Source organism: Lampris incognitus, chromosome 3, assembly GCF_029633865.1.
Source record: "Lampris incognitus isolate fLamInc1 chromosome 3, fLamInc1.hap2, whole genome shotgun sequence".
Classification (NCBI taxonomy): domain Eukaryota; kingdom Metazoa; phylum Chordata; class Actinopteri; order Lampriformes; family Lampridae; genus Lampris; species Lampris incognitus.
Genome location: NC_079213.1, coordinates 79,734,154 through 79,878,332, shown reverse-complemented (window position 1 = coordinate 79,878,332; position 144,179 = coordinate 79,734,154). Strand labels below are relative to the sequence as shown.

Sequence of the window (144,179 nt, the reverse complement as noted above, 5' to 3'; positions counted from 1 at the left end):
GACCGACAGTCACGGCCCCCAGATGGACGCCACCAACGGCACGTCCATTCGGACGTACGGTATCAGACATGTGGACGTGTGTTTTGGCAGCCGACGTTTCGGCTGGGACTTTGTGATGGCTGCTGTATCCACCCCGCTCCTAGGTGCGGATTTCCTCTGTGCTTTCAACCTGCTGGTGGATGTTAAAAACTGTCGCGTGATTGATGCCGTCTCTTTTGCGTCATACCCCTGCACGCTTGGGGGCGCTGGAGCGCTGTGCCTCGCTAACACACTCTCCACCGGGGATCCATACCAACGCTTGCTCGCAAATTTCCCCGAGCTCACCACACCCACCTTCTCCTCAGCGGTGGCCAAGCACGGCGTGGAACATCATATCACCACAGTGGGCCCCCCAGTTTACGCCCGGGCCCGACGCCTCGACTCGGCCAAGCTCGCAATAGCCAGGGAGGAGTTTTCGACTATGGAGCGCCTCGGCATTGTCCGCCGTTCTGACGACCCGTGGGCTTCCCCTCTTCACATGGTTACTAAGGCCAACGGGGGTTGGCGCCCGTGCGGGGACTACCGTCGCCTAAACAATGCCACGACCCCCGACCGGTACCCCATACCGCACATACAAGATTTCTCTACCCACCTGGCGGGCGCTGCCATCTATTCCAAAATCGACTTAGTGCGGGGGTATCACCAAGTGCCGGTCCACCCACTGGATGTCCCAAAAACGGCTGTCATCACACCCTTTGGTCTCTTTGAGTTTTTACGTATGCCTTTCGGCCTTAAAGGGGCGGCGCAGACGTTTCAGCGCCTTATGGATTCTGTGCTCCGTGACATGCCATTTTTGTTTGTGTACTTCCCCCGCCCCCGCACTGTACAGTCGCTGCAGGAATTCCTGGGCATGGTGAACTTTTATAACCGTTTCCTGCCCCGTGCCGCCCACATCATGCGTCCCCTGTATGAGGCCCTGCGGGGTAAGAAGTCTAAGGACGAGCTGGACTGGTCTTCGGGGATGGACGAGGCTTTTGTGGCCGCCAAGACCGCGCTGGCCAACGCTGCGCTGCTAGCTCACCCGTCGCCTGCCGCCCCCATAGCCCTTACAACGGATGCCTCCGCCGTGGGGGCCGTGTGTGAGCAGTGGGTGGGGGGGGGGGGCTGGCAGCCGTTGGCGTTCTTCAGTAAACAACTCCGTGAGAGCGAGCGCAAATACAGCACCTTTGATAGGGAACTACTGGGTCTCTTCCTCGCAACCAGACACTTTAGGTTCCTATTGGAGGGCCGACAGTTCACCGCTTTCGTGGACCACAAACCGCTGACGTTCTGTATGGCCAAAACCTCAGAACCGTGGTCTGGGCGTCAGCAGCGCCATCTCGCGGCGGTTTCCGAGTTTACCACGGACATACAACACGTGTCGGGCAAGGATAGCTCCGTCGCCGACTGCCTTTCACGGGCGGTTGTTAACGCCGTTCACTTGGGACTCGACTACGCCGCTATGGCAGCGGACCAAGCTAAGGACGCGACCGTTCAAGACTACCGGTCGACCCCTACGGCGCTACGGCTGGAGGACGTGGCGTTTGACGCGGCCAACACAACCCTCCTCTGTGACATCTCCACCGGTCAACCGCGCCCCCTGGTGCCTACTTCCTGGCGGCGCCGAGTTTTCGACACCGTCCACGGCCTTTCCCACCCGGGAGTGAAGGCCTCGACCAAGCTGGTGAGCGTCAAGTTTGTTTGGCCTGGGCTCCGTAAGGATGTTAGAGCCTGGGCCGGCTCGTGTGTGGCGTGCCAACGCGCCAAGGTGCACCGCCATACCAAGGCCCCTTTGGCGCCGTTTGTGATTCCAGAGAGGCGGTTTGACCACGTCAATGTTGACCTGGTGGGTCCCCTGCCCCCCTCCCGTGGTTATACGTTCCTCCTCGCTATTGTGGACAGGGCCACCAGGGGGCCAGAGGCTATTCCCTTGTCCTCCACGACGGCAGCAGAGGTAGCACGGGCGTTCATCGGCTGCCGGGTGGCCCGTTTCGGCACGCCGGGTGACATCACGAGCGACCGGGGCTCCCAGTTTACCTCGGAGCTCTGGACGGCGGTCGCTGAGCACCTGGGGATGAAGATCCACCGCACTACGGCGTACAACCCGCAGAGCAACGGACTTTGTGAGCGGTTCCATCGGGACATGAAAGCCGCTCTGTGGGCAAGCCTCACTGGCTGCGACTGGATGGACCGGCTCCCATGGGTCATGCTCGGCCTGCGTTCGGCCCTGAAGGAAGACCTCCAGACCTCCTCTGCTGAGCTGGTGTATGGCCAGCCCCTGCGAGTTCCGGGGGAGTTTCTTCCGGATGCTATGGCTCCCTGGTCGGCCGCCTCTCACCTCAGTGCGTCCCGGAGCGCTGCCGGTGCCTTCGCTCCCGTTCCGATGTCTCAACACTACCTCCCCCGGTCCTACGTCCCCAAGGATCTGCCATCGGCGAGGTACGTCTTCATTAGGCACGACAGCCATCGGTCCCCGCTGCAGCCCCCATACGACGGGCCCTTCCGCGTCCTGGAGGCGGGGGATAAGAACTTTGTGGTGGACATGGGGGGCAGGCCGGAGCGGGTCGCTATAGACCGTCTCAAGCCCGCTCACTTGGACATTGGGGAGCCAATGCAATTGGCCCTACCCCCGCGGCGGGGACGCCCTCCTAGGTCGGCCCCGGCACCTGCCTCTGTTCCTGCTTCGGCCCCGCCTATGGCCCGGGTTTCGGCCCCATCTGTTTCCCCTCCGGTGAAGCGCAGCCGTTATGGCCGCAGGGTCCGCCCCCCGACTCGTCACTTGTTTTCCCCGTGACTTTGCACTATGTCATTGACTGTTCTGTTGTAGAGTCTATTTTTATGTTCATGACTTGCGCTTTTGCTGTTTTGCATTGTTTTGTGTAGGTGAATTCTGGGGGGGCCTGTGTGGTGACCCACATCTATATAACTAGAGACATTCACCTAAGAGATAATGCACTTCCGCTTCCGGTTCAGAGTTCAGTGTCGTTGTCGAATGTATGACATGCAAAGTTGGAGCTAGTAAACTACCTCGACTACGTCTACTCTCACGTCTCCTGTCTCGTTGTTTTCTAACTCCACAATGTCCTCCCCAACACGGGGATGACCATGGGATGATCTCATTAGATGTTATATTACATTTTACTTTTGTTTCCATGTGTTTTAGATAGCAATTCCAACTAAACACTTTAGTTTTAAGTTTATTTACAAGTGTAGGTCATGCTCTCTTCTACAGCCGTTAGGAACTTTTAAACCTCAGAACGGATTACTCACTTCCCTCCACCATCACGGACAATTTCCCCATCGATATTATCCGCTCACCGGCCTCGCAGTGGAAACGCTGCCCCCGTCGGCAACGTAAACAGAAGAGGGGGAAACGAGGCGGGCTACATGCTAAGCTAAGTAGCGCTCCCTTCAAAGTTTCCCTCCCCAGCATCTTCATGGCTAATGTCCGATCGTTAGCTAACAAAATGGACGAGATAAGACTCAGGCTGTCCTCTCAGAAAAGGCTGGAGAACCGCTGTCTGCTGATGTTTACGGAGACTTGGCTCAACAGCAACGTAGCTGTTTCAGTAGGCTATCTTATAAAGAATGACACACACACGAGTTGCTCAGTGCAGCCAAGTATATTCAAAGTGATGTAACATGTTCCTGAGCGCGGGTCATGTGTATCTAAGGTAAACTAGTGGATAGCCGATGGCATCGATCTATCTAGACCCGTAACATCCTCCTTTTCCAAGTATAAACACATACACATGAAGTTAGTGCAAAATAAAATTACTTTCATATACGAACAACCAATAACAGTGCAACAGCAGTAAATCTCTTCATATCCCATACCAGTGTAATAACCACAGTAGCGTATGATAACATTTCTCCTCTTTTCCCCCTCTCTCCCACATAGCAACCATCAACATTATTCAGATTACATAGTGAGTTTCAGTGGAGGTTTAGACAGCCGTCCAACCCTTGTGTAAGTGTGTCCATCCGAACGCGGAGCGCCAACAGGAGTAGATGGCGCCTTGGGCATGGACCTGATGGGGCTCGGCTCGAACACAGCCTGAGGGGTCTCAATGACAGTTTCTGTAGCTGGATCCCCGTCCGGTGTGTGTGCCGCAGCGGGTTCAACAGGATCGTGCGCGGCTCGTGCAGCTGGCTCAGCCACTCTGAGATCGATCCTGTTACGACGGTACAGGGAGCCATCAATGTCCACAAGATAAGACCTCGGCGCAACCCTGCGGAGACAAGTTCCGACTCTCCAGCGGCCAGTGTTATCACCTGGCAGGGGCTTCATCCGTACGACTTCCCCAATTTCAAGTGCCGGCAATTCACGGGCAGATCTGTCATAGAAGGATTTGGCGAGTTGCTTCCTGTGGCGCAGCTTTTCAGTGACGCCCACGACAACAGCTGGTTCCAGGAGCTTGCTTGCCGCCGGGATGGACGTCTTCAACCGGCGGGACATGAGGCGTTGTGCTGGGCTGCTGCCTATGTTTTCCGTAGGTGTATTCCTCCAGTGAAGCACGGCTTTCCAGGGGTCTTCACCATCATGCGCGGCCTTACGCAGAAGATTTTTTACAATCTTCACGGCCGACTCGGCCTTGCCATTCGCTTTCGGGTGTCTGGGAGAGGAGGTCACGTGCTCAAATTCCCACTCAGAAGCGAACCGTGTGAACTGAGCTGTGAACTGAGGGCCGTTGTCTGTAATAACCTTCTCTGGCTGACCATGTCGGGCGAACTGTGCCTTACATCGCTTGATGACTGTCTCTGCAGACATGTCGGGTAGAAGCTCAATCTCCCCAAAATCGGAATAGTGGTCGACTATTAGGAGATAGTCTTTCTGTCTGAAGCTGAATAGGTCCATGCTCAAGACCTGCCATGGCCTGGTTGGTACTTCGTGAGAGAGCATGGTCTCCTTTTGCTGATTGTGGGCGTACACATTGCAGGTCGAGCAGCTGCTTACAAAGTCCTTTATCTCTGACTGCATGTTGGGCCAGTACAATGTCTCTTGAGCGTGTCGGTAGCATGCATCACCCCCTATGTGACTTGAATGTATGCGCGTCAACATTTCTGGGCGGAGTGACTTTGGGATGATGACTTTTTGCCCCCGGAACAGAACTCCGTTCTGCACACTGATTTCATCCCTGAAGGGCCAGTACTCCCTAGCGATGAGGGGCGCTTCCTCCTTTACATCTGGCTAGCCCACGAGAACAGTGTTCTTCAGTGCCTGTAAGCATTCCTCTCTGTCGGTGTGTCGTCTGATCTGTTCCAGCCGCTGGTTAGTCACATTCAGGTACTCTGCCTGGTTCACGTGCTGTATGTCTTCCTGCTCTTGTTGCAGAGAGCAGATAGCGTGTCGCTGATATGCAGTCCCTCTGCCGGAGCATCCAGCCGTAGCTCTGCTGAGCGTGTCGCTTATGAACATCTCTGGGCCTGGTTTGTAGATTACCCTCAGGTCGTAGTTCTGCAGAGTCATGAGCATGCTCTGGAGTCTCTTGGGCGCATTGAGAAGTGGCTTGCTGAAAATAGAGATCAGAGGCTTATGGTCCGTCTCTGCTGTGATTGGGTCGCGGCCATATAGGTAATGGTGAAACCTCTGGCAGGCGAAGACGATACTGAGACACTCCTTCTCAATTTGTGCATAGTTTTTTTCGGTGGGGGTAAGAGCCCTCGAGGCAAATGCGATGGGCTGACCTTCCTGCATGAGACAACAACCGAGACCGCTCTGGCTGGCGTCGCTCTGGATTGCGATTGGCTTAGTTACATCATAGTAGCGCAGGACGGGCATGGCTGTCGCCAGCGCCTTAAGGTCATGAACCGCCGCCTCGTGCTTAGGCAGCCAGTGCCAGGGTGTGTCCTTGTCCAACAGGCGTCGCAACGGCTCGCAGACAGTAGATAGATGAGGCATGAACTTGGCTAAATAGTTAGCGAAGCCAATGAGACGCTGCATGCCCTTGGCATCTGTTGGGTTCGGCATGTCAATAATGGCTCTCACCTTCTCTGGATCGGGCTTCAGTCCAGCAGATGAGAGAATGTGGCCATGAAACTGCACCTCAGCCACCTTGAACTGCAACTTCTTCAGGCCGAGGTGAAGCTTGACCTCGCGGCAGTGTTCCATCAACGCCGCAAGCTTGACGTCGTGGTCGTCCCCAGCCTCCTTGTCTGTGTCCCCGCAGCCGACGACCAGGATATCGTCTGCAATGGGCTCAACGCCCTTCAGACCGGCGAGGAGCTCGTGCTGCTTGCGCTGATATACCTCGGGCGCCACCGATACTCCAAATGGTAGCTTGAGCCACCGCTTCCTCCCCCAGGGGGTCCAGAACGTGGTCATGAGGCTACTCTCATAGTCCAGTTTGCATTGCAGGAATGCATCCCGAGCGTCCACTAACGTGAAGACTCTGGCCTTGGGCAATTTATACAAAATGTCCTCCAAGGTAGGCATGATGTAGTGAGAGCGCTTTAGGGCTTTGTTCAATGGTTTAGGGTCAATGCATATTCTCAGCTTCTCCGGTTTTTTAACAATCACCATGTTGCTGATCCAATCTGTAGGATCTGTGACAGGTGCAAGGTGGCCGTCAGCCTCGTACTTGTCCAGCTGGGCTTTGACTGCTGCTTTCATTGCGATTGGGACATTGCGAGGGGCACTCTGTACTGCAGCAACACTAGGATCAAGGTCAAAATGGACCTCCCCAGGCACGGATTCCACAGGGGAGTTGAACACGTCACTGTATCTGTTGATAAGCTGTTCTTTAGTTAGGGCTCCTGGTTGTGTGGGTTCCATTTTGAGCACATCCTCTGGAATTGTGAAATGCATGAGCCCTAAGCGTTCACAGGTGGAGCCTGGCTGAAGAGGATGTTGGCTGGTCCTCACTATTTCGAATGAGAGCTTGTGTGTTTGGCCTCTCACAGTACAGTCAGTCTCAAAGGTGCCCATAGAGCTCAGTGTTTCCCCCGAATACAGCTTCAGTCTGGTGTCACTCGGGCGGAGAGGTGTGTTTGGGGCCAGCCTTTTATTGTCTTGAAAGCCCATTACATTGCAGGTGGCTCCAGAGTCCAGCTGACATTGTTGTGGCTTGTCGTGGAGTTTCAGAGTCACAAACCACTTCTTTCCTTTGGTGTGCACTGCGCCGATTGACTCAAACATGTACAGATCATCTGCATCATTACTATGCTCTGGGGGTTCTTCTGTGTATTCCACACAGTTTACCTTGCCCTCAGCATGCCCCTTTTTGCTCTTTAAGCACACTTTAGAAAAGTGATTAAGTGTCCCACATGACCTACATTGTTTCCCGAAGGCCGGGCAATGCTCTCTGCCCCTTGAATGCGAGCCGCCACAATATTTGCAATTGCCTGCATCTCCTGCTGTTCTGGGTGGATTGCTCTGTTTCCATTGGTTTTGTCTGGGTTGCCTAGCAACGGCATGCACTGCCTCCGGCTGCGGTGTTGTTGCAAACTCCATTGCTCTCATACGGATGTCAGTTTGCTCTGCTGCGCGACACATGTCAATAGCTGTGACCATGTTCAAATCCTTCTCTCTCAACAGCCTGCGCCTAACGGCCTCGCTTGCAACTCCCAGGACTATCTTATCACGGATCATTTCATCTTTCAACTGTCCATACTCACAGGTTGCTGCCCTCTCTCTCAGTCTCGTCACAAAGGTATCAAACGATTCTCCTTCCTGCTGCTTGCACCTCCCGAAAATGTACCTCTCGTATATTGTGTTTTTTGCTGGCTTGAAGTATTTCCCCAACTCTCTCAGTATGGCGTCAGGATCCCCTTGATCATCTTCTGAGAGGTTCAGATTGTGGCGGTAAATATGCCTGCATTCACTTCCCATCACACTTCTTAGAGTAGCCGCTTGTATTTTCTTGTCCTTGCCAAGTATGCCCGTGACGAGGACGTTGTTTTCATATTCGGCCCGAAAAATGTCCCAATTGACACTCCAATCGCCTGTGAAGCTCATCGGGGACGGTGGTGGAATATTCACGTTAGCTGCCATTGTATGTGATGCTATCGGCGCCGGTAATGCTAGCGTTAGCTCCTCTGCGACAACGTCTTCAGCAGAAGTACTTTGCTCTGAATCGGAATCCTCCGACATGTGACCTACTCAGGCCTACAAACTTAAACATGCGAGCTAGTAAAATAAGAAATAAGTTCTCCGACTTCTGGCACCATGTTTCAGCAGGCTATCTTATAAAGAATGACACACACACGAGTTGCTCAGTGCAGCCAAGTATATTCAAAGTGATGTAACATGTTCCTGAGCGCGGGTCATGTGTATCTAAGGTAAACTAGTGGATAGCCGATGGCATCGATCTATCTAGACCCGTAACAGTAGCCGACTCGGCAGTCGAGCTAGCGGGCCGCACAGCCTTCCGTGCCGACAGGACAGCGGACTCCGGCGAGATCCGCGGAGGAGGTTTGAGTATTTATGTCAATAACTCTTGGTGCAACAATATAAAGATCGTTGAAAGGCATTGCTCTGCTGATCTCGAGCTCCTTATGAGCTAACGGCCATTACCATCGCTGCTGTATACATCCCCCCTACATGCTAATGCTAAGGTAGCACTTAAGCAGCTACAATGTGCCATCAGCAGACAACAGACCAAACACCCGGACAATGCCTTTATCATAGGTGGTGATTTTAATCAGGCTAACCTCAGGGCTGTATTGCCCAAATTCCATCAGCATGTCTCCTGCCCCACTAGGGGACAAAACACCCTGGACCATCTCTATACAAACATTAAGGACTCATACAAAGCTACTCCCTGCCCCCACCTGGGGCATTCTGACCACCTCTGCCTGTTCCTGGTCCCAGCCTACAAACCCCTAATAAAACGGGTCAAGCCGGCAGTAAAGACAATCACTGTCTGGCCAGAAGGAGCAGTCTCTGAACTCCAGGACTGTTTTGAAAACACAGACTGGAGTATTTTTGCACACTCAGCTAACCATGGCTCCCCTATAGACATTAATGAACAGACATCTGCCATACTAGCCTACATTAACTTTTGCACTGAGAGTGTCACAACAAAAGAATCAGTCCGCACCTTTCCAAACCAGAAACCCTGGATGACCAGTGAGGTCCGGCAGCTGCTGAAAGTCCGGGATGCAGCGTTCAAGTCAGGTAACTGTGAGGCCTACAGCACAGCCAGATCCAACCTCAAAAGGGGCATCAGAACAGCCAAACATAAATATTCCCTACGAATAGAGGACTACTTTCACAACAACTCTGATCCTCGGCGAATGTGGCAAGGCATTCAGTCTATCACAGACTACAAAAGCTCTAATCGCGGTCCCACTGTCCATGATGCCTCCCTGCCAGACAAGCTAAATAATTTCTATGCCCGCTTCGACAAGGACAATACTGACCCAGCCACAAAAATTCCCAGCCACCCAGAAAACCAGGTGCTCACTCTATCAGTCGCAGAGGTCAGAGAATCACTGCGCAGAGTGAACACACGGAAGGCTGCCGGACCAGACGGCATACCGGGTTGGGTCTACCGGGAATGTGCCGACCAGCTGGCTGAGGTCTTCACACCTGTATTTAACCTCTCACTGTCCCAATCTAAAGACCCGGCATGCTTTAAGACCACCTCTATCATTCCTGTCTCCAAGAAACCAACATCCACATGTTTGAATGACTACCGACCCATAGCACTCACCCCCATTGCCATGAAGTGCTTTGAGAGACTGGTTCTGGCTCACATCAAAAACATTATCGCCCTCACATTCGACCCACATCAGTTCGCCTACCGTCCCAAAATGTCTACTGAGGATGCCTTTGCCACTGCCCTGCACGTTGCTCTGACCCACCATGAACTTAACAACACATACATCCGGATGCTGTTTATGGATTACAGCTCTGCCTTCAACACTATCATCCCCGCCAAACTAACCAACAAAATCCTCTCCCTTGGCCTCAACCCCTCTCTCTGTAACTGGATCCTGGACTTCCTGACCAACAGACCTCAGTCTGTTAGGTTAGGTGACCACACCTCCTCCACCCTGATCCTCAGCACAGGTGCCCCTCAAGGCTGTATTCTGAGCCCCCTCCTTTTCTCCCTCTTTACCCACGACTGCCTGCCAACTCACCCTTCAAATGTTATAGTTAAGTTTGCAGATGACACCACAGTCATTGGCTGTATCACAAAACAATGATGAGATGGCCTACAGAGACGAGATTGAGCACCTCACAGCATGGTGTACTACCAACAATCTTGTCCTTAATGTGCAGAAGACAAAGGAGCTGATTGTGGACTTCAGGAGGTCTAGAAGCTGCAGCCACTCCCCCATACACATCAATGGGGTGGAAGTGGAGTGTGTTTCCAGCTTTAAATTCCTTGGAGTCCACATCAGCGAGGACCTTTCATGGACGTTAAACACCCAGGCCCTTGTGAAAAAGGCCCAACAACGCCTGCATTTCCTGAGGAGGCTGAGGAGCGCCCGTCTACCCCCCAAAATTCTCACCAACTTCTACCACTGCACCATAGAGAGCATCCTGACCATCTGCATCTCAGTGTGGTACGGCAACTGCACCTCAGTAGACCAGAAAGCGCTGCAGGGGATCGTCAAGGCGGCCCAGCATATCACCGGTACCCAGCTGCCAGCCATAAGAGACATTTATCAAAAACGCTGCCTTCGAAGGGGTCTGAGCATCAGCAGAGATCCCACCCACCCCAGCCATGGACTGTTCTCCCCCCTGCGCTCTGGGAGGCGCTACAGGAGCTTCAGAGCCCGCACTACCAGGCTCAAAAACAGCTTCTTTCCACAAGCTGTTGCCCACCTGAACCTGGCTACCCACTGAATGTCTGTAGATATTTTTTAAATATTTTGTACTCCAGCTCTTTTTTTTTTTAACTTATTTTAGCTTTTGGTCTTCATGTGTGTATATCTTATATTGTGTTTGCTGTGTTTGTCTGTGTCTGTCTTGCACTGTTTGGTGAAGCCACAGCCCTCATTTCATTTTTAACATGTGCTTGCACATTGTTTTTAATGACAATGAATTGAATGGAATTGAATTAAATTGGGTTTATTTTCTCGTTGAGAGACATCTCTATTTAGTGACATCCTCAATGACCAACATCGGACATTTGGACATATGGAATAGTTTTGTGCCCTCGATGCCTCCACCTGTTTCCCTCCGGGGGACATAGTACCTCAATTCAACCCAAGGGGCGACACCGCACCGCTTGAACAGACGTCAAACGTAAAACATAATCTGCCGGGTCATCAAATCGAACTCACCCAATCTTATCCCCCTCCTCCCCGGTACGTCATCCAATCAACCGGTACTTTTTCCGGAGAGTATTATGATTGCCACATATTTAACCAAATGAAAAGCTGAACTTTTTATAGGCGTATACATTTGTAGCCAATCCCTAACAAGAAGGCGGGTCGAATATGTGACGGTTTTGACAGTGGCGTTTCCTACCTCACAAACCGCAGATTGAGAGAGAGAGAAAAAAAAAGAAGTCACACCTCTACACCAATCCTTCCATGGAGGAGGGCCAGGATGTAGGAGCTTGTTGGTCAAAATGAAAAGAACGTTCCAGTCTGCTAGACAGCTAACCTAGCTAAAGTAGGAGACGAGGAGACAAAAGTTGTAAGTAACGCTTCACTGAACGAGTGTTGAAGTGGTTGGGGAGCCGTCGATCGACCACACAGCCCCGGTTGACGTTATATAATGTTAATTTTCGCGATTGACTGTGCAGCTGAACGTTAGCCACTCACAAACTGATGTCAAAACTGGCTAAAGCAGTTTAGCATGCTAAAGAAAGGGGAAGGAGTTTTGCTCGCCTTGTAGCATTAGCTAACCACCTAGGTAACCAACGAGCTAATATGGGTGAGCGTTGCTGGGATTACAGTTTTCACCAGTTTTACAGGTGCCAGTGAGCAAGGCGGTTTAGTTGGTGGTTGTTTTGGCTCGTTCAAACTTAATCCGCGATTGACAACAGACCGGCTAGCGAAATCAAGACGCTGTTATTGCCAGCTAGCCACCTGCTTAACGTTAGCAACTTGTTCGCCACTCAAGCGACATCAGGCTAGTTTGCTAACCAAAAGCAAGAATAGGTTAGCTAACACCACAATATTGCTTGCCAGGGGGTTCTATGTTTACTTATGCACATAAACTATATGGTGTCTAATCTCTCAGTGAATATTCAGCAGCAAATTTGGAAAACTACTGAGCTTGGTTTCAGCTAAACGCGTTTCTGCTTGAGTAAGACCTATCAAGAGTGCGAGCAAATCTGTGCGGGATCTCGTATTCAGTTCCAGGTGTCTTTCCTTATGGCCGTCCAATGCTACCGCTAGCTGGACGATTTGGTCATCGCTAACCGATTTATCTAATTTAGATACAAGATGAATGAACCTTTACGTTCAACATATATCGTCCTCCTGGTTTGTTTGTTAGCTGACTCAACAGGTCACTTAGTTCCAAAATCTTTGAGTAACAGCCGTGATCCCCCTCCCCCGTGTGTAAATTAAAACGAGTGAAACGGTAGCGCAACTCTGTTTTTTTACGAGAACTCTTAGTTTATACGAATGGGTCTCTCAGAGTAAGATAGCTGGCCAATATTTGACAAGACTAAATACAAACTTGCCCAAGCAAAACAGGCCGTTTGCATGTTGGCATGACATTGAGAGAACTGTCAGCTTCCCATTCAGCATTCGTCAGAGGACCTTTTTTTCGCTTTAGAGTGCATTCAACACAATGAAGTATTTGTTCTCGCCTTTTGAGACCCAGGTAGTTAGAATGGAGCACACAGGAATCTGGTCAGTTCGCTGGAGGTGGAGATGGCCAAACTATTTCAGCACATTACACAACGATGGGCAGAAAAGTTTGTTTGACTATTAATCAAATTTATTTGCCATATAGGTTTGCTGATATAAGGAATTTGTAAGCAGTGTATGTTGCGAAGAATTGGGCAATAAAATTAACACAGAAATTAATGATTTTTATTTGTTTTCTTGTACGCATCAAATACATGATTTAGTTTATAGCCTGATCACAATGACAGGGTAACCATGATCCCCACATTGGGCTTGGATAAGCACTGGTTAATCTATAACTCCTAAATTTAGGAACTTTTGTGCTTCTCTGTGGGGGATGAATACACTCAGTGGTGCAGAAGAAAGGAGGTAGGCTCTTGGTAAGATACATTTTTGTCCTACCACTGATTATGTTTGCGAGTGATTGTTTGCTGTGACCGTAAGTTGCTTGGCTTTCACAATAGTGCAGATATGAAGCTGTTAAAGTATGACATAGACACAAGTGAGTTGAGTAGTTTTATACCTGAAGTTAATACTGTTGTGGTCTGGACAACCTCAACAGTGGGTCTGTGCAATTGTCTGACCCCCCCCCCCCCCACACACACACACACACTCCCTGTGGGGATAAAACCCTGATGGGCAGATGTGTAGAATATTCTCCTGCACATGCATAACTCCACAAACTGCAGGGAATCCCTCTAGATTGCAGCAAGGTATCTATCTCTCTGCGATCCAGGGCATAATTTCAGGGAAATTGTTTGTTTGGTTTAATCTGGTAAGACATTAATGGCATTGATGAGCATAGGGATGAAAACGCAGGCTCTGTAAAAATGCCCCCTCACCGGCCTCTCACTAAGCTGCCCCCTGCTAGGATTAACTGTTAACTCAGCATATCAGTTGTAGCCACAGAAATATTATGCAATTGAGAAATAGCGACTTCATTTTCATCCCATTAATTGTTTAGCGAAAAGTGCTATTATTGTGGGTCTAGTAGTGTGTAGTGTTTTAATAACACTGCTCCAGTGCTGAAACAATGTCCTGTAATGATATTGGCATTTAAACTAGTTGGACCATTTCATCTGCTTAATTTTATCACTCTGTAAATTGATCATCTGATGTACGCTGATGACTTAGTCATACTCTTCCCTTATAGTGCTGGCTTACAGCAACTGTTGAGAGTCTGCTCAAGTTATGGTGTGCAGCATGACATTAAATTCAACTCTAAAAAGAGTGTTGTCATGATTGCTAAAACCAAGGAGGATCAGAAGCAACATTTTCCCTCATTCTTCTTGGCAGACCAAGCACTAAATGTGGTGAACAAAATAAGTTATCTGGGTCACATCATCACGAATGATCTATGTGATGACGAAGATGTGCAGCGCCAGTGTTGCAAACTGTATGCACAAGCCAATATGCTTGCACGCAAATTTCATATGTGTACAGATGATGTTAAAACTGCTCTTTTTAGGGCCTACTGTACTCCACTCTATACAGCCCACTTGTGGTGCAATTATAGCCAAGTAAAAATGAAAAAGCTGCAGGTAGCATGTAATGATGCATTTAGAATCTTGCTCAAGCTTCCAAGATGGACAAGTGCAAGTCAGATGATTGTGACTAGTAATGTTCCCACTTTTCATGCTGTGTTGAGGAATTTTATGTACAAATTTATGTGTCGATTAATTGATTCTGAGAATGTAATTATAATGCTCTTAACTGAGTCTACACAAAGTGACACAAGGTACTCTTGTTCCTGGAAACACTGGAACAAATGTCTGTATAGCTTTTAATCATTGTGGACTTGTGAACTGCTGTTTTTAGCTATATCTTTGTGTTCTTGATATGTGTTGTATTTCTTTGTTGTTGTCTTTAATATGGACCTACCTTTGTGTCTGAATAAAGTAAGATTTGATTGATTGAAACATAAATAATTTTTTTAACCGTTGCTCTGCACCTTTAACTTAGAGCAATTTTGCCATCTGTTAAAAAAATAAACACCCCCCTATACACACACAAAATATTGGGCATTCTTCTGTTTACATGGATTGGGAACTCACTGCTACACAAATATCTTGGCTGGTCGTCACTGCAGCACCTGCCTCTGTAACTCATGACCACTCAGCAGTTCACCTACTTCCTTATTAGTCGTACTTCTGGGAAGCCCTTATGGGGCTTTTAACAGATTTCAGTGATGCTCTTCAATAGCTTTTCTAATGGATTCCTTTTTTGTTCCAGCCAGTATGAAACAGATGATCTGTAATCTAAACCTTGACTGAATGGCTGGATCCAGAAGCATATTTGTTTGAGTGTTTACTTGGAGCTCAATTATTAACCTGATTGAAGAATATGTTCAGAAACTGCAGTTTTTCCACAACTAGGTTTGAGGTTACTACAGTTAAATTTAATGCTGAACTTAACTGTTTATTATTGTATTATCTCATCACTTAGTGGTCAAATTAGCCCCTATCTATGGTGCTGTTAAAAACCTTACCAACTCTGCGATTGTCTTCTGGAGAAATTGTCAGATTGCTGTTTGGCTTCCTGTTCAGAGTGCTTTTCATACATTTGTTAGTGAAGAATTTTGATCTAAAATGTGATTCACAATTTGAGAAAACTGTCATCTTCGCTTACAAAAGTACAAACATTTAAAGAAATTATTATTATTTAAGAGGCAGCAGCTAACATGTTAGTGTTGTTGACAAATGTTGTTTTTGCAAAAAAGACTGGATCAGCTGTATTTTAGAAATCTCGAATGAAGATCTTCAGGGAATGATTTTTCTTTTCCACAATAGCTGTTTTAGCATTTTGGAAGTGAGTTGTTAAAGCTGGTGTAGGTAACTTTGGAGAAACCAGCAATAGTAAGCTAGATTTTGAAAGTATCCAACCGAAAGGATCCCAGCCCCTCCCTTCAGGCCTCCCTCCAAAGCCACTCCCCCAAAACACATAGACACACACTGCCTGACTACTGCTGGAGGACGAGTCAGTCCATGAGAGAGCATTGGGGATAGGGGCGCAGTGCATTGTTTTCATCGCTAACCGTATCCAAAAACAAAGCAAACCAGATAATTATCAAACAGAAATACAGCAACCATGGCATCACTTTTCAGGCCCCTCAACTCCCTCAGTTCTCACCATCATTGAAAAGCCATACTGAAGTTGACTGGTTTGACTTCTTACTATATCCAACCTCTTTTTGGTCGTAGCCTTTTCTACTTCTGTCTTTTTTTTCCAAGCAGTGCAAGCTGTTGTAGGCATAGGTGCAACTGGAAAATTTGGCAGCACTTTCTCTGCCTTTCTTGTGTGACCAGCTCGCTAGCTTTAGCCTTGCCTAGCCTTGTGGAAGACTGGTCAGGCGCAATGAGTGTATGGGCACAATGCGTGCAGTAGGTATGTAGACAGGCAGGTTGGCCATCCAGTCAATTCATGTGGACCAAATGAAATGATTGGATGGATATATTGCAGGCCTTTGACAGCCACAGATACTGACTTTTTTTCTTCTTTTTTCTTTTCTTTTCTTTTTTTGTCAGAGCATTTGATTTATTGATTGCCGTGTGGATGTAAAGACAATTTTAACAAATATAACAAAAATGCTGTCACAATAAACTACTTTCCCTAGCTTTAAATTTATACCATAATTTCTCAGCCTTTCATAAAGCCAAGCCCTTCCAAAGATGCTACTGATGCAAGTATCCTAGAAGCAAACCGATGGAAACCAATTTGAACAGCTTTCTGCATGGCATATGGCATATTCAATAAATACGTGAAGAAGCAGCTTCAGTATCTGAGAGAGGGGCAAGTTCTGTCATCGCTCAAGAGTGTAATCGCTTTTGAAAAGAATCAGTTAGGTCTTCAAATTTGCTAGATCTAATTGCTCAGTGTTAATAACACTTATTTAGCCAGAAAATCACTGCACATTCATTTGAAGGTTAGGGAAAGATGTGCATGTTTGATAAATGTGAGTCTTTTTTTTTCCATTTAATGCACTGAAAGACTTGGTCTACTGAAGCACACGAACTGGAATGAGTTTGGCCAGAAATAACCTATAATTGAGCCCTGCTGAGGCAGATTATTCTTGGCTTTGGGAGGAAGGGTTTGGAGTATATTTGATGTTTGGGCCTGACTTCACCAAAGAAACCACCCGGTCTTTTCCTAAAGAAAGTGCCAGTCTGAGCCCTTGTTTGGGACATTTGCAGGGCTACCGTTAGGACCTTGACTTAGCGGGATGTCTCATGGTTTCTGGCTATAGATATAACTCAGAGTTTAGTCAGGTGTGAGAAATATCTGTTGAGACATGCAAATAGGTGGTTGTCTATGGACATTAGCATGAAAGCCTTCCCTGTCAGAAGAAGCATGCAGTGTTTCCGCTTTATAGAGAGGTAGTGATTATATCAGGGCCAGGCCTGTCATTTAGTGTTGGAGAGAGCCAGATGTAGGCTCTTTAGATTCTCGTTGTCCCATTTGCTGTATAGTACATTGCTTGGTGGTTGGCTATAGACTACACCAACTTTTAAAGAAAACTACAGCCTGTGGGATTGCTGCTGTGAAGATTAGACTTCCTTGTGTGGGTCCTGTGTGTCACATGGACCCCTGTATGAATGGGTGTGCAAGTGTGAGAAAATGCACAGCCAACAATATCAAGACATCACAATAAAATATCCATTAAAGTCGTCCAGAGCAAAGCAGTCTTTGTTAGTCTTCTGATCTACTGGCAGCGTTCTTGCTGTCTTTTAGACCCGGAAAACTTCAGCTTTATTCTATGTGAAATCAGGTTAACCATTGATCATATCAGCACTGCTCTGTTAACCTGTTGCTATCCTTGCACTTTTGCTGTTACAACAATGTGCACATTGTTTAAACTTCTCCCATAGGCTCTATTATAGTCAGTTTGTCAATGGAATGATTTGTTGACATTACTTTCACATAATTTCCTTCTACCAGTTAAATGCGTGTGTGCAAATGTTTCTCCTAGACTTGGGCCTATATATAGAACAGGAGCTTAGTCTGGCTGTGCTTGCTACAGTCTTCAGGAGGTACAGAGTTTGTCTTACTCTTTCTGTGGTTTCACATTTTGTTTTTTGTAGTTGCTCAGCTGGAACAGGAAGTCAGATGTATTATTCACAGCTCTGTCAGCGTGAGAAAATGTTAGGAGTGTGTCTGAAAAAGTTGAGACAACTTATTTTCCTGTGTTTGCAATGCTTGGCATAAATTGTTTGCTTTTGGAAAATGGTGTGCTTTTGGGATGTCAAGAATTTGTTTTGTGTTTGACTCGATGCCTATGCCGACCTGTTCTCACACTTTGTGCTTATAGCCAGACTCGAAGCGGTTTTCACACTTAAACTCTGTCTGACTAGTTTCTCTGTTTCGTCTGACTTGCTGCCTTGCTTGTCCTCACCCTGTTTTATTATAGATTGAGACTGGTTGGGGAAAAAAAGCTTCTAGCCTTTCTCTGAGGCTTCTTTATTAATCTTTGTCTAATGTTACAGTATATAACATGCTTTGATATGCTGGTACTACACATTCTTACTAATCAGACTGGCTGTGCCAGTGTGTTGATTTTATATATTGGCTTTGATTTATGGTCACATTCTGCTGCAAGACAAAACAACTGGGAATTATATGACTGGAAATGTGGTGACCAGTGTAAAAGCAGGTTTTTTTTGGCCATTACAATGTCAACTGGATAGATGGATGTCGGTTCTGGACCTTGTGCTTACTTATGTAAGTAGCTCTTGGATGTAGTGGGTAATCTTCAGATTATTACTCTTCACAGGAGGAGGTTCTAATCTGTGCCCAGCATAGAGTACAGCAGGCTGAAGTTAACAGTATGTTGACCCATGGTGCCGTGACAGCAAGACTCGACTCTACAGCATTACGCTGCCTCTCAGCCCTAGGCAGTTAGCTTACTAGCCCTTGAACACCATTGATGACAAAAACGTCATTCTGTGTTGGAACAAACCTTCACTTATCAGAACCTCAAGTGGGTATTAAAACTTGTGAAAAGCTGTCTCAAGCTCCGCCCCCCCCTTTTCTCCCCAATTGTGCTTGGCCAATTTACCCCACTCTGCCGAGCTGTCCCCGGTTGCTGCTCCACCCCCTCTGCCGAGCCAGGGATGGCTACAGACTACCACATGCTTCCTCTGATACATTTGGAGTTATGGGGTGCTTCTTTTCTCCTGACAGTGAAGAGTTTCGCCAAGGGGACATAGTACATGGGAGGATCACACTGTTCCCTCCAGTTCTCCCTCCTCCCCGAACAAGTGCCCCGACCAACCAGAGGAGGCGCTAGTGCAGCGACCAGGACACATACCGACATATGCCTTCCCACCTGCAGACATGGCCAATTGTGTCTGTAGGGCCATCAGACCAAACCGGAGGTAACACGGGGATTCGAACTGGCGATCCCTGTGTTGGTAGGCAGCGGAATATATCGCCATGCCAGCTGAACACCCCGATTGTCTCAAGCTCCGTGACGGTTGCATAGATTGCCATTGCATCCCTGAGGCTACAGTCAAAGACTTTGCCTAGACTCTTGACTGGTTTCTTGGTGATAGATGAAATTGCAATGCCATCCAAAAAGAAGTGAAACTTGTCCACCACTTTTCCCTCTTCAACAAGATGGCCCTGGATTTGGCTAGTTTAAAACTCATCCTCGCTCATGAAATGAGCTTCTCCAGGCCCTGGAGGATCCACCTACCATCAGGCACCAATGACATAGTGACAGTGAGGTCGACCATAAAGACTCTAATGGGGAGCTGTTGAACGCCGGACTTGGACAGAGGGCCTCTGCACTCGGTTTCAGCTGCCTTGACCAACATATTCATGGCAAGGGCGAAGAGTATAACTGAGATGGTGCACCTAGTTATAATCCCCTTCTCGAACCGGTGCCAGTGAGATGTATTCTCAGAAGTGACTCTGATCCTGAAATTCCCGTAGTAGTTCAGGATGAGGTCCTTGATCTTACTGGGTACATCATGTTGGTCCAGGGTAGTCTTGACCAGCTTGTGGGGTATTGAGCCAGATGCATTGGCGAGGTCAAGCCAAAGCACAACTAGGTCACCCATCTCTTTGTGCACCTCCCTGATCAGCTCGGTGACAACTCTGGTGTGTTATACGCACTTTGGAACTCCAGGAATGCCACCTTTGTGTACCGAAGTGTCACTGTAGGCATTCTTCAGGAGGACGTGTCATCCTTCTGGATAGGACACTGAAGAAGCTCTTCCCCTCCACACTGAGAAGCAAGATGGATCTGAACTGTCCAGCTTGTTTGAATTCACGTACTTTGTTATTCAGACATCCTCTGCTTGCCTCCACTAGTCTGCTGTCATTCCCTGACCAAATCATCCTCAGAATCTTCCAGAGGATTCTGAGGAGCTCTGGGCAGTGCTTGTACAGCTTATAGGGTACTCTATTGGGTCCCGGAGTGTAGCTGGCTCTGACTGCAGTAGCAACCTCCTGGACCTCCTTCCAGGTGGGCTCTCTGGTCTTGAACTCCACATTGGGAGATGGTATGTCCAAAAGGGGTCTGAGGGACCCTAACTCTTGTTCTCTATCAGGGTTGCTCAAAATATTGTGCAGGAAGTGGTCTACCTCTTCCCCTGAGCAGGCAAGACAACCGCTGTGCTTCTACCCTAACAGCTGCTTTATGAATCCAGCACAGTTCACCTCCTGGCTCTCTCTCCTCCGTTTCCTGTGCCATTCTGCTCTGCACAGGGTCATGAGCTTCTTCCTTATGATGTAACTGAGCTCAGCTAGTGGTGGTTTCTCCTTCTTGGTTACTACCTTGAACTGTCTCACCAGAGTCTGAAGCTCTTGCTGCAGTTGGTGGATCTTGTTGGCTCATGGCGTAGTTGAGTCTGCTGGGTCTTGCCCTCTTCAACATTGGACCTCTCTGCCACAAAACTAACAATGATGGCTGTTCACTGTCTGAAGCCATCTGTCTGCATCTTCCTTTGCTGTTGATTTAATGATTCTGGCCACATCCTCATCGAACTGGGACCACTTTCTGTGCTGGCTTGCTGGAGGCCACTTGATTCAACGCTGCTGAACTACTTTGCTGGCAGCCAGAGAGCTTAGCGTTCTGGGCTCTGTGGGGTGTCTCCGGGCCAGACTCCTCCTGCATTTCACTAGGAGTGGATCCTGTGTGCTTCGCTGCTCCCAGCTGGACCAAGCATTTCATTCGGGCCTGATGGATTTTAAGGCCGTGCTCATTCTTGCAGACCTTGCTGTAAATGCATCTTTGAGTTGTCATCTGTGATACGTTTGCCATGGTCATCATCATTAGGTCTGTCCTATTGGGGTGCTCATTCTCCTCCCCTCTCGGGCTCCCCTGGGGACATATCTCTGTGAGTCGGTCTGTAGCTTCGATAGGTTCTTCCTCGCAGAAGATGCCGGTTGGGTTGCTGCCCTCCTCCTTCGCTGGTTGCTGTCTTTCTGAGCTGTCAACTGTCTCTCCAGTTGTCACCAATCTGTTCTCATTGTTCACCCACTGGTTAAACTATAGTGTTTAACTTATTCTGCCTAAATGAAGCAGTGATAAATATATCTGCAACTCGCATGTGGGTAGTTACAGTTGGTGCATTGGAACTTATTAAACCTGAGGGGACATGTAAATAAACTTGAGCTGACAAGTATCTAACATGGCTTGGTAGCCAAACAAATTTATCCAGCTTCTCTTTCAAACGTGTAGTGTGAAATCCCAAAGTCGCAAGTCTTCATTGCAGACAGTCATGTAGTATTAGATGCAGTCAAAAGCAGCGTTTACTCTAGGTCCATCCATCCATCCATCCATCCATCCATCCATCCATCCATCCATCCATCCATCCATCCATCCATCCATCCATCCATTATCTGAACCGCTTATCCTGCTCTCAGGGTCGCGGGATGCTGGAGCCTATTCCGGCAGGCGGGGAGACACCCTGAACAGGCCGCCAGGGCCCACACACACACACACACACACACACACACACACACACACACCCATACCCATTCATACCGAGGGACAATTTAGTACGACCAATTCACCTGACTTCCATGTCTTTGGACTGTGGGAGGAAACCGGAGCACCCGGAGGAAACCCATGCAGACACGGGGAGAACATGCAAACTCCACACAGAGGAAAACCCGAGATGATCTACCAAGGTTGGACTACCCCAGGGCTTGAACCCAGGACCTTCTTGCTGTGAGGCGACCGCGCTAACCACTGCGCCACAATGCCGCCCTACTCTAGGTCACTGTATACAGATTTTAGGGAAAATTTTTGTTGATATGTTTCTGAAAAAAGTGAATGTCGGCCAGTAAATCATTATCGGATTTTTAAATCCTCAAATATCGAAATCTGTATCAGTCTTAAAAATCCTGTATTGGTCAGGCTCTACTAAACTGTGAGCGCTTTTATAAGAAATGTGAGTTGTAAATGTGCTTTGGCCCATGGTACGAGTGGGATGATATATGATTCCCCCCTCCCCACTTTTCTCCCGAATTCTACCTGGCCAATTACCCGACTCTTCCGAGCCATCCTGGTCGCTGCTCCACCTCTGCAGATCTGGGGAAGGCTGCAGACTACCACATGCTTCCTCCATACATGTGGAGTCGCCAGCTGCTTCTTTTCACCTGACAGTGAGGAGTTTCACCAGGGAGACCTAGCGTGTGGGGGGGCTCACGCTATTCTTCCCAGTCCCCCCCCCCCCCCGAACAAGCGCCCCGACTGACCAGAGGAGGTGCTAGTGCAGCGAACAGGACACATACCCACATCCGGCTTCCCACCCGCAGACATGGCCAACCGTATCTGTAGGGATGCCCGACCAAGCCGGAGGTAACACGGAGATTCGAACCGGCGATCCCTGTGTTGGTAGGCAACGGAATAGATTGCCACACCACCCAGACACCCTGGGATGATATATGATTTAAACATAAGGAAATGAATTGATGTTTTTTCGATACGTTTGTTATCCTTTTCTTTCTACAGAAATGACTGCAGAAGCTTATGTTGAACACCTTTGCTTGTCTAACCTGTCCCTTTGTTCTGAGTGGCATGCCATGGTCACTTTGACAATGTATTTAAAAGAATATATAGTGAGCAAAGCAACAACCATAACAAAGCAATCCAGACTGGAGTTCTTATAAAAAGAAGCAATAGCTAACTCCTGCTGTGTAGTAAAAATGCTTCTTTCAGCCTGACTGGCAGTTTTGTGTTTACTTCAAGTGGTATAGATTGTCTATCCAAGTCTTAATACATACACACAAGACAAGGCTCAAGTCAATCCTTGTGTGAGACTATTTCATGGAAATTTAGATAAGTCAAAGCATTTGCATTGCTCAGCAGAGGGTGGTGGGGAGGGTGAGGGGGTGTACAACAGTATCGTGTGCTGGTGTTTACCAGTGGCAAAATTAATGTTGAGCCACGCACAAGAGGTTCTTCAGTAGTTAAAAGAGGACCTGTTGTAAAAGCAAATGATAGCTGGGGCACTATTTCTCTCTATGGCTTCTTTGGCTGTCTGTTGCTGCTGCTGATGAGAAAGATGTGGTTTCTCTGGATTTTCTTCTAGGTTCTTGTGTAGTGACGTCGTCTGACCACCCCTCTCCCCTTCTGCCTTCCTGCCTGACCCAGCTGCTGCTCTATGGCCTCAAGGTACGTCACATGGTTTTAGCAGGTGCTGTTCTACAGTGTGACTCAGGTTTTTTGCAGGAGCTGTGAGATAAGCAGTGTGGGAAAGAATTTGGTGATGGATTAATCTCTTTGTTGTTTTGCTACATACTGAAAATACACTGGAAAGTGGCACAGCAGAATTTTCACACTAATTTTTTTGGCAGGAGGGTTCAAGTTCTTCCTAGTTTTAGATAACTTCAGTCGTGTTCAGTAATATAGCCGATACCCAGCCTAATAGCTATCAGGAGACGAACTGCACATCATGACAGAGGCACGAAAAAGATGAATAGTGATGTTTTATTCTGGGGCCCTCTGAGTTGTCTTGTGAAAGTGACTTGTAAACCGTTTATTTCTTCTGTAAGAGGGCTTTATCAGTCTTGCAGTAAGAGTGGAGACACTGCAATGTGTGAAAGGTCTCCTCTGTAGGACACAGAAAAACAGGACACTGCATCTTTGCAAGTCCGACTCAGGCTGAGGTAAAGCTGTATACTGGTAGCTTGAGGAGCCAGTTTATGACTCAAAAATTGCCTGTTTGCCCCAGCATCGCTTGTTGTACTGTTCCTTTCAGATGACACAAAAACCCCTTAGTGCTGCATGACTGACAGCATATGTTTGTTTGGGTGAGCACCTCCCAGGTGATAGTGTGTATGTGTGTCAGCCTCTTTCTACCACTCCACTGGAAGTAGCAAAAGTATCTTGGTTATCTTTTTTGCCGAAATTCAGATTGAAAAAAAATGAAGAAAACAGTTGCCTTTGGTTCATGTTTGTTGAGCAAGAAAGTATTGATGTTTTACAGTTAAAATTTTACTGGTTGGTTCCTATGAATACATATGTCAAGGCCTTTGTGTTAATATGGCCTCTGGGAGATGGCGTAATTGAAACCCTTCTGTCATCTCAGAATGGTAATTTGCTAGGACAGAACAGTGTGTGATTGTGACCCAGGGGCTGGTCAGGTCACATTCTCACATTCTTCAGTAGTGACAATTGAGTTTGTCGTGGGTTGCCTCAAAACTGTCATTCTGGACAGGGCAGATCCAGCTCTTGATCATTGTCTGAGAAGACTGGGTCGCGTTAATCCCCTATACATTTGTTAACAGCTTGGTGTTTTTCGTGACATTGCATAAACATTAATTGAATGTGAAATGGTTTTACCTTTAAACTCTACTGGACTGCAAGACAAATTCACAAATGCTTTGTGGAGAAAGGAAATTGAGGTCTTGCATAAGTACAGGACTCACAGAGCTGTATTGTTGGCAAGAATAGACAGGGAAAATGTGCTCCACACAAGTGAATGGACTGAAGCGTCTGTAATATAGTATCTATTTACTCCATGTGAGGGCGTTGCAGCATTGTTTTGTTGTCAAGCTCAGCTAACATAGACCTCCCAACTATTTGCTTGGTTCATTTGTTTGAGAGATTTGGTTCAGCCAAGTTCGAATATGTAAATATTCAAGGGTCATCAATAGGACCAATGCTGACTTTGTACTGACTGGGACTTAGCTGATTGGATGATGGACTCTAAGTTCTGGGCCTAAGCCCACTAGTTTTCCTGTTTTCTCATGCTTGAGAGCAGAACAACTCAGAGACGGGCGGTACCCTGAATGGCATGGGAACGTTGTGCATTGTTCTCAGTGCTTCCTCTTCCACATTCCTGGGCTGATTGGGATCTGGGCCTCCTGTGCTCTGGTATTGTTCTAACCCGCCGGCACTGCCGACCTGGCCCCGGTGCACTGCAGCTGCCTCCACTGGCCATTTTACTGCTTGGACCCAGTGATGACTTTCTCTCCCGCATCACTAAGCTCTCCCTGACTGACTTACGGTGCCTCTTACAAGGACCTGCTACCTCAGCCTCTTCATCTTTGTCAAGACCTTGGTGTCTTTCCCTGTTTCTACATGCTTCTTTTTTGTCGCCGCTCTGTACACCATTTTTCGTTTTTTGCTGCGTCTGTTCAATTAGCTTTTCTCAATGTCTGCTTTGGTAATGTAGTAATAGCCTGGAATAACAGGAATACTTAGGATCAAAAATTATCCCTCTAATCCATGACTCCTACTCTCATCCCACTCTAGATATAGGTTAATCTGGCAGATGGTTTTTGTTGGGAAAGGTTTTGAAATGGGTGTAGTGAGCTAAAGTTGAGGACATTTAAGAGCATCAGAGTCATCAGCCAATGTCAGGGCTCTGGCATCAATAGTAAAGGCGGACAGGCAAGAATCTGATCTTGTCTCTTTGCAATTTTCTCTTTATAACTCTAGATTTGGTTATAAAGAGTGTTAACATGAAACTGCATGGGGAAAAAATAAATATTTATTAAGCAATGTATGCAAATTTATGTCTGGTAAGATACCTGTGGAGGCATGGAGATGTTTAGGAGAGATGGCAGTGGAGTTTTTAACTAGATTGTTTAACACAATCTTGGAAAGTGAGAGGATGCCTGAGGAGTGGAGAAGAAGCATACTTGTACTGATTTTCAAGAATAAGGGGAAATTGCAGAGCTGTAGTAACTACAGCGGTATAAAGTTCATTAGCCACAGCATAAAGATATGGGAAAGAGTAGTGGAAGCTAGGTTAAGAGGAGAGGTGACGATTAGTGAACAGCAGTATGGTTTCATGTCATGAAAGAGCACCACAGATGTGATATTTGCATTGAGAAGCTTTACATTATGTCTTCGTGGATTTAGAGAAAGCATATGGCAGGGTGCCAAGAGAGGAGGTGTAGTATTTTATGAGGAAGTATGGAGTGGCAGAGAAGTATGTAAGAGTGATGCAGGGATATGTATGAAGGCAGTATGACAGTGATGAGGTGTTCAGTAGGAATGATGGATGGGTTCAAGGTGGAGGTGGGATTATATCAAGGATAGGCTCTGAGCCCTTTCTTGTTTGCAGTGGTGATGGACAGTTGACTGACGAGATCAGGCAGGAGCCTTCATGAACTATGATGTTAGCAAATGATGTGATCTGTAGTGAGTAGGGTGCTGGTTGAGGAGAGCCTGGAGAAGTGGAGGTATGCACTGGAGAGAAGAGGAATGAAAGTCAGTAGGATCAAGATGGAATACATATGTGTGAATGAGAGCAAGATAGCGTGGAATAGTGAGGATTTAAGAAGTAGAGGTGAAGACGGTGGATGAGTTTAAATACTTGGGAGCTACTGTTAAAAGTAACGGGGAGTGCAGAAGAGAGGTGGAAGAGAGTGCAGGCAGGGTGGACTGGGTGGAGAAAAGTGTCTGGAGTGATTTGCAACAGAAGGGCACCAGCAAAAGTTAAAGGGAAGGTTTACAAGATGGCAGTGAGACCAGCTATGTTATATGGTTTGGAGACAGTGGCACTGACGAAAAGACAGGAGGCAGAGTGGCAGAGTTGAAGATGTTAAGATTTTCATTGGGGGTGACAAAGAAGGACAGGATTAGGAATGAGTATATTAGAGAGACAGCTCAGGTTGGACGGTTTGGAGACAAAGCAAGAGTGGCAAGGTTGAGATGGTTCGGACATGTGTGGAGGAGAGATGCTGGGTATATTGGGAGAAGGATGATGAATATGGAGCTGCCAAGGAAGAGGAAAAGAAGAAGACCAAAGAGGAGGTTTAATGGATGTGGTGAGGGAGGACATGCAGGTGGCTGGCGTGACAGAGGGAAATGCAGAGAACAGGAAGAGATAGAAACGGATGATCTGTTGTGGTGACCCCTAACGGGAACAGCCAAAAGTGGTGGTGGTGGTGGTGGTGGTAGTAGTAGTAGAAGATATTCTCCCTCTCTCTCTCTCCCTCTTGAGATGAGGACTGAGATGTATTTGTGCCTCTAGCGGTGCTCTCCATCAACTGGCCTCTAGAGGGCAGGGCCACCACAGAACTACTGAGCACTGCACTTATCCTATTGGCCACTCCTGTCCATTATTTGTCTAGCTGTGGCTTCATCCCACTCTGCCACTTTGTGCTTACTCTGCAGATTAGATATGGTACTGAATGAATGTAACTGAGGTGCATAGCTGGACTGAATGGGTAATGGGACTGTAATGAATTCTGCGCAGAAGTATTTACTTGTGATTTTATTTTTTCTCTATATGAGACACGAAGCAGCTCTTTGCGCTCGGGCTGTTTGGTGAAGTATATTGAAGCGGTTACATTATCTCAGTGACATTTTCACACTGCAGTAGAGGGTGTGAGCACTTCCTTTTTAAGTTGTTTTTTTTACACACACACGCGTGCACACACACACACACTGTCTTTACTGTAGCTTTGCCATCAGCAACAGGAAATTGTTTTTGTGGTATCATTACTATCAAGCCAAAATATATCGGCATGAAATTGTCCTTTTTCTGTGAAATAATGCTGTTGGTGGGCTGTATGCTCAAAAGAGAATATTAACTCTGAGACACGATATAATACTATTCACGTCCGTTGCTTTCTGAAATTCTCACACTATTGATGAAAAAGTGGTGAACACTCATGTACACCTCAGTGGGGGATAATTTGCCAAACAAGTGCCAGATGAGGCAGATTAAAACTAGAATAATAAACCCAATAGTTTTACAGAGCAGTGCCTCAACACCGTGCTATCCTATATCCTTCTAGATGTTAGCTTGTTACAGTTTAAAAAAGATTTACATATTTTTGTAATGTAAATAAACTGATGCTTGTGAAAATAGTTTATTCCCATTATTTTTTACACCATAACTGGAAACATTATTTTACTTTTAATTTAATGATTAATATCATGGATAGTATTCTGACCTGGAATCCATTTTTGGTTTTAATGATAAAACTATGCTGTTGTACAACCAAAGCTGACTGTCTTGGTTCTGATTACAGGGTAGCCCATTCATTCATTGTACAGTCAATTTCTTACTGCTCAAACTCTTAAGATCTAAAAAGAACTGAGTTATACATCAAGTTCAGCATTTGTGTTTAATTTTGTGTATTCAATTCTCAACTCTTGAATTTAGTTTGAGTTTTTTTTTACCTCAAAAACATTTCCAGACTCTGGCCACTACTCTTAGACTCCGTGGCAGTGACCCTCATCCATGCCTTCATTACCTCCTGTCTGGATTATTGCAACGGAGTCCTGTCTGGGGTACCTAGCAAAGCCCTAGACAGGCTTTAGTATGTGCAGAATTCAGCTGCCAGTGTGCTCACCCGCACCAAGCCCTGGCAACACATCACTCCCACCCTTGTCCACCTTCACTGGCTCCCGGTCAAATCCCGCATTTCCTATAAAATCCTCCTCCTCACCTATAAATCTCTCCATGCCCTTACCCCCCAGTACCTATCAGACCTCCTTAACCCCTATATTCCATCCCAGAATCTGCGATTCACAGACATGGGCTTGCTTTCCATCCCCCTGACCAGCCTGCGGACTTTTGGGGATAGAGCCTTAAGTGGCAGCCCCCACCTTTAGGAACTCTACTCCAGCAGAGATCCGCAACGCTGCTTCTTTGGACAATTTTAAAAGACTACTGAAAATCTACCTTTTTACTAAGACCTATGGTCTTGATCTTTTTTTTTATTATTATTATTATCTAGTGTAAAGCATTCTTGGGTTCCTTGAAAGGCAGTATACAAAACAAAGTTGTTGTTGTCGTTGTTTGTTTTTTAATTTTATTTCTTGTGCTGATGTTTAGGACTGGTTATATTTGTGCTTGGACGGGATATATATATATAGGGCATTTTCGCTTTGACAGTGACATTAGAGAGAAGAGGGGAAAGGCAGGAGAGAGAGAGGGGATGACATGCAGCAAACTGCCCGGGCTAGATTTGAACCCAGGCCACTGCAGTAAGGACTCAGCCTTGATACATGGTAAGTGCTCTACCAGGTGAGCCACCAGGGTGCTCCGGGCTATTAATTTTTGCCCGAGCATTTTAGGGGATAGCAAACTGATTATTTCCTTAGGCAGCGAGCCTTTGTGAGAATCAGCGCAGCACTGTATGCCTTCTCTTTCCCTTCAGCCGAGGATATTTGCAGGGGTTTGTATTTGTTGCAGGTATGAGCTGTGTATCATAGCAGGCTGTCATCACACTGTTTCACAGACCCTGTCAGTTTGGGCAGTTTACTCATTCTGCTTCTCTTCATAATGGTTCAGCACAGTCAAGTAGAAGTGAAAGCAAGGAGGGAGGAGTGCTTCTGTTACTTGAGTAAGTTTACAAGCAAACAAGTCTTTGTGTTTGTCAATGTTCACGGGCCTATTTGATGCAGTTCCCTGTATGATAAGGACTATCAGCAAATACAGATGGGGCCCATGTGGCTTGTTACATGAAGCTCTCATACTTTTTTAGGGTTCGCAATAGAGACCAGTGGTGTCTGTCAGTCTTCTTCCTCTCTTGCTCTTCTCCTGTCGGGGTGAGAGAGGCAGGCCAACAGGGTGTGGCTGGTGTCGTCTCTGTTGTGATTGGCTGGAGGCCCAGGCGGGCGCTATCTCCCGCGGAGCATGTTATATTCCCGCCCCTGATAGCGCTTGGCACACAGAAATGGTTCTGCCTACTTCTGATTACATCACTTCCAGAAAAGAGTGCCATGTCTGTTTGCCTTCTCTCATCATTGTGAGCAGCCAGGTATTGTTTTTGCAAAGGAAGTTCTTCTCTCTGTGAAGGTGGCTAACTGCAACAGACTGCGCTACTCCTAACTGCTTGCCTTCAGAGTTTTAGACTGTCAAGACTGTTTGTGTTTGGTGTTTTTTTTTGTTTTTTGTTTGTTAATAAGGGCAGTCTGAGGGCCACACATACAGGCCCTGGTGGTGAGTGACCATTTAGCTGCCGTCTGTAGGCAGGATCCCAACTCTCTATTGTTCCATGTCTCTGTCTGTTTCTCTGTAAATGGAGATGAGGGAGACATGTAGTTTACATGGGAGGATGGTACGCCACATGCTGCTGGATTGCACAGTGGAATGAGAGACAGAGAGAGCCTGGTGAAATATGAAGTTTCTGAAGACCCTGGTCCCAGCTGTCATCTCAGGGGAGGGTCCAGTTGAGCATGGGAGAGCATTGCCACGGGAGACTGGCCCTCGGCTGCTTCGCATGAAGCGGCTTGGCCTGCTGGCCATGGGGCAGACCATCGAGGAGGATGCAGTAGACCAGCCCGCTAGCACTGCTAGGCCTGCCCGCTCCAGCCGGACCCACTTTAAAGGTACTAATAACATAGCGATGCGGGAATCATTTTTGTTGGCCTTTTATGTTTACCTCAGTATAACAAAGAACTTGCAGTTTGCTACTATATCTGCTGGTCTGAATTTCCAGCTGACCTTCACAGAGGCTTTTCATATATGTTCTTGGCCCAGGATTACATTTAACCCAAGGTGAACACTTAACCTTAGGTTAGTTTAACCCATCCTCCTATACACTATTCACCCATGACTTGTTTTACCTCAGGGTTCAGCAGCTTACATTGTGGCTTTGTTAACCCTTGGTTAAAGGTTGATTGCAACTCTTAAGGAATGTTCCATAATAGTGCGGTACATATCCAGGTCTGTTCTTGAGGTAGGCAGTTGTCTCCATTTCAGAATTTCCAGTGGTTCATTAAACAATGTAGCCAGTTCTCCTTTAAAAGAAAACACACAGGTGCTTATTTAACTTTTTACAGCTTGTCTGACTATAAGAATCATGGTTAAAGACTTAAAATATTTTCATTATATTTCTTTCTTTCTTTTTTTTTGATCCCCCCCCCCTCTTTTTTTTTCTCCCCAATTGTATCTGGCCAATTACCCCACTCTTCCAAGCTGTCCTGTTGCTGCTGAACCCCCTCTGCCAATCTGGGAAGTGCTGCAGACTTACCGCATGTCTCATCCGATACATGTGGAGTCGCCAGCCGCTTCTTTTCACCTGACAGTGAGGAGTTTCGCCAGGGGGATGTAGCGCGTGGGAAGATCACGCTATTCCCCCCAGTTCCCCCCCCAACAAGTGCCCCCCCCCAACAAGTGCCCCGACCGACCAGACGAGGTGCAAGTACAGCAACCAGGACACATACCCACATCCAGTTTCCCGCCTGCAGACATGGCCAGTTGTGTCTGTCGGGACGCCTGACCAAACCAGAGGTAACACAGGGATTCGAACTGACGATCCCCGTGTTGGTAGGCAATGGAATAGACCGCTATGCTACCCGAATGCCCTATTTTCTTTATATTTAATGTTCAATGAATCTTCTGATTAAATGGTCAATCTCCCAATCTTTTTATGGAATAACACTAATATGCAGCAGTGTAATTAGGGAAAGTTATTGTTCTTCATATTGATCTTATCTGGGTGACCCACCTAGGTAAATGAAGCACCCAGGCAAAATATTGCTTTTATATATAGATTTCGAGGTCTATGATGCTCAAAGCTGATGTATCTGGTAAGTGTAGTTGATCTACGCCTATAATGCACCGAATGGTCTTAAACAATCTATGCACTCAAGTATATGTATTGGCATTGCGGACATACTGAATATATAGGTTAAAGTGCACAAAAAAGAAAACTTCCAATCAGGAGGAACACTTAAACTTAAAATGATTGGACCATACAGATGTAATGCAACTTTCACTATGAACACTGATTCTGTTTTTCACTGGTAACATATTTTCCCCAAAAAATAATCCTTAAAACCTTTACTAGGCTTATTTTGGAGCAGGGCCAGCTAACTGTATGGTAATTGAGTGGATGACCTACTTTGAAAAGGCTTGTATGAAGCATTCATTAGGCTAAGGTTGACGAACATGTTAGCCAAGGGTTAAGTCAAAGAATGTGGAATGTAAAACCCTGAGCAGTGCTCAATTCAGTGCAACACTGATCTTGAACCCCCAGCTCCTCCAATGTTGTCAGGCACACACCCTCTTTCATGCTGACACTATTGTCACACTATTGTCATAGGCATAGGGTTTGGAATAATATATTAAATGTTTTTTGTTCATCAATCATTTTAAAAGTTAACAATATTGGAAGCAATATTTTCCTTTGCAATTAAAATGTGTGTGTGTGTGTGTGTGTGTGTGTGTGTGTGTGTGTGTGTGTGTGTGTGTGGCATGTAGAAATGCAGCTTTACCATTTAGTTCTTCAAATCATAGGGGGCGTCTGGGTAGTGTAGTGGTCTATTCTATTGCCTACCAACATGGGGATCGCCGGTTTGAATCCCCGTGTTACCTCCGGCTTGGCCGAGTGCCCCTACAGACACAATTGGCTGTGTCTGCAGGTGGGAATTGCTATATGGATGTGTGTCCTGGTCGCTGCACTAGCGCCTCCTCTGGCCGGTCGGAATGCCTGTTCGGGGGGGGGTACTGGGGGGAAAAGCGTGATTTCCCCCCCACGCGCTACGTCCCACTGGCGAAACTCCTCACTGTCAGGTAAAAAGAAGCGGCTGGTGACTCCACATGTATCGGAGGAGGCATGTGGCGGTCTGCAGCCCTCCCCGGATCGGCAGAGGGGGACAGCAACAACCGGGACAGCTCAGAAGAGTGGGGTAATTGGTCGGGTACAACTGGGGGGAAAAGGAGGGGGGGTTTTCAAATCATCAATACTAATTCTCAAGAATGTTAATCATGGTCCTAATATGTAGGGAATTTATCATGATTTATCATTATTGACTTCTCATAATCATGCAGCTCTGGTTTATGATGTGAATTCCTCTGTGAAAATTTGGAGGCTGGCATGTAATGCATAATTTGCCGAGGGGTGAGACTTTGTTTAAGCACAACTCCAAAAATGTGCATGACCAGCTCTTATTAGGATTAAAAACAAACCAAAGATAATTTTTTTAAGGATTCACACAGCCAGATTTTGAGGATTATGTGTACATCTTCAAGTGCTATATTTACCTAATATATACATATATATATAAATACATATATACATATACATACATACATACATACATACATACATACATATATATATGCATACATATATACATACATATATACATATACATACATACATACATATATATACATATACATACATATATATATAAAAGATGCATAATGTACTTATGGCATGTTGAATATGAAATTTAGTCGGCCCAGTATTGGAATCAACCTTGACCAACCCCAATGGCGACTTAGATTTTAGGACATGGTTACTGTTGGGTCCCCCTTTGTCTGAACATTTAGTAGTTGGTTACAATTTCAGTCGAAGTCTGTGTGTATGTGTGTGTGTGTGTGTGTGTGTGTGTGTGTGTGTGTGTGTGTGCGCACATGTAGGCCAGTCTGTTTGCATTAGTGGCAGGGTGATGATTTCTCTCTCAGCATGGTTTTGTGTGAAGCACTGCCTGTCACAACATGCTTATTCTGTTTGCTCATGGCTAAAACGTGGCTGAACGCTCTCTGGTCTTCTACTAACCCATGCTTTAAGGGCAGGGCCTGGCTACCCTATCTGCCACCAGCTAAAACGGTATCAGATTAGATCCTCAACAGGGAAGTGACCGATTTTAGAACCTTGTTCTTGGACCTTTGACAGGAAAAAAAAATGTATTTTTGTTATAGCTTGCTTGGTCAGTGTGCACGTTTGAAGAGCTATGCAAATGTTTTTACTTTTAAAAAACATTTGAGTGGGGTGGCCCTCTTTAGATCATATTAGACCAAGTTGAGTGCAGCAAAATTTTGTACTTGTTTGTGGTCATGTTGAGGTAGCAACCTGTCCTCTGCCCCAGGACATTCCTGTGTGGAGCAAATGAGGATATCCAGGTTAACACCCCTAACCCATTTTCCCCTTCCACAGAGAATAGTTATAAGAATCACCCACAAATTATTACTCTTTTTTTCTTCCTTTCTTTTCAACTAGGAAACCTCCACTTTATTAGAAAAATCTACTTTGCAGATCCTGGTGGTGGTAGGGATCCTGAGGGTGAGTTGTGAAGGATAGATGTGACTGTATATGTATATTAAGTTTTGCAAAAATGTTTAAAAATATAATAAAGATAAGGATAGGTTTGGAGATGGGATTAAGGATATGGATTAAGCCACACAGGTCTAGATTGAGAATCATCAGTCCCGTGTTTATTACAGAGCAGAGTGCCACTCCCTTCTGTTGTCTCAGTGGCATGGCCTGAGTTGGCTTTTTAAGTGGTGCTGCTCCTTGCTGTCTGTCATTTGTCATCTCAGGCACACAATGATGTCACCTTTACCTTGCTGGATATAGAGCTGAATTTTAGGGAAGGGTTTGATTAAGGACAAGTATTTGGATAAAGGGTGCTACAGATTTCCTGTTAGCAGTTGGGGTGTGTTTTGTACATGTGACAGCATGGGTGTGTGCTGGTGGGATGTACTCCTCTAATGAAAGATGTATATGTAATTTTTGCCTGAACAGTTTGCAGGGTGTGTTTCCAGACAGCTTGAACGAATGCCATTCTTCAGGCTCCTTAGATAGTTATTAGCTGGTACTGCACATTCAAAGGATGGTCAAAGGAAACCCATAATGGAGCGGCCTGGCACAGACTTTGCACTTAGTGGGGAAAACTGCCATAGCTGGGGAGACAAATGCTATGAATAATCATTAGTGCTCTTTCACCATCACATGCTACTCCACAGTGCGCAATCTGAAGCCAGCTCCTTTTAAAGATGGGGTATGAGGAATGGGCTGACATTTCTGTACCTGTGTTAAGATGAGTTTTAATTCTAATTTGGCCGTTGTGCTCAGCTGTGCTACTCTGTGGTTCCATTGAGATGATGCATGGCTGACCTCACTGAGTGACTCACCTCAAATGTCTCAATGCTCAGGATTTGGTAGGCAAATCTCTTCAGAGTTGCTCCAGTCACACTTAGACTATATAGTGCTGAGGAGAAAAGAAATGCATTTGAAGGTATTGGTAAGAATACAGTGAAAATGAGTCATTAGTGATGGGGCGGGGCAGTAATTCAATGTTATCATTTATTGTCTTTCCATGGTATTGTATCGGAATGAATCTCGGGATGTTGTCATATAGTGATACACAATGTCTTTGTCTAAATGAGTGATAGCAAGAATACTGCGGAAAATTTCTCACTAAATTGAGGTTTGAATTATTCATTCATCCATCCATTATCCAGACCACTTATCCTGCTCTCAGGGTCACAGGGATGCTGGAGCCTATCCCAGCAGTCATTGGGCTCAGGCAGGGAGACACCCTGGACATACCACCAAGTCGTCACAGGGCCGGTTTGAATTATTTGAGGGACTATTATTTGAAAGCTTGGTTTGGTTTGATATTATAATTAACATTACCAAACAGTGGCAGCACGGTGGCGCAGTGGTTAGCACGGTCGCCTCACAGCAACAAGGTCCTGGGTTCGAGCCTCAGGGTAGTCTAACCTTGGGGGTCGTCCTGGGTCGTCCTCTGTGTGGAGTTTGCATGTTCTCCCCATGTCTGCGTGGGCTTCCTCCGGGTGCTCCGGTTTCCTCCCACAGTCCAAAGACATGTAGGTCAAGTGAATCGGCCATACTAAATTGCCTCTAGGTGTGAATGTGTGTGTCGGCCCTGTGATGGTTTGGCGGCCTGTTCAGGGTGTCTCCCGGCCTGCCGCCCAATGACTACTGGGATAAGCTCCAGCATCCCTGTAACGCTGAGTAAGGATAAGCACTTTGGGTAATGAATGAATTAATTACAAAAAGTTCAATCTGATGAACCTCATTTGGATTCTTGAATTTATTATTTTTTGCGTAAGTAAACTGATATCGTGATATACGTATTGGTGAAGTGTAGGATTATCGTGATAATATTTTCCATGTCACCCACTCCCAGCACTAATTAGTGAAGTAGTACCTTAATTACTTAAATCTACATATGACCACATTGGAGCTCCAATTAGCAGTTAGCCTATTGTTAAAGGAGAAATCTAGCCCAGTTTAGTTTTACCCATAGCCTTGATGTAGGTAGGCCAACTTGTGCTTTTTGTTCGAATATTCTGATTGGGGAAAGATATTGATTAATTGGTCTTGACTCATGGGAGTGAAGGAAAATGAGGACCTATGCACATTAAGAGAGCTTTGTTGCATACTTGGACTACTGGATGACTGCCTTTGGTATAATGGTGTGTCCTCTGAAGCCCAGGCAACCACTAGGGAGGTCAGGGATTGAATTACAGCTCCTATCGATTATTATTCCTCATTCTCCCCCTCAGCGAAGCAGGACAGGAAATGTATCCTCCACTCTGCCGGCTCCAGGGAGGAACAGCTCCCCAATAATGTTTGCAGTCAGGATGGCTAGCTGTCACTCATTGTGTTCTTTGTGTTCTTTGTCTATGGAGTTTCCTAAACTTGCCTTACTTCTGCATTTACAGTGAAGATTATTCGATCACTAGGCTCTTCTTTCCAGGAAGTCTGTTAGTAATGACTTTAGGTCTTAGCTCTAATTCAGCTCTGATGGAGAACCTGTAGGTCTAATGTGTGCAGATATGATCCTGTTGTTGATTATTTTGCATTCCACGAGGAATGACAGCGGTTTGCACAAAATGTCTTCAGAGGTCTGCATTATTGTATGACAACCAGTGTGTTGATACTGTTGATAGTCTGAGAACTCAAGCCCTGATATGGGTTTTTGTAGTTAGTGTGTGCACATTAGACTTTCGACAATACTGCTTTTTACTTTTATTCAAAAGCTGTGATTTCCAGACCCTCAGCTGTAGCCTACATTGAAATAGTGCAAGCCAGAATTTGACACAAAGCATGTGTTTGTGTTGGGTTTGTTTGCAACGAGCTCTGTCTGGTTTTGCATAACTTGTGTTGTGAAGGGCTGTCATGTGACAAAGGAGAGGTGGAGAGTGAGAAAGAGACTAAGAGTCAAAGCTGTAGTGTGGAAGACAAAGAGTGATTGTCTGTGGCAGTCTTATCTGTTCTTCTCAGCATATTTTGTTAACAAACTTAATCTTGAGCTTGACCACCAATTAGTTGATGTCATGTGGATGTTTTTGAAGTCTGTGTCAGGAGGGAAGAGTGCAAGTAGAGACAGACTCAAGTTCAGATTACACACAAACACACGTTCCCACAGTGGGCTTTTTGTAACCAAGGGAGTGTGTGTGAGTATGTGTGTAGTTCTCTGTGTTTAAGTGTCTGGTGGCTTTCGGACATAACCTATGATGTAATCCCTATGACTCCAACGGGTGTGTTGAGTTTGTTCATCCAAATAAATTGGGTGTCATGCCATGCTCTTCTTCTTGGGCTGCCAGAGGGCATAGCTATAAAGTGGCAGGTTTCTGTGCTCCAGGTACTGGTCAAGTCAAAATACCTTATGATGGGCAAAAGTTTTGTCAGTACAGCTGGTATGTTAGACTTCATTTTTTTGGGTAGAACATTTATTCTGAGGAATATAATTTCCTGTTTCAAGTTTAGAAATGGAAGTAATGAATGAAGTTTGAATTGCGCCATTGGTTTTACTCTTTTAGTGTGTATTCACAGCCTACACTCTTTTATTCTTTTTTTTTCTTGCCCTCCTTTGCTCTTTCTCTCTTCTACTGCAGTCAGGGATGACGCATCATTATTGCTGTAGAGCTTACAGGAAGTGTAGTTTTGATAGCCCAGTGGACAGGCAGCACAGTAGCTGCTCTGACATGCATTTGCATCACTGAACCACAGCCAGTGAACACTCGCAGCATTTTGATGACATCACCCCCCAACCCAACAACACACACACACACACACACACACACACACACACACACACACACACACACACACACTTCCCTATTTACTGTTGATGTGAGCTCTCTCTCTCTCTCTCTCTCTCTCAGAAAAAAGCACAGCATCAGTAAACGAATGAGAGCTTGTCGGGAAAGGGAGGGGCTATCCGTGGGCAAATGAAGAGAGAGAGAGAGAGAAACGGGAAGAGAGCTTGATGGGGGAGAGAATAGCTGACAGCACTAGCAGGCTAGGACTCTCTCACACACGCACACACACACACATACACACACATACACACAGGGAGAGAAGAGGGAATTTTGCTGTGCATTGTTGAGACTTCTCTCATGTGCTCCTCGGCGACTGCTCCGCTCCCACCAAAAGGAAAACTTTTCCCGCGGCATTCACCCTCAGCTCTCTGGATATTGCTGCACTAGGATGAAGATGCGGGACTCTGTGGACTGGCAAGTGGGCAGCAGGCGCCAGGGTGGAATACTTGTCTAGCCAGGCCGTGTTCCATGTCACTGTCCACCCATTGTGGTTTTACTCTCCATTGAAGCAGGCAGCAGTAGCAACATACTGGCCTCTCTCCTCACGGCTGCTTTAACTGGCTGTGCTGTTCAGGATGTCACCCTTAACCAGTGCCTGTGGAGGTTAGAACTTGGCTCCAGTTAGGGGGAGAAGAGCTGCAAGCGTGCGGCGCATAGAGTGCGTGTGTTTCTCGGAGGGTACAGAGAGGTGTGTGTTTTCTGGGAGTGTGGAGAGTTCGGGTTTTTTGAATCTAAAGCGGGGAATTGGGCTGTGAAATTAGTGCCTTTTGCAAAGCCTTACTCCTGAGTGGCGTCATGCTGAGCCTGCAGGATTCAGTCTTCTTTGAGATCAGCATCAAGTCTCTGCTCAAGTCCTGGAGTGGCAGCTGTGAGTACCCTGCTAGGCTCACACACATATATAGTGTTTACATACCACACTCAGCCAACACACTTATCAGCTACACAAAGCCAGCAGGCCCTGTGCACTATCGTACATGCTCGCATGCAATCCAAGCATGAAGATTTCCGATCTCCTCACAGCACAATAAGAGTGATTATTAATGGTCATGTCAGACTGATTGATATGTTTGGTGCAGGTGTAGCAAGCCCCTTTTGAACTTTATGCAGGTAGCTGCAAAGTTAACTTCTGCCTTTAGTTTATTCTCCGTACCTTGCCCTAAACCTTCCTCTGGCTCCTCTTTGTCGCACAGGGAATATTTCCCTTGATGAGCATCTGCAGATACAGACACAGATTACTCAGGCAGACTAGAAGTAGACTATCTGTGTTCATCTGTTGGCTGCTTCAGTCATTTCTTTGCCCTCTTTCCAATTCTTTTTTTGTTTTTTTGTTTACTTGTCTGTTATCAGCCCCAGCCACACACAAAGGCAGTCTTCCTCCATCCCTCCCTTTCTTTCCTTTCCTTTTTCACAAGTCGTCTCTGCATCCTCTGGGATGGCTAATGTTTCCCAGCTATTGATCAGTCTTCTTGCTGCCTCCCTTTATTAACTTCCCATGCAGCCCATATTCCATCAGACATCAGATAGTGTCTACCTCTTCCATTCCTTTGACCCTATACATGGTTACAGAGACACCAGGAGGCAGACTGTACTTTTTGATGCCCAACTGATACGACTTCACTACTGGATTTCTCTCTGGGGGAAAATTCCATGCACCATGATTTTGAAAGTTCTTACATTTGCTTATGCTTTATGAATCAGAGTTGAACCCTAATCTAAGTGTCTCATTGTTTTGTAAAACCAAATCACTTTTGATCATAAACTTAATGTTGACATTTTACAAGGATTGTCAGACTAGTTTTGACATTTGTGTGCCGTAATGAATTTGACTTTCTAGAAAATTTCTAATGAATAATTAAAAAACTAATGTGAAACATAACAAGTGATTAAGAAAAACTGCTTGATGTGTATATAGATGATCAGATGTTAAATTGAACACATTTGTTTCTCTACTGGTTCTCAGGACTCTTTGTTTTAAGCCCTCAGTCAGTGTTCACATATTATTGACAGCCAAGTAAAGGATGACAATGACCATTTTCTCGATGGTGTGGAAGTCCAGAGACTGCACTATTAGTGCTAGCACAGACCAGAATCTACTCACCCTCTTGTGAAGCGGTTTATTTACTTAGACATGTTGTATAAGAACAATAAAGGCCCCCTCTAGTAGTCTAATTTTTTCAAAGATGGATAACAAGTAAGTCATTGGTTTACATTTTAAAGTAGGAGTAATGACTGATTAATTTTAGTAAAACAAAGCACAGTCCTGCATTTCTGCTGAGTAACCGGTTTGAAAGGAATATAACTTGTTTAAAGAATCATACTTTTTTTTTCTAGTGAAGCATGCAAAATTTGGATGGGACAGTCATTGAAAGAAGCCTCATGATAGTCGTAGACATATATTCAAATGATATAAACTTGTAGAAAAAATTTCAGCATGTTTATTTGATTAGTTATATGCTCATTTGTCTAGACATTTTAGCCATTTTTGAAGACCGCACATATTGATTTTCCATATAAAACTGCATGTGGGAATTTTTGCCTCACAAAATACTCTTGGAAATTTCCTTTTTTTGGGGGGGATTTTTCCCCGTATTCCTCCCCAATTGTACCCAGCCAATTACCCCACTCTTCCGAGCCATCCTGGTTGCTGCTCCACCCTGTCTGCCGATCTGGGGAGGGCTGCAGACTACTACCACATGCCCCCTCCGATACACGTGGAGTCGCCAGCTGCTTCTTTTCACCTGACAGTGAGGAGTTTCGCCAGGGGGACATAGCATGTGGGAGGATCATGCTATTCTCCCCAGTTCCCCCTTCCCCCCGAACAGTCACCCTGACCGACCAGAGGAGGTGCTAGTGCAGCGACCAGGACACATACCCACATCCGGCTTCCCACCCGCAGGCATGGCCAGTTGTGTCTGTAGGGACTCCTGACCAAGCCAGAGGTAACGCAGGGATTCGAACCGGTGAGCCCCATGTTGGTAGGCAATGGAATAGACCACTAATGCTACCTGGCCACCCCCCTTGAAATTCTCTAATTAGTAAATACGATATATAATTAGAACTTTGACCTGGATGCTTTAAATTGACAATATTTGACAGTTGTGTTAAGGGTGGGTGAGTGTCTGATCATCCATATGAGAGTCATACTGATAAATTAATTAGGATTATTTTTAAAATACCAGATTGTGAAATTAGTGCTGTTTGCCAAAAATAAAATAAATAGATAATGGCATTTCACATTAAAGTGAAACATTGGCCTTCTTTGGCTATAGAATTGCGATAGCAACTTCTGATGTAGAATTTAGACAGAAATTGTCCTTAGGTCTAATTTCTTCAGTTGTATAAAACATTGATGAATGAAAACAATGAATATTGAAGACATTAAGCAGGCAAGTTTGCATGTTAGAACCATTTTTGTGGACACTTTTTAAAAAGATCAGTGGATATCTTGTGGCAAAAACGTATGATGCCCCTATAGTGCAAATACCATTGTGAGTTTGTGCAATAGGACATTTTTGTCTTAAAAACTAGATTCAACATTGTTTGCGATTTTGTGAATCAAAATCCTTGAATTCATTTTTTTATTAATTTTAAAACTTTTTCATGTGTAGACTTATAGTTGCTCTTCGTTCCCCAATTTCAATCCATTTTGTGGCAATCCAAATTCACCCACTATTGTTCAGTAGATCATCTAACTGTTGAGTAAACATCTTTTTCCATTATCCCTTTTTCTAATTAATGCCCCCTCATCCCCCTCCCCCCAACCCTGTGCCTGGTGCCAATTCTTCTGTACCGGGCCTCTCAAACAAAAACGGGTTAGGCCTAGTTTCAGCAACTGTCTCTATGCTGCCCAGCCAAAACTTCTATACACCCGCTGACACCCCCCCCCCCATTTTAAACACATCGGATGTTCCAGAATGTTCTAGACCCCTGTCTTCTTTGTCCTGACAGCTGTTCCAGTTCCTAGAACTGTTTTGAATACTCAGTTGTAAGATTTTTGAGTAATAAACATGTATAGCCAGGTTGCAGTCAAGTATCCACATTGTAATCAGTTCTAGATAAGGGTAGGGCAGGCCTGTGTTTTCATGTCGGTCGTGCTCTGTGACTGCAATGTATTGGCTTGTTTTCAGATTCATCTGGCAAATTTGTCTCACTTTATATCTCTTTATTTTGAAGCAGCAACAGCAAAGACACGACTAGTGGTAACCTGTTAGCGTCTGAACATGTTAAGGCACAATGGTAAAACTAACACTGACACACTGCATAAACATTAGCGCTGGGTCTTTTGTCTGTTCCCTATACACCAGAAAATGAGCATACCTACACACAGGCTAATGTATAATGCCACATACCGACATTCTGTGCATGTATGTGTTTGTTCTATTGTGCCTGGTTGCTCTCAGGGCGGAAGTGAGCAGGCCTCGGGGAGGGCTCTATTTTTACTGTGATGAGGTGGAGTCACTGCTCTCATAGTTGTGTAATCCTGCTGGGTGCTCCATTTCTTGATTGCAGCCATGGACCTCTCTCTCTGTGACAAAGTGGGGTTTATAGTATGCTCATAGGATAAGCATGATAAGCGTGCACTTGTACAATAGTTCAGCCTAAGCTTTCCATTCTCTAATACATGGCTCTTTTAGGTGAGTAGCTGTAGATGGCAGTTTTCTTAAGCAGCTTCTTTCTCATTGTGCCCAGGCTGAAGGCACCTATAAGTTGCCATTTGGCAAGACAACAGCCAAACAATTAAGATAGATAAGACATACTGTACAAATAGTAAAAACCACATTATTGATATTTGCCCTTCAGTTCTGGAATCTCTCTCAAACCCACTTTTTGTCATGTGTACTGTGTTTTATATGGACATAGATGATTAAGATGCTTTTTTTTTTTAATGAATGGTAATGTTTGTTTGGTACTGTGCACAGGCCCTATCAGCAACAAATTGTTCTCTTGAGAGGCAAATCAAATCTTTAACTTAATTTGAAGAACTTCTGCTTGGCATCTTTTTGGCATGGAAGTGTGTTTTTCTATTAACCCTCTCAATGTTCTAGTGACAGGACAGGACCAGCACTTAAGCATCGGCTTATTTTCCATCTTTGAAAATGCATCTTAGATGATTTAGTGACCCTAGTGTTGATCTATACTGTTCTTTCTAAAAGTTCTTTGAGAAGCAGCTCTGGACAATGTGTTTTACTTGAAATTAGCAGTGCATGTCTCAGGGTTTTGCATTGGATTTGACTAAAGAATAAGAACATCACTCTTGTGCCCAGGTCCACATGTTGAGTCAGTGGAGTTTACAGCATGCCCCTGGCTTAACAGTAGGAGGCTTGTCTGTAGTCTCCCAGGTTTTTAGGCCACTCGCTAAGATTTGTGCAACGGGGTCAGTTTAGAGAGGGAAAGGCGGTTTGGCATGTCACAAATGACTCCCCATTGAGACAGAAAGGGGAGGAAAAGGACGGCGATGCAGAGACTTGGCCCCAGAAAAGATGCCTTGCATTTTTTTCTCACTCTGTTGAGTGGAAAAGTACAAACAATGTTGGGTTTCTCATTTCTCTCAGCCATTCAGCAGTCCAGCTGGCGCAGGGTAGGGGCAGAGAGACAGGGAGAGGGAGAGAGACAGACAGAATGAGACCGACAGAAAGAAGGGTGGGGGGGGTAGAGGACACAGAGCAGTGATTGGTTCTAGAGAGCTGGCTATGTGACATCATTAGGGGTGTTGGTGGAACACTGTAAACAAAGAAGGAAATGTTTGAAAGGCTCTCTGTGCTACTGGACAACATTTCCATTTCCACTACACAGACAACATTCCCTGCTGGCTCCCCATTGCTGTGCCCCCCCCTCCCAATAAAAAAAACCCGCCAAACACACATGGCACTTTTTATGACAGCTTTGATTACAGTGGTAGTTATTATGGTATTAAGTAAATCATAATGATGTTAAAAAAATCAAGTTTCTAATGACATATTCAAACAATGCTCAGACACCAGCTTTACATTACAATGGATTTTAAAAGTAATTTCCAGTTTCATTTAGATGGTTGTCTTTTTTTGTGTGTGTGTGTGTTGGCTAGTGGGTGAATCAGAAATGGCTTGATGCATACTCAGAATAGCTGTACAATTGCTATATATAATAAACAGTAGAGGTGAAGAAAGGATACAGGAATTTGTATGCAAAGTAACATATTTGGTCACTGTGCTAACACAAACACTTATTTTTGGATAAAAAAAGCAGGTTTTTCCGTTGGTAGTTTATTACCTGCAGAGGTCATGTGCAGCCTTTCTGCTTGGAATGCTTTTTATAGCTTATGTATTAGTCATGTCTCGGTTTTACCCAACTCCCTACCCCATATACACACTTGGGTAAACAAAAAACATAGCATGTTCTTCTAACACCAACACCCAAGCTTCACCAAAAGTCTTATGTAACGGCAAATTTGTTAGACCTGTGTCATTATGTGTAGTCACTATGTCAATGTTCAGGGATGGGGGTGGGGGGTGTTTGCTTTTAATTTTTGCTGCAGTTTTGTGCCTCACTATTGTCTGAACTTTTTGGAACACAAAAGCGTTTCGCTGACAACCAGGAAGAAACAGAACAAGGCTTTTGCTGGGAGGGAGCCAATCAAAGGTCACTTGTTCGCTGGCAGTCCTCTTTGCAGGATTGGCACTTTTGTAGGCTGGACTGGAAATAATGTCCGAACCCTGTAGCATGCTAGTACCTTCAGAATTTTCTAGACTTTCCTCCAGCACTATTTGAATTCAATATAACCCAACTTTACCTGCGGCAGTAGACATTGCCTTGGCTGTCAGAGCATGTCGGACTTCAACACATAAGGTCATCTTGTGAGCAGATACAATCCTCTGGAGATTCAGTCACACTGCCACTTCAATGAATTTTAGAAGCGTTTACTGTTTCCTTGTTAATAGCCTCAGCTACTTCCTATCTTGCAACAAAATTTTATATGTAAAATTTAATAGAGCTGTTTGAATAATATGCCCAAATGATTTACACCAATTGTAAGAGTGCCGACAGAGAGCTCTGAGTTTGCTTGGTGACCCCTTGAGGAATGTGTTATAGGAAGCCTCTGTAAATATCGAGAGGTGCTGTGCCCACATCCACTGCTCTTGCCTCCAGCTGTGTGTTTGTGTGTTTTTAAGGGATACAGTGTTTTAGTTTCTCCCCTTCCCACTCCATGTGCTATCACCTGTTCTCAATTCTCTGTTTTTATATAACTGTGAAAATTGAGGCACAAGTCTTTGCTTATTATGTAGAGGTTTTGGCTTGGGGCCATCGTGTGAATTTTCTTGCACCATTGCACAAAACCATTTCTGACTGACCTGGAAAAGGTTTCCCATTTGAAATTTGATTCAGTTAAGAGTTCCTGTAATGTTTTATGGTTTATTATTGTTGTTAATTATTAGGCTACTCCATTAAACATGAGGGAAGTATTTACTTGGAAAAGATTTCTTGTAGTATTCTGTCACCATAGCAACAAATTAAATTCATGTTGAGTGTCTTCCTGCTAATTAAGAATTCTGGGTTACCTACACTGGCCCAAGATGCCGAAAGTTCTGAGATGCAATCAAGGCTAAATACATTGGAGAATAGGATTGTCACAGGATGAAATTTACTACGGAATACTTTTGATCATATTTATGATTAGATCTAGATTTTCAGTGGTATGTTAAAGACTATCTAAACCCTAGCCTAGATCATTTTAGTAAGTTTGCTGACATCTACAGGTTAAAAAGCATGTAAAGGTTAAAAACATCCCAGGTTGGTCTTGCTCTGTGATGTTAGCATAGCACGATAAACACAGCTGCAGCTAATAACATTAATCATAGGTCTGTTTGATTTAGCATTGCCAGCACTGTTGACTATTATATACTATTATATGTGCTGCCTCTGTCTGTCTTATCTGTCAAATGTTGGTAGGTGTGCTGGCACACCTAAATCAAATGGGTCCATTTTTAATGTTGTTTGCTGCAGCTGTGTTTATCCTGCTATGATCACGAAAATGGTCTTATGTTTAGTTACTCTTTTACACTTAAATTTTCTCTTTATATGTTAATGTTGCTAAACATCCATAATTCCTAGTATTAATTTTCTTAAATGTAGCTGCTTCTTAGATCCATTATCCAAGCTGCTCTTGTCCGAATTCGGGTCGCGGATGCTGGAGCCCATCCCAGCAGTCACTGGGCAACAAGCAGGGAAACACGTCCTGGACAGGCCGCCAGACCATTATAGGGCCGATACATTCACACCTAGGGACAATTTAGTAAGGCTGATTCGCCTGGCCTACATGTCTTTTGGACTGTGGGAGGATACCGGAGCACCCGGAGGAAACCCTTGCAGACACAGGGAGAACATGCAAACTCCACACAGAGGATGACCTGGGATGACCCCCAAGGTTGGACAACCCCGGGGTTCAAACCCAGAACCTTCTCACTGTGAGGCGACTGCGCTTCTTAAATTTTAAAGTTTAAAATTGTCTTGAAAGCAGTCAATCACGTGGACATTTTGTCATGCAATATCTTATCTAATGCTGATTGTTAATAGTTATTATCAGAACTCACTGAAATATCTGCCCCTCAGACAAAACAATCTTTCGATCTAGAAAATTAATTATGAAGTCACTCTTGTGCACAGCTGTAGAACGTACTGTGCTCTGATTGGTCGAAATCACTGAACTTGTCATGGGCACAGTCAGGACGTTGTGAGGTGTGCCTAGATGTTATATCTGTTGTTTTCCACTGTGTAGCACTACATGGGACTAAAACCACTGATTGTAGTCACCAAAGCAAATTTTCGCTCCAAGTGCCCCAATCTATCAGATTGGGCCATTATTAGGTTGATTTCATGTAGTCTGAGGTGGCCATAAGGCATTCACATTCAAGGATAATTCTGTCTTTTTTCTCTCTCTCTCTCTTTTTTCTTTTTTACGCTGTCTTATTTTTGTAGTTTTTGCCATAGTTTTGTAAAAACTACAAAAATATGACCCATGTTGTAAAACTAACCCCCAGAATTATCCATTTGATTTGAGCTGATTTTAAACTAGAGAAACAGTGTGCAAGTCCCCTGGTCAGTTTATAAGCTAATGAAAATTGGGTTTGTCAGCTGATACAATACTCTTGTCAGCACTGTACCTGTCACTGTCTTCTTTCTTCACAGCAGATTTGAGTTAAGAGTTCAATAAATGATCACCTTGGTCAGCTGTTCATTTCTCTTAACAACGGTTTGCATGGAGCACCCGATATTACAGAAATTGTTGTATAATGTGTCACTGCGTGTCTCTGATGCTTTCTGACACTTCCTTGTCTGACAGTGTTGCCAAAGCATCAAAATACAGTGTAGACAATACACAGTAACACTACTAATGAACATCAATACAACATTGTAATGATCAATAAAGAAACAATAAAACGACAACAATAAAGAAACAGAAGTAGATCAAAAGGTGGAGCATGGGTTGTGAGGAGACTACAGTTGTCATGTGATGTGTTGCTTGTCTCTCAGGCTGTGACTTATCTTGCTGCATCTGTGGCACTGACACTATTTTCCCCAAGTACATGTTGCATTTTAGTCTGGTCAGAGAATGTGTCCAAGTCTTGGAATTTACATTTAATTTTTGTAAAGAATTTTGTTCTTAAGTCTTCATATGTGCTACATTGCAGCAGGAAGTGTTGCTCTGTCTCCACCTGTCTCTCTGGACAGAGCTGACACAGCCTGTCTTCTCTAGGCAGCCAGGTTTGCCTGTGTCGGCCAGTCTCTATGGCCAAACTGTGATCACTGAGTCTGTACATAGTCAATGCCTTTCTCAGTTTCTGATCAGCCCCGGTGGTCAGATACTCTGCCATCATGTACCATCTGTTTAGAGCCAAATAACATTGAAGTTTGCTTTGAGTTTTTGTGATAGATGTCCAATGGTTAATGTAATTTTCTTTTTCTTTAGCTATAATTTGGTTGGGCCAGATTGTGTGAGGTCTCTCTCTCTCTCTCTCTCTCTCTCTCTCTCTCTCTCTCTCTCTCTCTCTCTCTCTCTCTCTCTCTGTCTCTGTCTCTGTCTCTGTCTCTGTCTCTGTCTCTCTCTCTCTCTCTCTCTGTCTCTCTCTCTCTCTCTCTCTCTCTCTCTCTCTCTCTCACACACACACACATACACACACTCTCCCGTGCTAACCTCTAACCTCAGCCCTGTTGTGATTCCCTGCAGCCTCGGGACCAGTCAGCAGCAGCGTTAATAGACGCCGTGCTCCCTCCTCGGTGACGCCCCTCTTGTGGGAGAAACGCAGCACTGCCGTCATGTCCAGCATCACCATCGACCCCGAGCTCAAGCCCGGGGAGTTTGTCATCAAGAGCCTGTTTGCAGAATTTGCCGTGCTGGCTGAGAAGAAGATCGAGGTGGTGATGGCCGAGCCGCTGGTGAGTGCACGTGAATGAAACTCCCAACACCCATTACAATGTTCTGTATCCTAACTTCTCCTCAAGATATCACATAGTCATGCCGGACCCCTCCTTTGGCAGTGTATGATTTTTCAGTGCAACAGAGTAATGTTACTTTTCAAAGTGCTATCAAAAAGCAAAGAAAAGGTCTTTGTTATTTCGGCATGGTGGCACAGTGGTTAACGCTGCTGCCTCACAGCAAGAAGATCCTTGGTTCAAACCCCAGCCAGGGTTGTCCAACTTTGGAGGTCATCCCAGGTCGTTCTCTGTGTGGAGTCTGCATGTTCTCCCCGTGTCTGCGGTGGGTTTTCTCCAGTTTCCCCCACCATCAAAAAGACATGCATGTTAGGGTTAATACTCCTGTCTATGCCCTTGGCCGAGGCATGGCAAGACGAACTGGAGTTGGTCCCCGGGTGCTGCCCAGCAGCTGCCCACGGCTCCTAGCTACACAGCTAGGATGGGTTAAATGCAGAGAAAGAATTGCCCCACGGGGATCAACAAAGTACCTCAAACCTCAAATTTCATCTTTGCCCACACACTTGTTTTCTAGTAGATTGCTAAGCTATGTTTTTAACTTGAGCCTATACTTCAGCAGACAAAATTAATCCCAAAGTAAGATGAGGGTGAGAGAGGGGGAAAATGAGCTATTGTTTTGGAGGTTTGAGGCAAGATGAAAAATACTCATGTGAATGTTTCTGTTCTGCCATTGCTCGTTCTTTGTATAATGAAAACTGCTGGTATGAAAATGTGTCTTCCACTAAGAACAGATAAAGAGGGGAGCCAAAAAATAAATAAATAAAAATCTAAAGTTGAAACTGAAAGGATGAAGTAGGATAAGCAGAAATATCCAAAAGAAGGAACGGCCCTCCTTGCAGTGACAGAATCCAAAAGAAGGAACGGCCTTCCTTGCAGTGACAGAATCGCTGCACTCTGCGAAAGCAAACTCTCTCCTCTGTCCTTATACTCCTGGACCTGTCAGCTGCGTTCGACACAGTGAACCACCAGATCCTCCTCTCTACCCTCGAGGGGCTGGGTGTCACAGGCTCTGTACTCTCAATGTTTGCAACCTACCTGACGGGTCGCTCCTACCAGGTGACATGGAGGGGATCTGTGTCGGAGCTTCGCAGACTGACACAGGTGTTCCACAGGGTTCGGTTCTGGGTCCTCTCCTTTTCTCCCTGTACACGACATCCCCGGGTTCTGTTATTGGCTCGCATGACTTCTCTTACCATTGTTATGCCGATGACACCCAGCTGATCTTGTCCTTTCCTCCGTCTGACACACAAGTAGAGACACGCATTGCTGCGTGCTTGACTGACATCTCGGAGTGGATGGCGACACACCACCTGAAGCTCAATATGGACAAGACAGAGCTGATGTTCCTCCCGTGGAAAGGTTGCCCGCACCAAGACCTGGCCATCACCATTGACAATACCATGGTGACGCCAACTCGGACTGTGAGGAATCTGGGTGTGATCTTGGACGACCAACTGTCGTTTGCTGAAAACGTTGCATCAGTTGCTCGCTCCTGCAGATTTCTCCTCTATAACATGAGGATTCGCCCATTCCTCACCGACGAGATGGCACAGGTGCTCATCCAGGCTCTGGTCATCTCTCGGCTGGACTACGGCAACTCCCTCCTTGCTGGCGCCCCGACGTCGGCCATCAGACCTCTGGAGCTTGTTCAGAAAGCTGCAGCTCCTCTGGTGTTCAACCGCCCTAAGTTCTCCCACACAACTTCTCATGTCCCTACACTGGCTCCCAGTAGCTGCTCGCATCCAGTTTAAGACTCTGGTGCTAGCCTACAGGGCAGTGAAAGGAACAGCTCCTTCCTATCTCCAGGCTATGGTCAAGCCCTACACCCCCGCCCGACCACTTCGCTCTGCTGCCTCGGTACGCCTGGTTGCCCCGTCGCTCAGAGGCCCTTGCTGTCGATCGACCCGGTCACGGCTCTTTTCTGTCCTGGCCCCACAGTGGTGGAATGAACTCCCCACTGATGTCAGGACAGCGGAGTCGCTGCCCATCTTTCGGCGCAGATTGAAAACTCACCTCATTAAGAACTACTACCCTGTTACTTGTTCTTAGCACTTATAGTATTCACTCATTTAAAAGAAAAAAATCTCTTTCTTGCACTTTTACTTTAGCACTGGTTTTGCTTTTAGATGCACTTATGACCTCTGATGACTAGTAGTTCTCCTGATTTCCTACATTAAGTGCACTTATTGTAAGTTGCTTTGGATTAAAGCGTCGGCTAAATGACTGTAATGTAACAAATGCAAAATAATTTGGTGGAATAGAACTGTCAGATGTTTGAATAGCTTACAAAACAAGTTAATAGTCATTAGAAGGTATGGGAGACACTTGGACGTATCAGAATTGCCATTTTCTACCAATCATGATAAACTTTCCATTTATACACATTAATACTATTTATACAGATCTTGATAGACATCAAGATGGCACCGAGGACGGTAATCTTGGTTCTTTGCTCTCTTGTACTTTTTCTGTTTTTACTTGTTCAGTTTCCAGCGCCCTCTCGCAGATCACATACAGCAGGGAAGAACTTTTAAGCCTCCAGCCATCCACTGGAGAAACTGAACAGACTTTTTTATACCAACTTTAACTGAACATTTCAATGAAAGTCTTGCTGAGGTCTTGATCGGTACAGCCCTGTACGGACTATGACGAAGATGCCGAAGGTGTAAGCAAGCCGGAGCGCGCGTTAAACTGTGACAGCGGGGATTTAGAACCGTGCTCCCATCAATCCACCTGGTGAATGTCTACTCTCTGGCCAACAAGATGGACAAACTGCTACTCCTAAATGGAAAAAACTCAGACTTTTCCACATCTGCCGCCCTGTGTCTCACTGAAACCTGGCTTTGTGAGCATATCACGGACAGTACACTTCATCTGCTGCAGTTCCAGCTCCTCCGGTAGGACCGCGAAATGGAGCTATCAGTGAAAAAAATGGGGTGGTGGCATATGCTTCAACATAAATGAAGGTTGGTTTATGGATGTCACAGTGTTAAAGAAATCATGTAACCCTCAGAGACCTTTTTCATTGACTGTAACCCATTCTATTCACCGTGGGAATTTTCATCATTTATCCTGGTCGGTGTCTATATCCCACCACAAGCCTGTGTTAAAGAGACATTAAAACACCTGGCTGATCAAATTACAAACATGGAGCGCAAGTATCCAGACTCCCTACTCATTATCCTTGGGGGTTTTAAGAGAGAAAATCTCAGCCACAAACTGCCAAAATACAGACAGCATGGGAAAATGTCCCACCAGAAACAAAAATACTCTGGATCATTGCTACACAATATTAAAGGACACCTATCACTCTGTCCCCCTTGCAGCCCTGGTCCTCTTTGATCACTGTCTGATTCATCTTATCCCAACCTGCAGGCAGAAACTGAAATCTGCAAAGCCTGTGGTTAGAATTGTGAGGAAATGGACCAATGAGTCTAAACTGGAGCTCCAGGCCTGCCTCGACTGTACATACTGGAATTTTTTTTTAAATTTTTATTTAATTTATTTCTAGTTTTTTCCCTTATCCCACCCGATTAACCCAATGGCATATGACCGGAACTCTTGTCGAATAACTCCCCTGGCTCACAACCATCATTGGCCTCATCCAGGATGATGACGAATCTGCATATAGGTGGGAGGTTGATCAACTGGCCCTCTGGTGTGGCCATAACAATGTGGAGCTGAACACACTCAAAACAGTGGAACAGAGTGTGGACTTCAGGAGGAGTCCCTCAACACTGCCCCCCCCCCTATACTCAACAGCACCGTGTCTACGGTGAAAACCTACAGGTTTCTGGGTTCCACAAACTCCCAGGACCTAAGGTGGGCATCCAACATAGACGCAATCAAAAAGGCCTAGCAGAGGATGTACTTCCTCCACCAGCTCAAGAAAGTCAACCTCCCTCAGGAACTGCTGATTCAGTTCTACTCTGCAATAATTAGTCTGTCCTCTGTACATCCATCACTGTCTGGTTTAGGTTGGCCACCAAACAGGCCAGGGACGGACTGTCAACCTGCCCTCCATTCAGGACTTATACACCTCCAGACTCAGTAAACGGGCAGGCAACATCAGTGCAGACCCATCACACCCTGGTCACAACCTGTTCTAACTCTTCCCCTCTGGGAGGCGCTACAGAGCACTGTGCCCAGAAACAACCGGATATAAAAACAGTTTCTTTCCGCGGGCTGTCATTCAAATGAACGCTTAACACTGTCAAATAAAGCCAACCATTGTGTATATACTGTACTGTACATTGTACGTATACTGGCACGCTCTGTCATGTACATTTACCTCAGGTATGTATGTAAGTAACCTGCTAACATCTATTTCAGCATCTCCGATATATTCTCTGCACCATTGTACTTTATCACCTCTTATTTCGCCTGTATAAGTCCATCCTTGTGTGTGTATATATCTGAAGATTGTTGTGTTGTAGTGTTGTTATTCTATGTTAAGTACACTGAGAGAGCCACAAAACCGAAGTCAAATTCCATGTATGTGCAAACCTACATGGCCAATAAACATGATTCTGATCCTGATTTTTTTTTTTTAGTATGTAGTCTGTGCCTGAGGTATATTAACTGTGTACTGCTTCAAAAAGCCTTACTGGAGAGGCACAACTCATAGATGTTGTGCTTCGTGTTCATATTCTTTGGTTATATTTACCTTCAAGAAGTGAAGAACAAAATGATTAATGACGAAAATATCTTTAATAGTAATTTTCCCAGCTCTGCTTTAAACTTTCAAATAGACTAGTGTTATGTTATAATGTGGTATAACTCTAGTAATGCAGTTATTGATGCATCATTTCGTTGTGTCAACTCAAATTGTAACCATACCGGAGTTTTTAGGTTTGAATATATCAAAAGAATGCTTGGTTAGGGATATAATACTGGCTAAAAAACATAATTATGTTCTCGGGTATTCCCATTTTCTGGGTGGCCCTCTCTCTGTTATCTCTTTGGTTATCCCAATTCACCTTTTTTAGACCTCCCTGTCTGTGTCCATGACTCCTGCTCTCTTTCATTCCCTTATTTCCCCTGGATGGGCTGCTGTGTTTATCTAGCAGTGAGGTGTTTTCATACAGTCTCTTGGCTGACTGTTGAGACAGAAGCTGTTGGCATCGTAGTGATCTTAGGCTGATGGCCGTCATTCAGCTATTAAGACCCTTGTTGATCTCCAGTGTTGTTCCGTTTCACCTTCATCCTCATCATCTGGCCTGCCCATGTGAATGCTATTAGGCTGTTGTTGTGAAAGCCATCCATCCCTGGCTTAGTAACCTACTGTCTTCCTGACTCTCTTATCCCATCCCCCGCCCCCCCTTCATCCTACTTTCCCCACAGGAGAAACCTCTGTCCCGATCTCTCCAAAGAGGGGAAGATGCACAATTTGATCAGGTGAGTTCAGCTTTCAAGGCAAGAAAGTAAACCATGTGTATCCCCATGTGTAAGCGTGTCTCCCCCCACTCAGCACTGATAACGTTCCCCTCCCACCTTTTGTATGAATGTGAGCATCAGTTGAATCCCTCAGCTCCACCCAATCAATCCCCCACTCAGTGGCCCGTCTGTCGCTCATCTCTGGCTGGTGCAGAACTCTGAACAATGGGCCTGCCTACTGCAGAGTGCTTTGTTCAGCACAACACAAAGCCAATGAGGATATGTTGCTATAGATCCAGCTGCCTCCATTGTGAGTGAGGGGGGAAGAGTGAGAGCGGGTGGGCAGAAAGGGAGTGCAAGTGAGAGTGTAGAAATGCTGTGTCATTCTCAGCAGTAAATCAGCGTTGGGTGCTGGAGTGTGTCCTCCTGGCGCCGTAAGGGCAGAGGGTGCAGTTACATAACTCTCCTGCGTAGCATCCATCATCCAGCATGCTCAGCACTGGACCTTTAACACGTGCACACAGAGACATAAACACACACAGACCTACATTATTCATGCCAACTACATCTCACATCATATGTAAACATCGTAATCTGAAGCCACAAGAATGCTGAGCTGTAGTTTTCTTTTTTTTAAATGTCAAAAAACTTATTCAAAGTCTTATAATATTTCAACCTACCTTATTATAATGCTTAAATTAAAGTTACAACTCCACAGTGTGTAGTACGCCTCGTCATCCACTAACAATGGTCCATGCAGTAACTTTTCTCATATATATTCTGACATCATTATTATTGATGCAGTCAAATTGATAATGAAGTTTGGAGGAGAGCCTATTAGTTGAGTGGACTTGCATATGGCCACTGCGGAGGCTTTTGTGTTGTGGGGCCGCTCGATAGCATAGCAGGAGAATGCTGCGCACAACATGTCATCCAACACCACAATGCAAGTCCAGATCAATAGCTCCAGTATGTCACCCACTGGCTGAGGTCACCTCTGGTTTGCACTCTGTATATACTGCCTTCCCCTGAAATGTGCACCTTTCTGCATTTCCACTTGGAAAACCTTCTATACACAGTTCTTACTAGTCGTTCTGCATTCGTGATCTTGTCCTGAGTGTGAAGATGTGGATTCCTGTTTCGTCCATTACATTTGCACCTTAAAACGAGATATTGGTGAACAGAAATTTAAGAGTTTGTTCACTAGTGCTAACTCAAAAGTAACAACTTAATGAGAGCATCTGGATATTTGTCTCATTGTCTTTCAGTTAATAAGCTCTATGAGCTCAATAGCAGAACACTGTTTGCCCTCCCTGCTGCGCACACTGTTTGACTGGTACCGGCGGCAGAGTGGCACCGAGGATGAGTCTTATGAGTATAGGCCTCGCTCCAGCACCAAGTCCAAAGGGTAAAACACCCCTCATACCTCTTTCTCTTCTTGCCTGTCTTTGTTTTACCTCTTTAACAAATAATATCTGAGTGATTGTTCTTGAGATTTGGTTGTTTTGGTTTCAGTTTTTCTCTATATAAATGAATCTTTTTCGCTCCCTCTGTAGAGATGAACAACACCGGGATAAAGACTACCTATTGGAGCGGAGGGACTTAGCCATAGATTTCATTTTCTGTTTAGTTTCAGTGGAAGTTTTAAAACAGGTGAGCTATCTTGACTCTTGTGTGATCACTCATGTCTTTCAGATCTCTATTTAAGACTGTTATAGTATTTCTCTACCTCCTGTGGTCACAGTGCTGCCTATTTGAACAGTACTGATGCATAAGGTAGAGGAAACATCCAGCTCATGTTCAGCCTCTGCAGTTCTTAACCAAACTATTTAGGTCCTCCATTTTTGTGTCCTTCCCTGCTCCATTTGAGAATACTTTTTAATAACTTATTTCGAGGAAGGGCATCTTGGAACATTGTCCTTCTTTTTATTTAGCTTCCTCTTGTTAGGATATTTTCCCCCTTTCTCTTGTTAGGATTCCATCCTTTGAGCACCAGTTAAGATTTCTATTGTTGTGAAACTTGACAAGCATTCCTCGATTTGGGGCATCCCATGCCATTATTATGTTCTGCAAAACAAACTGGAAACAACAATGGTCTAGCATAACTTGACTTTTGCATTTCTTAAATTGAACTTCCGGGGCGTCCGGGTAGTGTAGCAGTCTATTCCATTGCCTACCAACACAGGGGTTGCCAGTTCGAATCCCTGTGTTACCTCCAGCTTGGTCGGGCGTCCCTACAGACACATTTGGCCGTGTCTGCGGGTGGGAAGCCAGATGTGGGTATGTGTCCTGGTTGCTGCACTAGCGCCTCCTCTGGTCGATCGGGGCATCTGTTCAGGGGGGAGGGGGAACTGGTGGGAATAGCGTGATCCTCCCACGCTCTACGTCCCCCTGGCGAAACTCTTCACTGTCAGGTGAAAAGAAGCGGCTGGCAACTCCACATGTATCAGAGGAGGCATGTGGTAGGCTGCAACCCTCCCCGGACTGGCAGATGGGGTGGAGCAGCGACCGGGACGGCTCGGAAAAGTGAAATAATTGGCCGGATACAATTGTGGGGGGGGGGAATAATAATTCAACTTCCAACTAGATTTTATCACAGCTAATTATATTGTATAGGTTGAAGAATATACCCTTTGGTTTCCAGCGCTTCCTGATCCACTTAGATAACAGGGTTGAGATTACTTGGGCTCTTCTCACCACTGATTTGCAGACCATGCCGCTGCTCCAGTATTGTTTAGTAGACATGTGAAAGAATTGTAATATTGTTGATGAAGAGTGTGTCCTTAATGGTAGAACAGTAAATAGACATGATGGCTACATACCAACTCCTCCTGAGCTTTTCTCTGGTCCAGTCTCAGTGCTAGGCCTACAACAGACTGTCAGATCCAAACCTCACATTCTCAGCTGAAAGCCAAACCCAGGAGACCAGTGCTAAGTTGTCCTTGGCTCTGCTCCTTTAGGGAGGATAATGAATGGTAGCAAAGCGAAAGAATGAAGGGAGTATCAATGCTCCCAATAAGACTAATGATTTCATGTTTACGTCACAGATTCCTCTTCATCCAGTGCCAGATGCTTTAGTACATGAAGTTCTGAATCTGGCATTCAAGCACTTTAAACACAAAGAGGGGTGAGTGTTTACATATATATATATATAGATATATGTATATATATAGACACGCAGACACACATACAAAGGCCAAAGATTTTTTTTTTTTGTCCTATGAATTAAACTCTGTTCTGCACTGTGACTTTTTTTTTTTTTACTCTATGTGGGTTTGGCTCTGTAGTGTAGAGTAAGACTTTTTTTTCTAAATAGTTATTTGAATAGACTGGCTTTATGGTCATTAAGTGAATTTGAGGTCTTTATAAAACAAAATTGCCTTTTGTTAAGCAACTTCAATAAATTTATTCAGCGTGCTTCAAAAGTGCTTCTGGTGTTGCCGTTGTGGTCATTTATCATTTTGTTGTGTCCTGAATCCTCTTCTTGTGTATGATTTGAACCAAGGCTTTCTGAATTAACAGGTATTCTGGCCCCAACACTGGCAATGTGCACATCATCGCAGATCTGTATGCTGAGGTCATTGGAGTTCTCACACAGTCAAAGTAATAAGCTTCATTGTGTTCTCTGGCATTTAATACTTACCAACTGTTTAAATACGTTCAAATGTTAAAAACTGTTAAAAATTAAAAAAAATATGAAAAAATACTGTTTAGCAAATCATAACAGTTTACAGCACATCTTATTCACAGGTAATTCTTTAGAATTCACATTCATTGGTCTTTGAGTTTTTTTTTTCTTGTCATTGTTACGGGTCTGTTTTGTCCAGGTTTCAGGCAGTGAGGAAGAAGTTCATCACAGAGCTGAAGGAGCTTAGACAGAAGGAGCAGAGCCCCTACGTGGTCCAAAGCATCATCAGCCTTATCATGGGCATGAAGTTCTTCCGGGTTAAAATGTACCCTGTGGAGGACTTTGAGGCCTCCTTTCAGTTCATGCAGGTCAAATTACACTTGTATTGTTCATGCTTAGAGTCTGCTTGTTTAATTGCACTCTCAATGAGTTGGACTGATGTATTGGTACTAAACCATACAACCAAAAGCTTTTTACCACTGCCCTTTTGTTGGAGTTACGCAGCTCCCTGTACCTATGGCTCATAAAGCCAGATGAGTAATGGTCAGTTGTAGGATTACAGTGCCAAGCAGTAAGTGTGTGTTGCGGCCTTTGCCAAGAGCTGTGAATGGAGCAGTACATTTTTCATTAATCTTCACGCAGCAATAAAAAAACTCGCTCAATATGCTCTTCTCTTAACAAGACCCTTATTTACCACTGTTTTAAGGGAGGATGTTTGTTTACATGCAATGGGTCATGTGATTTTATGGCTGCAGAACAGTTGCCTATGCACTTTGCTTTCTTCCCATGTGTTGCATGTCTGTTAGAACCTGACAAATACAGGATTTTGATATGGTTATCTGTGTTAAATTTCAAAGGTGATTTTGAATATTTATCTCCAAATGCAGAGTGAATAATGATGGTATGAAAAATATTTGTTATCACTCAAAATCAGTGAAACATTGTAATGGAAGTTGTGGTGATTGGATATTGTTTCTCACTTATTGCAATTACTTTTTATCATGTTTTTTGCTGTCTACATGCACATAATTTATGGATGCCAATTATTGCAATAATCTGGATGATTTAAAAGATGTTTTGCAAACATCTGCTAATATTGGGTAGCCATGTACACGTCTTTACTTGTGTGCCCTTGTGTCCACAACCTCCCCAGGAGTGTGCCCAGTATTTCCTGGAGGTCAAGGACAAGGATATAAAACATGCTCTGGCAGGTCTTTTTGTGGAGATCCTCATCCCTGTTGCTGCTGTGAGTAACACTGTATACCCTCACCCCCACCCCCGCACACCCCCAAAACAATAATCCTTCAGTTAACATCACCGCAAATGAGAATTTAATGTATATGTAATCCATTTTTTGGATTACATATACATTAAAGGTTATTATATATATATATATATATATATATATATATATATATATATATATATATATATAATCCAGTTAGTCAAGTAAATTCTCTATGAGACAGGACAGGAGGAAAGTTGTGTGTATGTGTGTGTGTGTGTGTGTGTGTGTGTATACATAGTGTTTTTTCCGAAACCGTCGATGGTGTTAAGTGCTCACCTAATGAGGAGCGGAATATCAACGTGGATACAGGAAAAAAGATTTTAATGCATAGCAGTACAGGCCTGTTTCATGCATCTCAAACTCATCAGCTGTTGATATATATATATATATATATATATATATATATATATATATATATATATATATATATATATATATAAACGTTGTTTAAAGAAACTCAACGGTTGGAAAGTGCTCAACAAATAAGGAGGAAAATAATCCAGTGAGTCAAGTAAATTCTTTATGGAACAGTTCAAGCTTGTACTGTTTCATAAAGAATTTACTTGACTCACTGGATTTTATATATATATAGATGTCAAGTCAAGTCAATTTTATTTCTATAGCCCAATATCACAAATTACAAGTTTGCCTCAGTGGGCTTAACAGCAACACAACATCCTGTTCTCTCATCGGATAAGGAACAACTCCCTAAAAAAACCCTTGAACAGGGAGAAAAAATAAGAAGAAACCTCAGGGAGAGCGACAGAGGAGGAATTTCTCTCCCAAGATGGACAACATGCAATGGATGTTGTGTTTACACAATTTATACAATACAACACTGAAAGAGGATAAACAGAATTATAATGGACTTATAAGATTTATGAAGAATATGATGCGCAGGATGCCAAGCAGTGTCCAGACGCCATCGGAACAGTCCAGGACCCAAGCCACACAACCAGCATCATCATGAAAAAAAAAATTATGTGAATTTATAAAAAGATTATGTGATGAGGGGAATGGCAGGCAGCGTCCAAGTGGTGACCATCATCACCACGGAGACCTGGGAGAAAACCGACTGCACGTGCACACAAGGGAGACTCACATGACACCATTCACACACACAAAAAGTGAAAGGAGAAGACATCTCTCAGAGAGAGAGAAAAGACATGTGAGAGAAGAGAACAGTTTGCAATAGTCAGTCATAATCAAGTCATCAATTAGTCATCTATATGGTTTAATCTCGTCGGCATGGCTAGCTGATGAGTGCGCAACGCACGAAACAGGCTTGTACTGCTATGAATTAAAGTTTTTTACCTACATCTATCTTAATATTTCGCTCCTCATTTGCTGAGCACTTTCATCAACACCATTGACGATTTCTGGGGAAAAAAAACGCTATATATACACTACCGTTCAAAAGTTTGGGATCACCCAAACAATTTCGTGTTTTCCATGAAAAGTCACACTTATTCACCACCATACGTTGTGAAATGAATAGAAAATAGAGTCAAGATATTGACAAGGTTAGAAATAATGATTTGTATTTGAAATAAGATTTTTTTTACATCAAACTTTGCTTTCGTCAAAGAATCCTCCATTTGCAGCAATTACAGCATTGCAGACCTTTGGCATTCTAGCTGTTAATTTGTTGAGGTAATCTGGAGAAATTGCACCCCACGCTTCCAGAAGCAGCTCCCACAAGTTGGATTGGTTGGATGGGCACTTCTTTGAGCAGATTGAGTTTCTGGAGCATCACATTTGTGGGGTCAATTAAACGCTCAAAATGGCCAGAAAAAGAGAACTTTCATCTGAAACTCGACAGTCTATTCTTGTTCTTAGAAATGAAGGCTATTCCATGCGAGAAATTGCTAAGAAATTGAAGATTTCCTACACCGGTGTGTACTACTCCCTTCAGAGGACAGCACAAACAGGCTCTAACAGGTACTATTTAATGAAGATGCCAGTTGGGGACCTGTGAGGCGTCTGTTTCTCAAACTAGAGACTCTAATGTACTTATCTTCTTGCTCAGTTGTGCAACGCGGCCTCCCACTTCTTTTTCTACTCTGGTTAGAGCCTGTTTGTGCTGTCCTCTGAAGGGAGTAGTACACACCGGTGTAGGAAATCTTCAATTTCTTAGCAATTTCTCGCATGGAATAGCCTTCATTTCTAAGAACAAGAATAGACTGTCGAGTTTCAGATGAAAGTTCTCTTTTTCTGGCCATTTTGAGCGTTTAATTGACCCCACAAATGTGATGCTCCAGAAACTCAATCTGCTCAAAGAAGTGCCCATCCAACCAATCCAACTTGTGGGAGCTGCTTCTGGAAGCGTGGGGTGCAATTTCTCCAGATTACCTCAACAAATTAACAGCTAGAATGCCAAAGGTCTGCAATGCTGTAATTGCTGCAAATGGAGGATTCTTTGACGAAAGCAAAGTTTGATGTAAAAAAAATCTTATTTCAAATACAAATCATTATTTCTAACCTTGTCAATGTCTTGACTCTATTTTCTATTCATTTCACAACATATGGTGGTGAATAAGTGTGACTTTTCATGGAAAACACAAAATTGTTTGGGTGATCCCAAACTTTTGAACGGTAGTGTATATACACTCACTGGCCACTTTATTAGGTACACCTTGCTAGTACCGGGTTGGACCCCCTTTTGCCTTCAGAACTACCTTAATCCTTCGTTGCATAGATTCAACAAGGTACTGGAAACATTCCTCAGAGAGTTTGGTCCATATTGACATGATAGCATCACGCAGTTGCTGCAGATTTGTCGGCTGCACATCCATGATGCGAATCTCCCGGTCCACCACATCCCAAAGGTGCTCTATTGGATTGAGATCTGGTGACTGTGGAGGCCATTTGAGTACAGTGAACTCATTGTCATGTTCAAGAAACCAGTCTGAGATGATTCGAGCTTTATGACATGGCGCGTTATCCTGCTGGAAGTAGCCATCAGAAGATGGGAACACTGTGGTCATAAAGGGATGGACATGGTCAGCAACAATACTCAGGTAGGCTGTGGCGTTGACACGATGCTCAATTGGTACTAAGGGGCCCAAAGTGTGCCAAGAAAATATCCCCCACACCATTACACCACCACCACCAGCCTGAACCGTTGATACAAGGCAGGATGGATCCATGCTTTCATGTTGTTGACGCCAAATTCTGACCCTACCATCCGAATGTCGCAGCAGAAATCGAGACTCATCAGACCAGGCAACGTTTTTCCAATCTTCTATTGTCCAATTTTGGTGAGCCTGTGCGAATTGTAGCCTCAGTTTCCTGTTCTTAGCTGACAGGAGTGGCACCCGGTGTGGTCTTCTGCTGCTGTAGCCCATCTGCCTCAAGGTTCGACGTGTTGTGCGTTCAGAGATGCTCTTCTGCATACCTCGGTTTTAATGAGTGGTTATTTGAGTTACTGTTGCCTTTCTATCAGCTCGAACCAGTCTGGCCATTCTCCTCTGACCTCTGGCATCAACAAGGCATTTTCACCCACAGAACTGCCGCTCACTGGATATTTTCTCTTTTTTGGACCATTATCTGTAAACCCTAGAGATGGTTGTGCGTGAAAATTCCAGTAGATCAGCAGTTTCTGAAATACTCAGACCAGCCCGTCTGGCACCAACAACCATGCCACGTTCAAAGTCACTTAAATCACCTTTCTCCCCCATTCTGATGCTCGGTTTGAACTGCAGCAGATCGTCTTGACCATGTCTACATGCCTAAATGCATTGAGTTGCTGCCATGTGATTGGCTGATTAGAAATTTGTGTTAACAAGCAGTTGGACAGGTGTGCCTAATAAAGTGGCCGGTGAGTGTATATATATATATCTCAATTGGATTGCTCTAAATTTAGATGAATAGCTTCTTGATGTAACTGTGTTTAGTGAAGCTTTGCATTAACCTCTTGTTCCCCCCCAGGCGGTGAAGAATGAAGTAAATGTGCCATGTCTGAAGAACTTTGTGGAGATGCTGTACCAGACAACCTTTGACCTTAGCTCCAGGAAAAAGCATTCTCTCGTAATGAGTTCAACCCCCCCCAACCCTCACCTGCTCTTTTCTCACCTTCTGCTCTTAACTTAACTCTCCCCACCTCTTTCCTCCCTTACCCAGCATTCATTACCCCGTGCCATTTTGCTTGCACACTGACATAGTTTATCTCTTCAGGCTCTGTATCCCCTGGTGACGTGCCTCCTCTGTGTCAGTCAGAAGCAGTTCTTCCTCAACAACTGGCACATCTTCCTCCAGAACTGCCTCTCGCACCTGAAGGTACTGCTACCTTTAACTTTACAAAGCTCCCAGTCCAGTCTTAGAAAAGTTTTTTTAGCAACTAAAAACAGACTAGCAGCTCTGTCTTACACACGCTTAATGCAAGTGTCTTTTGTAGTTTCAGACCAACCCAGTTGTCATTTTCCTGTCCAGCACCCATGTTTAAATTGCATATGTACTTGTGCCCATATGAGTACCCATGGGTGTGTTGGTCTTAAAATGAGGTGCGGTCAGGAGCATTTTTGGCATATTGCTATCTTGAGGTAGCGGAAAGCGATTGCACGATTCACCAAATAACATTTGGTCTTAAGTCAATGGCGCAGTATTAACTGTTATTTTAAGGGCGCAATATTGAGGTAGTAATATGCACCTACATAGGTGGGAGCACAACTTTCCTACGACTTGGCAAATCTGCCATTTTAAAAGCAATTTTAAAGGGAATGGGAAATGAAACTGATTGGTTTATTTCATGTTACACCCAGAACACACCTATGATCAATTAAGAGATTTAGTAAAACCCGTCTGTACCATGCGCCTTACTTTGCGCTCAGATTATCCACCGTTAGGGGCATCTGGGTGGTGTGGAAGTCTATTCCGTTGCCTGCCAGCACGGGGATCGCCGGTTCAAATCCCCGCGTTACCTCGGGCTTGGTCAGGCAGCCCTACAGACACAATTGGCTGTGTCTGCAGGTGGGAAGCCGGATGTGGGTATATGTCCTGGTCGCTGCACTAGCGCCTCCTCTGGTCAATCGGGGCGCCTGTTCAGGGGGGAGGGGGAACTGGGGGGAATAGCGTGATCCTCCCGCATGCTACGACCCCCTGGCGAAACTCCTCACTGTCCGATGAAAAGAAGCAGCTAGCGACTCAACATGCATCGAAGGGAGCATGTGGTAGTTTGCAGCCCTCCCTGGATCGGCAGAGGGGGGTGGAGCAGCGACCAGGACGGCTCGGAAGAGTGGGGTAATTGGCCGGATACAATTGGGGATAAAAAGTAGGAAAAAAATCCAAAAAAGAAAAAGATTATCCACCTTTAAACTAACAAAGGTGGATTTGGACATTTCCTAAATGGACTCGCACCATGCGCTTATATCGTTAAAATATAGCCCAAGGACTGAGTTCTTTAGGCCCTGATGTACCTTCAATGTTTGATAATCTGAAGTCTTCTGACTCTCATGTATAGAAAAGTTGCAGTGAAATTTTGCTGCTTTTGTTATTAGAGTAAATCTAATTTAATTCCTTCAATTACTTACACACTAGTGATTCGGTTGTTAGCTCTACTTTGTTTTCTTTAATTGTAAATTGAAAATGCATCATTAGGATTATGACATTCCGGTTGATATGTGCGTCATGGCAATGTTGACAGAAGTTTTGGTTGTGTTTGCTCTGTCGTTCTGTCCAAAGATCATCATGTACTTTCCATTCTGTGACCAACAACCAGATCTGGATAGGAATAGCACTTGATTTGATAAGTCTAGAATAGAGCCACTTTAAAATTAACAAGCAGTGAGGTTTGCAGAAGAATTGTTCAAATTTACCAGGGAAATTCTGATTTCTTGGGACTATTGGACTAAATGAAAACACAATGCAAATGATCAGTGCTACTCTTTGGTCAAAGTATGTTTTATTTTGTCATCACAGCTATTTTTAAAACGATGTGCTCATGAGTTAATGTCTTGGAACAAAAGTCTAGACTGAAACAAATGGAAGTGTACTTCACATGTGAGATGCAATGTCAAGTGCTGTTCTGACCCAGGTCCGCTATAACATCCCTGGTAAGCCAATCGCAAACCGATCAAGCCAATCCTCTTCCTGTCCTGTTCTGTTGTGGAGTTAATTAAGCCCTGAGACACTACAGTGCTGTGTGACTGACTGACTTGACTGACTGTCTTCTCCTCGCATTGATTATCCTTTGTTGAGATGAGTGTTACATCTTGTGGTGGACAAAGTCTTGTAATTCCCTTTGCTTCTTTGTGATGGTCAGTCCCTGTGGCGTTGAATGACACTTGGTGATCTCAGGCAGTAATCTGATTGGGCTGCTCTCTGAACATTTTGATCGCATAAGATTCCCTTTCATCCATAAATAAAATCAGCATCCTAAATTGAATCTATGTTGTGGAAGTAATTTTCCTGGTTTTTGTAATTGCTCTTTAGTTTAGTGGTGATTGCAAGTGAATGAATTGGGGTTTGTTGTTCGTCCCACTATTTTAACCCTGTAACTGTTCTTAAAATCTAATTTTGTTAAGGCTGATTGAAAACCTGGTGGATTAAGAAGTTGATTACTTTGCAGAATATGATCCTCACAGGGTTAAAGTAAAGCCACTTAATTAGTGAGGGAGCTAGACATAATCATGGCATTAGATAGACTGCTAATTCATTTCAGTCTAGTTGCTTGTTGATTCTGCATGTGGAATTTCAACATAATACTTTTGCTCCCTTTCATGCACATCCTTAATATTTTCCTCATCCTTTCTGCACGTTCCCTGCTCTTTAGCCCAATTTCTTTATGTTTCTGTCCCGTCTTATGTTTTGTCCGCTATACCAGCCACAACGCACTTTTTAACTTTGGAATCACTCATTTTTATGTTTGGATTATTTTGCCTTTAATTAATTGGAAAAACACAATTGGTTATGTTCTTATTATTTATGAACTGTGACATAACCTTCATAACACGCTACTGATACATTTCATAATTTGTCTTGTACACAGCATTTCTCTGCAACACCTAAAGCCCTACTAATTCGCTTGGTGTAATATTGACAAGACTTTGGCTACTTTGTGGACTGCTCTTGTCATGTTTGCATTTTCTATTGTGTGTTGGCTCCGTTTTCCTCTAACCTGCACGTCTCCCCTTCCCATACCCCACACTCTGTCTCCTGTCATTTTGTCTCTTTCTCACGTTGACTTGCTCCAGATGCCGTCTAACAACAGCATCCGAAAGCAGATTGAGACACTGCAGGTGAGTTTGTATGGCATCAGTGACCTGGTCCCACTACTTCATGAAGGTCACCTGACCAGGAAGTAGGAGTAGATCTGCCCCCTCATCTAATTGGGCAGTGAGTCTTAAGGACCTTACTGTCCTCTTAAACAGCAGTGTGATTTAATAGGTGTTCTATAAAGAGAGTAACTAGAGTAATGTGCAAATTAGTTGCAAATTGCTTTCAGTTGTGATGTTGCCTTGTGCTTTGTAGTAAAGCTGTTTACTCTTCGTCAGCATCTGTGATGAATGACTTTGCTCCCCAGTGTGTAGTTGCAAGTAGAACGCAGTGCTGTTTGTGTCAGTGGAGTGGACCTCTTCATCATCCTTCTTGTTAACAGACACATGTTTAATTTTCTTCGAGAGGTTTTTGTGAATGTTGTCATTTATAGGGCCCATTTGGCTATCAAGGAATTTGGTGTTTTTGTAGTCTAATCCGGCAGCAGTGCGTGTTTATTTTTTTTCCTCTATACTGAGTTGGTAACAGGCTGGTCCCAGTTACACCCTGTTCTCTTATCCCGTTTCCTTACGTGGTCTTGCATCTTTGCATTCACATCCCCTGCCTACAGGAGGAAAGTTCACAGCAGTAGCCATGAAAGAATCCTTTTTATCATCAGTTGACTGTTTAGATTGGAGTGCACATTTTGTTTGCTTGTGTTCAGCGGACTGACTTACCGTTTGACTTCATACTTTGGTTGCAGACTGAAAGATCAGAAGATACAGTGCAGTACTTCTGTACTGAGCTGTTGGTACATACTTTCCAATCTAGAACAGTGCAGTGTAAAAAAAAAGGAGAGAAAATGACAAGATTTGTATTCAGTGACATGAAAAGATGTACTTAATTGGCTCAGAAGAGTCTTAAGTACAGCTATTGAACAGCACCCCTGGAGCTAGAAAGGATGCAGTGTCTCGCTTAAGAATAGTTCAGCTTGGTGGATGTTTGCCTGCTGAAATAGGGGTTTGACCTGGGTTCTCCAGTTGAAGGGCAGTTTTCTTACTCACTATGCCACCTTGCTGCCTATAAAGCAGTGCTACACTGTCTCAAGCAATTACCAATTATATTGCCAATAGAGATTTCAATGATCCTAAAGCTTCTTTATCAATAGGTGGGAGTTAGAATTGTTTCTCTGTCTCTCTCTCTCTCTCTCACACACACACACACACACACACACACACACACACACACACACACACACACACACACACGGCTTGTGCTGATTGGTGATAGGATCGTATATCGGCGATTGAAGGGATGGTTTTTCCTATGCCTATATTAAGGCGATTTTAACTAACTTACTATCAAAACTAATGTTATAAGAATAACCTCTAGAATCTGCACCCTACTGTGCCTTTAGAGATGTTTCTGGTGGAGCGGCATGTCTGCCCGCTGAGCCCCGTTAATCAGCATGAGTGACGAGTTAATTTCAAATCCTTAATTACGAACTAGTTTGCCGTCTCTTCTCCATGGATCTGACACCCCACATCTCTGTTCTCCATATGCCTGCCAACCAAAACTTTGCTCTGCGCTCCATAAGTGTAGTTAACATAATGGGTATGATTTGGATTGTGATATGGTAAACGGAACATGATGGTGTGATATTGTCGCACCAAGCACAGACACATAGACTTTTAAAAGGGAGTCATTGTGTGAATAGAGGAGACATTGCTATTAAATAGATTCTTTTTAATGTTTGAATACTTTAAAATGTTCACACTCCTCTATAAACTCTCACGGATCCCTGGCGATCTTGAGCAGCCACAATTGGACGATATGAAAATAGAAACGATTGCCCAACTCACACACACACACACACACACACACACACACACACACACACACACACACACACAGTCATCCATCAATGACTTTGCAAATCTCTTACATGCTGAGGCTGAAAACCTGTCATTTGTAGGGCTGTGCGATATGACCAAAATCTCATATCCCAGTATAGGTCTTTTCATATCCCAATAGCGATACATATCACAGTGTAGCACATTTTCTGTAAAATCAATAAATAAATAGTTTTTAGTCCATGCCCCCCCCCACCCGGCGTGTGCATATGGTGAGGCAGCCCCACCCTTGCTGAACCACAGAGAGCAGAGGAGAGTAGCACGACTATAAATGACAGCAAAATGCAGTAGATACTCTCGCATTGAGCTGAAATGAAATGAGTGCACGTAAATTTGGTGAATAACATAAACAAGGCTCAGCGTTTACGGTTTTTATTTTTCAAAGCCATCCAGCAGGCCGAATTTTGCCACAAGAGGACACTGTTACATAACCTCACACGAACAGGAACAACTTTTGGATCCGTGGAAACATAAAATCCGGGTGAAAATCAGTTTAAAAATCTGGGCATTTTTCGGTGAAAATTGGTAAAAACCGAAAACGCTGAGCCTTGAACATAAATAAACATAGTCTCTACTGCATTTTGGTGTCATTTATGGTCACGTTAGTTTCTCATCTCTGCACTCTGTTTCACTGCGGGCAGGGCTCAGCCCCTCCACACACGGAGCTCAGCGGAGCGGCGGAGAGACAGACTGTGGTGGAGAGTTGATGACAACTACACTAGTTACATTACCGTAATTGCATAAAAGCTTTGAATCAAAAGCCAATAAGAGTCTTTTATTAATTTAATCCATACAAAAGATGAACAGGCGGGGCATCTGGGTAGTGTGGCGGTCTATTCCATTGCCTACCAACACAGGGAACGCCGGTTCAAATCCCCGTGTTAACTCCGGCTTGGTCAGGCGTCCCTACAGACCCAATTGGCCGTGTCTGCAGGTAGGAAGCCGGATGTGGGTATGTGTCCTGGTCGCTGCACTAGCGCATGATCCATGATCCTGCTACGTCCCCCTGGCGAAACTAAAGAGTAAAGAGTGATTTGTGACACAACGAAATAAACGATAAGAACATAATAAGAAACGATACATGTTTTCTATTGTCACACAATATATATCATCATATCGCACAGCCTTAGTCATTTGTATGACTTTCTACTTTTTTTCCCCTTTAGACCAGTGTAGTTGCCCTGTCTTTCAACCAGGTAAGTAACAGAGGTGTCAGTTATTTCGATTCTTGACATCTTCTCTTTGATCCACAGAACAAAGACCCCAAAATGTCTCGTGTGGCACTGGAGTCGCTGTACAGACTGCTCTGGGTCTACATTATCAGGATTAAGTGTGAGAGCAACACTGTCACACAGAGGTTAGTACCAGGTGGCCATCGCACTAAGCACTCATAATCCCAGTTTCTTGCATCAGACACTGTCAAATGGGATTCATTTAAATGACGGGCTCTCATCATTAAACATGTTATTTTGAATCTTATTCTCTTCTCAATTCCTAGTCGACTACTCAGCATTGTTTCAGCACTTTTCCCTAAAGGCTCCCGCAGCGTTGTGCCCAGGGACACACCCCTAAACATCTTCGTCAAGATCATCCAGTTCATAGCTCAGGTAGGCCTGGACTATGAGCTGATTGCCCTGAATCATATAGCTGAGCTGAAACAGTAGAGCCTAAAGTAGCTGTATTCTTAAAAATGGCTGGTCAATTTGGATGTTTCTTTAGGAAAGACTGGATTTTGCTATGAAGGAGATCATCTATGACCTCCTGTGTGTGGGCAAATCTCATAAAACCTTTACCATCAACCCAGAGGTGAGAGTAAAAGATGACTTGTTTTCTCACTGTAATCCAAGTTTCAGCACTCCACTCCATCCTCTTGCCTCCCCCTCTGTATCTCTGAACTCAAGGCCTCTCGCATATATTCTGAATTCTTTTATCATTATTTCTGCCCTTTCAGAGGATGAATATTGGTCTGCGGGCCTTCCTGGTGATTGCTGACAGCCTACAGCAGAAAGATGGGGAGCCCCCTATGCCTACTACAGGGGTAATCATGCCCTCTGGTAACACCCTGCGGGTTAAAAAGATCTTCCTCAACACCACACTCACTGATGAAGAAGCCAAGGTCATAGGTAGGTCATGGGTATATGCTTTGCTTTTATCTGCCCTGCATCTTGTTTCACTGTACTGTGAGTGTAACCTGTCTGGTGTTTTCAGGTATGTCACTATACTACCCACAAGTCAGAAAAGCCTTAGATAACATCCTGCGCCATCTGGACAAGGAGGTGGGCCGCTCCATGAGTATGACCAATGTGCAGATGTCCAATAAGGAGCCAGAGGACATGATCACGTAAGTGTATGCTACCTAGCGTGAATACAGAGGTTTATTAATATATTACTGTGCATGCATCTGCTTGTCTGCCCTCCCACCGACCCGTATAAGCTGTTTGTTGTGTTGCAGAGGAGAGAGGAAGCCGAAGATCGACCTTTTCCGCACGTGCGTTGCAGCAATCCCAAGACTGATCCCAGATGGCATGAGCAGACAAGACCTTATAGAGCTTCTGGCCAAGTAATCAACTCCCTTGGTTCTACTCATAAAACACATTGCTACAAAAAACATCTCACTTACATAGTCTTCCATCTGCACACTCTTCAAACTCCTTCTCCCCTCCCTTTTTCCTCAGACTGACCATCCACATGGACGAGGAGCTACGTGGCCTAGCCTTCACCACTTTGCAGGCCCTGATGGTGGACTTCCCAGAGTGGCGTGAAGATGTGTTATCAGGTTTTGTCTACTTTATTGTGCGAGAAGTGACAGACGTGCACTCCACACTGCTAGACAACGCTGTCAAGATGCTGCTGCAGCTCATCAGCCAGTGGAGGCTGGCAGTGCAAAGCAGCAACAAGAGCCATGATGCACAGGTGGGCAGAGGAGTTTTAGTGGTTGTGCATCAGTGCTTTTCCTTATGTAGCTTTCAATTTTGCTTAGCTATGTTATTATCTCTCAATCGCTGTGCTGTGGTTCAGAGTGTTTTGTAACTGGATCCTCTTTATTCTAACAGGGCCCGGGGAGTGGTCATTCTCTGTCCCTGGAGCGTACTCCCCTGATGAGTGTGCTGCATGTGGTGGAGGGGCTGGCACTGGTGGTGCTTTGCAGCTGTCGCCCTGGCACACGCAGGCTGGCTGTCAATGTCCTCAGGGAGGTCCGTGCCCTGCACACGGCGCTGGGCATGGCCAAGGTAAATATAATGAAGACATACAACTGCTTGTTGTGTGTGGCTAAACTCAAGTACAAGTTTTGGTCACATGTGCCTATTTCTACTGGATGTGTTTATTGCAGCTGATACTTACTTTCCCCCACAATTTATGTATTGTTGTCTCTCCCTTCCTCTCTCTCTTTGTCTTAGGGAGATGAGGAGTTGGCCATTGATGTGATGGATAGATTAAGTGCATCTGTGTTGGAGAGCTTTATCCATCTCACAGGGGCCGACCAGGTGAAGATGCTTTGGCTTTTATTACAATTTATTGTGCATTCCTCAAACATACTCACACACACAAACACTCACTGTGAGACTCACCCTCGTTGTCTCCCTCTTCTCTCCCCTGCAGACCAACCTGCTGTACTGTCCCAGTGGAATTGACCTTCAGGCACTAGCAGAGTGGAGCTCATCTCCCATCAGCCACCAGTTCGATGTAGTTAGCCCCTCTCACATCTGGGTGTTTGCCCATGTAACACAGGGCCAGGACCCCTGGGTCATCAGCCTGTCCAGCTACCTTCGCCAGGAGCACTTGCCTAAGTACTGCCCAACCTCTCTCAACTACGCCTGGATGTTTGCCTACACCCGACTGCAGCTACTGTCTCCACAAGTTGACATCAAGTAAATTTCCTCAGGGCCTTGCTCACCTGTTGTTTTTCTCTCTTTCCTTGTGTGTGTGTGTGTGTGTGTGTGTGTGTGTGTGTGTGTGTGTGTGTGTGTGTGTGTGTGTGTGTGTGTGTGTGTGTGTGTGTGTGTGTGTGTGTGTGTGTGTGTGTGTGTGTGTGTTAGCCTTTGTAGGGGCTTGGGTTATGGTGGTTGATGATGATAAAATGTTTGAGTAGGGTTGGGGTCAGCTTGTACAGGGAAGTTGAGTTGAAGACATTTCACCAGATAATATCTGTAAGCATTAGATTTTTGAAGCCCACCGGAGGGGATGCTCAAAGCAGAGAGCAAACATACATTTGGTACTCATTTAGCAGTGGTGTTTGAGAAAAAGAATGATGGCTCTTTTGCGCGTTTTCACTTTGTTTCAGTTCATTATAGAAAAACACTCAGCTGAGTATCCTGAGCCAGCTCTCTTCTCATGAGATTAACAGGAAGGGAATTTGATGTGTAATGTGTAAGGGGCCGTTCAGATGTTGTGTCTAAAAATGTATGGAAAACACCAGCCTTGCTGTTTTCATTGTATTATCCAAGGTGTTTGGGAGGTTGCACTACTGTCATGCCTGCTGTTACTGAGCAATCAAAAGCTGCATGCTGTGATGACATAAGTTATCACAACACAAAATGTGATAGTTGGTCCAAATCACAAGCGGTCTGCAGCGGTCTGTTGATTTGGCCATTTCATGAGGAAAAGTTGAAGCAATTTTGCAGTAAGCCTCGCTGACTAAACTAACTTAACTAAGGAAACTAAGGTCATATGAACTGCGGTGCACTTGCTGCATTCGAAAAAGTTGAGATTTTCCATCTCAGTGATACATGGACATGCCTGAAAAAACAAGTGCGTCACAACGAATGTCTGCCGTGATGGCGTCGCTTTCGGTTTTGAGTGTGGTTGTCACGCGTCTCCATTGAGAATAACGAATTTATGCGTGCAAAAGACATAACATCTGAACGGCTCCTAACCCTGTTTGCAACCATCATACTCTTTCGTAGATATACAGGCCTGTGCAAGTATTCTTATCTAGAAGATTGTAGTTGCAGTCAGCTGCCTGGGGGGTGATGTCATCTTATCTGTCTGTCCATTTGCCCATGCTCTTTAATACCACCTTTTGGTGGATGATGTCATTTTACCAGATATCAGCTATACTTGAGTGTGGTATAGACCTTTTCTGAAAGCAAGTTAATTCTTTTCTGAGCACCCTTTTCTAATAAATTGAGTAGGGGTTGAATGGCAACAAATGACTTGCCATGGTTTTGGTTGTTGTCATATCTGTAACCTCTGACCTGTCCTCTTTCCATCCTATAGCAGCCCCATAAATGCCAAGAAAGTGAACAGTCTTAGCAGCAGCAGTGACTCCTACATTAGTCTCTGGAGAAACTACCTGATTCTCTGCTGCAGCTCTGCCAACTCCTCTCCCTCCGCTTCTTCGTCCTCCTCCACCACCTCGGGCTCCGTCCGCTGCTCCCCGCCTGAGACGCTGGCGTCCACGCCGGACAGCGGCTACAGTTACGATTCAAAGGTCAGAGGGAACAACCCCTACAGATTACAATCTTTTCAAGGCTCCAAATTAGGTCTGGAGAAAAAAATGCAAATGTAGAATTAAGAAATTGACAGTTTTTTTACGGGTATTGAGAAGTTTGGAAATTGCTCAAATATATTTGGAAAAGTATGGAAAAATAGTGTTGTTCTACACATACAACACATTTTCGATTACCAGTTATAGACTCGCTGTCATTTCGCATAATAGGAAATTCGTTGCTGAGAAGAATTTTTTCTTTTTCTTTTTCTTTCTTTCTTTCTTTATTTCTTTTTTTGTTTTTTTTTTTTGTTTTTTTTAGATTACTCTTCAGTAGGCAGTGGCGGATGGGTAAATTTAGCCTTCATTGGATACCACATGATAAATTAATCTGAAACTTGGCCAACATTTGGAAATATAGTCCAGTAATTGCCGCCTGGAAAGTTTGACATTTTTCAATAATAATGATAATTTTCAATCTATTGCAGTAGAAACAGCTTCAAGTAATCACATTTCCTCAGGCAGATATGATCACTAAGAAGCGGTCAATCACTATGAAAAGTTGAGGGTTTTGGTTTTTGGTTTTTTTTTAGGGGGGGGTGTTGGGTTTTTTTTTTTTTCTTCAATGACCATTTAATTGACGTGTACACTTATTAGAAAAATATAATGTAATGAAACAGACAATTTTTCTGTTTTGCTGGATTTAATTGATTGAAATATAGTAAGCTACTATTTGCTATTGTGTTGTAACAAAAAAAATCAGCCACTTCAAACAGGAATTTAAAAATAGGCTATATATTACAGAAACATCGCTTGGCATTGCCCAAAGTAAATTTTTGTATAACAGTAATAATGAAAGAAAGCCTATGCCTTTTTAGGCTGTGTGGTGATTTGAGGGGCGGCTTTTTGGAGCAAAATTGACACCGTTCAACATCATGGTAGTAAGCAATAGTTGAACATTTCAAAGCGACACCAGGTAACTTTTTTTTTAATTTTTTTTTTTACTTACACCAATTTGTCAGCTGTCACAAAGACAATCCAAGGGTCTTTGTTATTATTTTTTTATAGTGTAGCAACAAGATACTTGCAAGCTGTAGTTCGGACAACTTCTGGGTATGAACCTGAGCTGAGAGGTTGAAGCTCTCCAGCCTGGTTACAATTCCTATGTAAATCTTATATAAAATAATTAGAATCCACCTAAAATTGCAGGATATTTGATTCCACCCCCTACCCAACACACAATATGCCACCGAAAACTGCAAAATGTCACCCTAAAAAGACAGAAATTTGAAACGAAGACGAAACAAGTAACAACGCCATGCTGCTACAAGATGAAAACTCCCCAGCTAGCAAGGAGAGCGAGGATAGCGCAGGAGCTAATGCTATCTTAGACAACAACTCTATCTTACAAGTTAGCCAGGAGAGAGAGGATAGCTCAGAAGCTAATGCTATCTTAGACAACAACTCTATCTTACAAGCAATCAATGGTGTGAAGACAGGAGTTTTCATCGAAACTGTATGGCATACTCCCAGACATCAATTGCATTAAAAGCGAGCTGATGAGTTGTCAGATTAGAATCACCAAGACAGGGGAGCGTACATCACAAACCAAAGACGACGTTGCATCCCTACAGAGAAGAGACAAGAGCCGGAAGAGAAAGTTACAAGCTTACCTCAAAACTGGACAGCTATGAGAACAGGAGCAGAAGATCCAATTTACGGATGAGAAATCTACCAGAGTCTGCAGAGGGAACTGATACTTGTGCGTTCCTGGAATCATGGCTTCCTGAAGCCTTGGGTTTGACACCGCTTGCTTCTCATATGGTTATCAAGCATGCCCATTGAGTGTCTGGCCTAAAACCTGTTGGAAATTGTCCTCCCAGACCACTCATCATGAAGTTTCTAAACTACAAAGACAGAGTCCGCATCCAGAATACTGCAAGACAAATGGGTAAAGTCCTCTACAATGGTCGCCAAGTGATGCTGGTCCCTGATGTTTTTGCAGAGCTTCATTAACAACGGAGATGTGATGGAGTCAAACGCAAGCTATGGGGGTTGAATGTCCAGTATGAAATCGTTTTCCTAGTGGAGGTTACATACTATGGTCGGTCTCACTTTTTTTACAACCCATCGGAGACAGAGATCTTCATTACAAAGATACAGAAGAAAGGAGATGGCAAGGACACTATCTGAGCATACTACATATTAGCCTTTGGTGGCGCTGCTGTAACATAACTGTTGAATGACATGTAACACCATAGAAGAAGGCATTCAGTAAAAAGAGTCGAGCTGTATCAACGTGCTATCCATCTGAGTTAATATGACCATGTCATATATGACATGGTCATATGACCATGCCATATATGTATTATTAATTAGATTAACAATGATGAAACACAATAACTCAGACGGATAGCACGTTGATTCTGGTTTGCGTCTGTATTAGACTCACTTCTTGCACAACGGAGGCATGTGGTACTGCAGACTACCACATGCCTCCTCTGATACATGTGGAGTCGCCAGCCATTTCTTTTCACATGACAGTGAGGCGTTTCGCCAGGGGGATGTAGCAGGTGGGAGGATCACACACTAGTGCAGCTAGGAGGCGCTAGTGCAGCAACCACGACACATACCCACATCCAGCTTCCCACCTGCAGACAGCCAATTTGGTCTCTAGGGACGCCTGATCAAGCCGGAGGTATCACGGGATTCGAACCGGTGATCCCTGTGTTGGTAGGCAACACAGGTTTTCCAGGCTTGGTCCCAAACAAAACTCTCGGAACCATAAGGGCAATGCAGGTATCCTCGCCCTGATGTCCTGGCAATTTTGAATTTTAGACGACTGCCAATGAGCCAGTTCCCAGGCAAACTCAACCAATAGCCGTAAGAAAGATTTCTACATTTAACATATTTCCGTTGTGACTTATAAATAGCATTAACTACATTAGCTTTTTGCTCGCTGCTGCTAGTTGTTTGGTAATAGTAAAACTGTAATTTTAGCTGACATTTCAAAGTTCAGCCATATGAAATGATGACGTCGGCTCGAAGTGCATTGATTTTCACCCAAATGGCACGGTGTGCAGCTCAAAGTCCAGACTCTTTTCTAGTCTGGACTTTGATCCCGACTGGGCTAGCACGGGTACCTCCTGCTCCGGCGGCGCTACTAAAAGCGTCCGTCATTGTGCGCACCGAAGGCTGATAGAGCGGTGTCGAGAGCCCTCGGTGGCGGGGGATTCCCCACCTCTGGGGCTTTCTGGGCTTTGTCCCAAACAAAACTCTCAGAATGGATACGAGTCGCCTCACCCAGACGTCCGGGCAGTTTTCAATTTTTGACTACTGCCAATAAGCCAGTTCCCAGGCAAACTTGGTTGGCTATCAAGATAAACAGATTTTACATGAGATAAAAAAACTCTTAGTCAGATGGAATATATCTTTCTGCAAACTTTGATTCGACCTCTGGTATATAATTACATAATAAAAATGTGACAATGTGAACACACTGTAACATCGTATCAGATATTATTGTATGTTTCACAACCACTGCTGTGTCAGCCACTGCCTGTTACAAGCTAACAAAATACATAAACAAATAAAAGATGCTAACTACACTTTTCATTCTGATACGTCTTCTAGTTGCCGATTTTGGTGCCCAGCAGAGTTTGGGTCTGACTGAGGCATAAACACATATGGCTGACTCTCTCTAATGTTTGTTCTAACGCTAGCCATCTTGATGCGCACCACTCTTTCATTGGTGAATCTCGTGCAAGCAGCAGTGGTGGGCGGGACGCTAGGCCCATGATATTTGCGTATTCATAGATCCTGAATGTCTCATGACGGGGAAAGAGTAGATGTGCTTCCAGCCTCTTCAGAGAATTTTTTTTTTACCTTGTGGGAAAACGATATTGAACAGTATATAAATCATCTCAGAATTTTTAAACTTTAAAATGTGTCTGGAGGGGTACTTTAACTCTCCACCTCTCTGAAATGGAATGATTGATCTTTGATAATTGTCATAGAAAGGGTGTATTTCAGTGTTGTGCAACATGTTAGTTTCTAACTCATCTGAATCCTCTACTGACCGTCTTAAAACCTGGAAGGAAGATAAACAGGAGGATATTTCCTTGGGTGACTGGGGTGTGATATGTGATGAGGCACAGATAAACTCTGAATACGAGATTACAATTGCTTCAAGTTCAGCTTTATTGTCATGTGTATTAGAATACAATGAAATTCTTGTGCTCTGGTTCTCTCTGCCTTAAAACAAAGACACCTCCCCCCCCAAAAAAAGACAACAGTACAGACCTACATAAACTATGTACACAATGAATTCATACATTATATACACAATATACAGTACACAATAACGCAACAATGTAAGGTGCATATGGGTGCATCAGCTGTTTAGCAACCTGACTGCCTGTGGAAAAAACTATTACTGAGACAGGTGGTGTGTCATTTGTTGATCCGGTACCGACACAATTGGCCGTATCTGAGGGTGGGAAGCCAGATCTGGGTATGTGTCCTGGTCGCTACACTTGCACCTCCTCTGGTTGATCAGGGTACCTGTTCGAGGGGGAGGGAGAACTGGGGGTAATAGCATGATCCTCCCATGCACTGCATCCCCCTGGCAAAACTTCTCACTGTAATGTGAAAAGAAGCAGCCGGTGACTCCACATGTATCGGAGGAGGCATGTGGTAGTCTGCAGCCCTCCCTGGATCGGCAGAGGGGGTGGAGCAGAGATCGGGACAGCTCAGAAGAGTGGAGTAATTGGCCGGATACAATTGGGGAGAAAAAGAAGGGGGGGGGGTGAAAAAAAAAAGTTTAACTCACATCAGCCTCTATCACCTGTAGATCAACTCCATAGGGTGGGCACTGTGCTACTGGCACTGGGTCCAAGTTGTGAGCTTCAAAGCGAGCGTAAGTGTTGTTAATCTCATCTGGGAGAGAGGCAGAGGTGTTTATAGTCACACCAGGTTTAGATGTATAGTCTGTAATTGCCTTCACCCCCCCCCCCACACACACACACATGTGCCACGAGTCACAGCCACTTTATAGCCATTTTCTAGTTTGTCTGTATATTGTCTTAGCAGCTTTGATGGCTCTCCTTAAGTCATACCTGGATAATTTATTTATTTATTTATTTATTTATTTATTAGCATTCCTTGCCCCCTGATTTAAAAGCAGTGGTAAACTCTCTCAACCTCCGGCAAATGTCGCTGTTAAACAAGGGCTTCTGGTTGGGGTAGGACAGAATAGTCCGTACTGGGATATAATTATCCACACAGAATCTAACATGTCCAGTGACCGATTCACCATACTCATCCAAACTTGAGCCTGAATCCTTAAAGATTGACTGTTGATTCAAACGTCTCTGAAGTTTGAATTTGTGTTCTGTAGTCCAACACTGTACTATCCTCACAGTGGGCTGCATGCACTTCACTTTCCACTTTTAGGCAGGAAGCAAGACCACTGACAGGTTGTCGGATTTCCCAAAGTGAGGTCATGGGATAGACCTGTAAGCTGCCTTGACCATCGAGTAACAGTACGAAGTCTTATTGTCTCTGGTTGGGCAGGTGACATATTGGTAAAATTTTGGTAACACAAATTTCAGGTTACAGTGATTAAAGTCTGCCACCACAAATGAAATGGCCTCAGGGTGCAAGTTCTCCTACCTGCTAATGGCGCCATACAGTTCGTTGTATGTAGACAGCAGTTAACAACATGTAGGGGAATTCCCTTGGGAGATAGAATGGTCTGCACCTTATGGTTAGTTGTTCCAGCACCGGCGGACAGGAATGAGAGACTGTTTCCATGTCAGTGCACCATGAATTGGTAATAAAGACGCATACACCATCTCCCTTTACCTTGCCAGTAATCATCATGGAACGGTCCATGCGGTGCACAGAAAAGCCCTCCAGTTGAATAGCCTTATCAGGTGTATTAGGGTCTAGCGAACTCTGTAAAGCAAAACACACAAGAAGTCCTTTATGTCCCTTTGAGAGCTTATTCGTCAATGAAGTTCGTCCAGCTTGTTTTAAGGGACTGGACGTTAAGACAGCAGTATGCTGTGAATAGGGGGCTGGGTAGGAAGCTGTCATAGCCTCACCAGGGCACCACCTGTTGTACCTCGCCTCTGGCAACGCTGTCTGCCTGTCGCTAGTGGGCACGGCCAAACATCGGTACACAAAAGAGCCACTCATATCTATGGCTCTGTTAGTGACGGGCGTTGGTAAACATCGGGACACAAAGAGCCATGGACATCTATAGCTCTGACAACGACTCCAAGAGGATAAATTCTGAGTTTCATCACCAGCCAGTCAGACTAGCTTCGTCTAGTCAGAAAGGCACGAACTAAGGAAGCCTCTTGGATGAGAGGCGAAACGTCTTCACGGATATATACCAAGTCCAGTTGCACTTGATTCAACTCCTTTGGAGAGTAATTGTTATGCTATGGGGAAGATATTCTAAAATGTAAAAGTGAAACCTTTGATAGGGTTTGGGGCCCTTTTACCCAACTATTAAGGAAAGTCAATGAGTTGGATATGCTCTAAAGTGATGACAATAGGAATGCATGAGGATCTGATTAACAGTTAGGGGACTACACATGATCACTGATTTGCACTTTGCGCTCCACCAGATATAGCACTGATGTCTAGTTTGTTTTTTGTTTTTTTAATGTGATATTAAAAAAAATAAATCGCTAAATTAATAAATAGCACAGAGTCATTTTGGTGACACTAATTGGTTTTAACTGTGATACCCTAACAATTCATGTATGAATACAACTCTACAGACAGGTACTTCGTTATAACACTGAATTTCATCCTCTGATGTGTGTTTATAGATTGTTGGCACTCCGTCCCCTTCCTCCCTCTTCAAACATGTTGTCCCAATGATGCGCTCTGAGAGCATGGACATCACAGAGTCTCTTGTACTGGGGCTTGGCAGGACCAACCCTGTGGCCTTCAGGTAAATTCCATGCTAGTCACAGTTTGGGGTAAAAAAAAAAAGTCATATGTATACTTTGAAAACAGGTTTGTGTCTTTAGGTTGTTTTCATGTTTGTAAAGTGTCTCCTGTTTTGTAACAGCTATATGACACTGCTCATTTGTCCTGCAGAGAGCTGATAGAAGAGCTGAATCCCATTATTAAAGAAGCTCTAGAAAGAAGACCTGAGGTGAATACACTCACGGATACCTCACATTCTATATTCATTGCCCCCTCACTGATGAAAAGACTTGAAAATGGATGGTTCTTTTCCTATGCACTGGACTAAGCTGTACACTTTTACTTGTCTGGCCCATTTTGATCTGCACCCATCCACATGACCTTTGCATTGCCCCTGAATAGTTCTGTACACATTTCTGTACTTACTCGATTTTGACATGTAAATGTGATCGCATAAACACCTCACAATGCACATTTATACACCTTGCTTATATGCTCTTGCCACTGGGCTATAAATCATACCTGCAAACTCGTCCTTTTTAAATGTTAACCTAGTCATTCACGTGAATCGTGTAGCTCTGAAGAGTTTTTAATAATGGGGGGGGGGGGTTGCTGAGTGAGTGAGGAAAGAATGACTTCGATTGTGCATTATCTGTCTTTACTATGACATTGTCCTTCCCATTGATCCAGCCTAGCATCAGCCTTATTGGATTGTCCAATCAATCAGTAGTGTAGTTTTAGTAATTTCTGTGGCATTTCTATGGGCCAATCGGAACTTTGTCTTGTCTGTTACGTGATGTCCGCTTGCGGACACCCTCTACCCTCGACCTTGGCGAACGTGTCTACCAAAACTTGACGTAAGCTTTTATTTTTGTAGTGAACATTAATGTACATTGTTACTCATGTCATTTTTGGACTTATCATGTTTGGAGGCTACAGTGCAGCACTTATTTTGTTCAGGCTAAAGTGAATTACATGAGAATGATTGTCCATGGTATGCGAGAGTTTGCCATGAGTCAAGTCTGGTTACCTGCAGCCTGAGCAAATAAAGTGTTGGTAAAGGCACACTAGTCACTGTCATCAGCAGGCACCAAGGACAAAGCTCTGAGCCAGCAAGCAGGTCTGAGGGCGAGAGAGCGTAGGTGTGAGTTTAACGGCCAGCCATGCACAAGTGCTGCTGAAGCAAGACGAGGCATAGCTGAGCAGGAAAAGGTGGCAAAAAGAAGGCATGTAGTGAAGAAGTGCAAACGTGCCCGTGAAACAATTGTACAAGTGAAGAGACTTAGAAAATAAAAAGAAAGAAAAGCCTGATGTGTTCTCCCTCTTCTTCCCCTCTTGCCTGTAGTTAGACATTGTGGTTAAAACAATCGAAAATCGGCGTCCAGGAAGCATAGCGGTCTACCAACATGGGGATTGCCGGTTCGAATCCCCGTGTTATCTTTGGCTTGGGTGGGCGTCCCTAAAGACACAATTGGCCAAGTCTGTGGGTGGGAAGCCGGATGTGGGTATGTGTCCTGGTCACTGCATTAGCGCCTCCTCTGGTCGGTCGAGGCGCCTTTTGGGGGGGAGGGGAAATAGCGTGATCCTCCCACGCGCTACATCCCCCTGGTGAAACTCCTCGCTATCAGGTGAAAAGAAGCGGCTGGCGACTCCACATGTATCGGCGGAAGCATGTGGTAGTCTGCAGCCCTCCCTGGATCAGCAGAGAGGGGGTGGAGCAGCAACCGGGACGGCTCAGAAAATAGGGTAATTACAAATAGGGAGATAAAGGAAAAATTAAAAAAATAAAATAAAAATCAATAAAACTTACTTATTAAAACAAGATTTTGTTTTCACGTTGTATTCTAATCTCAAAACCCTCCAAAATGCTTCATTTGCTTGTTAAAATCACTAAAATTTTCGTCTGGGGGAGAATGCCCCCGGACCCCCCTACCTGGTTTTAGTTTTATATCTTGTCGAGTTTGCAGGTCTGGTAGATAAACGGCAAAGGTGTGATAACCTTTTACCAAGTCAAAGTGAGAGTTCTTACAGGCCAGCCAAAACTATGTATCAACATGATTTTTTTAATATGCAAATCAAACCTGTTAACACTTAATAATAACTACACACTATGAAGCATTAGTTAAGCATTCGTTTGTAAAGCATTTTTAAAGCAAGACATGCACCAATGGTTAGCGAGTGTGTTAATAGATGTTTTAGAAATACTTGTTAATACTGCAATTCATGATTAATTCAGGTAGTTACTAGTTAAGTATTTTGTATGACCTCATCTAAAGTGAGGATTATCTATGTCTTACAAAGTTTTTGCAAATGAGATTGAAAGGCCAGCGGTACCTTGAGACTCACAAAAGTCTAAAGGATCATAAGGTCCTTTAGAAAGTGTAAGTACGTGATTAACAAACTATTTAGATGTACATTTGTGCATGCATTTATACATGTAACCATTGATGCATGTCTTGCTTTACAAATGCGGTCATACATTAGATGAGGTCATACAAAATACTTAACAACTCGTAACTACCTGAATTAATCATAACTACATGAGTTAATCATGAATTGCAGTATTAATAAGTATTTATAAAACGTCTATTAACACACTAACCATTGGTGTGTTTCTTGCTTTACAAATGCTTTGCAAATGATGAATTCAGTAGTTACTAGTACTTAACTAATGCTTCATGGTGTGTAGTTATTGTAAAGTGTTAGCCAAAACCTTGCTCTCTTCCTACAATTTCATGCTATCTTAATTCCAAAACTGTCCTTTAAAGAAGTTGTCTTCCTCTTGCAGAACATGAAGCGACGCAGGCGTCGAGACATCCTCAGGGTCCAGCTGGTCCGGATATTTGAGTTGCTGGCTGATGCTGGAGTCATCAGTCAGATGTATGTGGGCAAAGTATAAACAAAACCAAATTGGTGAAACCTCTAGTAGAGCTTGTTTTTTAAACTGTTCAATTTCTAAGCACTAGTCTACTGTTCTCACCCTGTCCTGCTGGTATGACTGCAGAGCTAGTGGTGGTCTGGATGGGGAGAGCCACTCTCTGAACAGCACGCTGCTGGAGTATGTTGATCTGACCAGGCAGTTGCTGGAGGCCGAGAACGACAAGGACTCAGACACATTACGGGACATCCGCTGCCACTTCAGCGCCCTGGTGGCCAATATCATTCAGAATGTCCCAGGTATTTCACATAACATGCACATTCTCACTCATACATGCATACCATAAACATTTATCACCAGCGGAGGGGCACCAAGTCAAAGAAGAATTTTTTCCTGAGATGAACAAATGGTTATTATTATCATTATTGCCAATGTTGTCTTTTTCTTTGCTACTTGCTGTCATTTGTTTGTTTTTTTCTTCTCTATCCTTTCTTCATCTTCATCATCTTTGTCTTCTAAAACTTCCTTTTTGCGGCATCAGTAGTTGTTATACGGTCTTATGCATATAGTAAGATGTGTTTGACTGTATTTATTTTGATGTATTATTTGTTTTGATATTTTTTAATTTTTGTGTATGTACTGCTTTACCTTCAGTGCACCAGCGGAGGACCATTTTTCCCCAGCAGTCTTTGCGACACAGTCTGTTCATGCTTTTCAGCCACTGGGCAGGACCCTTCAGCATCATGTTTACCCCGCTGGACCGCTACAGTGACCGAAATATGCAGATCAACCGCCATCAGTACTGTGCACTCAAGGTACAGGCAAAAGCTTATGAAATTAGTATTAACAGTGAGTAGTACTCAAATGATTGATTAGTTGATTGATAGAACATTAATTGATTGTAATTTTGGTTTGTCAATTGATAATACCAGTCAATTGCTGGTTACAGCTTTACAAATGCTTGTTTGCGTTCCTCTGATGCATATTATAAAATGACTACTTCAGGGGTTTTTTGGCTGTTGGTCAGACTAAGTGAACAGTGTTAAGATATCACTTTGCAGTCTCGAAACTTGTGATGGGCATTTGTCATTGTACTTGAAGCCTTGTAAACTAAATGATTTATCAGTTAGTCAAAAAAAATGTGATTGACTAATTATTAATGAAAAAATGTGTTAGCTACAGGCCTAGTTATGGCATGTACTTCATTCCCATGGGTAACTGTGTGCTAATGCCCCCAGGCCATGTCTGCAGTGTTATGTTGTGGACCAGTAGCTGACAACGTCGGCCTGTCCTCTGACGGCTACCTCTACAAGTGGCTTGACAACATCCTGGACTCTCAGGACAGGAAGGTAAGACCATTCACACTGTTAGCTGTACAGTCGCACCTTACAGTGACAATATCAGGTGTGGAGAGGCAGGCTCAGGCAGGTTCCTTTCCTGAAGCCTTTCCTTCATTTCTGAATGTTACAGTGAAACTTGAAGTTGTTATTCATGATCTTGACAAGGAATGCAGTACTAGTTTTGGATAATGGGTGCCACTCTAAAATATGGTATTTAATCAGCTTTGTCTTAATCAAATTTCATACTGTATGCCTTGTGTAACAGATAGAGAATTTAAAGTCAAGAAACTTGAAGTTATGATTTTGAAATCATGGATCTTGCTAATAATAGTTGGGATTAGTACTCTATGTTGGCCAGTAAATAACCCTGCTCAGAATCAATGGAAAAAGTAATTCCCAGATGTTATGGTTCCCTCTAGGTTCACCAGCTGGGCTGTGAGGCAGTGATGCTGCTTCTGGAGCTGAACCCTGACCAGAGCAACCTCATGTTCTGGGCTGTGGATCGTTGCTACACTGGCTCCCGCCGCGTAGCTGCTGGCTGCTTCAGGGCCATCGCTAATGTCTTTCACAACAGGTAATTTACATCATCAGACTGTGCTGAGTCTGGGCTGTGTACAGTTATTTGTTCCTGTTTGTGGATACAACATATTTTGACTCAAGTATATTTTCACTCAGGGATTACCAGTTTGACACTGTGGTGCTGCTGAACCTGATCCTGTTCAAGGCGGCTGATTCATCCAGGGATATCTATGAGGTGGCCATGCAGTTGCTGCAGGTTAGGATCGCTCTCTTAAAGTCACATGAATTGTGCACACCATGCAAGTGCTAGATTTGGTTACTGGATGGTTTTGAAATTAGTTTGAGTTTCATGAGGATATTTTCCATATTTCATTTCTCCATGTTGAACCCCAGATCTTAGAGCCCAAGTTCTTCCGTTATGCCCACAAACTGGAAATCCAACGGACAGACGGGATCCTGATACCTCCCTCACCACTGCCACACCTCTACTCTGTGTCCTACTACCAGCTCTCTGAGGAGCTGGCCAGGACCTACCCAGAGCTTACCCTGCCCATATTCTCAGGTTTGTCAAGTGGTGTGAAATTGAAGTCTGCCATATATGCTTTTTTAGCCAAAGCAACTTTGCTGCAACCTCACCGCTTGTTCTTGTTTGTTATTATTTGAGCTTTGACTGCTATGATGATGTAAAGTGCTATGCGCTATATTATTTTTCCTAGGAAAGTTCTACCAGGTAGTAACCATTACAATGAGCAGCTACAAACGTTTTTATGATTTGGATGTTTGTATATTGGCCATCATCTTAAATACAGCAGTAAAGTCACAAATGGGACATGAATTTACATTAAAGTTACAGTTCTTGTGATATTTATAATGGCTGTGGGTAAGCTCTCGTATTGGGTACTGTCTCAACCACAGAAGTGAGCCAGCGTATCCAAACGGCACACCCTGGTGGTCGCCAGGTGATGCTACATTATCTGCTACCTTGGATGAACAATGTGGAGCTGGTGGACTTCAAGCCATCATCAGTGCGACGACCAGAGGATCCCAGTGGTGGTGAAGATGAGGAGGATGCACACGAACGGGAGATTATGATGGTCAACAGCCGACGCTGGCTCCGGGGAGAGGGCTGGGGCTCCCCTCATGCCACGACCATGGTGCTCAACAACCTCATGTTTATGACCGCTAAGGTGAGACAATTGATGGATCCACCCGCATTCACTAATATTTACATCAATAGTGTCATTGTGTAAGGGTTGTTTTACAGCAATGGCACATGAGCACATTCTATGGAAAGCAATGTGTATGCTGGTTTTCATGATACCCCAACACTAAAACAGCTGATTTCATGTAACAGCTCCAACCAAATGGGAGGATTATTTCATGAAATCAGATGGTGGTGTTGGAATGGAATGAAAACCTGCAATGCACATGGTTCTCCATTGCTCGTATTTGAGTAGCAGTGTTAAAGAAGAGATGCCCATTTCACGGATTTTTCTTAATCAACAGTCATTCAAATTAACAGATGTTTGCAGGGTTTAAATGACCTCACAAAGCAGATGAGTTTGTGGGAGTTTTGGCTTGCAGTTGAAGGACTCAACTTTGTTTAATTAAGAAAGATTTGAAAGGTTTACAAAACTCAGTATGTGAGGTAAACAGCATATTACTCTGCAGATTGAGTATCTTTCTCATTGTTAATAATCAATTAACTTGTTTAACTTCGATAAAATAACACTTCGCTAGGGTATTGGCTGGTGTATGCTCATATAATTTCAATTTTTCAGAGCAGATAGGAGCAATCATGCTTGTACACCCAAATCAGTATCTACATCTTTATACTGTGATCTGTAATCATAATTTTAATTTATAAAGAAATTAATTAATGATGTATGATTGTTTGATTATTGATGATTGTTTTTTGCACTTCTATTGCATCCTTGCATAGATGCTCCCCCACTGCATAGATGCTCCCCTAAATATTTATTTGACGTCACCATTTGAACTGTAGCTGCGTGCCTGCCTGCCTAAAACTGACATCAGTCCAAACTAAAAATATTACATCCAACATCATTATGGGAAACAAACAAATACTAAGTCTATGTTTGTATTTAGAAATACAAACAATAGGCCGCTCTGATGGCCGAGCAGAATAAACCGCCGTTCTTGCAATCCACTCGTCAAGTGGCTGGGAGGTTCGTATCCCAGACTCGCCGTAACCAGTCACGGCCAGAGCGTCCACGGGGTAAGGCATTCATTAGGCCACCCTTACCCAAGGGATAGTGAGTGTAGATCGGTGTAGTGTTCGGGGACTCGTCGTTCTCCAGCGACCCCTCTGGCCCATCCGGGTGCCTGCAGCCAAGCAACTGAAAGCATTCTCCCTACGTCTCCTTCGCAGCCTGAAGGAAATGCAATCCATGCGAGGCTTCGGCGTGTAAAATAGCGAGAGCAGCCAACACGAGTTTGAAGGAAGCTGGTGTTACGACTATCTCCTTTCTGTGGAAATGTGAGCCAGGGGAGTTATTCGACAAGAGTTCCAGCCGTATGCCATTGGGTTAATCGGGTGGGATAAAGGGAAAAACTAGAAATAAATTTCTAGAAATACAAACAATTAGAAATCCCAATGATTTTCAGTGGGAGTGATGAAGAGGACAGGATTAGGAACGATTATATTAGAGGGACCGCTCAAGTTGGACGGTTTGAAGACAAAGCAAGAGAGGCAAGATTGAGATGGCTTGGACATGTGTGGAGGAGAGATGCTGGGTATATCAGAATCAGAATACTTAATTTATCTCCAAGGGGAAATTGAGTAAAATTGGAAGAAGGATGCTGAATATGGAGCCGCCAGGGGAAATTTAGTATATTGGGAGAAGGACGCTGAATATGGAGCTGCCAGGCAAGAGGAAAAGAGGAAGGCCAAAGAGGAGGTTTATGGATGTGGTAGGGGAAGACATGCAGGTGGCTGGTGTGACAGAGGAAAATGCAGAAGACAGGAAGAGATGGAAACGGATGATCCACTGTGGCGACCCCTAACGGGAGCAGCCGAAAGTAGTAGTAGTAGTTTGTATTTAGAAATATCAGAATTTCCAGCTGTTCAAAGTGGCTAAGACACCATTTAGTAGCAATACTGGTATAATTCCTTGAATTTGTTCTAATTGATCAACATGGTTATAAATTGACTAACATTTGTGAGTTGATTATTCTCAGGGATGCCAGTTTTAGAGCACTAGTTGAAAATGATTTTGCGTTTCCTTACAGTACGGGGATGAGTTTGCTTGGTCGGAGATAGAGAATGTATGGACCACATTAGCAGACAGCTGGCCAAAGAACCTCAAAATCATTCTGCACTTCCTCATCAGCATGTCAGGAGTCAACAGTGATCCCAGCCTCCTGCCCTACGTAAGTTAGAACATAACAACCTGCGGTGTATTTTTCTTGTGGTCAGTGTGCACTGTGTCTTCCTAATCACATGTCTGCTGTGTGTGTCTTTCCTGTCCACAGGTGAAGCGGGTGGTGGTCTACCTGGGCAGGGATAAGACTATGCAGCTGCTGGAGGAGTTAATGTGTGAGCTGGAGTTGACGGATCCTGTTAACTCAGCTGTCACCCACATGGACAACCCTCCGTACTACCGTATCACCTCCAGCTACAAAATCCCCTCAGTCACCTCAGGTAATGAGTCAGCCCTTCTCACTAGGTCAGTTTCAGTCTCAGCTGTCAAGAAGTAATTATTTTAAAGATGACTTAATAAATAAATAAGTTATTTTATCCATCTGGATAAAAAAAGACATGCATATTAGGGTTAATACTCCTGTCTGTGCCCCTGACCAAGATAATAGGAAAACATAACTGGAGTTGGTCCCCGGGTGCTGCACAGAGGCTGCCCACTGCTCCTAGCTACACAGCTAGGATGGGTCAAATGCAGAAAGTAAATTTCATTTGTATGTATGTACAAAATGACTAATAAAGAGTATTCTATATTCTATTCTATCGTTGCCATGGGACAAGACACTCCAGTCTCTGTGTACTAAATTTTTTGGTCAAGTCGCACCAACTAGTACAGCAGAAACTGTGTACTTGTTGGAAATAACTCCAGCAGGAGAAAAGATTTAAATGTGATGCAGATGTGATACATCTGTTGGACAAACAATCAATATTACTATAAAATAATGTTACAATATATTTTGATGAAGTTTGCAATACATTGCGCTGCTTGCATTAGCTTTGGCCCAAGGATGTAAGTTTTACAGAAGATTATTTTCTGGTGAGCTGACAGCGCAAGAGCGGCATTGGCTGCTACACCTTGTTTGTAGTCTGATAAAATCAATTGCGACAAATGTATTTCTCTCTGCCTCCTACATTGAGTTATATCAGAATATCGGTCTACTGTAATATTGATTGTCTGCCCAGCAGAATCTTCAATCACATTTCCAAAGGATAAGTTGGTGAATAAAGTTGCAGATTGCAGCTTTAAAATATACTAACTAAATAAAAGCTGAATAAATTATGATAAATAAGCAATGAGTAATGCTTCATCATTCCTTGATGGTCATTGTTTGTTGGTTTCTTTCTTAGGAACAACCTCTAGCAGCAATACCATGGTGCCAGGAAGTGATAGTCATCACGAAAGCAAGGTCAAAGACTCCAACATGGAAGACAGGTAGGAGTTTATTTATATATATATATATATATATATATATATATACACACACACACACATGTATATACGTGTGTGTGTGTGTGTATATATATATATATATATATATATATATATATATATATAGCTTTTGTTGAAAATAAAACATTCATTGTCTACATGTGAACACACTCAACACAAAGATACTTCCCTTGTGCCCTTAACTGTAAAACAGTTCAGAGATGCATCTGAAGTCTACATAAGGCTCTGAAAAGGTGGTGCATGTGTCTCTAATCCCTCCATTGCAAAATTTAAGGCTCTGATAATATTTAAAGCATTGGCCAGTGGAGTTTTTCAATGAGAACTAAGTTTCTAGAGCATGTTTTAAATGCGATGAGGTAAGTCACAATTTAAAATGTCTGATTTTAAATGTCTGATTCCTGAGTTACAGAGGGGCCTCAAAAAGTGTCTACTACCCTTTAATACAAATTTATCTCATCTTTTCTGCAGTTATACCCACCTTGATATCTATAGTGGTCTGAACAGTAACCTGAACCGACAGCACCACCGACTGGAGTCTCGCTACAGCAGCAGTTCAGGAGGCTCCTATGAGGAGGAGAAGAGTAGGGGGAAATACTTTTCAAGTCCACTCAAGTATTTTAATGTTTTAACGCTCCATGCATGGGGCCAAATTTTTAATAAAATTCCTCCCCTTCAGGTGATTCCATGCCGCTATATGCTAACTGGCGTCTGAAAGTGATGGACCACAATCGGCCAGAGCCTCTCCCGTTCCCTCCCACAGGGGGCTGCTGGTCTCCTCTGGTGGACTACCTGCCAGAGACCAATGCCCCCGCTGTACCGCTCCACAGGTATACCTAACACGACCCTTAGCCTCTTTGTGAATGAGATACTGTTGTGTTCTGTTGTAACTCACTGGACTTTCTCATGTTTACAGGTGTAACATTGCTGTCATCTTGTTGACGGATCTCATTGTTGACCATGGGGTCAAAGTAGAGTGGAGCGCCTACCTGCACCTCCTGCTGCATGCCATTTTTATAGGTAAATGCCTTCGCACCTGTTTCAATATTTTCGCCTGTATCTGTGAGCCACAATTTCTGTCCCTGGCCAACAATGAACTACCAGTTATTTTAAAGTGTATTTGTAAATTGGTCTGCTGGAGGATTTCATTTCAAATTGAATGCACTTCAACTGACGTTGTTGAGTGTCACCTTTGTTCTGTGTCCTCCTCCAGGATTTGACCACCAACATCCAGAGGTCTATGAGCACTGCAAACGCCTGCTACTTCATCTACTGGTTGTCCAGGGAGCCAATAGCAGTGTCCAATCCCTGGCTGCAGTGCTCCTGCGCAACAGAGAGTACAATGACCCCAGAGTCCTGACTGTGAGGCCAGTAGCACAGGAGTTCAACCTGACAGGTCAGTCCTGCTTTGCGTTTTAGTTATGGAGCAAGGTGGTGCATAGGGAGCCCATCCTTTATGTGGATGTGTGTTCCATCCCCATAGACCTATCTGTTCAGCTGAAGTGTCCTTGAGCATTACCCTGAGCACTGTGTAAGGGGGATGCAAGTAAAATAGGAATTTTCCTACAAAAATGTACCTTGAATAAAAAATAAAACTCAAATCGTTCTATTTAATCGTCCTGTTTATCAGTTTGCATTGCCAGAGAAGATCACATGGTGGCAGCAAAGATTCAGCTCTATATTGTTAGGTTTCCCTTTCCTTGGTGTATTTAAATTTGGTAGGCTTGCAGTCTTGTGTTTGCCTGTTGTTCTTACAGGAGTGCAGGACATTTTGCCAGAGTATCAACCATCACCCATGACAGACTCTGGCCTGAGCTCCAGTTCAACCTCCTCCAGTATCAGTCTGGGAGCAGGGGGAACCACGCTGCCCCACCTCACCCCAACACTCCTCAATGAGGTAGACGTCAGCGCAGAGCAGGATGAGAAGGTCAAAGCCCTCATAGAGTTTGTAACCTCCAGGTGAGCAGAACTACTTTGTCAAACTAGAGTATCTAGACAGCGAGGTAATCACATACCAGTGACTGTCTTGTTTCACTTGATGTCCTCAGACTTGTGCTATGATTAATTTATCCATCCCATTTATACATTTGCTTTCATGCTTCCAGCCATGTCTAAAGGAGTGGGTATTGTGATATTGCATGGGTGTGAGGTTGCCATTGGGTGTTGATTGTACACACAGGTTACATTTGACTGGCTCAATAAGAATGTGTAATATGGGTAACGCTTTAGTATGGGGAACATAAAAAAACTTAATTACTAGTGAATTAGTAATGATCAAGATGTCACTTTAGTATGGGGAACATATTCTAAGTAACAAAAACTTAATTTACAGTAATTTAACACTATTAACACTTGTAGTTTTGTGTTTTGTTATGTAAGAACAGACCATATTCATTAAGTGTTAGTAAGGGAGAATAACTCTTCTTGTGGTACTACCACCTTATAAAGTCCATACTAAGCAAAACATATTGAGATGGTACTACTAATAAGCAATAATTCTGAGGTTATAGAGGGAAAACTCATCGTTAATGGCTTACTGGTTGTATAATAAGGCCATGCAGAATAAGGCATTAATGAGTACGTAATAATGACCAATTAAGAGCCAATATGTTGCTAATTTGCATGCTAATAAGCACCTAATTAATGGTGACTACATTCCCCATACTAAAGTATTACCGTAATATGTTGTGTGATGGCATGGACAGCTTCGAGCTGTACTGTACAAGACTCTTCTCCTGACAATTGTTTATGCCTGCCCTCTAGGAAACGTGGTCCTCTTTGGAACCATGAGGATGTGTCTCCCAAGAATCCCAACATCAAAAGTGCAGACCACCTCAGTGTTTTCCTCAGACATGTAGTGACAGTCTTTAAACAGTCACAGTCAGGTCTGCAACACTTCATTTTTACCTCTCATATATATTTGATCTATTTGAGTTATTTTTAAAGTTACGACATGTGAGTGTGTTGAACATGTGCTTATGTTCATCCCTTCAGGCTTCCAACTGGAGTCACTGCTTAGCGAAGTAGCCCTACAAACTGCTCTGTCTTGCTCTTCTCGTCACTACGCTGGCCGGTCCTTCCAGATCTTCAGGGCACTCAAACAACCCCTGACAGCTGGCACACTGTCGGACGTCCTCTCTCGGTTGGTGGAGACTGTAGGAGACCCAGGGGAGGAGGCTCAGGTCTGAAGATTAGGAGACTTAAACAATAATTTTACATTATATTTGTCATGTTTAACTAAACATTGATGGTGAATGGTTGAGATCCATTGTCCTTTACATGCAATGTTACCTTTATGTTCATTTAGCTGTGCTGTAGCTCAGCACAGCTGGAAAACTATCCACACATCTAGAAAATAGTTTACTATGAGAATTTACTGCTCAGCTTGGTAAAAAAATGAAAATTATTATTGCAATTACAACACAACAGGTTTTGTTAAACGTTGCAAGTATCCATATAGGAACCATTCTTAATGGCAAGGCCTACTCTGGTCCTTTGGTCCTGCTCTAGTCATGAATCGGGTCCTGAAATGTGCTCAGGACCACACCTAAATCTCAGAGCTAAAATCACCTTCACTCATATCTCTAATAAACATTATATTAAATGCTTAAGATATGTAGAACACAGAAGATGCTCTTGTTTAGGTAAGAGCTTCAGATACCCTGTCTTGTAGCTGTCCAACCTGTCTTTGGTGTCTTTGTACTTTCTTATACACAGAGCAGTCGAGCCTCCTGGGTCAGTCAGTCTTGTAGCTTAACTTTATGCTATCTTCTCTCTTCAGGGCTTTGTAATTGAACTATTGCTGACGCTAGAGTCAGGCATTGACACGCTAGCAGACACAGTCAAAAACTATGACCTTCTCACTGCCATAGCACAGTAAGTGTCCTCCTAATAACCCTCCTTTTTAAGAACTGTCAACACATTATTACTATCATTTTTAATCACATACAGTATCACTGAATGGATAAACCCATTACTTAGAGAAATGTTTTCTATATTATAGGACCCCTGCTCAAGACCACCTGTTGGGGCCAAAGTTTGCAGCCAATAGGAAAAGCACAGGTCAACTAAACCTGAGCAGTGGCGGTCTTTTCCATAATGTCCACGGTCATGCCCGCAGCAACTCACTCCGCGCTAGCCTGATGGGAGAACGAAAAGCAGACAGGCGACGGAGCAACACCTTGGACATAGCAGACCGACTCGGAGGGAGCCATGGCAACCTGGCACGCACCCGGAGCTTGTCCTCGCTGCGGGAGGGTGGGGGAGGGGGTCCTGGAGGGGAGGCCATCCCACCCGTGGATCCCTCCAACCTTATGGCCACAGTGTTCTGGATTGCAGCCTCACTGCTGGAGTCAGACTATGAGTTTGAGTACCTGCTGGCCCTGCGGTTGCTCAACAAGCTGCTTGGCCAGCTGCCTCTGGACCGGGCAGACAGCAGAGAGCGTCTGGAGAGGGTTCAGGCTAAGCTCAAGTGGTACAGCTTCCCTGGCCTGCTGCAGCTCTTCTTGAAGGGCTTCACCTCTGCCTCTACCCAGGAGCTTACCATCCACCTTCTCAGCAAGCTCATCAGTGTGTCCAGACATACACTAGTCGACCCATCTCAGTTGGCAGGTAAAAGTACACGGCAAGGAGTTGTCCCTTGTCCGATGTGTTATTCAAGATTCTTTATTTGTTACGTCTCATTATACAAGTACAAGAGAGTAAAATTTTTGTTTTTGCTCCTCCACACTGCAGCAATAGTAATAAATAACAAAAAAACAGAACAAAAAAGCAGTAATAATAATAAATTGTGTGTGTGTGTGTGTGTGTGTGTGTGTGTGTAGGCCCAGCCTTAATAAATGTGCATGTGTGTATGTAGTTGTTTGTATATTTGTGTGTGTTTGTGTATGCCAAGCTACGTCTGTGTGAGTGTGTTTATGTGTGTAAACTGTTTTTTATTGTTCTGTTGGTAAATTAAAAAATAAAAGCGAAACTGAAATCCAGGAACAACTTCTTAGATCCAGAATAATAACCTTGTTATTTTTAGAAACGTGCATCTCAATTGATTTGTATTTTCCTGTCTCTATATCTCTAGGTTTCCCTTTGAACATTCTGTGCCTCCTGCCTCATCTCATCCAGCACTTTGACAGCCCCACCACTTTCTGTAAGGAGACAGCTGATAAGATAGCCAAGGTGTGTGCTGATGAGAAGTCTGCCACGCTCTCTAACTTGGCCCACATGATGAGCCTGTACAGCACACACAGTTACTCCCGTGACTGCACCAATTGGATCAATGTGGTCTGTCGCTACCTCCATGATGCATTTGCAGATATCACCTTTAATCTGGTCACCTACCTAGCAGAGGTAATCATAGCAGAAGTATAATCACATTTACAGTCAAACTCAGACTCTGCTTAGTATTGTTGCTCAACACAGTATATGTAAATTTGATGTAATGCAACCAGTTTTGACTAGCTGTAAAGAGAAGTGATGTTTGGTCTGTATCCCTTTGCTTCTATCCTCCCAGTTGCTGGAGAAGGGACTTCCGGGTATGCAACAGTCCTTGCTGCAGATCATTTATAGTCTGCTGAGTCACATTGATCTGTCAGCAGCCCCTGTAAAACAGTTCAACTTGGAGATCATGAAGATCATTGGCAAATATGTTCAGGTGAGCCTTCTTACACATACTTGCACACCCTAATACATTCAGGTCCTTAGCATGTGGCTTAAAAGCAACTGTGACTGATCAACATCCCCATACTGGAATGAACAGAATTCTATGGTAACAGGGACCTCTATGACAAAATGTGTCCTGCTGTATGTGTGCCCCTGAAGATGTCCCCTTTTTAAAAGTGTACAGCCTTATTATGCAGGTGGTTTTATAAATATGTGGGGATCCCAGGAAGACCCATTCTTTTAAGTTTGACTCACTTACAGGATTGTGTATCCTACAAGGTTGTAGTTTTCACACCTTTTAGATACAGCTATGACATGTTATTAGAAGCTTTTTGCTAGGTCTGACCTGAGGCAGTGCATGCTCCGCACTCAAAGCTGGATCTGACAACCACTCTATGCTTTACTGCCTTTGGCTAATCCTTTACATGCCCACTGCCAACCATGCCAGTGTTGTCTTTTGTAAGGGTGCATTTGAGGATATAGGTGGATGTGATTGTGCATTAGTGTGCACTGTGAGTTGTCTCTGTGTAGAGTTCTTATAAGGTTGCCTGTAAGTGACATCTTTACCAGTACTGATTAGTATTTAATAACATATTGAAATGACAAGATGCATTTTCTTCTGTGGCAAGCAAATGCTTTGGCTGACAAGGGAAAAACATGTCCACTCCCACTCCTGAATTATCTAAAAACACCTACACAACCTTTCACAATAGAACCACTCTACGTATAATTGTGTGTATGTTGTTTTTCCCACTTTCCAGAGCCCATATTGGAAGGAAGCCCAGAACATTCTCAAGTTGGTGGTGTCCCGCTCAGCCAGCCTGGTTGTTCCAGACGAGGTCCAGCGCTCCTACAGTGCCGAATCATCTGGCTCACCAGAGATTGCTTTCACACGCATATTCAACAACTCCTCTAAGGAGCTTCCTGGAAAGACACTGGACTTCCACTTTGACATATCAGAGGTTGGCTCCTCTTTTCACTGCATTTGCAACAACTGTGCATTTTTCTGTCTTACACCACCTTTTCCCACAGTACAGTTGGTTACTTGAGTCTCTTCTGTGACGCGCCATTGAATGTGGAAGGAGAAACTCCTCCCTCTTTTGTTTTTCGAACCCTAACCCTTTCGTTTGCTCCCCTTTATATGATTTGATTTGCTAACTGAAATAAATATTTGCGCAACAGACACCTATCATCGGGCACAAGTACGGGGACCAGCGTAGTGCAGCAGGGCGCAATGGGAAGCCACAGGTGATCGCTGTAACCAGGAGTACCTCCTCTACATCATCAGGCTCCAATTCCAATGGTTTGGTGCCAGTCAGCTGGAAGAGGCCTCAGCTCTCTCAGGTACCCACCAAGAAAGACTGACTGGATTTGACACTGAAAAAACACGATTATGATGGCAGCTCTGTGGCATTTGATGCACACAAATGACTTGAATTGAAAGTATTTGGGGGATTTTTTTTTGTGGCCTCATTTACATGATGCTTTGTGGTCTTGTCACAGAGGAGAACCAGAGAGAAGCTGATGAATGTCCTATCTTTATGCGGCCCGGAGTCTGGCATTCCTAAAAATCCATCCGTAAGACTCCTCTACTACTCTAAAGCCTCTGACAAGGTCTCTGTAAATTCACTGATGAGAGCTCTCCCAGATATTGTTGTCATATATTTGTTCTTATTTTTAACCTGCTTCCTCTATACAATAAGCATGTTGCACTGTCCTCCGCTCTGTGTGTACAGGTGGTGTTCTCATCCAACGAGGACCTGGATGCTGGGGACCAGCAGACCAGTCTGATCCCCACGGTGGAGGAAGTGGTGAGAGAGGAGGAGGCTCAGGGGGAGGATGCAGGCAGCGAGCAGCAGTTTGGTGTCTTCAAGGACTTTGACTTCCTGGACGTGGAGCTGGAGGATGCTGAGGTGAGGGTCTCCATTTTCAGCTCACTTGTCACAGTCCCTTTGAGGATGAACACATAGGTGTACTATAATAACATAACAAGGTCCACCCAGACCTTTTCTCTTCACTTCAAGTTAATCGATGGTGTCATTGCAAATGGACAGCAATAACTTTCTTGCTTTGTTTTGTGTGCCTTATATTGGTGTCAGTAATGTTGTAACAGTCTCAGTGTTCCATAACTGTCCTCAGTCTTCTAACCCCTTTATCCTTCCTCTTCTCTTGCCACAAGGAGTTGCAGGTAAGCCTGTGGGCAAGTTAGCTTCTCTCCCAGTTCCCCCGCTCTCTGTCTGTGGTGATAGTTTGTCATCCTTTTAGAAGCACCTTTGTTGTCACACAGTGAGGTGTTGCGTTTGTGCTTCAGTAGAAATCTTGCTGTTGTGACCTTTTATTAGACTTCTACTTTTAAATTCTTAAGTATGATGCAATGAATTCCATACCATCATCAAATGGTAATGGTTTGAAAAAATTGTATAAGTGGAGCATCAGGTCTGCCACTCAAGCTAATCAGTGTTTGTCTTTTATTTTTCTTTACTATTTGTATTTTTATTTTTGTATGTTAGTGTATATGTTGATGTTGTGCCATGCCACACCACATACTGTGCCATTCTAAGACCCACCCATCGGCTTAACCTTATTGTTTGAAGTTGTCTTAATCCGCCACATGCGCTGTGCTCGACTCATGTTTATCTGGGTGTCTTACAGGGAGAGAGCATGGACAACTTCAACTGGGGTGTGCGTCGCCGCTCCCTGGACAGCATGGACAAAGGGGACACTCCATCTCTGCAGGAGTGTCAATACACGGGCAGCACACCCAGCCTCAACCTCACCAACCAGGAGGACACGGACGAGTCATCCGAGGAGGAGGTACTGAGCGCTAGCCAGATTCTCACCCACTCCGGCCTCGTAAGTCTCACTCTGACCTTAGCCACACCCTCATCCCACCCCTCACCCCCTCCTGCTGCCATTGCCACGCTCCTCACACAGCCCTGGCAAGGTGTGTGTGCGTGTATGTGCTGAGGTGAACCTGCAGGGGCTTAGACGCTTGCTTTGACGCTGGTGGTAGAAACCCACAGCACCCTCAATCTTAGACCCACTTCCTCTTGCTGCAAAATTAGGGCTGTTGTACTGCTTGTTTTAAAGCTACTGGGTAAGTACAGTGTAGGAAAGTTGTAACTATTTAGTTCAGTAAACATTTGTTTTAAGCCACAATATCATTGACTCTCAGGCGTAATACCATAATGAAAGAGAAATTTTAATTTTGAAATAAAATGCAATAGGTTGTGATCAAAATATGTCAAAGGACAAATTTCAGAATAACAGCATGTTTGTTTTGGGCTTGACCTAGTATTATTTTTTCCTATTAATTCATTCTTGCTGCTTTTCTCTAACTCCACATCGCTTTGCTCCAAGATGCAAGCAGGCTGTTACACTGTTACCTACGCTATTAATTATGCTAACGCTGAAAGACCTTCTACTGTGGTGGCCAGTGCTCTGTATCACTGGCCACCACACTACTTTGTCAAATGAGAATATTTTTTGTTTCTACTACTTCTCTTCCCTTTGCTGTCAGTATTGCACAATGAGAATGAGCTTCTAGAAGGCTTTGTCCCCCCACCCGACCCCACCACCTTCAAAAAACTCTTTACTGTCATCCAGTATTACGTTGTAACTTAATATCAAAAATGGGCATGTAGTCTTTTTACCTGATTCTGTTGGAGCATTGGAAAATGAACCCCGGGGGGGGGGGGGGGACAATTGAAAAACTTTTTTTTCTTTATATTGGCATGGTTTCTCTTTTTTTGAAACAATTTATGTAACTGAAACAGTGAAATGGTGGACTAAACAGACTAAACATTAGCTAATTTTTCTACAGCTTCATATTAAAGCTTTAGTAAGGTCAATATTATGTATTGTTGGAAACAGTGAACGGAAAAGGGTTAGACAAAAACGTTGTGGTCTTGGAAAACACACCTGTTAAGTCTTTCGCTTTGTCAGTGTTAAGAACTGACTCTCCCAGCACAACATGAATTTATTGATATTAAAAAAGGCAACAAAAATATACTTAATAGCTTTGTAAACTAATATTGTAATAACTGTTAATCTTAGTGACACAGGCTTAGTCCAACTTACATAGTTAGATTTCTGGTACAATTACAAAGTGATAGCATACAGACAATCCTCAGCTCAGTTATGGTGAATCATGCCGACATGCATAGTTGAATATAGATGTTGATAAATCAATTGTTTTCCCCCACAGGTAGGGAGCATAGAGTGAACACATTACTTAGAAGATCATGTAACAGCAATGTAATTGAAAGTAGATACATCACTTTACATCCATCCTAACAGTTTAGCCAGTGATGCTTGTGGTTTGATGTCTAAATTCAACTGTTTTTCAGATTTAAAATTCTGCTTTTTATATGGTATTAAACTCAGTTTTGAGGAAGTGACAGCCCTATTCTTGACTGTACTTACAACAAAGGCGGATATCAATATCAAATCAGATGGACAGATACCATCTTATATGTCTTCTGTCCAATGTCTGTAATAGAAAAGCTAACTGACCTTTGCATTATTTTTTCCCCCCTTCAGCTAAACAGTGACTCTGCCACAGATGATGCCACATCCAACCATGTGGACTCTCTGCAGCAGTCCCAGGAGTCATCAAGCAGTGCCCTGACCGAGGAGGCTGCCGTCCTGCCCTCTCTTCCCCGTCTGGACAGCCCTGTCCTGGAGATGGCGCACTCAGATAGCACAAGCAGCCAGTTGCCTGAGGTGCGATCAATTGGGGACAGCAATAACCTGTGGTGCTCGGGCGCTCTCTAGCACATCTTTCCATTTTCTCTAAACTCTGCCTGCCCTTGCTGTGCTTTCTCACTCATGTGTCATCCAGTCACAGGGTTAACGACTTCCTTCTCTCCCTGTGTACATATAGTGAGGGCGCTTGGTGGGGTCAATGTTCCAGCATTGTTTCCCACCCTGGCTCTCCAGCCCTGCCGCCTGCTTACTCTCTGGTCAGAGCACTGTGGCCTGCTCCCTCCTCCTCTGTCTCTTCCAGCTTTGTTTGCTTTGTAGTTCTACTCTGGGTGTGGGGGTTGTTGGTTACCTTTTAGTTTCTCTGCAGTGGTTTTTGTGGGGCTTGCTTCTGTGATTTGGGGAGAGATCATTAGGGGAAAGAAAATGCTCACCTCAGGTCAGCTGTAACTGCTCACCTTCAGTAACTCAGAACATAACTTCACCCATCTAAATCTCCCATTAAATACTTGAGTAATGGACATCAGCTACTTAAACGTCTGCAGACTCACCTGTGAGTGTAAGTCGGTTAAAAGTGAGTTTAAATTTCTAAATATACAGTTAAGTAATATACTGTGCATCAGGCAGTTAAACACTATCATCAGCTAACTGATTTGCCTTTTCACTAATTCTTCTTAACAGTCTTGCAACTAAACTTTAGATGAACTAACGCCTTTGCCATCTACTGCAACTGACACTTTAACTCTTACTAACAGCGGTGAATATGTTTTTGTTTTTGTTTTTTTATCTGCATTTACACTGTAGAATGTGGGACCTCAAGAGAATTTACCCCATTGCCTGTTCTTTACACCTTACCTGTTACATGCATTGATCTCATAGTTCATATATGTGGCTATAGGCTGTGTGAATGATTTTTAGCCGGGATGTTCCTACCTAGAAGAGCCCATTCATTGACAATGCCCTACACTATTAACTATACAAAGAAGTGAATGGAGCTTTCTATGAGCTCACTTGTAGCCAGTGGTCTCAATGTCAGTCCAAGGACATCTCTTGCATCATAGCCCCAGCTCTTAGCGTAATGAACCTCAGATAAAACCGTCAATACTCTTACTCATTCCCTCCAGCATGGCAATGACCACTCCTAAAAGCTTTCTGTAATATAGCCATTGCCTCAGTGTCGCACTGGCTGCCTGCCATGCGTAGTGTTTCTAATGTATTAGACTCTTCAAGAAAAAAAGGGAGGAAAAGAAACATGCAAACAAAACAAAAAAAAAGAAGTGCTTTCAATTAGACCCTGCCTCTATGTCATTGCCTGACATACTTCTCCCACCATGTGCGTGCTTTGCATGTACGCTGTCAAATTACACAATGGAGCTTTAGCTAGTGTTTCCCCACGTCTCAGTCATAGGTTGTTACCGGTTTGGTACAAAGAAGTGCTGTAATTGATGTCTTCGTTCCGTGTTTGCGCGGTCTTAAGTTGTAGCTTCATGAGAAACAATCACAATTTTTAACATTTTATAAATGTTTTTGGGATAACACTCCATTAGCATCCATAAAATTGACCAGTTTTTTTGTGTGTCTGAAAAGTGTCCGTCAGTGATGTCACTGGCTGACAACCCGTGAACGTGAGATCTTACTTCCTGGTTTACTGATGGGCTACATTGTATGAGAATGCAAATATCAATGCTGCATCATACAGGTATATATAGTGTTGTTATTGGCATTTTCTTGGTACAATGCAGCCTATTGACAAACCAGGCTGTAAGTTTTCACATTCACAGATTGGCCGCCAGTGACATCACCAACACACTCAATTTCATTTCGGCAGCATTTCAGAGACACACAGAAGACTGCTCAGTGTTATGGCTGCTAATGAGAATTATGATAATCTTGATTGTTTCCCTTTTAAAAAAGTGTAATTTTGCTGCTTGAAGTTCACTCAGTGGGGACTTCTTAAGGTTTCCTAAGACAGTTTTCTAAGCCATTCATCTATGTTTTATTAGTGTGCAGTTAAGAAATGTGAGCTATGAATCAGTAGTCATCAGACACATGCATCTCATATATCTGCTGTCCTGTTGGCTCTCACTGTCTGTCATCTAACCACCATGTCCATGTTTTATGTATGCCCAGGTCGTAGTATTTTTATGGCACTCCAGTGATGGACTGATATTGAGCTCCTGTTAATTGATTTTTATATTTCTTTTTCCTGTAATTATGAGATGCTAGCATACAGAGTGACATGAAGCATGTTTTTTGAGGAAATTAATATATTCACTAATGGTGCTGTAAATGTCCCTAAATGATAATCCAAGGTAATATAGTATTCTTAAGTAGAGGCTAAAGCAGTCCTATTTCAGGTTCTAAAAAAGGTTAAGGTCCTGAGTTCATGGTGGGAGCAGCCATTGTCATAGTAACGAAGCAGTCCAGCTGCTCAGCGTCAAAATGAAAAGTCATATTGTAAAGAGACTGTACATTTTACTCCTTCTGTTAAGCTGCTCTTGGATGCCTCCTACTGACTGTGTATTACAGGATGCCGTGAGCATGACTGCAGCCGACGAACTAAGCAGCAGCGTGAGTGAGGACACAGGGTTTTGCAGCGCTCCCGCTCTGCCCTCTGATCCACCAGAGCTTTGTGACCTCCCAGATGCCCAGGACCCCCAGGACGACCTGGATCCGGCTCCCCCTCCCCCTCCAGCTATAGACACCCCTCCAGGGTCCCTCTGTGAGGAAGAGTCCCCAACCGCTCTGCCTCTTCCCTTGCCACAAGTCCCAGACAGTCCCTGTGGCTCAGTATGTGAGGAAGATGTGACATTGGCTCTGAAGGAGCTTGATGAGCGATGTGAAGAAGAGGAAGCCGACTTCTCTGGCATGTCCAGGTAATAGGAGCAGACAACTAACTTGTGCCAGCTCAGAGAGCAAAACCAATAAGCCACATGTGACATGGATCAAAGCAGGTACACATCCTAGTGTTGACTGATTCATCTATAAAATACTGTATTTTGGTGTGACTAGTCAAGTTCTGAAACTTTCTCAACTCTCAAGCCAAATGAGAGATTAAGAGTTTACTAACACAAGTTGGTAATCTTTTTATATAGACACCCATGTTAAAATATATGTAACCCTTCCTGACACATTACTAAAGAAACCAGGGTTTGCATTGTACCTTTACCGTAAAGCTTCTCTTACATATACAATTTATAATTCACTCTTTAAACTGTTTCATCGTTATTATGGTCCAATTTGGTTATCTTACTTGACATAGGCAGTGATTTCCACATTGTGTAGATGTAAAAAAAAGTTCTGGTTGGGTGTGGCTGATTCCGGTAATTGTGGAGTGGAAGATTTTTCAGCTGTTCTGTTGAATGAGTTCACCCCTGGCACAGACTCGATATTAGTCTATAGCTACAGCCATTTCTGTGAAGGATGGCGGGGAGGGGTTGGGGTGCCACTCTGCCTTGAAACACACCAACCTGAAGATGGGCCAACTCTGCCCAGAGGACAGTCACAGCAGTTGGGTACAAATCAAGTATTAAACCATCCTGGATAAATTAGTGACTGCACACTTGCACATATTCATTTAGTTACACATACATAGCCACTTACTTTTAGACATAAATTCAATCAAGATCGTTCATATTGCTCTGACCATCTTGATTGATGTTCTGGAGTCTGTGGAAATACTCCTACTGATTGTTTGTTTGAAAACAGTGGGGCTCAACCCCCTGTGTTTGTGTTGGGATATATGTAAGGGAGAGAAAACCAGTAAGAAAAACACAGCTACATATCACTGCGTTTGGGGCCTTTGCTTTGTAGCAGTGTATATATGCATCAGTTCATGTAGATGTTAGACCCAGATAGAGCTCTCTGCAGTCCTGTGTGGGATGGGAGAGCATTGCGCTAGTGCAGTTAGCAGTTGCAGCACTGCTGTGCTGCAGACGTCAGGGAAAGAGGAAGGCTAGGAGAGAGAGAGGGAGACGTTAGTTAAGGTTAGGATGAGGACAGAGACCATATCCGCCACAGCGCTTGGCAGCGCAGGCTTTAGATACTTCTATACTGTCTGCTTCTTCAGGCTCTTTGGTACCACAGGCCTGTGAGTATCTGTGCATGTGTGTGTAAGAGAGATGTTAGCTAAGAGGAGATGATGCTAAAATGCTAATAGCCCCATATGTTGTTTTTGTGCTTGAGCACTGCAGTAGAATAGGGCTGAAAATAGACTGCAGCAAAAGCTTCTGCAGTGAAAAGATTGAGAGATGCAGAGTTTGTAAACTTGCACTTGGTCAGTAATCGTGAGTGTGTTTACATTTGCCAGCTCAGTGCAGAATGAGGTGAGTGCAGTGTCAGTTTGTAGCTAAGTGGCCCTGTGTGCATGTTTTTCAGTCAAGATGAGGGTGACGCAGACTGCTTCCCAGAGATCCAGGCCTCTCCACCCCCTTCGCCCTTCCTCTCTGCTATCCTGGCAGCATTCCAGCCTGTTACCTATGAGAACGACGAAGATGCCTGGCGTTGCCATGTCAACCAGATGCTGTCAGATACAGACGGTTCCTCGGCTGTTTACACTTTCCACGTGTTCTCCCGACTCTTTCAGGTGAGCATTGATATGTGTTTGATATTCATTTACATGTCCATATCTTTATTGATGTCTGCATCCTCTTGGTTACATCTATAACCACCTTGTTCATAAAAGAGAAATCTGAGGATTTTCTTTTTTTGGGGGGGGGGGGCTTTGCGTCCTTTTTTCTTTCTATAGAACATTCAGAGGAAGTTTGGTTCCATTACACATTCATCTGTGCGCTTCCTTGGGGAGAAGCTACAGCGAATGGGCAATCAGTTTCTCAGCTCTCTGGAGGTCATGACCTCACGCTCCCAGTGCCCCACTGTGCTGCTGGATGCAGAAACGGTGAGGCTGCTCATTATGGTTGCCTCTAATGAATTAATGTAAGGAGTTGGATAATGCTTTACTACACAAACAGCCATGAATTTACTTTGAAAAATTAAAGTATTTGTATGCGAGTGCAGCACGTTATGCATATTTCATGCCACATCTTTGTGCCGCTGTGTGTTTTCTAATTTTCATACCATGTGTTGTGTGCAGTCATAGGTTAATGTATGTTATGTCCTGTCTCATTGATTTAGCTGGTCTCATGTGGACTTCTGGAGACTCTGAAGTTTAGTGTGCTGGAGTTACAGGAACACCTTGACACATACAACGGCAAGAGAGAAGCAGCGGAACAGGTACGTCTCTCCACATCGCTGCCCATCAATGCTCACTTGCCCGCCCATACCACCTGCAGGGCATCCTAAACCACATCCATCACTGGTCCTGAAGTGTCATGCATGCAAATTTTGTTTCAGTGTCCAGCTTACGTTAAGTGACTGTCTCAAAATGTTCTCTTATCTCAGAAGAGATGAGCTTGAGGAAGTATGTGTATATTTCCCTTTATCTCCATATCCTCCTGCAGCTCACTGGACTGCTGGCAATGAGATAAAGAGTTGATACTCAGCAAGATAAATGGCCCCCTCTGTCTCGTCATTAGGGCAGCCATTGAATCAGCAGAGGGTATGAGTGAATTTAGCTGCCGTTAGTATCTACATTGCTTGCGACATCCCCTGCTGAAGGGCTATAAATAGGCCTCAGCATTCCTAAATCAGTTAGAGAGGGGCAGGCAGGAGAAAACAGGGAGGCAGTGGAAGGGGGAGGGGAGGAAGAAGAACAGATGAGATTGCAGAGGGTTCTGGGATGCAGGGGTACTAATTGAATGAGACAGCTACAGTCCCTGGAGGGTTGAATGCCACCCCCTGCTTTGAAGCAGGTCTTCTTTAATTCGCTAAGTACAGCACGCTTATTAAATCTACCCCCACCACCACCACCGTCATCCAACTCTTACTATATACACACACACAGGCACATCTACACTCCAAAGGATGCAGTGTAGTAATTCACATTGTTGTCTTTTTCCTCATTCCTCTGTGAATGCCTAATAATCATACTGTCTTTTCTCCTGCCTTCCCTTTCTCTTGCCCACCTATCCCTCTCTCCTCAACCCTACAGTGGCTGGAGAACTGCAGGAAGACATTTGGTGACAAAGACAGCAACCAACGACCCAACACTCAGGCCCAGGTAAGAAAGAACACTTAAACCATACAAAGCACATGCCTGAACATCACATCTGTGTCAGTCAGGACATGACAGTCCCCTAGACAGTAATTTGAAAAGTCCTCATAATTTTACTAGGTTCTGTTCAAAGTTGTTGCCAGTTCACTAAGATTGGATGCTCTTGTAGGGCTGTTAAAAACTTTTAGGAAATTGAAGAGCAATTTTTTTTCAACCTGAGATTCATATCCTTACCAAAGTCCTGTCAGTATGATTTGCACTGCATGTAATGCTTAGATTTTTTCAATAGGACAATGTTTGTCACCTAATATCATTTTCTCGATCAATATGATCATTTCGTGAAGCAAGAGCCAGGTGTAATAAATTAATTTAATAGGAAAGAAGATGGATACAGATTACAGAAGAAATGGATGTAACTGACCTTGGTTGCTTAAAGCTCTGCATGCCCCCCCCCCCCCAGTGGCGCTGATGCTCACAACTAGCGAGAGCTTCTAGCACACACTTTTAACTTTTTACTCAAACCTCTGCTCTCCACACTTTTGAGTTCCAAGGAGATGCTTTGCTATGAAAAATAAGAAAACAGATTAACACTAGAACGACCAAGACGATCATTAAGACCGTTTTGGATTTTCAAAGTTTAATAACTTTGTGAAGAAGAAAAAAAGATACAGACCTGCTGCTCCCTGAATTCCCCTAAAATTGCATATATTTGCATTTAAAATGAGTTTTAGATCAATGGCACAAAAAAGGTTATGATAAGTTCTACCTAAAACGACCATGAGCAGTCATCATGACCGCCTCGTAATTTGTGCGTGATCGTGCAATGACATGTCACTATTTATGATGTGTTTTGGTCGTATCATTTCCCTCACGAAGTTCATTGCACTGTCCTAGAAAAAAACTAGCGTCCTCCAGTGCAGAGAAATAGTCTAAACTTGATTTTTGATTATTGCCAACATGTCTGGTTACAGACGCCGTTTCAGACGCACCATGACTACCACTGAGGTGTTGCAGTATTTACAGATGTTGGACAACGGCCATTTTAAATTGTTTGAAAAATAGTATTAAAAGTTGTCAAAATGTTAATTTTGGTATCAGTTAGTTTCCTAACAGACATACTATACTAATATATGTAATGCATTAATATCCCGATTGGGTATTTATCTTGACAGAATATAGAGTTTAAAAACCGGCCGTCAATTTGACCACCCATGGTCGTTTTAGGTAGGAGTGAAATCCCGGTCGTTGTAGTGTTAAACTCTGTTGCATTGTCATCAGTAAAGAGAGAGATTTTTTTTTCTTTGCTCATCCCTCCTCCCTCTTTTGTAACTGTCTCTCTTTCTTTCTGTGTGGTATTCTGCAGCGCACACACATAGGGATGTATATATGTGCTCTGTATGTTTCTGTAACTGCTGAGGTGAGCTCTTGTGTGTATTGGCACTGAGCCTTCCCTGACCTGTATGAAAGAAAACTGATGGGCTTCACCCCTTGCCTGTGAGGTCGCTGTGTCACAGCTGCCATGTTGAAGGCTCACTAATTTTTTTGGTCTTTCTCTTCCTTTTTTGTTTTTGTGACCTGCTCACCTTCTTGCTTAGCAAATGGAGAATCTAGCAGTAAGTGGTTCTCGTATTCTAGACTTGCAATAATCATGACATCTGGACAAAACACTGACCATTTCATCTCTTTCTGTCTATATGTAGCTGCGCTGTTGACAACCACAGACTGAGCTCTCCCATTCTGTAACCCTCCTCTCTCTCCAGCACTTATATAACCCAGCTCAGCCCCCCTCCACACACATCAAATTATGTATCTCCCTAAGTGTGTATGCCAATATATGCTTTACTCATGGTTACTTCTGAGCTGGAAAAATCAGCTTCCTATCCCTTCTGTACTCCAAACTGATTGTCTGTAGATACATTTCTAAACTCCTAATAAGTGTACACAGTTGCTGTTCATTCTAGAAGGGGATATCACTCTGGGTTATCAGTAGGAGAGGATGGATGGGTGGATGGAGAGAACCATATTGCTGTCTTATTTAGATTTCTTAAATCTTGCATGTTTCCATTCCCATACCTGTTCAAATGATCTTTTTTTGCCCCTTCATGTCATTTTAACATTTTTTTTTCTCCCTCCGCATTTTCCCATAATAGGATGAATTCTCAAAATCGGAGTCAGTTACTTTTTAGTTTGGTTTATTTATCCAGTAAGCCATACCTGGTGGCAATAGCCCATAGGAAGCGTGACAGGTGGTTTTGAGTAATGGCATTCTTAATTGAGAGCTAAATGACTAATGCCAATATGACTTGTCCATCAGCCCCCCACTTGTTCCACCTTGGGCTGAACTGGATGCCAATCCTCCTCTAGTCCGCGTTAACCCTTTTCATCTCCTCCTTCGTCTCTAACCCAGGACACACATCTGTCTAATTATGTGACCATGTGAATGATAACATTGCAGAGCAGCCCTTGTTCACCTTCAGTGTGCGATTATCTGTTCCTGTGTGTGCGCGCACGTGTGTGTGTGTGTGTGTGTGTGTGTGCACGCGCGCGCATGTGTGCACACGCGCATGTTTGCACGTGCGTGCAGGAGCTGGAGTTGTGTCGCAGGCTCTATAAGTTGCACTTCCAGCTGCTGCTGCTCTTCCAGGCCTACTGTAAGCTGATCAACAGGGTGGATACCATCAAGAGAGAGGCAGAGGTAAGGGTAAAGCTGCACAGTAGCCTGTGTTTGGATTACTGCTTGAATTGAAGTGGTCAGTGGAAGAAGACAGTTAAAGGTTTAGGTTTATCACACATGTCTAACCAGTGTAACATGATGCTGACAGAGATCAACGGTGAAATTTGATGACATCTGCAGTTAGCCATTTAATTGGGTTTCCAGGTTTGGCCAGGTAAAGAATTCCTCCAACTATCAGGAAATGAAACCATCTAACTATCACTATCTGAATATTTGGACTGCAATAGACCACAATTAGGGCTACATGGACTATCCTACCATAGTCTAGCTCTGCTGTGTTTGTGGCTCTTTGTGGGGCGGCAGATTAAAGCAGTCTTATGAGATTGACTGATTTCTCTGAGTGATGGGGTCAATATTCTAGTTAATCATTGATCAGTGCTAACATTTTGTATACTGACTTCCTTTGACTGTGAATGTTGCAGTAGTCTGATCTGCATGTGGTTGTGTGTGTCTCTCTCAAAGGTGACCAACATGTCTGAGGAATTGGCTATCCTGGAGAGCTGTTTGAAAGAAGCAGAGTCAGGAAGTGATGGAGAAGAGGATGTGTGTATATCAGACTCTGCCCAGACCAGTACTGAGACAGCCATCCAATCACTGATCGAAACACTTAGAGCTAGAGACTTCAGTTCTGCCCTAACACAGGTCAAAATCTTCAGGTATGTTGAATAAAACCACTCCATCGAATCTTAAGTTTTATTTCTTCAGGAATGCACAACACTGTTAAGTTTCAATTAAAAACTGCCCCATTTTACAGGTCCCTGTGGCCCAACGACATCTTTGGCAATGAGACAGATGACGCGGTCCAGACCCTTCTGCACATCTACTTCCGTCACCAAACGTTGGGCCAGACGGGCTGCCTGGCAGTGGTGGGCCCCAGTAGGGACCTGTCTCAGGCAAGCACCCGTCTCATGGAACTCAACCTGCAGATCCGTGAGGCATTGAGTCAGGCCCAGGCCTGCCAGCCCCACACCACAATGATCAGCACTGGACTGTGAGTCTATGGCACCACAGGCCACAAGCCTGGACTGGACTGGACTGGACTATAGTAGCCTCCCTCTGCTCTACCCAGACCTTGCGTGTGCTGTAGAGACTGGATAGACAGCGAGGGGCTTCGGAGGAGGACTAGAGAGACTCTACCTATAAGGGCTAAAGGATGTGTGGGAAAAACTGTGACTCTTATTAATATATATTATTTCATATATATGAATACTTAAAGCTAATATCTTTTTTTTTTTTTTCAGACCAAGCCAACTCGCAAAATTCAGCTGCAATAAGTCATTTGGTGGTGCATTTGTTAATAAGATCGGCTGAAAGAGGGGACGAGTGAGTAGCAAAGGAGGTAGTGGGATGGATGATGTTAGTTAAATGTTTTGGGATATTTTTTTTTTGTGGAAGTCATCTAATGGGCCTCCTGTACTGGCCAGAGTCCAGTGGCCCTGTCAGCCTTCAGCTTTGAGCTGTTCTTGAAGCAAGTAAGTCGTTCCTAAAGAAAAGCTGGATGTGTGAGACAGTCCTGGCAAGATTCATAAGCAAACATAAAATCTAATAAAAAAAAAAATCAAAAGCATGCTTGAAAGAGGAAAGCACTGCAAGAATATTTTTTTGAGAAATGTATTTTTTATTAGAGCTAACATCCTAGGTTGTAAATGTTAGGATATTTAACATGTAATTGTAACCCTGGGGAGGCCGTTTCCTCTCAGGGAGTGTAAAAAGAGAAATATATGTTTATTGACCTGCTTTGAGAAGAGCGTTGCCTTCAACAGGTCCCCTCGCGAAACTCTAACCAAATAAGTAGCTGCCTTTAGAGACTTTTGACTGTGTGTTAATATATTGGATATTCTGGTATACACACACAAATGCATAATTGCACATAGGTGCAGACTGGCTACGAATCATTATGGAAACAATAACTTATTTTACTCTGTATATATTTTAGAAAATGTATAGTTTAAAACCAGTATTTTTCCCTTGTACTTTTGTGTAATGCACTGTTAATCCGATTAGGATGTATGAAGCTAATGTGAGAAGAGAAAAACCAAGACCAGTTATGAGTCATTAATGATCCGCTCCACCATTGTAATCCAGCCACAGACTTCGTTTCCCAAAGACTAGCTTGGTAGGTGGTTGTGGGGCATCAGGGTTCATTTGAAATTCGCCAGTTCTCTACCAATCGGATAATAGTGGGGGGCTCTTAAATGGCTTCTCTCTCTCTCTCATTAGACCACCACAGGCCATCCAAGCTGAGTCCTATGCATTCCTTCTCTCCACTGTGATCTCTCCGTTGGCCCTCCTTCCAACACACTGGCTCTGGTTAAAGCCCTGTGGGTTGTTTGTCCATGTTTGCTGAAGCCCGTCACAAGGCTGTTCGCCTACCACCATTTTGATCCTGTGTTCCGAGGGGGAAACGGCTGCCATCGAAGCTTCGCTATGCTCGCTGAAAGGCACCGCTTGCTGCCAAAATTGCAGGACGTGAACCGAGATCTGAATGCTTTGTGTAAAAACTTGTCATGGCACATTGTAACAATCACTGTACTCATTCCTCAGCTTCCCCCCCCCCCTGCTTGTCTGGTACATTTGAATGCTGTTCTTAATTATTTAATGGATATTGTTTACCTGGAAGAGTTATGTAGAGGTGCATTACTTTTTTCTCATTGTTCACTCACATACCAGCCTTCTCTGGATAAATAAAAACCAATCATTAAGTAAAGCGTTTGTAGCTTTTGTTTGTAGCCATTAGGAATAAAATGTTGCAGATGAGGGTGCAGTTTCTGCATCTTGCTTAAAAGGATGCACTCGAACCAAAGGATTGGCAGTTACACCGAGTTTAATTAACAAATCTCATGGCTATGAAGCACTTCCTCCAGACCAAAAGGTGGTAAATGCTTGCCAAATTCAAACCGCAACCATTACATAGACCTTGGATCTACTTGGAAAAATACAAGCTTAGAGACACCAGGTAGGTTGTCGGAACAGTTGCTCAGCCAATGGAAAGCAGGTGTCAAAGAATGTCACAGCAGGTAGTGCTAGATAGTACGTTTTATTTGACATTCAGTAATCGTGCAACGACGACTTTGCGGCCTGAATTCCCAAACCCCCCGTGCTCTACACAGCTTCCCCGGACGTCCTCGTGAGGGATCGGATTGTGGTGCGTACGGACAAAGATACGGTGAAGTCGCTCCCTTAGATGATGTATTTGAAGCTGAAGGTGCTGTCGCAGGAGAGCCGCTTGCTTTTGCATCTGCCGCACAGGTCCTGCCTGTGGGGTCGTGTGGGGTCAACGTGGCGCGGACTCACCGCGCATGAGCAGCGCGCCTTATTGCAATTCTGCAAAGAGTGGGAGTTAATTCAAATGTCTAGTTTGAAAGGGGAAAAAAAATCAAGCATAGATAAAAACCCAGTCATTTCAATAAGAATAGAGAAGCCAACAAAAATGTTCGAAAAGGAGCAGGAGGAAGTTGCTTATAATTCCCTGCCCCCTCTAATACACCCAAATAATAAACTTCGTTTTTCCACACAGAGCATGTCATTCTCAATATCTCAGACAAAAAAAAATAATTTCCAATAATCAATAACATCCACCATGGGTGTCACGGTCATGAGAGGAGCAACACCTCATCCTTGTCCATCCGTTATCCAAGCGGCTAATCAGAAGTTGGGTCGCTGGAACCCATCCCAGCAGCCACTGGGCGGCAGGCGGGGAGACACCCTGGACAGGCCGCCAGTCCACAGGGTCAACACATTCACACCTAGGGACAATTTAGTATGGCCGATTCACCTGACCCACGTGTCTTTGGGCTGCGAGGGGAAACCAAAGCACCCAGAGGAAACCCAGGGAGAACATGCTAACAGGATGACCCCCATGATATGAGGACCCGGGGTCCGAACCCAGGACCTTCTTGCTGTGAGCCGCAGTGTATAGTGCGCCACCCTCATCCTTGTACCTCTTTAAAATATTTTTGTACCTCTTTTGAATCGATTCAAAATTGTGCTTTCCTCAAGTTCTTCACCATTCCACAAACTTACCCCATAATTTGAAATACCCACACTTTTGTGAGTGTTACGAATAGATCTTGCTTTGTACAGTCTTAAATTCTACCAGGTCCATGAACTTCATAGCCTGTGAATTTAATAACAGTTTGTTAGTGTTGCCTATATCCTACATGGTTTACCATCCTTATTGCCCTCTTTTGTAGTACACATGACGATTGTAGGCATCTCCACACCATAATTCAGATATGGCAACACAAGTGAACAATACAGAATGTACAACGCTTCATGATCCAGAATGAGCCTCGTCTTCCCCAGAACTCCAATGCTCCTTGCCCTTTGTGTTTTCACGAATCTTACAGACGTCTCCAGCGGATTTTATGGTCAAGTTATCACCCAGCAATGTATTTTCATATACCCTTTCAATGTTAATATTGTTGGTCATTACTTCTACTTGTTACTGTGAAGGCCTGTCCAGGGTGTCTCCCCACCTGCCGCCCAGTGGCTGCTGGGATAGGCTCCTCCAGCATTCCCGCCACCCCGAGTAAGGATAAGCGGTTTGGATAATGGGTGGATGGATTACTTCTACGATTTCCAAATAAACGTAAGTTTTGTTCAGATTTAATAATCCATTTCTGTCAGACCACATTTAACTTTCATTTTAGCTGTGAGCAACTCCAAAAGCTCCTGTAGATTCTCCCCGGAACAACAAATGGTCGTGTCATCCGCAAATAAAATGAATTTAAATAGACGTTGATATACAGAACATAATTTAGGGTCCAATACTGACCCCTGTGGGACTTCACAAGTAACGTCCATGCATGCCGATTTGTAGTCACCTGTGCACAAATTGTCCGTTTCCCATATAACTTTTCAGCCAATTTAGCCCCACCACAAAGTAATGTTTCATTTATCAGACACTTAAATCTATAAATACTCCCACTGCATATTTCTTCTTAACAGTACAACTAGTTATTTCTTCCATTAATACCATATACTGTTTGATACTGACAATTTGTTCCTAAAAAATTAAACCTTGCAATATAAACTTTTCCCAAAATCTTAGAGAACTGGGAAAGTAAGGACATAGGCCCGTAATTGGTAAAGTGATATCTAGCCCCAGCTTTGTATAGTGGGATAACTTTAGCTATTTTAATATTACATGGTGATGTACAGTCCAAAGACATGTAGGTCAGGTGAATCGGCCGTACTAAACGTTCCTAGGTGTGAAATGTGTGTCGGCCCTGTGATGGACAGGCGGCCTGCCGCCTGTCCAGGGCGTCTCCGCGCCTGCCGTCCGATAACTGCTGGGATAGGCTCCAGCATCCAGGGACCCCAGTTGGGATAAGCAGCTTGGATAACGGCTGGACGGAAGAAAATGTACCCGTTTTGAAAGACAAGTTGCAGATGCAAGTCAATGGGTTTACAATAACATCAATGACTCCCTAAACTAAAGCCACATCAATTCCATTCAGTCGACGTTTGGTTCTTACTCTTGTTAATATTGTAACGATCACGGATGAGTAGACACGTTGGTCCTTGGCAAACGGGTCGGACCCTTTAGTCGACTGGTTAACGTTGTCGCTTGCGGAGCGGGAGACACGGGTTCGCGTCCCGGAATTTCGCTGGATTCGGGGGGGGGGGGCGGCCCGGCCGGATGGTCACAGCCGGGACGCGAACTGCGATTTCCCGCACCGCGGGCGACAACGTTAACCAGTCGACTAAAGGGTCCGACCCGTTAGCCAAGGACCAACGTGTCTACTTATCCATACACGTTACACTACCCCCCTCCTTCGGGAAGGCATATCAGCTCCCTCACGCGCTTCCAATGACCTCACGGTCTCACCATTCCACTTCTGACACCAATGTAGCGAATTCGGGGGGCAGTCCGGGGACCGCCACAGCCGGGACGCGAACCCGTATCTCCTGCACCGCAAGCGACAACGTTAACCAGTCGACTAAAGAGTCCGACCCGTTAGTCCATGCACGTTACAATATCAATGATTCCCTTTCCTTCTACAGCTCTCAGAAAGATGGAATTCAAAGCTCAATAATCCTCAATAGCGCCCAACTCTTTTGGCTGTTGTTAAACCCAGTTAGGTGGGTGTGTGTGTGGAGGGGGTTACAGCGATTCATTAAAAAAAAAGTCCTTACTTGGCATGTGATGTCCTCAACGCGGAATGGATTCATGTCCGCTTGACACTTCCTACAGAACTGTTTGAAGTAGACCTGGAAGGAGAAACTTGTAGTTAGATTCCCGAGGGTAACATGATGTGGAGGCTCGTCGGACGCCGGTAGTTTTACCTTGTTTGTGCCCTGAACGCACCACACATAAGCGCTCTCCCATCGCAGGTTACACTCGCGGCAGTGGAAATAGCCATACTTCTGTTCGAGGAACTAGGGGGGAGAAGAAAGGAGTCAGATCCTAGTTTCGACACGTAGAGTTTGAGATGGGGGGGGGGGTATCACCTGGAACTTCACGCGGTTCTTGGCTTTTGACCCCTCCTGTGCGGACTGCGCGTCCCCCGCGTTAACCGGTCGCTTGGCCTTGAGGTTTTTGCGCTGGGCGGCGGGTTTCTTCGCCGCGTCCTCCGCCTCGGCTTTCGCTTCCTTCGTAGCTCCGCTTTCCCTCGCGGGCCCGGGCGGCTCGCCCGTCTGAGCGGACGACCCCACCGCTTTACTCTCCTCGAAGATGAAGGAGGTGACGCTTCTGTACGTCATGGGCGAATAGACGGCGAGGTTGCGGGTATACCGCACGTCGCCTTCCTTGGGACTTCCGACCGGCGGGGCTTTCGGTCCGCGCTTCACGTTGACGAGGGTCCGGGGCCCGAGTGCGCATTGGACGGAAGCTTCGATCCTCGGGTTGACCTGCACCGCCACGTCCCTAGTGTTGGCCTTTCTGAGCCTCGGGGTCAGTTTCGGGTTGATCTGGGATAAGATGGATTTCAGCTTCGCCCGCTGCTGGTTATTGTAGGCGTCCGCGTCCGCATAGCTGGACAGGTGACTCCCGAATTTCCTCCCGCTGTCTTTGGGTCTGTGGTACCTGCCGGTGTATGGGTTGTACGATGAGTACAAATAGCTGTCTATTGACTCGTCACGATACGTAGCCATATTGATCAGCCAACCTATGCTCACTGACATACCCATTTAAATTAGACTGGCGAGGCCATTAGCTCTAATTGTGATCAGGTGTGGCACTGCACGCTCTGCCCGAACCTAAACTGGCGAAGACTTGGACAAAAGAAAAGACAAAACACGAGTCAACATGGTGCAACTTGAACACAACCACCATCGCCATAGTTTTATTTTTTGTCCAGTTTTAACTATACTTTATTTGCTTGACATATATGACAATATACACAACTGTACATCTTTTTCAGACAGTAGTAGGCTACTTCTTGTTTATATAGTCCTACTTATCGACCATTGGCACTGCATGGTTGGAAATACCCACGTTTTCTGATGATATGCTTGTTAGACACCCTGTGCGCCAATCGCTCTCTCTCTCTCTCTCTCTCTCTCTCTCTCTCTCTCTCTCTCTCTCTCTCTCTCTCTCTCTCTCGCTCGCTCTCTCCCTCCCTCCCTCTTTGTCTCTGCCTCTCTCACTCATACACCTGCACATAGTTTTGCAACATTAAGTGAGAAGCATGGTTAGCCATTGGATGGAATAGCAATTAAACCATCATGTTGTCAAGTAAACCTTTGAAACCGGACCCCGTGCTGCTTTGGTGATGGCAGCCGTTGTGTTGCTGTACTGGCTGTACGTATACCTGATGATGAACGTTGCACTACTTTCACAGATAAAAGTCACCCTTTATGGACGGCAATTGTAGTATAATTAACACAGCTATGTTCTGGATTAAATATGTTGTTTTTATCCCATTACGATATAAGATGTGAACGTTGTTTGAATTTGGCAGTATTTCACCTTTCAGTCCACATGTGAAGTGTACGACTGACATATGAAGCACCTCTTTTCGGTCTAACAACCAGCAGATGATAAAACATGTTATGCCCATCACATATTCCCTGAATCATCTCCCTCTATTTTCCAGAGCTTGTTCACGCATGACAATGAACAGGATGACGGTCCACGAGGGGGTCATCTTATGCACCACCTCGGCTGCAGTGAGAAACTGTCTTATGTACATTAAACAGGGGTTGAGTCTGGAGGACAAGGATCCAACATGATGGTGTTTGGGTCGCTCACTGTCACTGCGCCGTAAGACGAGTCAAAACCAAAATCCTCATCTTGAAATCTTTGGTACGTTACGTCCGTGTCGTCGCCTGACCCCATGGGATGTTGTTTGTGTAAAACTTCCTTTCGGTACAGCCTGTACGCCAGGATGAAGATGCCCGCCTCGGCTGCCTGGAACAAGGCATAGAGCAGGGGGAATATGTACATGCCTCCCATCAGCTGAGGGGGGAACGCCAGCTTCAGGATGGCTGTGCAAAGCTGCACGTTCTGACATCCTGTCTCCAGGGAGACGGACCTGCGGCAGTTGGGCGGCAGGTCAAAGAGCATGGCCAGGCCATAGCCTGCCGCATAGCCACACAAGGGCATCAGCACGGCCACCACGTAGACAGATGGAGGGATAGTAGACAGCAGGTCTGGCCCAAGCAAAGCCCCGGTCAAGATGAACAGCAGTACAAGGGTGATGAGGAGAGACCAAAGGGACACCTGCAAAAGCAAAACACAACAGGATAAGCATTGGGTGTTTTTCCCATCCCTCGGGACTGGGTGGCACCGTTATATCCTCGCAGTATCTTGGGCGTATCCTGTTCTCTGTTGTAAATAACGTGCCCCTCCCTCACGGAAGCTGCTTTTATCACTGGAAAGGGAGGAGCACTTTCTGACAAAGTGCCTCTGATGTCATTGTGCCCTGTGGTCATCTGCGTCTCTACTTGTGCCAGACATGGAAAAGTACGCAATGCGCCTTTGCGCACTACAGGGGACACACTTCAAACATTTAAAGTCAGACGATCAACCTCTCTGTTTGGTTTTATTCGTCTTAGAAAAAACATCTTTGAGGATTCCCTCCCATTACCTTTAACACGATGTCGGCTACCCGCGTGTAGCGATACCTCAGGGCAACCCCCAAGCCGATTGGGATTAGAGTGCTGCACAGTGTCAGGATGATGGCCCCGAAGGGCATAAGGTTCACTACGGGGGTGTTGATCCACGCGCGGCTGTAGATCCACAGACACAGCGGCATGAGCACCAGCGCGAGCAGCGTGGATGATATGGTCATGATGATGCTGAGGAGGAGAAGAGCAAAGAAAGACGCACCGTCACATCAGGGGAGATAAGAGGGGTCACGAGCACATTGTTGGGTTCTCCAAATTAAGTTTGAGCAAGTGCGATTTACATTCATTTACATGCACTGTCGTGATCAACTTTAGAGCCGTGCGTAAAGTTTAACCTGTGCGTAAAATAAAAAACATCTTCGATACGGACAGAGTTATACAGTAGCCTACATGTCCCAGTAGTACAAACCCAAATAACCCAATCTTGTGTTATCCATTCACAACTTTGGTCGGTACTACCGCTGATTACCCCGGCGGGACGTTGCGTTTACCTGAGGTTCATCTCTCCGTGCACCAGCAGGGACATGATATTGGACAAGTTCCCCCCCGGACAGCAGCCACACAGCAGAACAGCCATGGCCGCCACATCGTCAAGGGAGAAAGCCAAAGCCAAGAGAAAGGCGACCAGGGGCATGATGACAAACTGGCACACGAGGGCCAGCAGCACCCCGATGGGTCTCCGGATGTGTTGCCCGAGCTGGCTCACATCGACCGTGCAGCCCAGCCCCAGCATCGTGAAGCAAAGGATGAGCCCCACAAAAACGTTGATTCCGTGGCTCAGCGGGGAATCCCAGAAGGCAGGCATCAGGTGAGAGGTCTCTGACGGCGCAGCGGCCATAAACCCGGCTCCAACACCGCTCCTGGCCGCGTCGCTCTCTGGAAATACGGGATCGCCCCATACGCGTAATCCTGCTGTGGCGAAGACCCCTACAAAATTATCCAGCAGTCGCTTCAAACCGTCGGTCGCCGCAAGTTTCAGAGAGCCGGCGTTTGGAGCACCGGCGCCCTGCGTGGTGGAGTTCTCCATGGCGCAACCGGAGGATGGAGGCTCTCCACAAAGTCAGCCTGTCTTGAAGGTGTCCGTGCGTAAATTCTGACTCCCCTTCCAGACCGGTGACGTAGGGTCTCTGCACACCGTCACGCGGACGAAAGGGCTTGTGGAGGCTCCGCTGTTTATCTGACGGCTTCGTGTCTTTTAAGGAAGACTCTGCGCGAGGCCGCGGACGCTGCAGGGAAGTCTGCACCTCCTCTATGAGCAACTTGAATGAGAGGAGATGGGCTCATCAATAACATCCATAAGACTGTCCTTTTTTATTGTAGACCGCTCCTTTATATGAAGGGGGGGGGGATCAATAATAATGATTTAAAAAAAAACCTTTTTTTCATTTCCCTTTTGGAAACATGATTTAAACGTTTGTAGATGACGAGGTATCGGTTTCCCTTAGCAACCGCCCTTGTTGCGCTATAGAGATGTGAGGCTTGTGGAGCTTTTAGTGTTTGGTTGAGAGAGTCGCTCTTTTTGCAGGGTGAGTAAGCATCGGCCTCGTAATGGGACACTGCTGATCTTTATATTCGTGCATCGACTGTGAGGAGAAGCGTGGCTCCCTCTTTTTCTTTTGTTCGTTGTGCTATTTCCGTCTTTCCGTGAGTCGGTTTAACCTCCTCTCAGCCTGCACATGAAAGTCTCCATCGCACTTTGTGTGTGTGTGTGTGTGTGTGTGTGTGTGTGTGTGTGTGCGTGTGTGCGCGCGCGCGTGTTCTTTTGGCTTTTCGAGGTTCGACGATCCTTTTGAATTCTGCAGTAGCGTTATTTTATTCTATGTCTTTTTCAGCTGCGAAAGGTGTGTAGGGGGTCATGGATTCGGGTCTGACATTAACATCCAGCTTTCTCAATTAGCGCCAGTCCGACTCCCAGAGGGTTGAAACGAGAGTTGGATTAGCATTCAGAGACGTTTGCTGTGGTTTATGCTGACCCTGTCGGTGCCAGATCCCCCAGGAGGCCCCCATACAGTGTACGACAAAACTATCAGACAAACGTTGTCAAATAACGTTTTAACGTTCAGATCAGAGAGGGTTAAACTGATCAATCAATCAATCAATCAATCAAGTTGATAATCATTTAGATTTTTTTTCATTCGTTTAATTTTATTTGAAGAAAAATATCATCCAAAATATTGCCATTAACTTGGGTGTGTGGGGGGGGGGGTAAGTTTAGATAATAATAAGCCCCAATGGGGGAATTTGTTGTGCAACCCTTAAAAACAACCAAGTTACATGAATCACGTGGCCATCTGCCCACACACGTCTAGAGGAGTACCCTGTATGGTGTTACGGCATCACAATGTGTGTGCTCAGCAAGGTCAGGCAGCTACATCACATGGAAGAGTGATCACGTGGTCCCTCCCCACACCGTTAAACTAATGAATGACTTGGTTTTATTCTGGGGACACCTGTGTCTGCGTCACACTGGCTCAATCTCAATCCACGATAAGGAGGTTTGGGAATATAAATAGCAATCTAGTTTGTTTGTTTTTTCCTTCTCTAGTCAAGCATAGGTGACCCCCCCCCCCCCCCATGACTCAAGAGCTTTATGGTCATTGTGTCGGACAACGACAATGCAGTTGATGCTCCATTAGTGACAGTAAAAAGAAGATTCAGTTAAATGAAAACTTAAAAGGCAATTGACATACTGTTAAAAAGATAAAACAAAACACTAATAGATTAAGGATTTATGGTATTAAAATTTCAACGGCCAACATTTGGCTGGCAGCTATACCAACATGTACCCTGGCTCTGCCGAATTACAGAAGCTAAGCAGGTATGGGCTTGGATAGTACTTGGATGGAAGACCTGCCGGGAACGGGTCACGACCCCCCCCCCAAGTCCATATCCCTGGGATCCTAGGTTGAGCAAATCCTGGGATATCATGCTTTCATATGGGGAATTTGTGCCATCTCCTGGCAGGAAAAGGTATGACAGCTCTAGGCTAGATCAGTGCGCTAGAGTGCTCGCCCTGTAAACGGAAGATTGCTGGTTCAGTTCCCCGACCGGATCATACCAAATACTCTAAAAATGATACCCATTGCCTCCCTGCTTGACACTCGGCATCTAGGTTTCTATTTAATGAAAGTAAATGGGGACTACAGGTGGAAACAATTAATCTTGCTTACTGTGGTGTATTAACAATTCATCATCTATTCTCTGTTCATTATTACATGCTGCCTCATCATTACACCATTCCAGACTTAGCTTGTGAGACATAGCAACATAGTTATTGTTGCTATGTCTCACAAGCTTCGTCTGTATTTTTTGCTTGTGACATGGCAAAAGGGAGACCTCAACACTCCAAATAGAAAATGGCTACATTGCATCATATGATATGATAAGCACATTGTACTGACAACTTGTTATCTAGAAGACAGTCAATTGGATTGTTTTGAGTGGCAATCTCAGGTTAATCTCATGTTTCCAGATGACCCAGCCTTCCCACACAAGTCTTCATTCCATTCACTTCAGGTCGCATTCAAGTAAGCATGCTCAGATTTCAGATTTTTATTGACTAACTGGATTGATTCCCAGAGGCTTGCTGGATAGTTTTGACAGCATCTCCTAGGATAAGAGGCATGGCACCAAAGCAGAAGACACTTCCTGTCATGGTCACTTCCAGTCATTATGGGGTCATCTTATTGCAACAATACTAAACTTGCATTTAGTAAACACACAGACATTGACAAATCTGTCATTGACAAAATTATTATTTAATTATTATTTATCAACTCACCAAATTTTAACAGTTTAAACAGCAGAAACAAAATGAAAAAAACAGACAGTGGGCATTTTTCTTCTCTGTAAATTATTGTTTCATTTTAAAAAATCTCCATTTTACAGAGACCCATAAGAAATCACACATGTTAAAGCAGAATACAGTTTTGGAAACAAATTAACAACTTCAAATATTATTAAAATAACATAAAAATATATTTTAAAATACAAATTTAAATATTTCTTTCTGTGTTACTGTTGGCATGTTAACCTCGTCACTAAATTGACTCGAGTGCTTTGCATAATGACAGACAATCCCACACTTCTCAACATTAAAATGTCCCATGTTTGTCCTTTGTTTAAACTACCTATACTATGATTAATATAATTAGCCTTTTCACAACATTATGCACCTCTTTTAAACATTACCTAGGACTTACCTTGCAGTGCAATAACTTTAAAATAACAGTGCAATAACAGAACTTTGCAAATACAATGTAAAAGAAAAAACTGAGCCACAAATAAGTTAGAGAGACCCAATATCGAGGTATTAAGGCATAGCATAGGAGTGAAATCCAAAGTGAAAAGATGAAGCTCGCGACACTGCAGACTCTTCAAAATAATTAAAGCTTTTATTTCTGCTAACATGACATGTTTCGAGACCAGCTCTTCATTGACAGCTTCATCTTTTCACTTTGGATTTTGCTCTTAGCTCAGCACCTGCCCTGGCCGTGGCCGTTCCTCACCTTCCATAGCAGAAGAGTGAGCCTGATTATTTCCTCTTTTCCAGTTCCTCGTCTACTACACTTTTAAAGTGCTCAAAGCTCGTGTACACAACACCTTCAAAACCGGTAGTAGTGGATTTCCTAGTTACTGGGCAATAGGTGAATATCTTCTGGCTACTCCCAGCCAGCAGCTTTCTCCTTGGAGGGTGTGTACTGCTTCCGCTGCCCACCACACTGAGGTACTTGGCAAGCACTGCATGGCCTCCTCGACTTGTTGGGCATGACTGGTTTGGTTGTTGGTGCGGCGGGCTGGGCGGTGCTACCACTGTGAAACTCTGACTGCATGATGGCCCATAAAAACTGATGTTTGGAGCCTGAGGCTGTGCAGGAACCACCAGGAACACAGATGCCCCCGACACCGCAGCTCGAATGAAGGTGGCCGTGGCAGGCTTTGGCTGAAGGGGTCGGTGTAGCTCTGCTGGCTGTGGCAGGCTTTGGCTGAATGGGTGGGTTCGCAGGCTCAGCAGTGGCAGACTCTTGATGAATGGGTCGGCTCACAGGCTCCGGCTCTTCAAAATTCGACCTGCAAATATAAAGCATACGATAAGATTAATGTGCATTTACTTTCATTACCACTTAAAAAACTACTCACATCATTTAAAGGTGTACTTGGCCGTTTGAAGCATTACAAATGAGATATATAGTGATGACATAGAAAATCACACTACATGATCACTCAGACCCCACTAGATATATGGTCTATTCAAAACATAACTTAATTAATTAGATTGTCTGATATTCTGCAGAGGTTCCTCTCTGTTTACATATCTGTTGTGGTTTGAGTGAAACCATAAAAAAAAAACACAAACAGAATGGTAACTGCAGAAAATTGGACAATCTAGCTTTGTTCTTTTCAATAGACCGTTTATCTAGTGGGGCCTAAGTGATCTTTAAGTATAATTATTTGTGTAATCGCTTAACATTTTATTTTTAATCGAGCAAACAGCCTACTCACATCATTTAATCTCTGTAAAGATGTAAACATCTTACCTTCTCTTCTCACCACGCCTTTTCCCAGCGACGTGACGAGGCTGCTGATACTGCACACTGGTTCTCCTTCGGTGCATGGATTTTCATGTGGCGTGTAAGGTTGGACTTCTCAGTGAAGACCTTGTCACACACGCTGCACTGATTTACTCTGTCCATGTTGTTGTTCACCTGGTGGAGTGAAACATGAAGAAATATAGGTAATTTGTCTAAAAGCCCATTAGTATTCTAATAGCCTATTTTGCTATCCAAAACCATGTGTATCCTAGTCCTATGAGTTAAACTCATTTTATTTCGTAGGCTACTCTCAAATGGCTTACCCTTTAATTGTTAAAACTCAAATAGATTCTATAGATTGACCAGTATCACACAACACTGTGTTGATACAAAAATATTAGAAAGTGCAATTTAATTTACGTGACACTGCACACACACAATATTTCTACAGCAGTTACCGTAAAGAAACCCTTTCTCAAATACAGTTGAAATGAAACTTCAAGAGAATTATTGGGAGACAATATAGAATAGAGGGTAACGTTAGCCTACAATCCACTCGTTCCTCAGAGGCTGTTTTGTATCGGCTGAGGGGCTGAGAAACATAGGCCTACAGCCCGAATTGAGCTGCCGGTAACTTCAGTGGTACACATCAAGTTAGATAAGACAATAATATTGTAAGCTGGACTGTTGTTGGGCTGAATAAAGCTAATGAAAGTGTGTGATTTCATGTTTTCTGGCGAGGCTAACAACGGTAGCCTCCTGACACTTAGCCAAGTCGCGCATCTCGAGTAAGGTTAGACTGACTGACACTGTTGTCCGATTTCCTAATAATCTCTTAGTAAAACGAAAACCGCTTAATCCATAACAAGAATTTATGTTAAGTATGAAAAAGATTGCTATTAAATTTACCTGGAGTCCCGAAAAATGGCAGGGAGACGGACATCAATTTAGTCGACAGTTGCCAGTAGGCTAGCACGCTGTCAGTCGATCGGCCCGTGACGAGGCACGCTGATTGATCGTTGGGGACGGGTGTGCTGCTTAACTATTGGACGCTGAAAGCTCAACCTCGCTCAACCATTGGTCCAGTTGAGGGAAAACCTCGCTTGCTCAACCATTGGTCCAGTTGAGGGAAAACCTCGCTCAACCATTGGTCCAGTTGAGGGAACCTCGCTCAACCATTGGTCCGGCCAAGGGCCGATAAGGACTTGGAGGAGCTTTCGCTTGGGAACACTGAGTTGCTGCTGGAAGTGGTGTTGGTGGGCAAGTAGGGGGCAGTCTTCCCTTTGGTCCAAAATAAAAAAAATTCCCAATGCCCTAGTGCAGTGATGAGGACACGGTGTTGTAGGAGATGCCGTCCTTTGGATGAGACATTAAACCGAGGTCCTGATTCACTGTGATCATTTAAGATCCCATGGCACTAGTCCGCGGTGGTGTAGTGGTCTTAGCATCGGCTTTGTGTCGATGCAGTTGCCTACTGGGGACCAGGGTTCGCGCCCCGGTCTCGTCAGATCCGACTATGGCCGGACTCGATGAAGCAGCGATAATTGGCAACGATGTCTTCGGTAGGGGGTGGAGTCGGCTTGTGTTCGTCACATGAATGCGTCTCTGTGTGTCGGAAAAATCAACGATTCGGCCTGGATTCGCCTTGTCACGAAAGTGGCGAGGCGTCTCCTTCGAGACTGCCGGCCGGAGAGATGCAGTTGGCGAACGCATGCAGTATGAGGGTGGGTGTTTGAATTCAAATAGGCATCGATTGGCCACTAAATTGGGAGAAAAGAGGAAAAAAAATCAGAAATTTTTTTAAAGATCCCATGGCACTTATTGCAAAGAGTAGGTTAACCCCGGTGTCCTGGAAAAATTCCCAACCTGGCTCTCTCAATCTGGCCACCCAATCATCCCCCTGTTTAATTGGCTCGACGATTTCTCCCTCACCACCTCAAGCTGATGTGTGGTGAGCGTTCTAGTGTGAAATGGCTACCGTGAATCACCTAGGATCAGGGATAAGCAACATCATCCAGAATAGGTCGGTGTGGGTGCATGTCTTTGGTCCAACCAAGCAGTTACACGCATGAGTCTACTTGATAAGGACGCGAAATGCTTTCACTATTGTCAACAAAGGAAGAACAATTGATTGACTTGGACGGAGGCATTGAGAGGGAAACGCCGATAGACGATCTAGAAGCAGAAAATTGCAACGACTCAGGACTACCAGGACCGTATCATCACATGGAAAACTCGCGCCCAAAGGTTCATTGAAAATTCACGGGAGCCTGTGAGTGGGCGGGTGAGTCATGCAAGTTTAAACTCAGTCAGATCAGATCATCAAATCAACAGACTGTTAAACTACCCAAGCTAGTGATAGAAAAATACGGTGGAGAAATAAGTCAGTGGCAAGAATTCTGGTCCCAATATGAAACAGCTATTCATAACAATGACAGGCTGTGCAAGAAGGAAAAGTTTACTTACCTGAGATCCTATTTGACTGGAGCAGCAGCCAGAGCCGTAGCAGGACTAACTATGGGTGATAGTAATTATAATGCTGCAATAGAGATACTTCAGAACCGTTTTGGAAGAAAAGACATTGTAGTCAGTGCGCACATGTCCAAATTATTGAACCTCAGTCCTGTGAGTAGGTCCTCAGATATAGCGGGGCTCAGGCACCTGTATGACGAATGTGAAATACAGATACGCAGTCTAGAACCCTTAGGGGTACACAGCGACACACATGGCTGCCTGCTCTGCCCAGTACTACTGCAGCTCATACCAGAGGATATTGCCTTTAACTACACATGCGGGTCAGACTCCGGCGTTGAATGGAAAGTACAAGAGCTTATTAAATTCCTGCAAAGGGAAGTGCAAAGCAGAGAAAGAGCACATCAACTTACCAGACCAGGCAATGCTCAGAAGGACATCCCACGAAGTAACTAATCATTCACCAAGCCAGCATCCTTCAGCGGAAACAGACCTAAGAAATGGAGTGTGCCCTCTGCAACTGCACTGCACACAGCGAGTAGTGTCCCTCGAATATGTGTATATTGCGAAGGGGCTAGCCATAAACCAGAAAATTCTCCAGACAGTTCAATGGCTGCTCGCAAAGAGAAATTGAGAGAACTAGGCAGACATTACATGTGCCTAGGTCCAAGACACACAGCGAAACTCTGTAGACTCAGGAATGTTACATGTACTTTGTGTAGTCACAGCCATCACCAGTCAGTCTGTGATCAAACTGAAACATAGTCAGACACTAGCAGTAATGTAACAGACAGTGCCAGTGTAGACCGTGGCAGCATAGGCAAAGGCAGTACAGGCACTTTGGTAGGCTCTGTGTCCACCACATTTAAAATGGAAGCTGATGTAGAGAACACAGTATTGCTCCAGACAGTCAAGGCAGGGATAGAGGGCCCAGCAGGTAGAAAAATAGTGCGCTGTCTACTAGATGGAGGCAGCCAGAGAAGCTTCATTCATGAGGCTTTGATTAAGGCACTACGACTACCAGTAGTTAGGCAAGAGACACTGCATCTACATGGCTTTGGATCTACTAAGCCTGTAAAGGCACAGCGTAACATAGTGAGAGTATCACTTGAGAATGTGTGGAGCGCACAACCAAAGGTTGAGATTGAAGCAGCAGAAACCCCTCAAGTATGCAGTGCTGTGATAAAGATCCGTGGGTTAGCCATCCAAGAAGAGCTTCAGAAGAAGGGCCTGCAGCTTGCTGACTCCCCTCTAGATGGCAGTCATGACACAGAATTGTCAATACTGATAGGATCAGATTATTACTGGCAGCTAGTCTCAGGCAAGGTAGTGAGAATAACAGAAACACTAGTAGCCATAGAAAGCAGCTTTAGGTGGGCTTTACAAGGGCCATTCTCATCATCCAGTGTAACAGACGCCACTTGCCTCCACATTAGTCTAAGTGAGGAAACCCAAATCTCAAAACAGCTGCACGCCTTCTGGGAAGTGGAGTCCCTGGGCATCGTCAATGAACAAACAGAGCGCCCAGAGGATGCCGAGGCTCTTCAGAACTTTGAACAGACTACAACATTCAAAAATGGACGCTATCAAGTCGAATTACCATGGCGACACGACAGACTGGCTCTTCCAGACAACTTTCGAGTTGCAAAAAGACGATTTGAAGGCCTCAAGAGGAAACTGAAAATGGATGCAACCTTATACACGAGGTACAATGATGCCATAGAGGATTACCTTCAGCAAGGCATCTGTGAGGACGTATCACAGGGCACACCAGCAGCAGGGAAAACAGAGACTGCGACGTATTACATGCCACATCACGCTGTTCTGCGAGAGGACAAAGCAACTACCAAACTGAGAGTAGTATTTGATGCATCATCACACGAGGAAGGCTGCCCATCCCTGAATGACAGGTTACTGACAGTGCCAAACCTTAACCCAAATTTGCTAGATGTGCTAATCAAATTCAGACTCAAGAAGATAGCCTTTACTGCAGATATTACCAAGGCTTTCCTGCAGATAGCTTTAGCAGAGAAAGATAAAGAGGCTGTAAGGTTCTTGTGGTTACATGGTCCTCCAACCAAAGGCTGTGAAAATGAGCTGCGCATCATGAGAATGAGTAGAGTGGTGTTTGGAGCCTCACCCAGCCCGTTCTTGTTAGCTGCAACAATAAGGAAACACATTAAGCAATATGAAACAGAGCAGCCTAAGACAGTGCAGGCACTAAGAGAGTCTCTTTACGTCGATGGTTTTATTTCCAGCTCAGGTGATGTGAATAAGGCCTTCTCAGTTACAACAACAGCAAAGGAGATTCTGGCTCATGCAGGGATGAATATGTGCAAGTGGGTGATAAACTCACCAGAGCTCAGAGCCAAGTGGATGGAGAGAAGAGTGGAACATCCAACTGTAACAGACCAAACTGGAAATGTGTTGAAAGTGTTGGGACTAGTATGGAGACCAGAGAATGATGACTTTGTGTTTGATCTGAAGGGACTTTTAGACATATTGAAAGGCAAGGAGAACACAAAGAGAAATGTGCTGCAGACATCAGCTCGTATCTTTGACCCCATAGGTTTCCTGACTCCCTTCACCATAAGAGTGAAGTGCCTGTTTCAAGAACTGTGGGAAAGGGGAATCAGTTGGGACGAGCAACTCCCACCGGACTTGACTGAAAAATGGGACCAGTGGTGTTCAGAGCCCCCGAAGCTCTACCTGGTGGCCATTCCAAGATGGTACAAAATCAACATCCAGCCAAACTCAGAGACAATCAAACTGCATGTTTATTGTGATGCTAGTGAGAAGGCATACAGCGCCGTTGCCTATCTGCAAGGACAAAACAAGGAAGGAGAAATTGTTACAAGCTTTGTAGCATCCAAGTCAAAGGTGGCCCCATTAAAAAAAATGACCTTACCATGTTTGGAGCTGATGGGTGCGCTGATTGGAGCAAGATTAGGAAGCAATCTTCTCAAACCACTGAACATGGAAATCAGCCAACTTAACATGTGGACAGATTCAATGATTGTCTTCCACTGAATATGCAGCACAGCACAAAGGTGGAAGCCATTTGTGGCAAACAGAGTGACTGAGATTCAAAGTCTCACGAATCCAGAGTCATAGTCTCACTGCAGTGGCAAAACCAACCCTGCTGATTTGCCGACCAGAGGCCAGAGCATCGAATCACTCATCCAGAGCCAGCTGTGGTGGAGCGGACCGACACCACTGTCATAACCCAGTGAGATAGAGATTGTTGATGAGGACTGTGTTGCACATGACATAAACAGTGAGCTCAGGTCCAAATTTCAGACTGTAGTACAGTTTACCAGTGCTGAACAAGTGAAGCCATTGTTAGACCTAGAGAAGTATAGCAGGTTGAAAAGGTTATTAAGAGTAACAGCGTGGACTAAAAGGTTCATAGCTAATGCCCGTCATAGTCAGAAGACTCTGGGAGAGCTAATTGCACAGGACCTCACAGCAGCAAAAGTGTACTGGGTGAAAAGGGCTCAAGCGCATAGTTTTAGCCAAGAAGTCAGTCAGTTGAAAGCTGGACAAGGTGTGAAGAGAGTGTCAAAAATCAAGGACTTGAAACCATTCTTAGATGAAACCAGCCTTATTTGTGTAGGAGGCAGGCTACAGCACTCAGATCTTAGCTTCAGTGAGCAGCACCCATGGGTGCTACCAACAAAACACAAATACTCTGAGTTACTAGTACAGGACTGTCACGAAGAGTGATGCACTCTGGGGTCAGAGATACCCTAGTGCAGGTGAGGGAAAGATACTTGGTCTTAAAGGGGAGACAGCTAGTAAAAAGGATGGTCTCACATTGCTACATCTGTTGGAAATTGAAGGTGAAACCAGCACAGTAAGTCACAGCTCCACTACCTAGAGACAGAGTTACTGAAGCCCCACCCTTTGAGATTATTGGGGTAGATTATACAGGCCCATTATATTTAAGGTCTAGTGGAAAGTCTAGTGGTCAATCCAAGGCATATATTGCACTTTTCACTTGTGCTGTCACAAGGGCAGTGCATTTAGAGCTTGTGTCAGATCAAACTACAGAAAAGTTTCTCCTAGCCTTAAAGAGGTTTATTGCTAGGCGAGGGCTGTGTAAGGTTGTATACTCAGATAACGCCCGAACCTTTAAAAGAGCAGACAAGGACATGAAAGAATTGTGGAAGTCAATCAGAGGATCAGAGCTCACAGAGTTCTTCACCGACAAAGGAATCACCTGGAAGTTTATTGCTGAGCGCACTGCGTGGTGGGGTGGCTTCTTGGAGAGACTTGTGAGATCTGTAAAGGCATGTCTAAAACAGGTGCTGGGAAGGGCATCGCTAAACTTTGAGGAACTGACAACTGTGCTTGCAGAGATTGAGGCTGTGCTGAACTCCAGGCCTCTGTCATATGTGGACAGTGAAGCATCAGAGCGGCAGCCACTCACCCCCTCACACTTCCTTGTTGGGAAAAGACTAACTTCCCTACCACCCAAGACTATGAATCCACTATCTCAGGCAACCAACGCCAACAGAGAGGACGTGGGCCGGAGATGGCAATACCGGCAGAGACTCTTAACCAGCTTTTGGAACAAATGGAAGAAGGACTACTTGATGGACTTGAAATCCGCTCACAAGTGTCAGACACCTGTGCCCACTGTGCCGAAAGTGGGGGATGTTGTCCTGATTGGAGAGGACAACCTGCCAAAGTAGACCTGGAAAATGGGGAGGATCACGGAACTGTTTCCAGGGAGAGATGGACTTGTACGTTCCTGCACTGTCCGTACCACTGTGGGCAGTTCGTTTAGGAGACCTGTTCAGCTGATATATCCTTTAGAGATCACTTGAACCCCAAACATTGACTGAGTAGTAATGAACAGTTGTTCATCGGGCGGGAATGTTGAGAAATGTTTATTTGAATAAATAGAAAAATATGTTAATTCATGTTTAAGTAAAAGGGGCATGAAAATACATTGTTGCAGTTGGAATGCTTGTTTACAATAGTTTCAGTTGTGATGTTGACAGAGGGCGACATAAGAGCTGCAGTGATGCTAATTTTTCGGTATTGCCACAGATTTATTTTATTCTGAAAAGTCTCGGTTTAAGTTAGACATATGCTTTATTTTGAAGAAAAAAACCGGAAGTGACATTGTGTTTTTGTTCGGCTAGTTTGACGATTTGTGGGCGTGTACGCATTGCTAGATTTGCAAGACAGGTCCACCTTTTTCACACCTGTAATTTACCGCAGCATTACAGAAATTAAACGTTGAGTTTGAAGGTACAACCGTTCTCCTCATTACTGAGAAGTTCCAACTAATCAACACACACAGTAAGGCAATAGGTGATGATGCTTTTGATTTTGGGCATATTCACTCGCTTAAGTTTCCTGAGATAGTAGAGGTGCTGTTTTTCTTTTCCTACTAAAACAGAAGTGTTGGTTGTCCATTAGAGGTATTCTTCAAGTTTCCAAGAAACTTGAGAGACCTCCTCCGCTACCTAGTCTTTCATAAGGAGTGGAGCCGTGTCCCTGGCTGCTGGACTTCCAAAAGTCGACAATCAATTCTTTGGTCTCTCTGGTGTTAAAGGTCACATTATTCTCATAACACCACTCTTCCAATCTCTGCACCTCCTCCTTGTATGCTGATTCATTGTTATTTGTAATTAAGCCAATCCTTGTGGTATCGACTGCAGGCTTAATAATGGTGTTGGAGGCATGGATGGGGACACAGTCGTGAGAGAAAGCGGAGTAGAGTGTTGAATGTAGTACTTTTCAATTGACATCGCCAATAGATGGCACTGTTGCACTGCTCTACAGTATACCACCGCTTCTACTCTAGAGTTCCGGTTCGTGCGCACTGTGTATCATGCTGTTGACGCTGTGTGTGTAGCTCACGCTACAAGCTAATAAAAAGCTCTGCAAATAACAATAGGTTATGGGCCCAGAACATCGCTGAAAGCTCTTGTACACGGTTGTGTGGAGTAAACAGTATTGTGGGAATTCACAATGGAGGATAAGCTGTTTATTGACAGGCTGAACGGACCAGAGAACTGGGCAACATGGAAGTTTCAAATGGAACACTTGCTAAAGGCTAAAGGACTATGGGGTATGTTAATGGAGACTGAAACACTAGCTGCAGATGCTAATGCAGCAGCACAAGCTGAGTTCACTAGAAGGAGAGAGAAAGCATTCTCTATGTTGGTGCTGAATGTAAGTACACCCCAGTTGTATCTGATAACGAGCTTCCAGACTCCCAAAGAGGCGTGGACCACGCTGAAAGCCCATTTTGAGAGAGATACTTTGGCAAATAAACTGTTCTTGAAGAAAAGATATTTCCGATGTGAAATGAAGAAAGGAGATGCCTTAACTGATCATTTGAAACAAATGAAGGAGCTAACTGATCAGCTAGCAGCAATAGGATCTGTGATTGAAGAGGAAGATCAAATTGTAACACTGTTGGGCAGTTTGCCACCAAGCTATGCTACGATTGTCACTGCACTAGAAACAAAGATTGACAACCTGACACTGAAGTTTGTTCAGCAAGCATTAATAAATGAAGAGCAAAAGCGAGTGAATGCTAATGATTCAAGTGGTGCTACGTCAGGTGGTGCATCAGCCATGTCATCACAATTTAGAGGAAATGTGCAGGATGGCTCCAAGTCAGTGGGAGCAGCAGACAAAAGCACGTGGAGATGTTATAAATGTGGGAAAGAAGGTCACATAAAGCGGGACTGTCCAAGCTTGAAAAATAAAACAAAAAAGAAAATTCACAAGGCCAAAAACATGACCTGTGAGGATGAGGAAGATTCCTCTGAAAGTGTTTTTGTAGTCACAGAGGCTAGCACTGACAGACCAAGACAGGTTGAATGGATAATTGATTCTGGAGCATCAAAGCACATGACTTGTGATAAAGAAATTTTCCAAGAATATCAGCAATTCTCAAAAGCACAGTCGGTGAAACTAGGTGACGGCAGGGTGGTTGACGCTCTAGGAATTGGAAATGTCAACATGAAAATGACTTTCAAATCCAGTGATGTAAAAAATGCCACAATGTATGATGTACTGTATGTTCCAAAGCTGTCTGGGAATTTGTTCTCAGTGGGAGCTGCTACCAAAAAAGGGAATACAGTGCAGTTCAAAAAGTCTCGTTGCTACCTACGTGGAAAAGATGGAACACTAAAAGGAATGGGAACACAAAGAGTTGATGGACTGTATCAGCTAGACATTGAAGGAAGTGAATCTATCTGTCACAGTGCATCAGTAGCTGCCAGCCTGTGGCACCAGCGCCTTGGTCACACTACCAAGCTGAAGGAGCTAAAAAAATCTGGTAAATGGAGTGGACTTCTCCGCAGAGAAAGAGATTCCTTTTTGTGAAGGATTTGTGGAAGGCAAGTTGGCTAAAAGGCCATTCAAGTCGATTGGAGGAATCCGTTCCAAACGCAAGATGCAGCTAATTCATAGTGATGTCTGTGGTCCCATGCAGACTGAGTCGATAAGTGGAGCAAAATACTTTGTGACTTTCATTGATGACTATTCAAGATGCTGCAAGGTATACTTCGTGAAACAGAAGAATGAGGTACTAGACAAGTTCAAGGAATTTGAGAACATTCTCAAATGAGTGTGGCCTGAACGTTGCAAGGCTGAGAACTGACAATGGTGGTGAGTACACCTCAAAGGAGTTTCAAGAATATTTGAAGGCTCAAGGCATCCACCATGAAATGACTGTACCTCACACACCACAGCAAAATGGCGTTGCAGAAAGAAAAAATAGGACGTTGGTCGAAGCAGCTAGAAGCATGCTGTCTCATGCAAAGTTGCCGAAGATGGTCTGGGCAGAGGCTATAGCCATAGCAGCTTACATACAGAACAGGCTGCCCACAGCTGTTCTGAAGGAAGAGACACCCTATGAGAGATGGTGTGGAAAGAAACCTAACATGAGTCACATGAAGGTGTTTGGCTGTATTGCTTATGCACATGTCCCAGATGAAGAGAGACGGAAACTGGACAAAAAGGCTATAAAGCTTCGTTTTGTGGGATATGCAAACAATGCCAAGGGCTATCGCCTGTACGATGAAGAGAAGAGGAGGATTCTAATCCGTCGTGATGTAATCTTTGATGAATCAAACTTCGACTGGAAGCAGGAAGTGAAAGTACCCTGTTCAGAGAACGAGATAAACATGAAAACAGATGACAGTGAAACACAAGATGATGCAGTCACTGCTGATAGCAGCACTGTCAGAACAAGCGGCAGAACCAGAAATGCGCCAAGGAGATATGGATATGATGAGTTCGCTGATATAATGACTGTTGATCATCATGCCAATATGTGTCGTGTGACAGAGCCAATCACACTAAAAGAAGCATTGGAGAGTCCTAATGCAAAAGAATGGCAGGAGGCGGCTGACTTGGAATATGAGTCGCTGCTGGAAAATGAGACTTGGGACTTGGTGGATTTACCAAGAGAAAGAAAAGCAGTAGGATCGAGATGGGTGTTCAGAGTCAAGCATCATAGTGATGGAAGAGTGGAACGATACAAGTGTAGGCTTGTTGCCAAGGGCTACTCTCAGTTGTATGGTGCTGACTTACGATGAAACCTTTTCACCAGTTGTACGCTTCAGCTCTGTTCGTACATTACTGTCCTTTGCTATTCAAAACAATCTACATGTACACCAGATGGATGTCGTAACTGCATTCCTTAATGGAGACCTGGAAGAGGAAATCTACATGCAGCAACCAGAGGGCTACATAAAACCAGGACAGGAGCACCTGGTGTGTAAACTGAAAAAATCAATCTATGGACTGAAGCAGTCTCCTCGCTGCTGGAGCAAGGCCTTCACAGAGTTCATGATGGAAATTGGATTCAAACAGAGCACATCAGACCCCTGTGTGTTTGTGAGATTAAGACAAGAGCTTGAGATACTTGCGGTTTATGTTGATGATCTCATCCTGATAACAGAGTCAACTGAAAGCATAAACGGGCTAAAAGTGGCTCTCAAGGAGCGCTACAAGATGAAGGACATGGGTGAGCTGTCCTATATACTGGGCATCTCTGTGATTCAAGATAAAGAAAAGAACTGTGTCATTCTTCATCAGAAGCAATACATTGAAGCCATACTTCAGAAATATGGAATGGACAATGCAAATCCTGTAGCAACTCCTGCTGATGCCAACGTCAAGTTGAGGAAGAGTGATGGTGTCAGTAAGCCAGTGGACCAACATGCCTATCAGTCAATGGTAGGAAGTCTGCTGTATGCTGCAATGGTTACAAGACCAGACATAGCTCAAGCAGTGAGTGATGTGTCAAAGTTCAACGCAAATCCAGATGCTTCACATCTGACTGCTGTGAAGAGGATACTTCGTTACTTGAAAAGGACAGTGAACTTTGCTCTCAAGTATGAGCAGTCAGCCTCTGGGGCTTTGATTGGATTCTCAGATGCAGATTGGGCTGGAGATCAGGATGATCGCCGCTCAACAACAGGCAACATCTTTCTACTGAGTGGAGGAGCGGTGAGCTGGCTCAGCAAGAAACAACCAACAGTTGCACTTTCAACAGCAGAAGCCGAGTACATGGCACTCAGTCAAGCCGCTCAGGAAGGAATCTGGCTGAGACGATTACTTAGTGATCTCGGAGTGGAGTCTATGTCCACAGTGATCCTGGAAGACAACCAATGAGCCATCGCAATCGCAAAGAACCCTGTGAACCACTCCAGGACCAAACACATAGACATTCGCTATCACTACATCCGTGAATGTGTGCAGAATGGACAAATAGAACTGCAATATTGTCCAACAGATGACATGAAAGCGGATATATTGACCAAGCCACTGACCAAACAAAAGTTTGAGTATCTCAGGGGAGAAATTGGACTTTTCCCTGTTTAATTAAAGTGGTTATTTGTGCTTGACAGGTGTACGCCGAACGCTGCCTGATCAAAGCAAGTCTGAAAAATGTGATTCTTGAATCTGAAATGTGAAAAAGAGTTCCAGATAAAAACAATGTAAACAACAGTATTTGAAAAAGGAAGATTTTTTGTTGTTGTTTAAAGTTTGATGACATTATTTTTGTGAAGGAGAGCACAGCTCTGTAATATTATTTAAAGGGACTTAATGTTATTGAAAAAGTAAGTGGGAGTGTTGAATGTAGTACTTTTCAATTGACATCGCCAATAGATGGCACTGTTGCACTGCTCTACAGTATACCACCTCCTCTTCTACTCTAGAGTTCCGGTTCGTGCGCACTGTGTGTATCATGCTGTTGACGCTGTGTGTGTAGCTCACGCTACAAGCTAATAAAAAGCTCTGCAAATAACAATAAGGAGGGGCTCAGTATTCATCCCTGGAGTGCACCAGTGCTGAGGGTTAAAATGGAGAATGTGTGGTCTGACTGTCTGAGGGCGATTGGTTTGAAAATACACGATCCAGTTACAGATTGGTGTGTTAAGGCCAAACTGTGTAGTTTGAAGGTCAGTTTATTGAGGATTATGGTGTTAAAACCAGAGCTGTTATCACTGAACGAATCCTGACATAGGTGGCTCTGTGTTCAAGGTGGCCCATAACAGTGTGGAGAGCAGTGGAGATGGCATCATCAGTAGACCTCTTTGCCTTGTAGGCGAACTGATGTTGGTCCAGGGTGGCAGGGATGGGGCTCTCAATGTGTGCCATAACTAGTTGTCTTTTCACTTTGTAATAATAGGGAAGAGATGATAGAAGTAGAGATGATAGTGGACTTCAAGAAAAGCCCCTCCTCCCCCTCCTCGATCATCATCCAGGGCTCACCGGTCTCCATGATGGACTCCTTTAAGTTCCTGGGAACCACAATCGCCCTAGCACTGAAATGGAAGGACCACATCAACACCATCACAAAAAAGGCACAACAGAGTATTGTAGTATACTGATACTAAATGCTTAGCTGAATGATAATCATTAGTAGACCAACAGAGCTACCTAGTGGTGGTTAAGCTAGGCTCTCATATACCCCGGATGTTGACGGCTGCGCCAGTCGGAGAGTTACAATAAAGAGGACCAGACGTTGGAAATTAGTCTCCGGCTCAAATCACTGTTATGGATATATTAGCAGTATAAGATACATCCAGATAATATAGAGAATATATTACAGTGGCGACGAGGATGGGATACCTTTAATGTGAGAAGGTAATCCCAGTAGTTAATAAAAGCGGACGAAGCAACGTGACGCTACAAGCTAGTTTACAGCCAGCAGCAAGAAAAGACTAGCTAGCCAAACCAAGCACAAGCATGGCGCATTTCATCGGCAATGTTGCTGAATACAAGGAAGGTAAAGAGGACTTCGAGTCGTACATTGAAAGATTGGAGCAATGGATGATCGTTAATGAAGTGGAGGACGGTAAAAATGCCAATGTTTTCCTGTCTGTGATAGGCGCAGAAGCCTATGGCCCACTAAAGAACCTCTGCATACCCGAAAAACCGAGTAGCCTCATGTATGCAGTACTGAGCGGGAAACTAGCATCCCATTATAAACCCAAGCCAATAATCATAGCTGAACATTTTAGAATTCAGAAAAGAAACCAACTAGAAAATGAGTCAGTGTCTGATTATGTGGTTGCTTTAAAGCACCTGTCCACACATTGTGAATTCGGTCAGCATTTAAATGAAGCACTGAGAGACCGATTTGTTAGTGGTTTAAAGGTGGAGGCTATTCAGAGAAAGTTGCTCGCAGAACACAATCTGACTTTTGCAAAAGCATGTGAGCTGGCCTTATCTATGGAAATGGCGTCAAAGAATACGCTGGAGTTTGCCAGCAAACCAAGCGGAGCTGCAACTGTGAATAAGATAGACAAGAAGAGAACAAGCAAGGGTGCGTGGAGAAGCAAATCGTCCACCAGTAGGTGGAAAAGCAAGCAACCTACCAGTGATAACTCTAGACCACAGAGAACAGAAACGCACCAACCCTGTTACCGATGTGGAGGTAACAACCATGCAGCTCAAGTATGTAGTAGGTATAAAACCGAGACATGGCACAAGTGTTCCAAGGTAGGGCACATAGCAAGAATGTGTAAAACTAAAAATAGACAGGGACATACACAGTATGTGGCTGAAGACCACAGTCCAAGTGAGAGAGTAGATGGAAATGAGGATGAACTGTTTGGTACGTATCCGATGAATACAGTGTACCCCACGAATACAGTTGGTAATGGAAAAAAGGACATTAAGGTCAATATTAAGTTAGAAGGGAACCCTGTAGACATGCAGCTTGACACAGGAGCTGCCGTAACCCTGGTATCTGAGATAGTGTACAAGGAACATCTCTCACACCTGCCACTGAAAGAAAGTAAAGTGCGTCTGTCAACCTTTTCCGGTGAGAACATTCCCTTGATGGGCCAAGTGACTGTCAATGCGAAATATGACAACCAGAGTGGAGATTTACCTCTTGTGATTGTGAAAGACCAGCCCTCCTTGGCCGTAACTGGCTGACCAATTTTAAACTAGACTGGGCAAGCATATTCTCAGTTACACCAGCAGGGGGCAGTGATAACAGATGTAGAGGCAGTGTTACAGCGACACAAAGCAGTATTTGCTGAGGAGCCTGGCACTATTCGTGAATTTAAGGCAAATATCAACGTGAAGCCAGATGCAAAACCTGTCTTCAGAAAGGCAAGACCAGTGCCATACGCACTAAAAGACGCAGTTGAAAAAGAGCTAGATAGGCTGGAAAAAGCTGATATTATCTCAAAGATAGACCATAGTCAGTGGGCTGCCCCGATAGTAGTTGTACCCAAATCAGACAAGTCAATTCGTATCTGTGGAGACTATAAAGTCACGGTTAATCAGAGTGTGGAAGAGGAGACCTATCCACTACCGAACGCCGAGGATCTCTTCGCCACACTGGCCAGGGGCACTCTCTTTAGCAAATTAGATCTCTCACATGCCTACCAACAGCTTGAGTTAGAGAAGGACTCAGAGAAGTATTTGACAATAAATACCCACAAAGGACTGTATGTTTATCACAGACTTTCATATGGAGTGTCGAGTGCACCTTCTATGTTCCAGAATGTGATGGACCAGATACTACAAGGCTTAGAGCATGTGACCTGCTTCCTCGATGACATACTAGTCACAGGCAGAACAAGAGAGGAGCATCTGAGGAACCTAGATGAGGTTTTGAGCCGACTGGAGAGCTACGGGGTAAGAGTGAAAAGAGCAAAATGTGACTTCATGCAGGAGAAAGTAGAGTACCTGGGGCATCTGACAGATAAAGAGGGACTTCACCCCACTGAGACAAAGGTTGCCGCCATCGTAAATGCACCCCAGCCCACAAACATCACAGAGCTACGGTCATTCCTAGGACTGTTAAACTATTATGGCCGTTTCATGAAAGATCTGTCGACCGTATTGCAGCCACTACACCAACTCCTGAAGAAGGAAGTCGAATGGAAATGGACACCAGAGAGTGCAGCAGCATTCAAGGCTGCCAAAGAACAGTTAGTGAAAAGCTCAGTAGTAGTACACTACAACACGCAGAAACCACTGAGATTAGCTTGTGACGCATCCCCTTATGGGATAGGTGCGGTAATGTCGCGCATAATGGAAAGTGGGGACGAGAAACCAATCGCCTTTGTGTCACGTACGTTGACAGAGGCAGAGAGTAAATATAGTCAGATAGAGAAGGAGGCGTTGGCCATAATATTTGGCGTGACCAAATTTCATAAATATCTCTATGGCCGCAAATTCAGTTTAATAACTGACCACAAACCCCTCCTTGCCATCTTAGGACCCAAGTCAGAAATCCCTACACTAGCCGCTTTGCGTATGTAGAGATGGGAACTGAGGCTTATGGCTTATGACTACAGTATAGAGTACAGAACGTCAGCGGACAATGCAAATGCGGATGCGTTATCTAGACTGCCGGGGAAAGAAAAGGACAACACAGCGGAGGAGAACAGCATTTTTTATTTCTCATTAGTAGATGAGATACCCGTGCAGGCTACAGAGATTGCACAGAGCACTCTCAAGGACCCAGTCCTATGCAAGGTACTGGAACTGACCCGGTCTGGATGGCCGAGTTACATCAACGATGACACACTGAAACCGTACTTCAACCGAAGGAATGAACTGTCTGTGGAACAAGGATGCATTCTGTGGGGAATTCGAATTATCATCCCACCAGCACACAGAGAACGACTACTATACGACCTACACCAAGGGCACCCCGGAGGGTGCAGGATGACAAGTTTGGCGAGGGGCTATTTATGGTGGCCTCAGTTTGACAGTGATATCGAACGTGCAGTGCAGCAATGTGATGCTTGTCAGAGTGTGAGGAAACTACCAGCAGTAGCACCACTACACTGCTGGCAGTGGCCTACGAGAGTGTGGCAGAGGCTACATATTGACTTTGCAGAGAAGGATCAGCAACACTTCCTAGTGTTAGTAGACAGTCATTCAAAATGGCTTGAGGTGATCCCCATGGCAACAACTACCTCCACCAAAACGATCGAAGTGCTGCGGAGCATCTTTTCGTCCTACGGTCTTCCTGAGGAGATCGTCTCGGACAACGGTCCACAATTCACCTCGTTGGAGTACAAAACATTCCTGAAAAGCAACGGCATTAAGCAGACCTTGGTGCCAGCTTACTGTAATATATTCGCTATATTATCTGGATGTATCTTATACTGCTAATATATCCATAACAGTGATTTGAGCCGGAGACCAATTCCCAACGTCTTGTCCTCTTTATTGTAACTCTCCGACTGTCGCAGCAGTCAACATCCGGGGTATATGAGAGCCTAGCTTAACCACCACTAGGTAGCGCTGTTGTTCTACTACACTCCCCCCCCTTAAACCAGGAAGTTCCCCTAATAAAATATTATCACTCTAAAACATGCTGATATGGCAAATTACTTTCAACATCTTTTACTTAGTCATTACTGGTTACACAACCCACTTCGACCCACATTTGCCCATTTACATATCAGTCTCAGGAACTCTTTTTCACATTTTTTTCTGAACAGGAGTTGAACAATTTAGTCTCTAAGGACTCTTTTATCAGGAACTCGCTGATCTTACAGAGACAGTCGTTTTGGAGGTGCCCTCTCTCTCTGAGGGTACCGGCGCTCAACCACCCCAGGGGAAGTGGATGCTTGGTGAGGAGGCGACACGGCCTTGCCCACCGAACCTTGTAAGGGTGTTGCAAGCTTCTCCGGAGCCTGCATCCTTGGAACGGGTGTATCTTCAGGTGAGTACGGGCTAGCACCTACGGCTCCAGGTGTGCCTTTCCCCCCCAAATCCGCAACTGCAGGGTAGGTGTTGCTGATGCCCATCTGGTCATCCTGAAACTGAAATGCCTCAGGAGGACTGGAGGGTCGGTCGAACAGCAGATGGTCAATGTGGACTGAACGTCGGTTCACTCCATTCCACACAAGGTAGGTGACTGGTCCGAGTCTCTTTTCCACTGTCCCTTTCGTCCACCTCTCCTTTCCTCCACGGAAGTTTCGGATCAGTACTGAGTCCCCCTCTGACAGATGTCTCAGCTTCGAGGCGGGTTGGTCACGATAGTCCTTCTGCTTTTGTTGTTTGTCCCCCACCACTCGAGCGAGGTCTGGCTTCAGCAGGCTGAACCTGGTCCTAGGCTGACGTTTGAGGAACAGTTCTGCTGGTGTGCAACCTGTAATGCTGTGTGGTGTGGTCCTGTATGACAACAGGAAGTTGGCGAGCCCGTGTTTCACTGTAATAGTGACGTTTTGTTTCTTCTCATCGAGCAGCTGTTTCAGAAGTGAAGCTTTCACCGTCTGGACTGCTCTCTCTGCGGCACCATTAGAAGCAGGATGGTAAGCTGGCACCAAGGTCTGCTTAATGCCGTTGCTTTTCAGGAATGTTTTGTACTCCAACGAGGTGAATTGTGGACCGTTGTCCGAGACGATCTCCTCAGGAAGACCGTAGGACGAAAAGATGCTCCGCAGCACTTCGATCGTTTTGGTGGCGGTAGTTGTTGCCATGGGGATCACCTCAAGCCATTTTGAATGACTGTCTACTAACACTAGGAAGTGTTGCTGATCCTTCTCTGCAAAGTCAATATGTAGCCTCTGCCGCACTCTCGTAGGCCACTGCCAGCAGTGTAGTGGTGCTACTGCTGGTAGTTTCCTCACACTCTGACAAGCATCACATTGCTGCACTGCACGTTCGATATCACTGTCCAACTGAGGCCACCATAAATAGCCCCTCGCCAAACTTTTCATCCTGCACCCTCTGAAGTAATACTTGGGGTAGTATTGGTCGAGGAGCAATGACCACACCGGGTTATAGAACTCAGGTTTAATCGTGGCTCAGTAGGCAGACGTAATAAACATACATGGTAGTGGTGTAACCATAATAACAGTCCGGGTAGTACATAACACCTAGTGTAGTTCCAGTGGATATACATAGCATTATATCACTACATCCCCCCTGTTTAGTTTTCAATTTTTTCATTACACAGAGGTTGCCTTCTCTTTTTTTTTCTTTTTTTTTTTAGACAACACACTCAGAATTGTCCATCTCAAAAACAATAAACATATTCAGAGCCCTTCTTTTGTGTGTGATTGTCTCTACTCATAGTCCTTGTAGTGAGTTGGTTTGGAAACAGCTCTTCCATATCTTGTGCGTACTGTCTTGTGTGTTTCACAGGTTTGGCTGGAAGAAGTTCCAGCTGCATGAGTGTCCCGTTGAGGTTCTGTGAAGCGGGTTCTTGCGCTCCTCAGTGCATGGGGGTGGTGAATTTCCCGCAGGTGGCTCCTGCCACGTCAGAGTTTGTTCCCATTTGATGTTTGCACAATGTAGCTCCTTGGCTCATCGCACTTTTGTACGACGGTGGCTGGATACCAAGTCCCTTTTTCCTTGTTTAGGACAGATACGTGCTGTCCGGGACCGAGTGGAGGTAGTTCTCTGCCGCTGCTGCGGTCATGATGTTCCTTCATGTTTGCTGTTCTCTGCTCCAGGTGGAGTCGGTTTTCCTCCTTGCCTGGGTCCCCTCGACTCGGCAGCAGGGTGGTGACCGGCCTTCCGAAGATCAGTTCTGCTGGTGATGGTAGTTTACTGTCGATGGGTGTTGCTCTGACCTGTAGTAAGGCCACTTGTATGTTACCTCCTTGTCTCATGGTTTTCTTCACAATGGATTTGATGTGTCGCACATGCCTCTCAATGAATCCATTGCTTTTTGGATAGTGGGGTGAGCTTGTCATGTGCCTGATTCCCCAGTCAGCTGTGAATTTCTGGAATGCATGCCCTGTGTACTGGGGTCCATTATCTGTAAGTATCTCGTCAGGCCTTCCAAAAAGAGACATGTACATTTCCATTTTTTGTGCAACTGCCCGGCTGGACACAGGCATGGGCATTTCATCCACTAGAAGGACCTTAGAATATCTGTCCACAATCAGTAAATACTGATGTCCATCGATCTCGAATAGATCAGAAGCTAGGGATTGCCATGGTTTTGACGGTGTGTTGTGTGGGTTGAGAGGTTGCTTTGAATTTGCATCCTGATGTTCCACGCATATGCTACATGACCTGCAGACTCTTTCGATGTCATCGTTCATTCTGATCCAGTAGACACTTTCTCTCGCCAGTCGCCGTGTCTTTTCGATGCCCTGGTGTCCTACATGCAGCTGTTCGAGTATAGAATCGGTCATAGAGTCTGGGATGAGCACCTGTCTGCCTTTGAATATGACTCCTGCTTCAACTGCGAGCTCATCTCTGAATGACCAGTACTCACGTAGTTGTCTTGGTAGAGCTTTGATGTTGTCTGGCCATCCCTGGTGGATCAGCTCTTTCAGTGCATTGAGTCTGGGGTCGCTGGTGGTTTCCATGCGGAGTGCGTCCTGTTTCTCGGGAGAGAAGTTTATCATTGCAACAGTGAGCATCTCTGGATCCTCGACTTCTGCCTCTATTCCGTCAATGCGCTCGTCCAGCTCGATGTTGCTGTTGTTCTCAGGGTTGGGTAGTCGGCTGAGTGTGTCTGCCAGGACCATCTGGTTTCCTGGTCGATACGTGACCTCGTAGTTGTATCCTTGTGTTTTTATCAGCATTCGCTGAAGCCGTGGCGGGGCGGCATGCCGTGGCTTTGTGCATATGGTAACGAGGGGTTTGTGGTCTGTAACTACAATGAATGACTTCCCATACAGGTAGGTATGGTATCGTTGCATTCCATAGACTATGGCCAGCATTTCTCGCTCTATGTTGCTGTACCTGGATTGGCAGTCGTCCAGTGTCTTTGAGCCAAAAGCTATGGGTCTTTTGTTCTGCACTAATGCCA

General features: G+C 44.5%; 3 protein-coding genes across 6 annotated transcripts; 1 reads left to right on the top strand and 2 right to left on the bottom strand.

The window, feature by feature from the left end:
• The first annotated feature begins 29,144 nt into the window (after nt 1-29,144).
• fryl (furry homolog, like) lies at nt 29,145-111,618 on the top strand. Of its 4 annotated transcripts, XM_056277718.1 has the most exons (66): nt 29,145-29,209; nt 30,229-30,532; nt 34,156-34,218; nt 48,214-48,422; nt 53,823-53,876; nt 55,124-55,263; nt 55,412-55,508; nt 56,903-56,982; nt 57,378-57,458; nt 57,683-57,851; nt 58,637-58,729; nt 62,702-62,800; nt 62,948-63,049; nt 65,962-66,006; nt 69,129-69,232; nt 69,374-69,482; nt 69,595-69,681; nt 69,827-69,998; nt 70,084-70,216; nt 70,328-70,435; nt 70,551-70,788; nt 70,929-71,105; nt 71,274-71,360; nt 71,476-71,744; nt 73,093-73,306; nt 80,149-80,273; nt 80,423-80,480; nt 83,040-83,131; nt 83,256-83,428; nt 83,784-83,944; nt 84,368-84,478; nt 84,889-85,043; nt 85,145-85,244; nt 85,382-85,550; nt 85,904-86,175; nt 88,241-88,381; nt 88,484-88,652; nt 89,556-89,640; nt 90,127-90,239; nt 90,335-90,485; nt 90,572-90,675; nt 90,869-91,051; nt 91,413-91,614; nt 92,419-92,540; nt 92,650-92,837; nt 93,437-93,531; nt 93,659-94,266; nt 94,730-94,998; nt 95,162-95,302; nt 96,072-96,272; nt 96,493-96,654; nt 96,814-96,924; nt 97,047-97,223; nt 97,963-98,163; nt 99,853-100,035; nt 102,544-102,890; nt 104,392-104,599; nt 104,762-104,911; nt 105,148-105,246; nt 106,064-106,132; nt 107,722-107,739; nt 108,711-108,821; nt 109,323-109,516; nt 109,615-109,851; nt 110,102-110,183; nt 111,081-111,618. In XM_056277718.1, exons 2-65 carry the CDS (start codon nt 30,322-30,324, stop codon nt 110,169-110,171), a joined length of 9,666 nt encoding a protein of 3,221 aa, XP_056133693.1. In that variant the 5' UTR covers nt 29,145-29,209; nt 30,229-30,321; the 3' UTR covers nt 110,172-110,183; nt 111,081-111,618. The 4 variants fall into 4 exon arrangements, with proteins under 4 accessions (XP_056133693.1, XP_056133696.1, XP_056133694.1 ...); XM_056277721.1 differs by lacking the exons at nt 29,145-29,209; nt 65,962-66,006 and having other exon boundaries at nt 30,054-30,532; nt 96,814-96,888; nt 110,102-111,618; XM_056277719.1 differs by lacking the exons at nt 29,145-29,209; nt 30,229-30,532; nt 34,156-34,218; nt 65,962-66,006 and adding an exon at nt 38,215-38,880 and having other exon boundaries at nt 110,102-111,618.
• Nucleotides 111,619-111,643: 25 nt separating this feature from the next.
• zar1 (zygote arrest 1) lies at nt 111,644-115,958 on the bottom strand. Its single transcript, XM_056277717.1, has 4 exons — nt 115,317-115,958; nt 115,152-115,244; nt 115,002-115,076; nt 111,644-112,184 (listed from the first exon to the last, which is right to left on the bottom strand). The coding sequence occupies exons 1-4, from the start codon at nt 115,956-115,958 to the stop codon at nt 112,041-112,043; spliced, it is 954 nt and encodes a 317-aa protein (XP_056133692.1). The 3' UTR covers nt 111,644-112,040.
• Nucleotides 115,959-116,997: 1,039 nt separating this feature from the next.
• slc10a4 (solute carrier family 10 member 4) lies at nt 116,998-118,980 on the bottom strand. The gene is made up of 3 exons (XM_056277915.1): nt 118,427-118,980; nt 117,896-118,106; nt 116,998-117,528 (listed from the first exon to the last, which is right to left on the bottom strand). The coding sequence occupies exons 1-3, from the start codon at nt 118,960-118,962 to the stop codon at nt 116,998-117,000; spliced, it is 1,278 nt and encodes a 425-aa protein (XP_056133890.1). The 5' UTR covers nt 118,963-118,980.
• Between the last annotated feature and the right edge of the window lie 25,199 nt (nt 118,981-144,179).

Bases quoted from the DNA above. Each gene is read 5' to 3' on its own strand.
- slc10a4 (XM_056277915.1), bottom strand. From the start codon at position 118,962: ATGGAGAACTCCACCACGCAGGGCGCCGGTGCTCCAAACGCCGGCTCT. The intron at 118,107-118,426 runs GTAAACGCAACG...TCTCCTCCTCAG, and splicing joins CACGGAGAGATGAACCTCAG to CATCATCATGACCATATCAT. The intron at 117,529-117,895 runs GTAATGGGAGGG...TTGCTTTTGCAG, and splicing joins TAGCCGACATCGTGTTAAAG to GTGTCCCTTTGGTCTCTCCT.
- zar1 (XM_056277717.1), bottom strand. From the start codon at position 115,958: ATGGCTACGTATCGTGACGAGTCAATAGACAGCTATTTGTACTCATCG. The intron at 115,077-115,151 runs GTAAAACTACCG...TTCTCCTTCCAG, and splicing joins GCGTTCAGGGCACAAACAAG to GTCTACTTCAAACAGTTCTG. The intron at 112,185-115,001 runs GTAAGGACTTTT...CACTCTTTGCAG, and splicing joins TTGAGGACATCACATGCCAA to AATTGCAATAAGGCGCGCTG.
- fryl (XM_056277718.1), top strand. From the start codon at position 30,322: ATGAAGTTTCTGAAGACCCTGGTCCCAGCTGTCATCTCAGGGGAGGGT. The intron at 70,217-70,327 runs GTAAGTGTATGC...GTTGTGTTGCAG, and splicing joins GAGCCAGAGGACATGATCAC to AGGAGAGAGGAAGCCGAAGA. The intron at 70,789-70,928 runs GTGGGCAGAGGA...TTATTCTAACAG, and splicing joins ACAAGAGCCATGATGCACAG to GGCCCGGGGAGTGGTCATTC.